General features: G+C 36.6%; 1 long non-coding RNA gene and 1 other non-coding gene across 3 annotated transcripts; both read left to right on the top strand.

The window, feature by feature from the left end:
- The first annotated feature begins 38,069 nt into the window (after positions 1-38,069).
- On the top strand, positions 38,070-109,964 carry LOC106559279. Of its 2 annotated transcripts, XR_005364518.1 has the most exons (6): positions 38,070-38,951; positions 40,102-40,186; positions 54,916-54,980; positions 102,867-102,935; positions 104,095-104,162; positions 108,441-108,845. It is a non-coding gene; the product is annotated as an uncharacterized LOC106559279 (long non-coding RNA). The 2 variants fall into 2 exon arrangements; XR_005364517.1 differs by lacking the exons at positions 104,095-104,162; positions 108,441-108,845 and adding an exon at positions 109,904-109,964 and having other exon boundaries at positions 38,071-38,951.
- Positions 71,416-71,521, top strand: LOC119873451. Its single transcript, XR_005365049.1, has one exon. It is a non-coding gene; the product is annotated as a U6 spliceosomal RNA (small nuclear RNA).
- Positions 109,965-144,179: the final 34,215 nt, after the last annotated feature.

Below are 144,179 nucleotides of genomic sequence, written 5' to 3'. Positions count from 1 at the left end.
ATAGAGCACATGAGGAAACAAAGTATTTTAAAAGTCTACTCATAAATAAAAATAGCACAAAAATTGAAACTAGCTGAATAATCTGAAAGTGACTATTAATAGCCAAACTGTGGAAGGAGCCTCGGTGTCCATGGAAAGATGAATGGATAAAGAAGATGTGGTTTATGTATACAATGGAATATTACTCAGCCATTAGAAACTACCTATACCCACTATTTGCTTCAACGTGGATGGAACTGGAGGGTATTATGCTGAGTGAAATAAGTCAATCGGAGAAGGACAAACATTGTATGGTCTCATTCATTTGGGGAATATAAATAATAGTGAAAGGGAATAGAGGGGAAAGGAGAAGAAATGGGTAGGAAATATCAGAAAGGGAGACAGAACATGGAAGACTCCTAACTCTGGGAAACGAACTAGGGGTGGTGGAAGGGGAGGAGGGGGGGGGTGTGGGTGACTGGGTGGCGGGCACTCAGGGGGGCACTTGACAGGATGAGCACTGGGTGTTATTCTGTTTGTTGGCAAATTGAACACCAATAAAAAATAAATTTATTATTAAAAAAAAGAAAATGATTATTACATAGTATGCTTAAAATGTAGATAGGCATGGGGTGCCTGGGTGACTCAACTGGTTAAGCATTGGACTCTTGACGATCTCAGGGTTGAGATCAAGCCCTGCCAGGCTCTGAACTGGGCTTAGAGCCTGCTTGGGATTCTCTCTCTCCCTCTCCCTTTGCCCCTCCCCCCCAAAAATGTTGACAAGTATATTCCAGGGAACTAGAAACCATGTCAAAAGGGCAGGATTCTATAAAATAAGTGTGGACAGTTTTTACATAGAGAAACACTGAATTTCTAGTCATAAAATATAAACATCAAACTAAAACTCACGGGCAGATTAAACAGAGCCAATGATTTAATAATATAGTAAAAGATAACATTAGAAAATTATAAAAAGGATTACAAAGTTACAATTATAAAAAGAGAGAGAGAGAGAGAAAAAGGGGGCACCTGGGTGGCTCAGTCAGTTGAGCATCTGACTCTTGATTTCAGCTCAGGTAGTGTATGATCTCTAGGTTGTGAGATCAAACCCGGTCAGGCTCTGCACTGGGTGTGGAGCCTGCTTGGGATTCTCTCCCTTCCTCTCCCTCTACCCATCCCCTGCCTCTCTTTCTCTCTCTCCTTCTTAAAAAAGAAGAGGAAGAAGAAAGAAGAAGAAGAAGAAGAAGAAGAAGAAGAAGAAGAAGAAGAAGAAGAAGAAAGAAGAAGAAGAAAGAAGAAGAAGAAGAAGAAGAAGAAGAAGAAGAAGAAGAAGACGACAAAGAGAGAAAATTAGGTGAATACAGTAAAAGAGATAGAAATGAAAAACGTGAGAGGTTAAGAAAACTTGGAAGGTAGTAGATGATCCAACACAATTTGAATTGAGCTACATAAGGAAAAATGGAGAAAATATTTCTGACAGAGAAAGCTATTATCTGAAGAGACACTGTCTGTGAATTCTCATTATCTAAAAAGGTAAGAGTTCTTAGGACAAAGATATCAATTTCTAATTAGGCAATATAAATAATTATAAAACTCATACCAGGAAACTTTGTGTAGTACCTATATAATTCACCAAAGAAAACTTAGTTATTAGGAAAGAAGGAAGCAAAACTATTTTTAAAATATATTAAAAATAACAAAAAAGAAATTTGTAAACTAGGTCCAACTATATGATGAAAACAAATGATTAAGAATGGAAATATCAGAAAGGGAGACAGAACATGGAAGACTCCTAACTCTGAGAAACGAACTAGGGGTGGTGGAAGGGGAGGAGGGCAGGGGTGGGGGTGACTGAGCGGTGGGCACTGAGGGGGCACTTGACGGGATGAGCACTGGGCGTTATTCTGTATGTTGGCAAATTGAACACCAATAAAAATAAATTTATTATTACAAGAAAAAAAGAATGTCTGCTTTGAATTTTAGGAGGAAATGAAATTATGTATTCCAATGACTCTTACTTCATTAAAAGGATATCTTCTCTACAGTAATAAATCTGAGTCTTTGATCGAGCTGTTTTCAAAATGTGGAGGTCTTAACCATCCTACAGTGTTGCCTCAAGCCAGCAAGATATGCAAAGGCCAATTAACAGGACTCCTTCTCTCTCATGCCCACTTTGACTTAAGCAGGTATGTAGTTACCAGTCCTATATATTGAGTTTCTCTATAATTTTTTCTAGGAAGAAAGATTTATGTAGTTTTTTACAAAGTCTGAATATCAATGTTGTATGCCAGTCAATGTTGTGTGCCAATCAATGTCTAGAGCCTAAAGCAGATTGACTCAAAAAATGAAAAAATAAAATAAAATAATAATAGTAATAATAATGGAGATTTTTTGCAAAGATTATATAGTAAAACCCTTACATTTTAAAGAATATTAATAATAATCATATAATGATTGCTAGCATTATGCCAAGCACTCTTCTGGGTACTTTATATACTTCATCATATTTAATATTATAGTATTTTCATGTGTTATAAATTACTATACCTATTTTCTGTGTCTAGTTATTTTGTCTAGTTCCTGACTTTCCCTTTATCTACATAGTGCTCACTCTCTCCCAATGTATGATTCTTAACTCTGGATTCTAAAAGTGGCTACCTCTACTAGGGTACTCATTGCATTGCAATATATTCAGCTGGGCACTGTACCTTGCCCGTCTTTCCCCTTATCTGTGTGCTCGCTGAAAGACACCTTCACGTTTTGGTTGCTGATATTGTTGAGCAGAAGGGGACAAGAGTAAAGATGGGAATAGTCCATGTAACTTCTATTTGTTACATTTCTACAATGTTATTCTAGGCACATCATGCTCCTCCCTTTAATTTTGAGAAATAAGTAAAAGTAACCACATTCTACAAATGAGGATGATGAGGCTTCAAGAAGTGAAAGGACTTGTCTCAAGTCATGTAAAGATGCTACATTTGAACACCAGTCTGCCTAGGTCCTATATCCTTCCTCCTTTCATGTTTCATGGAGCTTATTAAATAACATTTTTTTAACAAATTAAATTTTTATTCACAAAGTTGTTGTGACCCCCAAGTCTAGCATTTCCTTTATTCTCAATATTCTCTTTATAGATGTGTATTGATTATTTATAGTACAAGAATAGGATATAGTAAGCAGCATCTGCTGCTGAAAGAAACCCTCTAAAATACCGGTTATTGTTCCAGAGACCTTATTTGATAGCTGCGGCAGATTTAGTAACAATCCCAATTTATTTCATATATTCCCCCAGATTCCCTAGCTCAATCTCACCAGTTCTGGCCAATGGCTGTAAGTGCAAGTAATGTATGCCACTTGATGTCAAAGAATATGAAAATAGTGTGAGAATCCTATGCATGATCCTTCTTGCCTCAGCAGGCAGAAGAACATCCATCTTGGTGGAATATGCATCAGCCTGGGTACCTGAGAGACTGTGTACAGCAAGCACTCTGCTGATGTGAATTGGACAATTAGTATGAATGAGAAATAAACCTAATGAGTAAAGTCTTTGATGTCCAGGAGTTAGTTTGTTAGCACAACACAACCTAGATGATCCTGGCTAAGACAGTAGTGATTGGCAAGTGATAACCTGACACCTTTCAAAAGAAATATATCTCCCACTGTATTACGATGTACATAAGTGTACATAAATATTATGTGTGTCTTTCCAAAGAGTAAGAGATTTTAGGCACCCACCTTTGTGTCTATTTTAGGCAATGAGTCTTGATCCCAATAGATATCTGATTTTACTTTCTGATATTCTTAAATAAAAGACTGGGTCAACTCATAGTGTTATTTGTAAAACAGATTAGAGAGAATTTAAACTATTATATTTTCAAACCAAAGCAAGTTTGTCCCAGGGGGACCTGATACAACGATTATTCTGCCAAAGAATTGCTGTTGATTTTGGAAATCAGAATCCAAATTATGACTATTGTTGTCTTTTAAGTCATAGGTATATGGATCTCTGCATTATTTAGGTAATAAATAGAGATTTCAATAATCTTTGTAATGTTGAACAGTATTTCCATGTCCTATGATTTTTTTCATGTCCTATGATTTTTTATGTTTCTATTCAGTTCAATTCAATAAATAACATTAACTAAATACTAACTCTGTAGGTATTAGGAACATTACTATAGATAAGATATGATAAATTAATGATTCCTTTCTTATTTTCTAAGAGTTTATAGTTTAGAAAACAGGGAGACCCATTAGAAAATAATTCCAAAACAAAGTGATGACATTACACAGGGAACATAAATAAAGGAAAACATTACTCAACCTACGTGAGGAGGATAAGACAAAGCTTCTTTGGGAAGGTGGCACCTATGTTGTGAAAGACCAGTAGGAATTAGGAAGTCAGTCAAGGGGAAAAGAAATTTTAAATAAAGAGAACAGCATGAACAATAGCAGGAAGATTCAACATAATAGTCTGTTCTGACTGTAAGTAATTCAAGTCTATTGATTATGACATGTAAAACATAGACTATCAAGAGACAGGATTATAGAGGTTTCGTATCATTTTGTTACCATATGGAGCCACTAAAAGTTTCTTTGAAGAGAAATAATATAATCAAATCTATATATCAGGTAGATCACTCTGGTGACAGTATGAAGGGAAATTTGGAAGGCATATTTTTTTAAGAAAATAGTTTGGGGAGAGAAAAAAACTTCATGAAACACTAAAAACAATCAAAGATTTATTTACAGCACACTGAAGTTTGTTTCATGATTTACTGAAACTACATATTATTTTCAGAATACATTTAGACTAGGGAGCTATTATAATAGCAATCATCCCCCCCGCCCCAAGCTATATCTTGATTACTTTAAATTCCAACAAAGTTTTTTTTTCTATACATGTGTAAACATTTGATGAGCTAAAATTGGTGACGGAGTTAGACAAAGTCAACAAAGGAAAGTGAAATAGCAAATCCTGTGAATCTGATCATTGTCAAAATCAAGGAGAATAATTTGGTCTTCTACCATGGTGTTTTCCTAGTCCTTTTTTTTTTAGGCTTGGATTACTAATCCTCTTCTGCTTTTCTAGGTAGACACCACCACATGGATACAAATATCTACATATAAATATATTTTCTGAACAACTCATAGAAAATAATACATTTCATAATACAATCTTTATTATTTAGCAAGTAATTAGTAACTGATTTTCTGAGGCCAAGAAAATATAAGGTGATATAAAACACAGGAAACAGAATACAATCCAGAGTAATGTAAATATATGTTGAGTTTTAAGTGGAAATTATGATGTAAGAATATAGGATGGATGGGGTGGATGATTTAACACAATTAAGAGTCCTGCCTACTGATTTTCTTTCTTTTTTTTTTTTTTTGTATATTTTTTTATTGGAGTTCAATTTGCCAACATATAGCATAACACCCAGTGCTCATCCCATCAAGTGTGCCCCTCAGTGCCTGTCACTCAGTCACCCCATCCCCATGCCCACCTTCCAATACCCCTTGTTTGTTTCCCAGAGTTAGGAGTCTCTCCTGTTCTGTCACCCTCACTGATATTTCCCACTCATTTTCTCTCCTTTCCCCTTTCACTATTTTTTTATATTCCCCGAATGAATGAGACCATATAATGTTTGTCCTTCTCCAATTGGCTTACTTCACTCAGCATAACACCCTCCAGTTCCATCCACATTGAAGCAAATGCCTACTGCTTTTCTATTGTGGCAGAGATTGGCTCATTCCCCTTTCTTCCTTTGTACAAACCAGATAATACTTGCCAACTTCTCATGCAGTTTTGGCCAATTTAACTACAGTGGAATTGATATATGTCATTTCTGTTCTTGACCCATTAAAAAAATAAATTAAAATCAAAACCTTCACATGCAATCATTTACACCCCCATACCCTTTATCTTCCAAATGAATCCAGTGGTGGATCCAATGGAAGTCCCTGGAGCCCTTGGTGATATTAGAACATACCCTATTGAATTTTTGTTTTCTTTTTGGTAGGTAGCAGGTTTAATAAGCAAGGGAACTTATATACAAGATTCGTCTTGGGCAGCCAGAAGATGAATACATCTCAGACTGGCCTGTGGCATCTTAAAAGTTTATACAGAAGCTCACCCCATTGGATTTACATAACCATGAAATGAACTTCAGTTGGATTAAATCACTAAGATTTGGGGATCTGTTTGTTGAAATAGCTAGTATTATATGCTCTAAATAATACAGGTAATACAACAAGAGTACATGAGTGGTGAGAGAATCCATTTTACTCTCAATAGTGTATGTGTACATATGTGTGTTTATAACTGTGTGTGTATTCGTGTGTATATGTATATATATTCATATATAATTATATATATCAACAGGATACATAAATCAAAAATCAATGAATAATGCATTGTGAAATCCCACTATAAATTATTCATTGATATGAAGACAAAATATTCTTGTATGATTAGTTCATTTTTATCCCTGAAAATAGACATATGTGGGAAGATAAATTGTATTCAGATGTTTCTTTGGAGAGTATGGAATAAGAATGAGAATGAAAGAACTGAAGTAGAGCACTAAGAAGACAGAAACCAGTGGTTTCAGGCTGTTAGGAAAGCATAATTACTGAGAGCTTGCCAGAAAGATTCAAGGAAAGAGACTTTTTGTTTTGTAATAAATTGCAATTAGTCATATTTTGGGAGTAAAAAATAAAGACAGCCAAAATACTGAACTATCAAAGGATAGTAAGAAACACATAAAGTTAAGTTTGCAAAACTGTATAAGCATTTAATCAAGTGCAAACAAGATAGCCAGGGCAAGGCAAGAGTAGCTCGATGCTTTGATTAAAATGCCAGTACCATGCATGTTACACCAAGACAGTCTGCATTTTTCTTTACTTAGTTTTGTCATCCTTATGAATCCATTGTGACTTTTAAATATCATAACATTAATATATCTCAACTTAAGTTTATTTATGTAGCTAATTTTCTATACTTTATCACCATTTTTTTCAGTTTATAAGAATAATAAAATACTACTTTTTTCCACTAGGATGTGGTTAGGGCACATCCCCCACAAGGATGTCCCCCTGCACTATCATAAATGACTGATGTCTGGGAGTTATTTATGTCTGAAAGCAGATTATTTTCAGCAGAGAGGTAGAGAAGTAAATGGATTAGAGAACCAGTTAAAACAGTTATAGATAAAACAAAGAAGACTTGGTGATTAACTGAATGTAATCTGAACAACGAGAGAAATTAGAGATAATGTTCAGATCGTTGGGGTGACTTGATGTATGGTGGTATAATTTATTGAGTTGGATATCATAAGAAGAAGAGCAATTATGAGTGAGTAAGATACATGACTTCACTTTTGGACAAAATGAAATTCCACTGTTTGTAAGATATCCAAGTGAAGGTATCAGAAAATTAGAAATGAGTATAAAACTTAGAGCAGGAAAGTCTGAGCTGAAAGTATGTATTGATAGTCATAAAAACTTACATGGTAAGTATAGCAATGGGAAAGGATTTTATCATCTGTGAATGATGTCAGAGTGACTTTAAAAAGTAATGAGTAAAAATACCAGCATTTAAGACATGGGAAGAGCAATGATGGATTAAAGAGGATTAAGTGAAGATTAAAAGAGAACACCAAATGTTGGTCAGGATGTAGAACAAAAAGACAACAGGAACACTGACAATAATACTGATAAAAGAGAAAACTGGTACATTAATTTAAAAATTCACTTTGGAATTCGTTTGTAAAATTGAAAGTATTTATATTACATAATATAACAATTGCTATTATAAGTATATGCCTAAAAAATAAGTGTATACCTGATTATGTATGTGTATCAGATGACATGTAGAAGAACATTTATATCAGTATTGTTTGTAAAGGAAAAAATATTTTAAAAATCCAAGTTCATCTATGAGAAAATTAATAAAGTGTGGAATTTTAATAACATATAATAGTGAAATTAATTAGCAAGATTAATGAATCTCAAATTATACTGAGTAGGGAAAAAAAGGAAGAATATATACAGTATGCTGCCATCAATATGATGGGAGAGAGAAAAGATACAGAGAACACATTATTTTATATTTTATATGGATGAAGTATCAGAAAGTAAGAGCAGATTTAAAACAATGAGATAGGAAGATTAGTTAGAATTCACAAAGAAAACTGAAAGAGCTATCAGAGAAGTAAGACATAGATTTGGAGAACACTACTGGGGAAGCAATATCCAGAGAGCAGCAATATTTTGAGATAAAAGAGTAGCTCATTGTTAAAAACTGACAGCTGGGAAACCTGGATGGTTCAGTCAGTTAAGTGTTCGACTCTTGGCTTCAGCTCAGGTCATGATCTCAGGGTAGTGAGGCTGAGCCTATGTTGGGCTCTGTGCTGGGCATGGAGTCAGCTTGAGAGGCTTCTCTCTCTCCCCCTCTCCTCCAACCCCTCCCCATCTTGCGGCATGCACTCGTGCTCGCTTTCTTTAAAAAAAAAAAAAAAATCCAATTACTAATCAAGAAAAATAAATCAGAACACTAGTAAGTTATTTAGCATCAAATAGGTAACGGGTAATACTAACTAGAGACAATTCAATAGAGTCTGGGGATTGGAAGCCAGATGGATTTTTTTGAGGAATAAATGGAAGTGGAGGAAATGGGGAGAGTCAAAGGGTATTGCTGATACTGGAGCATTTGAAAAAAAAGCAGATGTTTAAAACTGGAGAGGTTTTGACTTGCCAAAGAATTTATGAGAAGGAGCATATAGAATGGGGAAGACTCAAAAGCAAGGAAAGTAAAAGGATTATTTTTTAAGTCAGTGAAGTGCTTGAGATCGGGGGAGATGATGTGATCTAGATTATAGGTAAGAAGCTTCAGCTTCTGGTCTTGACAAGTCTCTACCACACTGACTCTTCAACTCAGAATGGTTTTGAAAGCTGAAAACAAACAATAATATTTGAAGACTTAAAAGAGCCAGGATTTGAGAGGGCCAAGATGGGCATTTGCTGATTCTCAGTACAAGAAATAGATGCCAAGCAAGATTCAGCAGCTTAGGGTTTGCAGTAGCCCAACTGGACTCCAGATATGGAAGTTAGAGCTCAGATGTGATAAGCTAAGATCCTAGAGTAGAGAAAAATGCCCAACCTGTTTCCTTTGAAGTATTTAACCAAGCAGACAGAACTAGGTAGGTAGCAAATTGCTAAGTAGAAATTTTAGGAATCTTGCAGTGTTTGGGGGACAAAGGTGTAGATTCAAAACCAAGAGTGGTGGAAGAAACTTGATAATAGCCCTCGGCTACTGGTGGAAACTCAAAAGTTAAATATTAGGAATAAGGCTTATTTTAGAAGAGGAAACCATCTGCAACACTCTATCCCCACAATATCTGCTTTCCAGGATTTTTTCTTCTTAATCCCTTTCTGGAGAAAAAAAAAAAAGAAGATTATCATCCTGACCCTCTACAATTATCCATATTCAGTGGTTGGCATTCAATACAAATTGCCAGACATGCCGAGATAGGACAAAAGGACAATCTCCCCTCTCCCCAAGTAAAATAAAGAACCAATAAGTGATCCTGATATTAGAGTTATTGGACAGGAATATTTCTTTAAACTATAAAATATTTAAGAAAACATGAATAATTTTATTAGATAACATGAAAAAGACTTAAAAGGAAAAACATGAAATATTTGCAATAACTTATTCGAAAATTAGATTAGCCTCAACAAGAAGTAGATTATTGAATTAAAAGATAGGGCAGGAGAGAAAGCATAGATTGGAGCATAAGAAAGAAAATAGAGGAAAGAGACATAAAGACAGGGTAGAAAGATATACATGAGGACGCCCAGGTGGCTCAGAGATTGAGCATTTGCCTTCGGCCCAGGGCAAGATCCCCACGTCCCAGAATCAAGTCCCACATCAGGCTCCTCACAGAGAGCCTGCTACTCCCTCTGCCTATGTCTCTGCCTCTCTCTGTATTTCTCATGAATAAATAAATAAATGTTAAAAAAATAAAAAGAAAGAAAGATATACATGGAACTAGGGCCTCACATGAAAAGGAGAAAGAAAATGGAACAGGTAAAATAATATGAAAAAATACCAGCAGATAATTTTCCAAATATGATCACAGACATCAACCCAGAGATTTAAAAGGTCAGCAAACACTAACCAGGCTAAATGCAAGAAACACAAGCAAACAAAATGAAACAAAAATAAAAACAAAATAAATACACCTAGATACATCATATATTTGCTCATGAGCAAAAAAGAAAGCCCAAGAGTAGGAGAAATTAATATCGTAGTGATGAAATCAAACTAGTGGTTTTCTCTACAGGATGTTATTAACTCTAAGGGAGCTTCTGATATACTGGTAACAGTCTATTTTTTTTTATTTGGGGTAGTTATTAAATGGGTATATTTACCGGGTAAAAATTAATCTAACTGAACAGTTTATATTTTTTTAATATGTCCTACTTCTATGAAAAGTTAATTTAAAATAAAAGCCCATGAACTTTTAGTTTTAAAATCTGACAAGATGATTTTAAAATGTATAGAAACCCGGGCAGCCCGGGTGGCTCAGCGGTTTAGCGCAGCCTTCAACACAGGGCCTGATCCTGGAGACCCAGAATCGAGTTCCACTTCAGGTTCCCTGCATGGAGACTGCTTCTCCCTCTGCCTGTGTCTTTGCCTCTCTCTCTCTCTGTCTCTCATGAATAAATAAATAAAATCTTTAAAAAAACATGACATTGAGACATGAATAATTAATAATAATAATAATAATAATAATAATAATAATAAAATGTATAGAAACCCAATGGTTAAGGGTGGCCTAAATATGTTTGAATAAAAAGAACAAGGGGGAAAGATTTGCTGTATCAGATAACAAGGCTTATTATAAAATTCAAGAGCTAAGCGAGTGAGATATTTTTCAAGAATAAACAAACTGATCAAAAGAATAGAATTAAAGTCCAATGTACATATGGCCATGTGATATATGATAAAAATATAATGGCAAAATAGTTGGGAAAATCAGCACTCCCCTCCAAAGAAACTGTACCAAGACAATACTATATGGAATAACTATAATTTTTAAAAGGAAATTAACCTCTATCTCACACTCTATATAAAATTTCAATTTGAATTATAGCAATTTAAATTGAAATAGAAGAAAAATTAAGTATCTATAAGTTAATATAGAATATTTTAAAGTCTTAAAGTGGGGAAAGACCTAGTAAACAGAACAAGAACAACAAAAACAACTCATTGAAAAATGAAATATTGGTCAATTTAATCATATTAAATTTTTAAGTTCTCTTTATTAAAAAAAAAATTAGCCTTAAGAAATATAGCCAGTGATTCACAGAGTGATGGATGATATGTGTGCTATACATACATAAAAGAACTACTTCCAGAATATAGAAAGATCTTCTGTATAACAACAACAAAATCATCTCACAATAAGACTGAATATTGAATATCTTTCATAAAAGGGACTATACAAATGGCCAATAAATATAAGTGCTCAGTCTCCCTAAAAAAAAAAAAAGTGAGAATGGGAAGTTAAAAGCATATTGAGATACCACTACACATCCATCAGAATGAACAAATGAGAAAGTAATAGCAGGTGCCAGAGAGGTTGAGGACCATGACAACCCTTAACAATTCTGGGAGAGCCATAAATGTAGAGTCCCTTTAGAAAATAATTTTGTATTATCTACCAATATTGAATTAAAGCCATGCGCATAGACCCTTAGTTCCATCACTCATTATCTACCTAACAAGAAAGCATACATATGTGCATGAAATAAATGGGCAAAATTTTCATAGGAGCATTATTCATAATATCCCCATACTGGAAATAACTGTATCTTTCCATATAGTGTATAGTGTATACAAAATGTGCTATATTCATATAACTCAATACTATGTAACAATGCAAATGCACAAAGCATTTCACAAAATTTCACAAAAATCTGTTGCATGATTTCATTCATATAAAATTTAGAAAACAAGCAAACTCACAGTGTTTAGCACATTAGGTAAAACCAAACTAATGGGGCAGCCCTGGTAGCCAGCGGTTTAGCGCTGCCTGCAGCCCGGAGTGTGATCCTGTAGACCTGGGATCGAGTCACACGTCGGGCTCCCTGCATGGAGCCTCCTTCTCTCTCTGCCTGTGTCTCTGCCTCTCTTTCCCTCTCTCTGAATAAATAAATAAATAGATCTTAAAAAAAAAAACAAAACAAAAAACTAATGGATTACCGTACAGATAAGCATGGGGCTGTCTTTGGAAAAAAGTAAAAGCATAGGGGAGACTCCTGAATCCTGGAAATATTCTAGTTCTTGAACCATATGACGGCAGACTTTGTGATAAATCACTGAACTGCACACGTTAATATGTGTGAATGTGCGTGTGTACAATCTCCCTATACTTGTGTTATTTGTACAAAATATTTAAATAAATAAAATTGTAAAATAATATTAGTTAATATGTTATAATTACTTTATGAGTAATAAATACAGTTATAGCTTTTCTCTTTTCAATAATATTATTAGTTTCAAGAAATTTATTATTACCTACTAAACACTTTCATAATAATTTTTACTGGATAATCAAATGTAAAGAACAATTTAAGAATGTGTGAACACAATGTTTTTCTTGGACCTTATAACAGGTATAACTGAGGAGTATAAATTCTGACCAAGGAGTTATAAATTCTTGTTTCTAAAAGATTTTATTTATTCATTCATGAGATACACAGAGAGAGAGAGAGGAGAGGCAGAGACACAGGCAGAGGGAGAAGCAGTCTCCACACAGGGAGCCTGGCAGAGAACTCGATCCCGGGTCTCCAGGATCATGCCCTGGGCTGAAGGCATGCACTAAACCGCTGAGCCACCCAGGGATCCTAGGAGTTATAAATTCTTAACTCCAGTTCTGCCACACATTTGCTGTTCTGACCATTGCAAAGCAGAATGAAGCAACACATCCTACTTTTTCTCCATCTGTCAAGTCAGCTTATAACATATATCTAACTCACTCGGGAGATTAATCTAAGAGTATACAATTTTCAAAACAAATTCTAAACCATGTTGGAGCCATGGAGATAACAGCTACAAAAGTCACTGATGATTATTAGAATGCTTTACAAAGGCATTACTGAAATTTACTCTGGGAGTCAACATTTGAAAGGGCAAAACTGTAGCTATTAAATCACCACGTACTTAGTTACACTTCTTTTCCAACAGTAATTTGAAGAGAATTCGTTTAAATATTTCTGGGGATGGCAGCAAAAATTTTGCATTCAGTTCCTGAATCCCTTAGAAACCACTCTATTCTTTGATCTACGCTGACGCTTATTGTACCATATAACATATGCCTCACAACATTCCTCCAAAAGAGATACATTAGAAAATTTATAATAAAATATATACACAATATAGCAACAAAGGTATATTTGTTAATTTTTCTATATTATAGACTTGCAAATTTATAATAAAATGTATACACAACATAGCAACAAAGGGAGCAACTATCTATCTAGAGGAAGGAATGCAAAAAGTTTAAGAAGGGCTGAGATAATTACTGTAATTAAATATTAAATCTGCCATCGCCATGGTGAATGTAACACATTGTAGGAACATTTGTTTCCAAAGGTGTTCATGTGACTGCAAAACGTACCATAACAACCTTCTAAAACCAGCTTTGTGAAGAGGTTACTTTCTTTGGTTTCAATTTTCTTTTTTGTCACTTGAGAAATTTATTCTTCCTATCCTAATAATCTATGATTTGGTTATTTTGCATCAAAGATCAGCAATCATTTTTGCCAAGTTCCAGGGAAGCAATATTTATACAGTTTCTGTGGAAACTATTCAATGTTGTAAAGTGATAGGTAGGTAACACAACTAAGGGATGGCTGTGCCCTAATATTAATTTATTTACAATGATAGCCTACAGGCTGGATTTGGCCTTTGGGCAGTAGTTGGCTAATTCCTGACATATACTGACATACTATTAGTCTTCTATCAAGTGTTAGGTCAAAATTAGGTATAACCGTAAACTTGAATAGAGCAGCTAATGAAAATGAACTCACAGACAATGCTAACTTAGGGACCTGCAAAGAACCTGAGTTTGTTTACTTGCTCACTTATGCCAAAACCTTTGCCAGTTTCTTTGCTAACAGGATTTTTGAGACTTTATTTCAACTTGCTGGATTTCTAGCCTGTCATCATACAGAAAAAAGATGGCATAGAAATTAACAGTACGTTCTCTGTCTAATGCTATGCCTTCAGTTACACATAATGCCAATCTTAAAGCATCTATAGTTAAGTGGAAGTTGAATAATCATCTATAAAAATAAAATCAAAGCAAGCACCCGTGTGACTACGTCAGGTTTCCTAAGTAAGTTTTCTTCAAAAGCAAATTACATTACAACCATTTAAAATGAATTATGGAAGGGATGGCAGTACTTCAATTTAAAGACAGTATGTCATTTTGGTTTTTAGTTTCTTGTCTTTTCCATCCATGGCTATTTCTTTCAGAGGCCTTTAGTACTATGCACTAAGAAACTGCTATGACTAAATGGTTTTGGAGTACTCCAAATGGAGTGGGATTTTCCACATTAGGAAAGCAAGTAGATATGTCTAACGTTTCTATTTAGAATTTATAATTTGTCAGATCTCCAAAGTAAATATAGAGAAAATATAAAGTCATATTACATAGGTATAACTGGACAGTATAGAATTGCTTTCTTTGAAATCCTTCATTATTAGATCATAATTTTACCTATGTGTTGTTTTGATTATTCAAAAAAAAACATTAAAAATAATGGTTCTAAGAAATGATTAGTAATCTATGTACAGTAAACTAGATTAAGCATTAAAAGACAAATGAATCAATTGTAGTATAATTTCAATAGTAAAACTCAGTAAAGGTACTTTGAATAGTGAGATATAAACTCTCATTAAAACTCTTATACAGTTTATCCAAACTGCTTTACACTGTACAAGCCAAATTCTGATTAAAGAGTATATTATAGGTTATATACTTAAAGACATTTTGATTATAGCTACTAAGTGATTTTCATGCATATCACCCATTGTTTTTTTAAAAATCATTCCCAAACTGTGATATGTTGATTTTGTAAGGATTATTTCTCTTGGGTAATGTAGCCCTACTTGAACAAATTCAGGATGTTTAGCCTTTATGACATTTTGTAAGCAGAGCCCATTAGCCTTTGGGTTTCCCTGAAATACTCACTTATTCTTTTATACATAATTTATACTGTTGTTAAGTATTTATTGATTGATATCCTTTCTTGCTATTGAAGATTTATAGCACCAACACTCAGGAGTTCAGCATTCTCAGAGTAATAGTAAAGAACAAAGTCAATGCACTAGAAAATTTTACAAGAAATATACATCACTTCTGCACAATCAGTGTTCATGGTATTCTTCTTTTATAAAGTCCTATCTCATAAAATTCCTTTTGAAGACTGTTTCGCACAAAGGCTCATTTCCAGAAGTTCCTTTTTGATATAAGCTGAGGTATCTGATTCACTAGATTTGTAGTTCTTTGACTACTTTAATCCAGACTATGTAATCATTCACTTCTCTGTGGTGGCCGACAGGGCCTACAGTTAGCTTTGCCCAATGGATTGGTGGAGTTCTTTCACAAAGGAACTTGGAAACAAGTACAAAAAGAAGTGTGCTTCAAAAGGAAACATTTTTTCAAAGCTGATCATGACAGTGGTCACCATAGGCCGAAACTACAATGTATGATTTGGACAGACAATGAGAAGTTTAACAAATTATCTTAAGGTGGAGTAAGTAGCATATTTTGCCCAACAACTGGCACTGTTTCAAATCAATATATGAAATTGTAATATGCAGATCAAATTAAGTAATATGTTCAGCCAATGATGAAATGTAAAGACCAGTGACACTGGCTGTCCAACCAAAGAAAAATACTAATTTTTATTATTGTAGTAACTTGAATAACGACAGTAGTAAAGTAATAACTCTTGCCATTCGTTTTGGTTATTATGTGCCAATCACTATGTTCATCTTTTTATAGATCTAATTTTATTGTATTCTTGTTATAACCATGTGAGACAACACAATATTATTACTTTTTCTCATACATGGAAGAAATAGAGACTCAAAGAAGATTTAAAAAATTTGCCCAAGATCAGTGTTTATAAACTGCTCAGGACGTTCAGATTGCTAATTCTATGTTCTTTTTTTTCCAGCTTTACTGAGTATACTTGAAAAATAAAGTCACATATATTTAAAGTATATGACATGATGATTTCATATAAACATACATTGTGAAATTGTTGCCACAATCAAGTTAATGCATCCATCACTTCACACAAGTTAGCATTTTGTGTGTAGTAAGAATGTTGAAGATCTCTTAGCAGATTTCAGTTACATAATACAGTATTATTAACTATAGTTTACTAGGCTATATATCAGATTCCTAGAACTTACTAATCTTATAACTGAATGTTTGTACCTTTTGACCATTATCTCCGGACTACCAGTCCTTGGCAACTACCATTCTATCTCTGTTTCTATGAATTTTACTTTTTTTTTTTTAAAGATCCCACATATGAATAAGATCATACAATATTTGCGAACATTATGTTAAATGAAATAAGCCAAGTGGAGGAACATAAATTCTATATTCTTAATTGCTAATATTATAAACTAAAAATGAAAAAATGGAAAATTACAAAACTTCAGAATTTATGAGCTAGAAATAGTATGATCAGATGCCTTGGTTGTATATTACAGTACTGGATTTTAGCCTCTTTTCTTGGTGTAATTTCTAATGGCATCCACTTTTACTCTTAAAAATATCCCAGTCTGGGTAATATTTTATATGGCCAGTAGAGCTAAATGCATCCTTTGGGAACATTTTGTGTAACACATGAATTTTACAAATAAAATTCAGCCTCAAAGAGATGGTGATTTGTCTGTGATCTCATAAGTAGTTATTGGCAGCATGCTCTGAAAACTCTGTGCACTCAACCTTCCAAAAATACTACTGGAATTCATTTCAGCAATTCAATGGACATTTGATAACAGCCTACTTCATGCAAAGCTCTGTACCAGTCACTGTGAATACAAAGAAGTAGACAAGTTTTCCATTGCCTTTAGCCAAGTGAGGATACTACTGGAGAAACAAGATATATGTCACATGCACCACATGGAGACTCACCTGCCAGACAGATAACTGGAGTACTGAAGATGAAACAAGATGGTAAGCTAGAGAAAATGTCATCAATCATACAGTGAAGATAGCATTACCTTGGAACTAAATCCAGAAAACGAAAGTTAAAATGCTTTTTAACTTTAACGTTTTAAAAACAAAACTTAAGAAGCATTTTTACTACACATTCATTTACAAAATGGCAACTATGTGAAGTGATGGATATGCTAACTTATAAACTTCACAGTGTATATGTGTATCAAGTCATCATGCCATATACTTTAAACATATATAATTATATTTATTATGCAAATAATTACACAAAGACTAGTATAATCTTTACAACCTTTGCATTGTCAGTAAATTAATCAATCCATTTTTCTCTACCTCTGACAAATATTCAACAATATGCCAATTGAGAAGGCACTATTGGGGGCGCCTGGCTGGATCAGTCAGTAGAGCATATGACTCTTGATCTCGAGGTCATGAGCTCAAGCCCCATATTGGGCATGGAGCCTACTTTTAAAAAAATTGGCACTATCAGCAGATGACTTTTAAAATAACTCTATGGATGTTCTCTCTCTGCTAATTAGTGAAATCTTTGCAGCCAATGAACATAGTCAATTTTTTGGACCTATTATGTTATCCACAAAAAAATATAAATTATAAAGTAGGAAGCTAGATTAATGAGGTGACACATTTTCTGGGATACTTTCTAATGCTAAGATACCAGTTGAGTACCATAGTCCGGGACAATACTGACATCCAAATAAACACCTAAATCTGGGTTATACTGGTTGACTCTGTCTTATGTAATATTTCTGGGATAATTTCAATAGGATTATACTTGAACTATATCCAGCAATACACAGCAGAATAGAATATAAAATGAGAAAAATAAATAAAACAGTTTGTCTAGAGGCATGATAGCAAAGGATTAAAATAATAAGCAACTAAGTCAACCTGATCTGGGTTTGAATATCAAACTCACCCTACCTCTTACTACTACCTCACTCTGACATTAAGCAAATATGACAAGTCTATAAGCTTTAGTGTTCAGAGTTTTAAAATGTAGATCTTAATGTGAATCCTACAGGGCTATTGCTAAGACTAAATGAGAACACATACACAAAAAAATCCATTGAAATCTCCAGTATGTAAAAATTAAGTAAATGGTGGCATCATTTCTTAAAGGTCAGTCATACCAGGATTAAAGCTTCTAAAAATGCAACTGAGTATGTTCTCACAGTAAAATAAAATTAAAACATGGCTGGGTATCTGATAATTTGTTCTACAGCATCCCAAAGATGGTAGTAATAAGCAAGAAGAAAAAAAGAGATGTTTAATATTCATCCTGAAATTTAGTGTCAGAAAAAGAAAAAGTGTATGATAAAGAAAGTTTTGAGAAAAACAAAAATACATGGACCAGCTTTGAGTTGCAGTGATCAGAGACAACACTCATTTTGGGAAAAGTATGAAAAACTCTATAATACATAGAGTATATACAACCTCAACATATCCCCAATAGCTGCAAAGAAAAGGGTTGCACTATTATGTGAAATTGAAATCCTGGGCAAGCCTCTTTTGTGAGTGTCCCTTTCTGCATGATGGGGAAAAGGAGAGCTGTTCAATTTACTTACTCATTTTCATAGGGGCGAAAAGCCCAGTAGCCTTTTGATACAATGTGGGAAATCAGAGAACAGAAAGCTGAATATCAGCTTAAATAGCAAGGATAATGTGCATGTGTCTTCAATCTGCAGAGCTAATTGTGGAGGGAGAGGTTCTTAGAAAAAGAAACAAAGGAAGTACAAATAAATGAGAAAAGGTGAGATGTCCTGCAGAAATTCCAGATTTGGCATGCTGACTTCTATTGTGGAATTTCATAAATTCCTAGTGCTAGTCTGAATGGGCAAGCCATATCCATTTGTATAAACTAGAATAGACTATTTTTAAACTGCCAACATAGAGATTGTCTCATTTGTAAATGAGAAAAAATATTAATGGCCTTACCTAACCTGGTAACCATCGAAGATAACAGATTTGAAAGTGATTTCAATTGAAGAGAAATTTCCAGTGTTCTTCAAAGTGGAATGAGGGCGATGACATAAATCTTTCTAACATACACATATATATTTCATCCTTTACCGTTTTATATTATTTTATAATATTCCTAACATAGTAATAGCGCATATATTAAATTCATAAATATATGCATATATATATGTGTGTGTGTATATATATATATATATACTATAGATACCTGCTCAAAACAATTTAATATGTCTTCACTTAATTATAGTATTTTTGTCTTCAAACGTACTTTTGTCTTCAAAAGGCTTGGAGCCCATTGCTGTGGATATTGAATTTCACCACCAAACTTGCCACCACAGTCCCAAATACATTGACTATTCTGGAGTTTTGTATGTTATTTTACAAAGACTTAGAGATATTTTACTGGCTCAGCAGTTTTACTGACTCAGCCTGATGGAGGTCAGCACAAAATCTATATGCACTCCAGTGGTATTTTTCAGACTCCCATCCCAATACATTTGCCAAACAGTTTAGTGGTACCCATGATAACTTCTCATCACAAGGCACCATGTTACTCTGGCAGGTCTCAGCAAACTCAGCCTATCCCTTATTTCCTTCTGCTTCCTCCCACACTCCCTCAAATCAGCTTTTTCTCCATCACAAAGTTAGGGACACAGCTGCAAGACTTGTCACATAATACTTTTATCTCCTGCCTTTATTCACATACTGTACTACACAATGCAACCACTCCTTCTCTGCTTCTTTCCTTCCTTACACTGAGCTCCCTCTTATTCTAATTATTATCAATGCACTTAAAGTATCATTTATGTGTCCCCATAGCTCAGAAGACACAGTTAACATCCAACATTTTCCAGTATTTCCCACAGAGCCATACCACCTCCCAGCAGAGAAAACAATGACCCATGTGTAGGACAGTTACAAAAATTGCTGAGAAAAAGAGTCAGCCAGAGAAACACAATAATAAGAATTGTAGTAATCCCCCACTATAAAGCCAGTGGTAAAAAGCAGTCAGGAATGGATTTCTTAGCTTATATGTAATGAGTGTTTCAGACCAAAGAAGAGGATTTTTTTAATCTCTCATTTCTATTTGGCAATTGTTCCATTAACAGGTATAGTGCGAAGATCTACAGATGGTGTAGATATAAAGCAATATCTAAAATTCCAAGTGTACAGGAATGCAAGCTGGGTGTGTGGCTCTGCCCATGACTGACAGGTCCTTTCTGTGACAGCACTGTTGCCACCACCTTTTCAAACAAAGAATGTCCCCTGGGATGTCTTGTCAACCCCTGGCATTCTGACACTGCAGCCTGCCAGAGCGCTGACTTGCCTAGTCAGCCTACCCTCTGCTGACTTAGGGGCATTGTGTACAGGTTTCTGAAGGAAGGGTTAAAATGGGGTTCTGCTTGGTATCATGTTGGGCAAGAAGTTTCCAGCTGCTCTTTTTCTCATATAGAAAAACACAACCCAATTGATACAAGCCATCGTTTTCTGCCTTGGTTCTAACCAGACTGGATACAAACAAGGTATGTCGCTTTTTGCCATGGGGGTTCTTCATTTACCACCATTATTCATGAACAAATTCTGATTTAAAAAAATTGATTAAAGAACTATATTTAAACTTTGGTTACAAAATAAGTGAGTGATTTCCTACAGAAACCCCATTAAACATGTACTAAGTACAATGTGACCAAAAGTTTTCCAAACAGTAGAATCAAAAATAACACAAAGCAAATTAACTGCATAAACACATACACACATGAAGCAGACATAGAATCATTTAAGTTGTTAAAAACAGACACAAATGTAGAATTTACATTACTCATAGTATATCATCAAGTCCATACATTAAAGATATTGAAAGTGTTTGAATGGAGGAAAACAGAAGTTGGAAATTGGGGAAACCATAGCTGTGGGCTTGAGAAAGCAGTCATAGTCCCTGTGGTTCGTTTTCCCGTCGAAAGGACAGTGAATGGTGCCTACCTCAAAGTGCTATTGTGAGGAGTCCATTCAAGAAAATCTTTTGCATTTTTCTTATGTTAATTAATGTGAAAGGTATCATATAACTATCTTGATGGAAAAGCATAGTTTTCCTGTCATTTCAGAATTTCCACTGAAGCTCCCAAGCTGAAAACAATGAAAGATAAATACAGCTTTCCCATTTCTAAATACATGTTCTAGACACATCCAGGTGAGATTTACTGGAAGAGATTACAGCAGCCCTTCAAACACTCATATGATTTATCCAGACTGTAAAATAATAAAATAAGATATTTGAAGAGGAATTCATTGAAGCTGGAGAATGTATAGGAGGTGAGAGTCCGTGTCATTTTCCTTTCACCTACTGATAGAAAGGGAGGTACTACCCACTACCACTCCTAGGCAAGAGACTAAGCTCCCAAAGAAACATTCATTGAGATGAAACTGGCTGCAAAGAACAGAGACCATCATCTTACTCCACAACTGGACTTTTGTGAGCTTTCCTGACACTGAGGGGGTAAAGCAGAGCTTAGGGAGTGAGATTCTGGGACAAAGTAACCTACATCTCCCAGATTTGGAGAAATTCAGGGAAGACAGAGAAGTACATGAGATGGCTCACAGCTTTCTCACCCAGAGAAGACTAAACCCTGGAGGCTGGCTAGAGGAGACACATAGTAGAGTAAGATACTGAGAGAGGAAGGCCAAAGGAGTAAGCAGCCAAGATCTTCTGACAAGGCAGGGATATACAATGTTTTCTATAGGCCCAGGAGATACTAAAGAAATAACTGTGTGAGACCTCTTAAAAATTATTCCTACAAGAGGATTGCCTGATAGGGGGAGAAAATTGTAGCAGAGAGAAGCTAGAGACAATCCCCTGTGTGTAAGAGCAGAGGGTCTTGGGTCATGGAAGAGATCCAGTGCCTCTCCTATCAGAAAAGGATGAAGTATGAATGGGAATGAGGCTACCAAATAATCCTCCAGGATCCTCTGAAAGAGTCAATGGTGAGATTAACAGAGGGCATAAGAGCAAAGTAGTGTATAACAAGTAGAAAGTACTTTTAATCCTTGTTTTCATTGTCATCTTCATCTTTCCAACTCTAATGGAACCTGAAGCAGGACGTGGAAAGATGAGGGGTAAGAGGGAAGAACAAATCTCCACTTACTTTCTCTCTACAGACATCCAGGCCAACATCAGGCCTGTGCTAAGAGAATGTGAAGATCACTGAATTGGATGAAAAATGGAAGTGGTGATTCAATGTAATTTAGACTAGATTTTAAAACCTAAAAAGTGAGACTATATTATTATTTAAAAAGAACTACCAAGTTATGAGACCCATCCAAAATATTGAGAGACTGGAAAAGAGATTCAACAGTGCATGCTTTGTTTTGTTTTAAAGATTCTATTTATTTATTTACTTACTTACTTACCTACTTGTGAAAGAGACAGAGAGAACACAAGTGGGGGGAAGAGCAGAGGGAGAGGGACAAGCAGATTCAATGCTAAGTGCAGAGCCTGACACTGGGCTCAATCTCCGGACCCTGAGATCATGACTTGAGCCAAAATCAAGAGTCATATGCTTAACAGACTGAGCCACCCAGGTGCCCCAACAGTGCATGTCTGAAGGTACTGGTAGGAAAAAAATAATTAAGTTGTATCATAATTATACTTTAACAAGTTGAGTCCTATCAATGTATATACAAATATCTGCATCATCTATCTACCTACTCATCTATCTAAAAAGATACATACATATCTTCTTTTATACCCACACACACAGTGTGCACATATAATTTATTATCTTACTACTGTGTACTTTTAATATTTAAATATGTCCCTTCACACACATTACTGCTTCTTCATAACAGTACCCTAATTTAAATGGAAAAGCAACTTCTTATTGACTCTGTTTTTATAGTTTGCATGGGTTGGACATCTTCCAATTCCAGGGTTGGAGAGTGTCGCAGATTTGTCCATTTGGTATATTTCCTGTAATCTTGTCCTTAGTGATTGTTTAGCAAAAGGCATGTGACCCAAGCAAGACCAACCATAGCCAATAAGACCAAATGCTAAAAATTTAGAAAAATAGGCTTTTGTTCTCTGGACTTGAAGCAAATAGAATGTCAACATGGACTGTGAAGAGGTAGTTTGTGAACGAGAAGGTAGCCTGCCTATGGATATAGCAAAAACTTAGAAACATACAGCAAGGGCAGCCCAGGTGGCTCAGTGGTTTAGCGCCACCTTCAGCCCAAGGCCTGATCCTGGAGACCCGGGATGGAGTCCCACATCAGGCTCCCTGCATGGAGTCTGCTTCTCCCTCTGCCTGTGTCTCTGCCCCCACACCACCCCACCCCACCCCACCCCCCTCTCTCTCATGAATAAATTTTTTAAAAGTCCTAAAAAATTTTTTTAAAAGAAATGTACAGCAAAAATTAGCAAAAAAAAAAAAAAAACACCAACAATTACTTGGTACTGACGGATTGTGTGAGATCCTGCATTCAGTTGTGCCTAAAATCAAAACTAATTCTGTAGTTTTAAACTACGTAAACTGATAGATGCCTTTTTTAAAGTCTACTTGAGTTGCTTTTTTTTTCTATTTGCAATTAAAATGGTTCTTAGAAATATTCTCTTTAAAAGTTGTGGACTTTTATGTGAACATGGTTGATGGGTGTTAGGAAAGAATATTAAATAATGGTAACAGTAGAACCGTTAAGTGGAAGGGACTGATAAATCAGTAAAAATTCATTCCAGTTAAATAAGCACTGTATTCTAAGGCTTTTGAAAGAGTTTCCTTTATCTACCATATATAAGTTGGCCATATATCATTATATTTAAATTTCATAATCTTCTAGCTTATCCAATAAAAATACGCATTTTTTTTTTTTGATTTGTGGGCAAAAGACATTTTGGATGATGGTGCATTTACTGAATAAGAAAAGTTGCTCTTAGAGCTATTAAATATTTCACAAATTATGGTGTCAAAAACACTGAACCCAAGCAATTTGAATTTGATTTTCTGGTTTTTTTCAATATTGTTTTGATGTTTATAAACCAGGACAATCGGGATCCCTGGGTGGCGCAGCGGTTTGGCGCCTGCCTTTGGCCCGGGGCGCGATCCTGGAGACCCGGGATCGAATCCCATATCAGGCTCCCGATGCATGGAGCCTGCTTCTCCCTCTGCCTGTGTCTCTGCCTCTCTCTCTCTCTCTCTCTCTCTGTGACTATCATAAGTAAATAAATAAAAAAATTTAAAAAAAAATAAAAAATAAATAAACCAGGACAATCAATAATTGACATAAGCTAATCTATGAAAGTTTGATTATGTTTGCCTGACTGTGCTGATGGAGAAAGTAAGAATACCACACAGGTAGAGAAGGAAGCATGCAGCAGTTCTGTCAAGTTGAGCATAAAATTTGTAAATCCTCTTGCTATTGGAGCTAAATTTGGAAACCAGAATTCTCTAGCTTTTTCCTCACACCCACTGATTTGAATATAGAAAACAGAATGCAGGAATTTTTGATAAGCGAGTTTCTGCTAGTTATCTGCTGTGATTTCATTATAAAAATATTACTAATTAAAAATACAGAAAATGCAATACAGAAATACACATCATCTGTCACCCAAACTATAGCTAGTATTTGCATAGCATTTATTTCAGTTTAGGTACTGTTCTAAATAGTTCATTTAATACAACAACTTAGTAAAACAGTTACTCTTATGATATAACACTGATTTTATCCCTCATTTCAAAAAGTTGAGGAAATTAAGGAAAAGACCATACCAAGTTCCTTACCTAAGTTACATATAACACAATGAGACACAGATAACACATGCTGACTAGTTTAGATTCCAGTCCCTATTCTATAACTACTGTTTTGTTTTCTACCATTCCATCCTCCTTTAAAATGAATACCATTAATATGTGGACTTGCTGGGTCCTTCTTATCTGCATTTACTTATTAAGAATTATAATTGACTGTGCATAATCCTTCTTAACTTACTTAACATTATTTTACAAGCATTTTCAAAGTTATTATATGGTCCTTGTAAACATTTCAATGATTATATTGTAATCAAATGACTGGATAAGCCAATTAATTTAACTATTGCTGTATCTTGGGGCAAAGAGTTGTCTTCGAATTTTCACAATTAAAAAACAATGTCGCTACAATAAACATATTTTTTTGGCATAAAGATTTTTCTTCATTTCAGTTTATTTCCTCAGGAAAGATTCCCAGACTGAGAATTGCCAGATCAAAGTATTAATACTTGTTTGAATCACGTATTGCCAAAATGTTTATTTCAAAGGAATTGTACTAATTTACACTTTCACAATCTGTTGACGTTTCCTTTTGTTATTATTATTTTTTCAAGGGAAATATAATCTAAACTCTTCTACAGAATTTCTCTAATATTTTTCGAGGTAACATTAATGATTTTTATTCAAAGAGTGGAAGTAGCTTTCTCTGAAGGTCTTTTGGAAATATTACCACACCTGACTGATCCATCAATGCTAAATAACAGTACCTTTATAATTCAAATGTCTTTATCCTGAATTCTTCACATATTCTTATGCTAAACTCTCCTACATGCTTCCCCTTAATGCAGAGTTGCTTTAAAAAAATAAATAAATAAAACCAAAAGCACTATATATACTACTATTTAATAATCCCGACAGTGTTGACCAATTATTTCTTCTAAAAACAAGCCTGAGTAATTTTTTTATAGAGCTGTGTTACTATTTTGTATATGGTGCTAGTTGGTTCTTTTTTGAGCATTTTATACCATGTACTATTAATCCATTAATACTTTTTCTAGTGCTTCCTTTTAAAACCGAAGTTAATTCTTTGACAAGAATAAAACTGATGAAACCCCAAAGCCAGACTGATCAGGCAAAACAAAAGAAAGAGAAAGCACAAGTTACCAATAATAGGAATAAGAGAAGTGACATCACTACAGAGTTTACAGATAATGAAAGGATAATTAGGGAATGTTGTGGACAACTTTATACTTACTAATATGGATACTAGCATATTGCAATATTTTTCCACTTCCTTGGATATGTGTATTCATGTGTGTATGTATATCAAGTTAAGGAGACTTTTTAAGATTTCAAGTAAGAGAGAAAATCATGTATTAGTGCATAAAAAGGCAAATAAAATGGAAAAGACAAAACCTAGAGAAAATATTTGCAATATAATAACAACCTGAGGATTATTAGTCCTAACATATAAATTAGTCCTAATATCTAAATAGCTCCTGGAATCAATATAAAAAGATAAACATTCCCATTAGGAAAAAATTTTAAATGTCCAATAAAAAATGTGTACATCTACAAATATATGTAATAATCAAGCTCAATGTCAAGTAAATATAAAATATTAAGACACCAGATATCACCTTCTCAAACTATTTTTAATGCAAATATCTAATACTAGAATGGCTGTGGGTTAACACACTTATACACATGCAGCACATTGGTTTAATATGTCTAGAAAGGCTTTACGTATCTGACTACATGTCTCACAACTCCTTAAAAAGTACATAGTCCTTTTAGACGGAGAATTCCCTTTCTAACATTTATATAGAAAATTGTTTATCAAACTGTTAATTTCATGAAATAGGAGTCATCAAAATGAATAATAATAAGGAATTAGTTACATTATACATATGACACAGTAATAGGCAAATGTTAGAATTCTTTATAAGAACACATAATAAAAGAAAAAATTCTCAATTTATATTAGTAATTAAAAACCAAACTACAAAACAGTACACAGGGTCTAATCTCAGGTTTAAAAAAAATTATTTGAAGACATTAGAAAAATGTAAAAGAATGCTTATTTTTAGCTAGTGTTTTGGGTGAGTTTTATACAGTTTTGTCGGGGTTTTTTTATTATACAAATTTCTACAATAAATATATATTAATTTAATGAACATTATAGAACTGATAAAGCTATTTTCTTAATAAAAAAGATTCGCTTAGCATTCTTGCTTGCTTCTCCTTTGTTTACTGGATGGATTATGGTAGATGGTGTGTCTTTAATCTAATGTAATAAAATGTACATGCCTTGGGGTTTTCCATTTTATGATTTTCACCCATGGGGCCATTATTTCCTTGTTAAGTGTCTTTACTTAGAAAGAGCAGTCAGCAAATACAGGGAGAAATGCCTTCCCTAAGTAAACAGAATAAGAGCACTGAACATAGCTACTGGGCAGAAAGACTTATTTTGGGAATTCTGCTGTTAGGTCTCTAGGTTCCCATCCAAAGATGCAGTGCAACACTTTTACAATTGGAATCCAAATAGTATGAATAATCACCCTATATTTCCCCAAAGGAAACAACATAGTTTCTTCCCACTGTTAAGGTTTGTATGGCAGAGGAAAGAGGAAATTTTTAAATAAAAATCCATGATTGCTGCATCTTACTGCTAGACTACTGGCTGTGCTCTTGAGCCACTATGCCACAGCAGGCAAGCTAAAGGAACTCTGAACTTAGTTTTCTCATCTGAAAACATGTGAAGCAAAACAAAACAACAACAAAAACACATGTGAACATACTGATTCTTAATTTGCATAACTGTGAAGATTAACATTAAATGTTGAAAGCACCATTATATTTTATTATGGTAGGACTTATGATATGTGTTGTTTTTAGCAATGACACAGGAAGTTCTAGTCATCCAGCTATGTACTAAATATATGTATGTAAATTTATGAGATTATTTTTCTCGTGTGCCCTATGGAGAGTGAATCTCATGATTTTAAAGCCATTTGTATAAGGTTTGTAAAATGAGACTGATTTTACTTTACAGTTCAATATATCTCCTGAGACTCTTCTCAATTAGCCATTACATTAGTAGTTTAGATTAGACATTCCTAAATATGTTTGCTAAACAAATTTTCAAATGGCATACAATGGTATTACCCCAGGCAAAAATCTTTGATTGATATTTCCATTGCACTGATTTTCTCTTATTTAACTCAATAACTTTTTGTTTATATGGTGTTAGTTTTGTGATGGGAAATTAAAATTTGAAAATATGATGATGAACCTGTCAGGCAAAATAAATAAATATGCATATTTAATTCTCTTTGGTTCTCATGACTGGGACCCACTGAACATTTGCAGGAATAGACTGGCTTAAAACTTCAAAACACACATTAGCTGCCACACATTCCATGTACTGGACAGTCTGGGCTGAGTGGTCAGCATAATCTGCAGAAGGAGAAAACCACTGGTAGACCGAAAACATGAAAGACATTTCTCTTTGTGATGTTCATGAGTGTGAACTTGTTTGATAGGGCCTTATTGACATGCTCATGCTGCTCTGCTTGCAGTTAGAATGTGCATCAAACTGACAGCCAACTAGCCCATGAAAACTGATATGGAGAGTTGCACAGCAGTGCTCTCCTCTGGAAGTGGGGAAAGGAAATGTGTTTATACGCTTATGGGTGCAGAGTAATGAAGGCAGACACCTGGATCCAACCATTCTCTAAAGATCACTTTCATTCAGTATTCATTCGTTGACAATAATTAGCACCTACTAAGTGCCAGACACTGTATAAGGCTTTCTTAGTGATGCAATATAAGGAATTATCTACCTTTCCAAAGTGACAACTGTGTCTTTGTTTACTTAAGTTTATGCCTAATGGCCCCAAAGTTTTTGTGATACCGATTTTTGCCTACCTCCATCACAGTTTTACCTGCTTGGATGGGCAGAAAAGAAAGACAGGAAATGCAAGCTAAAAAAGGAATATAAGAAGCAACTTCCTATAAGACCTCCACTAAGGGATATATAAAACAGAATTATTTTATATATACCTCAAATACATATATATTAAGAAGTTTATATGTGTATATAAGAACTTTATATATGTGTGTACATATATAAAGTATAGGAAAACTTTACTAATAGAAATATTTAGAAAAAATAAATACGTGATATATGAATAACCTAAATATTCTTATTAATAAAGTAGTTTTGTACTTTCCACCAGCCGGTCTGGACTGATCCTATATACATATGAATAAAGATGCCTTGAGGAACAATCTTCCTGATCTGGGCTATAGTTACTGCTGCTAAGGAATTCTTTCAAATTCTGTGCTCCCTCTGGTTTGAACAACTTCTGATTGATTCAAACCTAGCGCACAAACCGTAACACTGTGGGGTTTGCAGAATTGCCAAGATTGTAAACAATCTGGTTCATGAATATGTGAACAAGGATATCTCTTTTTTTTGAAAGAGAGGTGGCTCTTTACTCTGCTTTAGAGGCATATGCTGGGTCATACGTTTTGTGATACAAAGGCCCAAAGTGAGACTTTCAAAGACAAACCCTCTGTCATATCTTATAAACCTAGACCTGTTTCATTTTCATTTTTCTCTTTTAAATCCTTCCTCTCTTTTTCTCAAAATTTTTAGAGTAAAAACAGGAGAGTATGCTGGATTTGAATGCTGAAGAATGGAAGATAACACAAGGAAAGAATAGGTAATTATCAGGGCAGCCAGCTGACATCCATTCCACCTGCAAGTAAATCTACCCCAGTTCCTTATGTGTTTTAAAGCATTGCATTCTTTTGCAATGCATCATATTGCAACAGTATCTCTAACTTTTAGTTTCCATTGTGTTTTTGAGGTAGGCAAAAGCAATTACTAAATCACATGCTTTTCTTTTTATCCTTCCTCACAATTTTAATAGCTAATATGAAATGCCAAAGCACCACTAATTGAAAATTGATTTTAGAATCAATTAAACAGCCAGCTCAATTGAGAAGAACACATGGAGAAGTTTCATCAACTGCCTCTGTCCCCTGTGAAAGTCTCCGTTAGACTCCTCTAGCTGGGACCTAAGTAGTAATTCTCAGTGGTCTTGCAATCCAAAGTCCAATTTGCAAATTTAGCTATTGATCATGGATGAACAACTTACTAGGGGGATTTTAATTCCAGGGGTACCACAAGATAAAATTAACTATATTTGTGGAAGGATAAGGGAAGTTCAATTTATTAAGTTATGATCTAAGAAAAATACTTACGCATGTCTTATCCTTTTCATTCCTAACCCTATGAATTTTATGATCTTGAGTGTCAGACTAAATGTTTCACCTAACAGCCCTTAGGTGTGGGGTTTATCACTCTAATTTAACAGATGTGAAAAATGAGGGAAATAATGTGACTAGGGTTCAAATCAAGAAAGCTTCATCTCCTTTTGATATAGCAGGCTGGGACTTCTAATTATAATACTTGCCCTTTGTTGAGGATTTACTGTTCCCATACTATATACTAAGTGTTTTATGTGCATTATCTCATTTAATGCTCACATAAACTCTGTAGAGTGGCTACAATTACTTCCCATTAGTTTCTAGATTATAAACCCGAGGCCAGGGGAAGGAAATTAATAACCCCAAGGTCACAGAGCTAGTGAAGAGGAGAGCAAGATCTTAACCATCTTTTGACTCTGTATCCTTCAATCTCATCCACTAGGCTGTGCCACTGCCACTATTTTATTAGTGCTTAAAAAGGGAGATTATACTTTGTTATTAATAACAGAATGGGTGTGTGGGCATTAAGAAACAGTAAGGGAGGTAAAGTGGATGATAGTGCATGAGTACTGCAATTTGACCTTGAGAAAGACACAGGAAAGTACATCAAATTTCCCAGAGCATTGGAGCTCCTTTTTATCTGTTAGGAAGGAAGGATGTGGGATGCCTGGGTGGCTCAGCAGTTGAGTGGCTACCTTTGGCTCAGAGTGTGATCCCGGGATCTGGGATTGAGTCCCATATCGGGCTCCTTATAGGAAGCCTGCTTCTCCCTTTCCCTGAGTCTCTGCCTCTCTCTGTGTGTCTCTCATGAATAAATAAATAAAATCTTAAAAAAAAAGAAAAGGAAGGAAGGATGTGTAGTTGAAGGGGTTGGCCAGACAAGGTCCTGAGTTTTCCAATGAGTTCTATTTTGCTTTTTTTTTCCTTTTTCCTTGCTCTTTTTTGTTGTTGTTGTTGTTTGTTTTTATTTAAGTTTGATTTGCCAACATTTAGTATAACACCCAGTGCTCATTCCATCAAATGCCCTCCTCAGTGCCCATCACCCAGTTACCCCAAACCCCGCCCACCTCCCCTTCTGCAACCCTTTGTTTTCCAGAGTTAGGAGTCTCTCATGGTTTGTCTCCCTCTCTAATTTTTCCCACTCAGTTCCCCTCTTTTCCCTTATAATCCATGATGTCCTTTGACAGATGAATAGATAAAGAAGATGTAGTATATATATTTCGCTTTTTATGTTTGTCTCCTTGGGGAATGTCAAAGACATAGAGGTCTGTGTATAATAGAGAGGAGGTAGAGCAGACCTTGCCCGTACAGATACTTTCAGAACAAAAAAGAAGAAATTTTCCCTTTTGGTCCAGCCTTGCTAAGTATGTCAACAATAAAATATAAGCAGAGCTTTTTCTATAAAATCAACCTAGGTACTTATATTGGGGAGATGGAAAATGTAATCCAGACAAACCAATCTGCTCACTAAACCAACCAGCCAGTAAAGTATTTGAGAGTTCAGGTAGCCACATGTGCTTTAAAGGCTGATAGATGCCAAAAGTACTAGAAATTATTTGCAAATGTTGAATTAACTGATAATATTTAGACAATATCCTATGTTATTATCCAATATCCTTTAAAAATGGACAATTCCCCTTCCTTCACTGGTTGCAACAGCACCTATCACAAAGCAGAAAAATCAAGCACAATTCCCCCTAAAGCAGACATTTCTCCTGATGTATACAGGACTGTATACAGACCATCTCCTGATGGTCTGTGATGAAATAAATTAAGTAATGAGGGAAACCACTTGTCTCTTTGTGGCTGGATATATAAAGAACTTCGGTTACAGCCTACAATTTTTGCCCACGTACTGAAAAGAACCAAGAGTCTCTTTGAAAGAAAAGTCAGGGAAGCCTGACTCAGCGTCTGCCTTTGGCTCAGGGTGTGCTCCTGGAGTCCTGGGATCGAGTCTCACATCGGGCTCCCTGCATGGAGCCTGCTTCTCCCTCTGCCTATATCTCTGCCTCTCTCTCTGTGCGTCTCTCATGAATAAATAAATAAAATCTTTTAAAAAAAAGTCAATGGTAGCAAGTTTTTTACTTCATGCATTGACTACATGTAGTTTTGCTAATGCTAACTTCTGAAAGATTTCATCTTCACACCATAACCCCAGCCAAGTTGGTCTAACCCAACAATATGAAACAATTAAAAAACAATAAAAAACAATTATGAAACAATAAAAAACACAGTAAACTGGAGATCTCAAAATAATAAACACTGACTTCAAGGAACTATAAAATTAAAACAATAGCAAATATTTATTAAGTGCTAAACATGTACTGAGCATTCTGCCAATGTTCTCAGGGCAGACACTTGATCTCACAATGTTTCTGAGTGACAGGAACTTTCACTGGCTTCATTGTGCCACTAAGGAAACTGAGGCTCACAAAGGTGACGTGTTAACTCATGCAAAATCCAGAGTAAGCAGCAGAACCAAAATTGAGTCAAGGTATTCCAGCTCAGGAGCTCACAATTTTAAACATTAAGCTGATTTGAGTCTTTCTGAGGAAAATAATCAAAAAGAAAAGTGTTCTATTGGCTCTAAGATGCCATACCCCCAATTCAATTAAAGGATGCTTGAAAATAATCTATAATCGAAAGGTTTTGCTGAAACTAAATCTGTGTTACAGAGACAAAAGTTAGTAATGAATGATTATATCCTGCTCAGATTTCAAGGGGTTTTATTTGTAAAGTGCCAATAAGGTATGTTAACATGAAGACTGCCCTGTGAGAGTGACTAGAAGCCAGTGTATTTTCAAACTCTTGAATGCCCTTCTCAGAGGCAAATTAAAGTCATGTGTATAGAGCGAAAGACTAGGACATCTATTTACTAGGCATATAATGTTGGAAAAATTGCTTAACCTTTCTAAATCTATTTCCTTGTTGGCACACACACAGACATACACAAATATCCTATTCCAATGTCAAATGGTGTTATGAGGGTGGCATAAATATCTGTGAAAGGGAGTTCTGCTGCTGGTAATGGTAAAATAAGTAGCTTGTGCCCACCTGCGCACTGAAAACGAAAAGAAAATTTGAATTTAAACACTCTGCTCAAAAGCATCAGAGTGGTAATAAGGAAAGAGGTAATAAGGTAATACAAGGTAATAAGGTAAGAGGAATGACTGGAAAAGATACTAGAGACAAGGGGAAAAAAGCCCAGTATTTGGAGCTACTTTTCTTCTAGGACATCTGGAAGAGGCAGCTAAACAGCTGAGAAGTTGAGTAGAGTTGTAGACAGACCTTTGGGGTATGAAAACAAGCTCAGGGATGCCCGGATGGCTCAGTGGTTGAACGTCTGCCTTCAACTCAGGTGTGATCCTAGGATCTGGGGATTGAGTCCCACATCCACAGGGAGGCTGCTTCTCCCTCTTGCCTATGTCTCTGCCTCTCTCTCTCTCTCTCTCTCTCTCTCTGTCCCTCATGAATAAATTTTTAAAAATCTTAAAAAAAAAAAAAAAAAAAGAAAAAGAAAAGACGCTCAGACCCATTACCCCAGGACCCTAGTGGGTTAAGAACCAAAAGTTTACACACCAGGAGTAAAGACGTACTGAAACTAGACTGGCTTTCACAGGAACTGAAACTCATATGGGATACAGGAAATCAGGGTTGCCTAGTGTACCAAGGCAGGGATTCTGACTGAAAGAGGACACAGTGGGAGATCTGGGATGCTGTAAACACTTGGCCTGACTACTGTCTGTAAGATTTATTGACTTTGTGACAGCTTCTTGGCCTCTACATTTAAGATTTGCATGACTTTCTCTACTGGTTTATATTTCAATAAATGCATTTTTAAGACCTTTATTTTTAAGGAAAGAAAAACTTTAAAATATTCTCTGGTGTGGTAGAAGTTTACTATTCTTTGTCTGGTATTTTCAAGAGTTTTCTCAGGAGGACTGATAAATATCTATAATCTCTCTCAGTTTCTCTCTCTCTCACTCAGCCTCTCCCCCATCATATACATATGTCTCTCTATATATATATACATGTCTACAGATATATAGTCTATATATATATGCATATATATATATATTCTGCAATACCAAACTTTTAGATAAAAATAAGCTAATTATCAGAATATATCGTGAAAATCTAGGATTATGTAATACTGGACTGAGGTTTCTGCTTCTTCTCCAAAGTTCTGTTAATGTGAAGCCACAACATTCACTGATGACAAGTAGAAAGCAGAGAATTCATGACTGTATATACTGTTGCCACGTGGGAAGGAAGAAAGGAAAGAAGGCAGACCTGAAAAACAGGTCCCTGGGGTGTTGAAGCCATTCTATTTCCAGGAAAATGCACAGTTGGCCTGTATGTCCATTTCCTCAGACTCCTCAATGACCTGTTTCTCCTAGAGTATAACATCATGTGGACATACCCAACTGTTTGGAAATCTCGTTGAGTACAATCCATTAATGTAAAATCTTTTGCCAAAGTATCTGGAATACAATACCATGAACTTATTTTTCTTTTAAAAAACATTCATCTCTCTGATGCTTAATCACATACAGTAGAAACAGGGATGGATTAATTTCCTAGAAGAATTTAATGTGAGGTGGAATAGAAATGCCAGCTATCTCTACCACTCACAAGAGCTACAGGATAAGGCTACCTTCTCTCATCCTCACTCTCAAGATTCTGTCAATCCTGTCAATTCCTATCCAACTGAAACTGTTCATTTCTCAGTCTGCAACTCTATGCTTTTAAAAGGTAGAATCATTAAATGCTTTATGGTGTTTGGAAACCAGACAAAATTAAACCCAAATATCAACTCTGACAACTATTCTACTTTGAGACATCAGGCAAACCCCACGAGAACCTCACTGTCCCAATCTGTTAAACACACACAATTACCAACACACCAGGGTTAGTGTTAACGCATACACAGCACATAGTGCAGGGCCTGGAACGTGAAAAATCTCAACAAATGCTATTCTCTTCTCCTTCTTTCTAATTGTATTTGTTTTTTTGCAAGATACTGTTTGTCAGTGGCTTGCTGCTATATTCCAAAACAAGCAGTTGTTTTGGTCAATGAAGATTATGACTTACAGTCAAAACCATGCCTCATGTTGCATTTTGCATCAGATAGAACACTTAATGTTTTGGCATCAAAGCTGGACAGACTGTATGGTAACCAGGACAGTCTTGACATCTCCCTCAGTTTGACTGACTTCTTCCGAACTATAAGCTCCTGACCTTCCTTTTCCTAGAGCATTTATTTTACAAACTTGTGATTACAAATCATTTCTCTATCCCTTTGAAATATAAACATTTTTAGAAACTTTCTTGCCAGTTTTACAACCCCAGAATGTCTTGTTCAAGAACTTGGGAACCATTTCTTTGAAATATCAAAGAATATAGTGCTCCTGTTTCTCAGTTTCTGTGGAGAGGTCATATAAGTTGCCCCAAGTTGTCACCACCTCTGATCATGAAGATATGTGAAAAATGAGGAAATTTACTTTTCCTTTCGGTAAAGCCAATTAGCAAACATAGATGATCTATAATCTCCCACAGAGTTAGGGATTCCTGGGTGTTGAGATTTGGTCTGCGCTCTCTCCCCTTCTGCTGGCGATAGCTTTGTAATAAAATCAAGTCCTGTCTACAAATTTTGTGTGGTATTTTTGTTTGTTTAACCATGAGCATATAATTTTCTTGCATATTGGTATTAGTCATGAATAAATATACCCCTGTAATGATTTATTCATATCTGTATACCTGTAAAGTTATCAGAGCTGCTTACGCAGAACAACTAGAAACATAATACTCAAGGAAAAGTACAAGGTATAAATCAATAAACGTGTCATTGATTTAATGTATCAGTGAGTAGATGAATGAATCAAGAAATATTTAATAAATTCAGAGAATTTTGAGGTAGTGTCTTTCCTGTTGTCATCAATTTGTCTTTCAATCTCTCAACTTTTATTCCCTTTCCATGCACTTATTTCTAAATTCATATGCAAAGAGTACTTTAAAATAAATAAATATGTACAGTACAATAACAATTCAAGTGAGACACATATTTTGAAATAGATACTAGTAACATACCACTTAATATGTGGCTCACTAGTGCTCAGCACCATAAGCATGATCTGCTCTGTTTTTGACAGTGATGTCAAGTTTCTTTTTCTTTCCTTTTACACATTTCCTACGTAAGTGCTGATCTTCATCCCAAAGAAGAGTTCAGCTTTGCTTACTAAGTGTAGGTATCATCAGCCACCTTTGATATGTCTGTTTGCCTCACTGCTTCCACTGTAATACTGTCATAAATACCTTCCAACATATTTTCCTCCCTAGGAAGCTGTGTATTAATAATTAGTGAGTTAAACCTATTCCATCTGTCACACCAGATTCATTATTTTCGTAACAGGAATCTACCAACGGAGTGTGCAGGAATTAGTTTTGTAGGCTTTTTTTTTTTCTTTTCTTTCTTTCTTTCTTTCTTTCTTTCTTTCTTTCTTTCTTTCTTTCTTCTTTCTTTCTTTCTTCTTTCTCTTTTTCTTTCTTTCTTTCTTTCTTTCTTTCTTTCTTTCTTTCTTTCTTTTTCTTTTCTTCTTTCTTTTTTTTTAAAATGACTCTCATTTAAACCCTCCACTAAGCAGGCAAGGTTGTATCTAATATCTGTGGGATGTTGTTGCTTTAAAAAAAAAAGAAGATAGAAATCAATGCCTGTTTGTTCAATAACGGGGCAAAAGAGAAGAGAACACGTTTGCAAACAGCAGGTGAGGCTTTCAATTTGAAAAGCAATCAGAGTATCAGTTGCCTGGCTTCAAGGGCAGAGCTCATAGCTATATACCAATAGAAAGGAGGAGATCTGAATGCAGGTCCTCTTAGTTTTAAGATTTACACATTTACAAGCCATTCCTGACACTCTTACTTACATTCTGATTCTGCAAGCTTATGCAAGGAGGCTCAGTTTGATTGCTTAGACTTGTTGCTCGCTGCTTGATCTATCTTATCAAATTTCAAATTTATTTAAAATAAATAGGACTTTTAAAATATGGGCATATACGGGCCATCATAAAAAACAAAAACAAAAACAAACAAACAAAAAAAAACACTTAACCCTGAAATTCAGTAAACATTTACAGAGTCCCTACTCTTTACCAAGAACTGCAGCAGGCATTAAGGATGTAGAGATGTTTTGCCTGTGCGGAATGTCAATCGTGTGTGTTTAGAAGTTAAACTTGAATGTGGATTAAATCCAGAAAAATACAATGCTATATATAAAGCCAGGAATTCTGTATTTTGGGGGATCCCTGGGTGACTCAGCGGCTCAGCAGTTTAGCCCAGGGCGTCACCCTGGAGTCCTGGGATCCAGTCCCACATCGGGCTCCCTGCATGGAGCCTGCTTCTCCCTCTGCCTGTGTCTCTGCCTCTCTCACTGTGTGTCTCATAAATAAATAAATAAATTAGATCTTAAAAAAAAAAGAAAGAAATTCTGTATTTCCCCTGTATACTAAAACCTATGAGCTGATCTGTCGTTTAAAACAAAACAACAGGCCCAAAGCAGGGCTGCTTTGGTTAAGCCCTAACATCAGCAAACCAAGACTTAAAGGCAGTTATGGCTCCCCAGAAATGAAATCTTAGGCCAGTCAATCAGAAATTGCCTGCTGAGCCCTAGTTAGGTCATCTGCTGGAGAAGACCCCTGACCACCCTGAGAGGAGCGTAACCTTGCAATACCCAACGCAGCCGCCAGGGGCAGGGGTCACCAGGGCACCGACCTGGGCCGCACCGACCTGGGGCGCCCCCTGAGCCCGCAGCTTTCCTGCTGCCTCCGGGGTGGGAGTCGCGCTGGGATCCTGGCTCCGCAGCTCCGTGGGAGGCGCTTTCAGACTCTGGCCATTTGCCTTTTCTGAACCGGGTGTGACTTAGACACCCACTGGGTCTCGGGTCAGACCGGGCCCGACTCAGAAACCCGGGGAGTCAAGGTCACACGGCCTCTGACGTGGAAACCGGAAGTCTTGGTCCGACTGAGAAACCAGACCGGGTCTGCAGTTGGACTGGGTCCAATTTAGAGACCCGCTGGGTCTGCGGTCTGACTGGGTCGCGTTCAAACTCAGGAAGTCGAGGTCGCCCAGCCTCAGACGGAGAAACCGGAAGTCTTGGTCTGACTGAGAAACCAGACCGGATGTGGGGCTGGACCGGGTCCGACGTAGAAACCGTATGGAGTCCGTCGTTCTGGGTCCACTCGGAAACCAGGAAGGGGTGGGTCCCGGCTGGGTTGGGTCTGCCTTACGCTGGACCGGCACCGGCGTGAGGCATCCGGTGAATACAATTTTATTGCAAGCCTGAACAAGCAGGCTAGCCTTACCAAAGGTAATCTTGAATTGCCGTGGCCACCGTGGAGAACTTTTCACCTGCACAAACTTCTTCATTTATGAGATGCCCTGGAGTAAACGAGGTCTCCGCCAAGCGCTCTCGCCATAAAGAATAAAGGAAGAATTAATTTTCCTCTTCTGTGGTTCCCGGTGGCCGGGATAAGGCCTACCGGGGCTCCCTACTCACTCCAGTGCCTGCAGGCGGGATCCTGAGAAGACACAGAAGCCTCGGGGAGGAAAGAATTCTTCCCGAAGTCAGCTCTCCCTCCCACCTTGATCTCTCTGCCTGTAGTCTCCGGGCAAGAAAGGAAAGGTAAAATTTCACATGTCCTCCTTCTTTGCAAACTCAGACTGTCAGACAAAAACATTGGCAAGACTTGGATCTTTGAATTATGACGCCCTTTGCTTTGGGGTACCCACTGGTTGCCCATCCTTGCCCTCCCGGAGACAACCGTTGCTTTGTTGTTTGGCTCATTTTGTGTCCTTAGAACGTGTCTTTTTTTTTTTTTTTTTTTTTTTTTTTTTTTATGATAGTCACAGAGAGCGAGAGAGAGGCAGAGACACAGGCAGAGGGAGAAGCAGGCTCCATGCACCGGGAGCCCGACGTGGGACTCGATCCCGGGTCTCCAGGATCACGCCCTGGGCCAAAGGCAGGCGCTAAACCGCTGAGCCACCCAGGGTTCCCCTTAGAACGTGTCTTGGTCACAGATGGAGAGGCCCCCAAAAGATGACCATCCAGAGAGGTGGGAGGCGCCCCATCTGGGGCGAGCTCCCGGCGGGCAGGAATGTGGATTATGCTCCTTCTGGCTGGGGTCCTGTGCGTGTTGCCAGCTCTCAAAGGACTTGCCAAAGTCCATCTTGTGGTTTTATCTTTGAAAGTGGGAGGGCGGTGTCTTTTGCCTCCATGCATTTGCGGTGGGGGGGGGGGAGGGGGGGGTTGTGCAGTGCCGCCAGGAATATTTGCTGTTTGTCCTGGCTGAAACCCGAGAAGATACTTGAAAAGATTTCTTTTTAAAGTGTTCCATGGTCAGAAGTTGGCCACATGGGAAGCTGATAGAGCTTGATGGGAACTTTTTCTGTCCCTAATCTAGAAATGGACTATGTGCCTAGAGATAAAGGAAAACATTCGAAACCTTGGTGAGGATTTGCTAAAACATTCCAAGGACACAAAGCTCTAAGTCTAAAACATAGGAATCTTTTGATTTCCGTCTTTATTTAAGATCTTCTTCCTAATATAAAGAAGCAGACTGAAGACAATATAGTGGATCAGTGGAGAAGTCATTTGATACCATGCAGGTTGCAACCCAATTCTTTTCGAGGAATTAGAAACAACTGTATTTGTCTTACAAATCTAGTTTTTCCAAGAATAGAAATGGGATCCTAGAAATAATTCAAAGCCCACCTATTTTTTTTTTTTTTTTTTTTTTACCAATCCCCAAACCTTCTCTATTCATTTCAAAAAGCTTGCAGATATTGTAAAACATCTGGATTTAGGGAACAGAAGTCCTTCTTGGTGGAACTTGCCTTCTCCCGCTGTGCTTTTGAGATGTAAGTATTCTATCTACATGGTGTTCTCCAGGAATCAGGGTGGTTCTTATCAGAGGGAAAAGAGAAAGAGAGAGACTATTTTGAAACTAGGCCTTTTAAAAATCTTACAGGTCTCTTTCACAAACATTAGTTTAAAAAAAAAAAATTCCATCTGATCAGGCAAATTTAACTTATTCCATCTTCCAGAAACACAATTTACATCCCACTATTCTTTCATAAAGTAGTGAGTTTGGCATTATTATACCTGTCTTTTGGCTAAAATATTCAAATAAAAACTATAAAGTTTCTGTATCTGTATATTCATGTATATTTAGATATGCATGTTATAATATGCAGTTTTTTCTACCTCTGGGTTGAATTGCCAAAATTCATACGTAAATAGCTCTATATAATGGCTTAAAGAAAACTAAACATGTATACTCCCAGAAATATAGAACACCTAAAGCATGAGCTACAAAAGTGAAGATAAACAAGTGGTACCACATCAAACTAAAAAGCTTCTGCAGCAAAAAGAGCCATCAACAAGATGAGGAAACAAGCTATGGAATGGGGGAGGAGGTGGAGATTGCCAACCATATATCTAATAAGAATAAATGTCCAAAATACATAAAGAACTCCTAAAACCCTAGCAAAAAAACCAAATAACCCAATTTTAAGAATCGGCAACGGATCTGACATTTCTCCAAAGAAGATATATGAAAGGCCAATAGATATGTGAAAAGATGCTTAACATCACTAATCATTAGGAAAATGCAAATTAAAACCACAATGAGGGGCACCTGGGTGGCTCAGTTGGTTGAGCGGCTGACTTGGTTTCAGCCCAGGTCATGATCTCAGGGTTATGAGATCGAGCCCCACATCAGGCTCCACACTTAGCAGGGAGTCTACTTGATATTCTCTCTCTCTCTCTCCCTCTCCTTCTGCCCTCCCCCCACTTGCTCTCTCTTTCTAATAAATAAATCTTTTAAAAAATATATCTGCAGTCTCCAGTTCATAGCAGCATTATTTTCAATAGACAAAATATGGAAACAGCCTACATGTCCATTGATGGATGAATGGATAAAGGAGTTGTGGAGTGTGTGTATACATAAAATAGATATTATTAATATAATATTAATTATATAATTATATATTATAATATTATAATAATATAATAATATTATTCATTCTTAAAAAATACAAGGAGGTCTTACAATTTGCAACAATGTGGATGGATGCTGAAGATATGCTAAGTGAAATAAGTCAGACAGGGAAAGACTCATACTCTAGGATCTCCTGTCAGACTCTATTTAGAATTTGATTTTTAGAACATCAAAAGGTTTGAATATTTGAATAAATAGGATTACTGATCATTATGAAATAATAATTAACTACTTAATGAAAATGGTTATAGAAGATGTTAAAGGCAAATACAGAAGGTTACATAGGTGTGAACAAAACCTCGCTCTTTTAATACTGAGAATACTGGGTTTTCTTTTTTTTTCTTAAGATTTTATTTGTTTATTCATGAGAGGCACAGAGAGAGAGAGAGAGAGAGAGAGAGAAAGAGAGGCAGAGACACAGGCAGAGGGAGAAGCAGGCTCCATGCAGGGAGCACTACGCAGCACTCCAGGATGACACCCTGGGCCGAAGGCAGGAACTAAACTGCTGAGCCACCCAGGGATCCCCCAGAATATTGGGTTTTCTTAAGTAAGCAAAGAGCTATAAAAGTTCATGGCCCTCATACTGCTTGTTTGAGTTGTTTGTCTCCAACAAAAAAAATCAATATTGTGCTAAATATAGTTTAGCCTATTTTTATTTTCATATGTATTAGATTAACAGATAAACTGAGGCACATTAAAAGTCTTTAAGAGTTTGAGCAAAAATTGATTCAAATCAAATAGCAGCTAATCCAGCCATATCAATGTCAAGAGTACTTGGGTGCTTTTTATGAAAATTACTTTTGTAAAAGCATCAGAGTAAAACACTGCCTGTAAATAATGAAAGACTTTAAAAGGCCCATTCTTAAAGATCTCATGAGAATTCATTATAATGGAATTGACAAGTAAATATGGTATTTTTCTGACACATAACATTTTAAGATAATAACTGGAATTATAACTGATAACATTATACCAACACTGTTGTTGCCAAATTACAAAGTGTCAAAACTTGGATGGATTTTTCACAACTGAAGAAGGCTCCACTTGACATCTGGTCCTGTGCCAATGCCGGAGACCTCAAAATCAAATTGGCTAGGAAGAGAACTAGCTCCCATTGAGGCAGATTGCTTTTCCCAAGATGTCAGATCAAAACATTTTTTTCCATTCCTCCTTCCCTTTCTGACTATCCTTTTGCTAATTCTTACACCATGCAGGTATTTATGATTCTCTTGTCTATCTTTTGCTTTTCTCCGTCCCGGGACATAGCAGGCCATCGCAAGGGGAGAGTGTGTGTGTGTGTGTGTGTGTGTGTGTGTGTAATCCTACGTCCAAATGACTTTGAGATATAGCTCTGCCCATCACAAACATCTCCAGAATTTCCAATGCCTCAGTTTCTTTGGAACAAACTCAGCCTTCTCTCTATCATGTTGGAACTACTTAACCCTGGGGTCCATTTCTTTGGCTAACAACCCCAAACTTGGAGAACTTTGCATCTGGGCTCTCTACAAAGAAGGGGATACAAGGCAGGGAAAATAAGAATAAAACTGTGTAGTCTACAGACCCTTACATTATATTGGCCTCCATGGCTATCACCTTTTTATTCCCAAGCCACAGACTCAAACGGCAATCACCAGGAGATATTTGTGACTCAAAATGTGCTTCTTTTTGGCAGATGCCTAGGAGTAAGTGCAAATGAAGCTATGATTAGGAACCTGCCCTTAACTCTTAAAGATATTTCAGAATCTGCTGCTAAAGCAATAGCCCAAGGAAGATCTCTAAACCTATCCAAGTGGTTCTTGATGATAGCCCTTGATTATTATTTTTGCTGAGCAAAAAGACGTCTGTGCTATGGTCAGCACGACTTGTTGCACTTCGATTAACACTTAGTAAAGCTGAGACTCGGCTACATAAGATCACTGAACAAGTCAGCTTAAAAGAGTGACTCCTTCGGAATGTCTGTGTGGCTCAGTGGTTGAGCATCTGTCTTTAGCTCAGGTCCTGATCCCAGGGTCCTGGGATCCACTCCCACATCAGGTTCCCCACAGGGAGCCTATTCCTCCCTCTGCCTGTATCTCTGCCTTTCTCTCTGTGTGTCTCATGAATAAATAAATAAAATCTTTAGAAAAAAAAACAAGAGCGACTCCTTCAAATGGGTCTTTTTTTGACTAATTTATTCTGATTGGTTTGGGTCATAGAGACCATGGCTCTGAAGTACAGTCACTGGAAATTTTCCCTCTTTCAATTATCATACTGGTCTCTTGGCATATTGTTTTCACTCAGAAGTCTTAAATGCATGTTTGAAAGGGGAAAAAAAGTGCACGTTTCTACCACTAACCACCAAGCAAATGATTTCCCTAAGAATAGAACATCAGAAAAGGAACAAAAACAATGATCACATTAAAGAATGTGAACCTGATCTCATGACCTGTTAATACCATGCAGAGATTCAGCAAAAACTATGAAAACTCCAGAGTGATAGCAGGGAGTAGTGATAACTTAAACTTTTTATTACAAGTCTCAGGCTGAGAGTCTGATCAAAACGGGGAGAGGTATTGTTAAAAATAAGACAACAACAACAACAAACAACAGGCCTAAAATGGAATGGCTTCTGCTGAGCCCTATGTCACCAAACAGACTGAACTTAATTACAGTTATGTCTCTCTCAGAAATGAAATCTTAAACCAGTCAGCAATGGGGTGCCTGGGTGGGTCAGTTGGTTAAGCATCTGCCTTCAGCTCAGGTCATGGTTCTGGGGTCCTGGGATTCAAGGTTCCTCCCTGGGTTTAAGGATTGAGACCTGAGCAGTTTCCTTGCTCAGGAAGGACCTTGCTTGTCCCTCTACCTCTCCCCTCTGCCCCTCCCACCACTCATTTCCCCTCTCTCTCTCAAATAAATAAAATATTTAAAAACAAAACAAAAGTCTCCCTCTGCCTGTTCTCTCTCTCTCCAGATAAATAAATGGATAGATAAATAAATAGATGATAGGTAGATAGATAGATAGATAGATAGATAGATAGATAGATAGATGATAAATAATCCCTGATCAGCACTAGTTAGGTAATCTGCCTAATAGGTCCTTACCATCCCTTAAAGGGAAGAAATCTTGCAACAACCAACCCACTTTTTTGCTTAGTATAACTTCCTTGTTCCTGTTCCTTTCTGCCTATAAACATATTACATTTTGTTCAGCAACTTGAACTTCTTTTCTGTCTACTAGATTGGATGTTGCCTGATCTGAATTAATTTTTGCTTAAAATTTTAAATATGCCCCAGTTTATCTTTTAACACTATTAACGTATATGAAAACAAAAACAGGCTAAACTGTATTTAGCACAGTATTGGTTTTTCATTGGAGACACATGAATCATAAGCAGTATGGGAGCCATGAACTGACGTAGTAAAGTAATGGTGGCAGAGTTACTGTGGTTTTACAAGCCCTTCAGAACTATAAGAAAATATCTGGTTGGGCTCTGAATAAAATGTGTGAATTGGACATTGATTTCCTTCCTGCCGTAATGCAAGAACATTATTTTCTTTTTTTTTTTTAAGATTTTATTTATTTATTTATGACAGACACACAGAGAGAGGCAGAGACACAGGCAGAGGGAGAAGCAGGCTTCATGCAGGGAGCCTGATGTGGGACTCGATCCTAGGACTCCAGGATCACGCCCCGAGCAAAAGGCAGATGCTCAAACACTCAGTTACCCAGGCATCCCAAGAACATTATTTCCAACAGTATTTGCCAAAGGCAGCCTCTGGTTTCTTCTGCCAACAACAACAAAAAATTAATAAAAAATAAAATAAAATAAAATGGAAAGAAAAAAAGGAAATCTTAGAATTTGAACCCAAGAATTCTGACAGTGACTCCTATTGTTCCTGCATATTGAATAGCATCCTTGTACAGCACATCTACATGTTCATGTCTAATAAATATTTGCCAATGGGATTTATTCTGAAAACCACTCCCTTATTTCTTATTTGTATTTACAGAATTATATAGAAGACAAGTACTCTCAAATATAAATGGGACATAAATATTCTGTTTGCCATGTAAACATAACACAAATGCACAAACCTTTCTTCCTAGACAGATTATGTTAGAAATGCAAAGAGAACAGACAGGAAAGATGAAATTTCAGGTCTTTCATAACTCACATATTGCATCTGTGGGGGGATCCTGGCAAGAAACAGAAGGCGTGGTAGAATGAAGGTAATTGAGAAGAATTTAATAAAAGACATTATTTACAGGATTCTTGGGTGGCTCAGCAGTTGAGCGTCTGCCTTTGGCTCAGGGTGTGATCCTGGGGTCCTGGGATCGAGTTCCACATCAGGCTCTCCTCAGAAAGCTTGTTTCTCCCTCTGCCTGTGTCTCTGCCTGTCTCTCTCTCTCTCATAAATAAATAAAATCTTTTAAAAAAGACATTATTTACAAAAATATGAGCAAAGTTAGGGAAAGCCCACAAGGATAGGGGCTAGCCATGGAGAGGAGAAGAAAAGGGGAAGATATTGCCCCTCATGACCTAAAGGGGTAAGAAGAGGGAAGGAGTATCGCAAAGGATGGCTGCCTGATAGGAGTGTGGCTTTCAGAAGAGGGACACAACCTTTCTATCAGAAAGTTAGAAGTATAGGTCCTAACCTTGCATGTCTACTCCCCTTGAGATTCTGCTGCTGTTTTCTGTTGGCTGAACCAACATGGAAGCAGAGTGAAGGAAGCTCATTGATACTGTCCAGACAAATGAGCCTTCCAGGACCAAAAAAGAGTGGAGAAGACAGGGTCTGGAAAGACCGACAGAAAATGTCCATCTCAGTCCATCTGTTTGACTTTAGCATCTACTCTTGTCTTTTGTCCGGAGAAGAGTAGCCAAAGTCTCATCATTTATTATCACAGAATGGTGTCAATTCTTTCATAGTTCCAATAGAAACTAAAAGTCTTTTCTCATTATTAGTGCCTTTTAAATAATTGAGCAAAGAGAGAAGCAAAAATATTAACCTAAAATATATCTATTACAGTCCTGACTTCTGTATCTCGTCTATTATCTGTTGCCAGGGCTTAATTTGATCATCAGCTTTCCTTCTCCAATCACCCATTTCATGGCTTCCCTACTACTTCCCATGCTACTCTGATAGCATCCCTGCTAGACAGATTCTTGACCAGATTTTCAATACTGTTGCCTTAGTCTGTTTATGCTGTTTTAACAAAATAGCACAAGCTGGGTGGCTTAATAACATCAGAAATGTATTTCTCACAATTCTGGAGTCTGGGACATCCAAGATCAGGGTGCCAGCAGATTCTGTATCTACTGAGGGCCTGCCTCCTGGTTCATAGAGGGATGTTCTCACTGTGTCCTCATGTGGTAGAAGGGACATGGAATCTCCCTGGGGTATATTTTATAATGGCATCAATTCCACCCATGAAGCTCTGCCCTCATGACCTAATTACTTCATAGAGACCCCACTTCCAAACACCATTCATATTGGGAATTAGGTTTCAACATATAATGGGGGGGGGGGCACAAATATTCAGACCATATAACTGGGGAATCTAGGTCCTAGGTCTTTGGAATCTAGATTGTTGTAATTTTCCACTGTCCAGAACTAGTGGGCAGGAGAGTAACAGATAATCCAGTGTTTCCTTGGGATTCCAGCCATAGTCTCTTATTGTGTGATGGCATCCAAATTCTCCAAAGTACTCGAATAAATCACCCAACTCCTACATCTCTGTTGTTTGAATAGTCTAAAATGGCCAGGAAAGAGTCCAAAAGGCCAGGTGTTAGCTCCTAATTTAATAGAACTGTGCTTCTATCATGAGACTAGGGTTTCTAGCCCACCCAGAACAACTTTGTTGGTATAGAAAGCAAAAAAGTACTTAAATGGATTATAGGTATAGTGGTGATGATGTCAGTATCACCTGTATGTCTTGCTTCCTAGAATAAGAATTCAGGTTTAGAAGTTACCTTCTAGCCCTGTTGATAAAAATATATATCCCATCTTGTGGGATGGCATCCTAACCTCATGGAGTCTTGCCTCCAAGATGGCACCCTGGTCAATCCTTTAGCATACCATTTTACTATTCTATCAAGCTGTCCCTTTCTGGATAATGAGGCATATGGGAATAGCAGTGATTTTTATGAGAATGAAGCTTTTGCTCCTATTTCTTTACCATAAAGTGAGTGATCTAATGATCAGCAATATCGGATGTCAACAAATCAGGCATGCTTCAAACCCACAAATGATAATGCCTGCAGATTTGCTGCAAGCGGGGGAGGTAAAGCTGTAACTAGAGAGTAAGCATCTATTGCTATGATGACAAATTATTGACCTCTCCAAAATGGAAAGAAATGATGTCTGTCTAGGGCTTAGCACTGGCTTTTGCTTTGCTCTTTCTTTATTTCATTCGTTAGTTCATTCATTCTTTCTTATGATGAATTTATCTAATCAATCACTAAGTATAATGGCTTTTTCTCTATATCTTATTTATTTATTTTTATTTTAATTACAGTGTATTTAACATACACACAGTGTTATATTAATTTCATTTATTTATCTATGTATGTCCTTCCTATTATCATTTCTTTTTTCTTTTCTTTTCTTTTCTTTTCTTTTCTCTTCTTTTCTTTTTTTTTCTTTTTCTTTTCTTTCCCTCTCACTTCTGTATTTGCTGGGATTCTTTTCAAATGAGCATTTATCATTTTTCTAAAACAAAGTCAATAAAGTGACCATTCTTTTAAGATGTGCTTGTAAAACAGCAACAACAACTAGGCAACAATTGTTTCAACTAACTCATTAAAATAAATCAAAAGGGAAGAGATTGTAATGAATAGCTTGTACTCTTTTCCTTTATTTTTCCCAGAAAGTCTCATATTATCATGAATTTTATAATAGTATGATCAAAAGGATCATGGAATTGTGTTTTCCAATTTATGTTCAAAATTTTCTTCAAAGACAGCCAAATCCTTGGTAGTTTCCAAAAAGAATATAGCTAACACACCTTAGGGGTGATATCAGACACTCTTTCAAACCTGGCAGATGCCATTTAGTACACTGAATTATTAAATTATTTCTAGTAACCTAATGGCTTAAAAGACTTGCTGGATCTTCCCATAGCATCAAATTATTCTTCAATAGGAACTTAAGATAGTAGAAATTGATTCACCATGTACATAAACAATGTGCTTGATACAGCTAATTGCTTCTTGAGGCAAGTTGAAGGTAACTATTCTATGCTACTCAAACCCTGATATCTCTATTTCTAGTCATATATTTTCAAAAGATACTATTATCAAATATTTAAATAATTCTAAATTATCTTATTAAAATTATATTTCTATTATGGAACATTGATTTAAAAAAAGGAATCACAATACAGTCATTCAAAACTAACAAATACAAATGAAATACAAATAGGATTTTAACAGTGCACAGGAGGCATCTGAACAGATAGTATAAAGAAAATTATTTTAATTAGTGCACTAATGTTTGGGGTTGAATTGTGTTCTCCCCAAATTCGTGTGTTGAAGTCAGGAATAGGGTTGTTGCAAAGATATTAGTTAGGATCAGAATGGAATAGGGTGGGCCCTTAATCTAAGATGACTGTTGTCCTTACAAAATGAGGAAATGTGGACACATAAGAAGAACATTCTGTGATTGGACTTAAACATCACAGTCACGGAGATACCTGGAGCACATTCTTCCCTAGTGCCTTCAGAGGCAACATGGACTTCTAGACTCCAGAACTGTGAGACAATAAGTTCCTATTGTTTAAGACACTCAATTTATGATACTTTATTACCACAGCCCTAGAAAACTAATCCAAGTATTAAAAGAGGTTGGCAATGATACACCAATATTTTATGATAGATATTCAGTTGCATAACTATTACTCATGAGAAACTCATTTAAGAGAGAAAAGGAGGAAAATGAGCAGAAAAAATACTCAAGCAAACTAACAATATCTCCAAGAAGGTTGTTCTCATGCTCTTATCAAGGTTTCCAGTCCAAGGTGAGGCCAAAGGACTGATTTCCTTAGGAAACAGTGTCATGAAGGAGTCAGCAGGCAGAGAAAATTAATGACCAAAATGCCACATTGAACTGCAGATCTGTAGATATACTGAATCAGCTCTAAGACATTGCTCTAATAAATAATATACACATCTCATCTGAATGAGACTTAAATATTCAAGTAGTTGAAATTTAAGAATATTTGCCTCTTTTCAGTCTTATTAGACTTCCTAAGAAACTAATCATTTCTATCTGTTGGCCATAGGAGTCTCAAATCCTGCACATTTATCGTCAAAATGTTCATCAATTTCCAGATAACGTAAACCCACAAATATTTCCAGTGACCCTCTGTGAAGTAGAACAACAAAAACCAACATGAAAAGATAACCTCAGTGTTGTGCCAACATGAAAATATACAAATAGCTTCTGTTTCGACATGTATGTGACAAAACACAAAAATTAAAAAAAAAAAAACAAATATATGGTTGAGAGAAAACAGTGTTTTGGATAGGGTTTTCTTGTTCTGTGGTTTCTGAACCTCTGATGCATTGCTTGTACATCTTAGAATATTAGTATTTTATTCTGAAAAACAGGAGTTGATCCATTTTTTTAGAGATAGTGTAAATTTTATTCGTGGATTATTGAAAACAACCAGAGATTCATGCACAACATTGTGGAATTGTTTTTGATAAATTATCCTTGGCATTCTGGTTCAATTCCTACATTGAAGGACATTACAAGAAGGAACTGTATAGACTAGCTATTATTCCTGGCAGGAAAAAAAAAAAAAAGGTAATTCCAAAGATTTTATGGAAGAGATCCTGGGAAGGAACTTTATAGTGGGCAAGGATTAAAAGAACCAACAAAGGATAGCAATACATGACTGGATATGGAGGAGTAAGGGAGAAAATGTTGTTACCAGAACCATGGAAGAGCTATAGGTATGGGAGAAGGCTACCACAGGAGCTCTTGCCTGAAGTTAAGGAATATAGTTGCTGCTGGAACCATAGGCCCTGCATGGTGGGAGGAGAGTAAATCAGGACTCTGAACTATTTCTACTCTGCCTTTGCTTTTTTGTTGGTTTCTGTCAAAGTGCAAGAAAGTCCAGGAGAGGGAACTCAAGGAGGCCAGCCTTCAAAGACTTTATGAAGCAAGAAAAAAAAAAGTGGAGAAAACAGAGAGGGGGTTCACTTGGTTACTCCATTTAGTTAAAAGAATGTTAAAATACTCCCTACGACAGTGCTACGGTATCCTTTATGACCACCCATTGGGAGGAATTTCCTATAAGATTCAATTCCAAGAATGATTCCACTTACCTTGTATCTTCCCTTATCTAATAGAGCTTTTTAATATTTTCTCTTTGTTTTGGTTTATAGGAAACTTAAATGTGTGTCCTAGTTCTGATATCATATACAGGTCTTATAGCATCAGGTAGCTACAAGCCTTGTCCTTGGTTTGTTTTTAATTATTTTGTTTTCAATTTTCCCATAATTTGTAATTTGATATGCTGTATATATTGTGTAAAAAAATAATAATTCATCAGAATGAAAAACTTCTCTTCTTCAAAGTTTATTTAGAAAATAAAAAGGCAAGCCACAGACTGGAAGAAAAAAAATGCAATACATATATCTGCAAAGAATATATGGGGGGAATATGTGAAGACACCTACAAATCAATACTATGGACAAATATCAAGGAAAAAATTGAGTGGGTACTTTACAAAAGAAGATATGGGAAGAACCAGTATAATATAAATGACATACACTGCTATTAGTCATTAGTGAAATACAAACCCACAAAAATGGTTTTCAAAAACTGGCAATATTAAATTTTAGAGAGACTGTGAAATAACCAGAACTCTCATCTGTTGTTGATGGTAGCGTAAAGTATTACAACCCTTTGAAAAACTATTTGGCAGTTATATTTTTTTCTTTAAAATGAAACATGTAACTACACTATGACTCAGCAATTCCATTCCCATGCCCCTACCCAAGAGAAAATGATAATGTATGTCCCCTTAAAGATTGATACTAGAAACGTCAGAAGAGATTTATAAATCATGTGAAAACCTGGAAACAACTGGAATGTTCATAAACACTGGAAATTAATAAACACATTGTAGTTCAATGTGATATAATGCAATGTAATGCTACTTAGCAGTGAAAGGAACAACTATTGAAACATATGGCAGCACTAATAAATTTCAAAATTATAATGCTGAGTTAGAAAGTCTTACTCAAAAGAGTACATGTTGTAGAATTGCATTTATGTGAAGTTTACAATAGGTAAAATAAATTCATGAAGACAGAAATTGGATCAATGAATGCTTCTGGTCAGGGGAGCAGATTGACTAAATAAAGAGGCACAAAGTTTCTAGGATCATGGAAACATTGTAAACCATAGTTGAGGTGATATATATGTTAAGCTTTTACTTAATGAACTCTGCACTTAAAATATGTGCATTTTGTGATATGTAAATTCAATTAAAAAGTATTAGAAAAAAATTTTTTGACTAGGAAGACATGATAAGAAACCTGAATGAATCTATGTAGGGCTACATTTGTCAACTATCTGCCCAGATCCTCAAACCTCTGCACAAAAGTACACTTTAAGGAATATATAATAGTAATTTTTGTGAACTATTAGCCATTACTGGAGGTCAATTTCTTTCAATTCATTTAAACAAACATTTCCTAAGTTCCTACTCTGAAAAAGACATTGAAGGATATTGGTGAAAGACAGGAAGATTCCCTATCATCAAGTAACTTGTCTAATAATAGGGTTTGAAAGACTGCAGTGAGAACTACTTCAAAGGCAAATTAAAAAATATTAAAATGTTAGCTAGTACAGGTTACAAAGTCATAGTTATTATAGTGGTCCTTGTACCTAGCATAGTGTGAGATATGGGGCAGGAGGAATTTCTAAAACCAAGTATTATTAAAGAATAATAAAGATATACCACTTTAAGGCAAAATTAGAAAGAAAAAAGGAGGGGGTAAAAACTGAGCCTTTTACTCCTCCTTTGAATCCTTTAGTACAGCAGCTTATCCAAAACCTGGTGACTGTGATATGTTAAAAGAGCTATGAGGTGGAGCAAAGCAGTAGCAAATTAATGTCCTTGAGGATTTTTTTTTTTTTTTTTGGTCTTGACTAGTTAAGTAGATCCTGGGGAAGATGGATTGAACTTTCCACAGGTAAACTCTGTAGGTCAATGAAAATTTGAGTGTTTTCTTCTGGTGGATTTTGATCTATTACTTGCTTTTTAGATTGTAAAGCAAAAATACACAATGGCAATAATAATACTACAATACCTAGAGAAAAGTGTAGTGGTTAAGAGGCTTGGAATCCTGACTCTGTCACGTACCATCTCTGAGCAAGTCATTTAGTTTCTCCTTTGCCTTAGTGTCTCATTTGAAAATGGGAATAAAATGCAGTAGCTACATCATAGAGTGTTTTTGAGAATGATATATGATATTCATATGAACAACACAGCAATTCCCTAGGATGTAAACACTCAATAAATGTCTATTTTATTACTTTAAAAGTCACAAAGCCCTTCTGTATACTGCCTGGCTTTGGTGACAACTTAACATACATTAATTGTAATAATATTCAATATTTTTAATTTCGCTTTAATTCTTTTAACCTCAGCACTGTCTATGAGGCCTGGTACAACAAATATGTGTCCAATAAATAAACAAAATCTCACATCAAAAAAAGAAATTGAAATTGTCAAGTGGCCTGATTTTTTTTTTTTTAAACCAAACCAACACCTTTCAAAATAAACTCAGGGGATATAATTAAAAGCTCCACAAATGACATATAGAGGAAAGTGAAATAAGAACAAAGACATTTTGTATGGTAAGAAAAAGGAAAACATTCTCATGCAAAATGGTCCGAATTGATCAGGAGGGATAATGGAACAGGGAGGTCTTTTTAAAAGCAAAATCAATACTCTGATGGAAAAAAGACTATTGCTCATTTTAAAGTGAGAAAATGGAAAGAAGAAAAACCAAACCAGAACATACGTGACAGTGCTGGAAAGCAAATCGGGATTTGTCAAAGGAAGAAAATATCAGCAATTGAACTTGTAATACAATAGCTTCCCATTTTCCAACATACATCTTAATTTAGACACAATGACATAAGGAAATTAACAGAATGCCACAACAGCATTAGAAGGTAAAAGTAGCAATAGTAGGGATGTAAAAGAGAGACATGGCAGATGGGGTGTGTTTGATGCCAGATAATCCAGTTTCAATTATTGATCCTCACTGTCTGCCAATCAATATCCTTTCTCTGTTTGCCAACTGATTTCTGCATCCTTGTGTGCATGTGCACATACACACACACACACACACACACACACACACATCCTTGAAAAGGACATGCAGCCCAAGTCTGTTGAAGGGAAAAACCGTAACAGAGATCTGGAAACCACTCTGTATGACAAGACTGGGAGGAGAGCACCAAGTTGCCTCCATTGTAGAAAAGCAGCTGTCTTGGAGGCTGTCAGAAGACTTTTTATTCTATTAAAATTGAGAACTGAAGACTCAGAGACCTTGTCAAAGTGTTTCCACAAGCAGGAAACTTTATGCAAAATTATGAAGTAGTGAATGTTAGTGAGTGGAAGCACACCATTCCCTCAGAAGTGTGGGATTTGAGGACAGAAAGGTCTACAGAGAAATGCTGATCATGTCACTTAACAGCTGAATCGCTGGCTTAAAAGTGCCCAATGCATTTAACCTCACAGACATTTTTCCCTCTTCTGAAAAACAAGGCTATTCATTTTACTTTAAAGAGTTGTTGAGAGTTTTAAATATAAAAATATCTGGCTTACTATTCCATCAGTGAGTGTTCCATATATGTGTATATATGTTATGGAGAATAATTTATATTTTATTTTATTTATTTAATTTTATTTTAGAATTTCTTTGTATTATTTTTTCCCAGAGAATCCTACTACAGTTTTTTGGGGGGGTTGGTGGGGGACGATTTGGGGGGGGGGGAGTTGTTATTTTGTTTTTGTATGGTTTTGTTCTGTTTTTAGAATTTCTGCCTTTTAAAAAAAAATGTTGGGGATCCCTGGGTGGCTCAGCAGTTGAGCACCTGCCTTTGGCCCAGGGCGTGATCCTGGAGTGCTGAGATTGAGTCCTGAGATGGGCTCCCTGCGTGGAGCCTGCTTCTCCCTCTGCATGTGTCTCTGCCGGTCTCTCTCTCTCTTTTACGAATAAAATAAATAAATAAAATCTAAAAAAAAAAATAATAAAGTGTTGCATAGTGCCCCCAGGGGAGAGGACACCAGCGAAAACACAGAAGGAGAGAGAAAAGCAAGTAAAAGTGGAGAAATGAGAAAAGAGTGATTCCTAGCTATCTGAAACACAAACAGCTGCCTGGTCTCTAGGTACAGCAAGGAAATTCTGCAGCTGTGGATCTTTGAACCCTTTGGAATGGTTACTATGTACTTTCCAGTAATTAATGAAAAGAGAGCTGTTAATAACACATATTTTTTGTGGTTGAATGTTGTTTATATATTAGTCATTTTTCTGATTCTTTCTTCCTTCTTTGTTTCCATTCCTCTTTGAGAAGATGATCTGTTCTGTGCTCCTTATCCTGAAAAAGGAATGTAACAGCATGAATCTTGAAAGAGCCTGGTAAGCTTTTACTTTTAATTTCAAAATGTTTAAATATTTAAAGACCAGGGACAACACAACTGTTTGGGGGAACATGTGGGTGGAAAACAGGCCTTCCCACAAACTTTTACCAAACCTCTCCCCCACTATTCTGATTAAAGAAAGTATTTCTTCAGTCTTGGAAAGGAGTAGAAAAGTGGAGAAGAGATCATGAAAGGTTTATGGGTCTAGGAGGAAGCATAAGCCTGTAGAGGTTTCAAGGACTTTTATCCATTGAATTCAGAGTATTTTCAATAGGGACCTGAGAGGTATAAATGTGAATGATCAGTGTTGGGCCCTCTGCCAGGAATAGGTCCTATCCTATGCTTCTTGCTATCCCTGGGGCCACTCTTCCCTTACACTGTGTACTCTGAAACAAAGTTCTTATTTAATCCACCAGTTACACAACATTTTTATTACATTTATGCTATGGTCTAAGTGTTTATGTCCTCTTGAAATTCATATATTGAAATCCTAACTCGTATGATGATGGTATTAGGAGGTGGGGCTTTCAATGAACTGATTCAGATTATGAAGGTGAAGCACTCATGCATGTGATTCTTACATTATTATAATTTTATGTCATTCTGATAAAAGAGACTCAAGAAACTCTCTTGCTCTTTGCAGCATGTAAGAGCATTGTAAAAAGACAGCCATCCAGGAAGTGGTCTTCACCAGACACCATATCTGCCAGTGCTTGATCTTGGATTTTCTGTCCTCCACAACTATGAGAAATAATATTCGATTATTTATAATACACTCAGTCCATGGTATTATAGCAGCCCTAATGAGCTGAAATTTCTAATGATTATCTTGGATGATTTTATAGGAAGAGAACTCATTTTTATGATAAAATTTAAAAGGAATTTTGATATCTATAAAATGAAATAATGTTGATAGATTTTAAATGAGTTTGGGGATAACCCACAACTCTACACTATTGAGACTTTCCTTGTAGGAATATGGTTCCTCTCTTCATGTCTTAAAATTTTCCTTTGTGTCCTTCTGTTGAGTTTTGGGATGTAAGGTGAGCTCTGTATTTCTTAAGTTTATTACTAGGTAATTTTGATGTTGTTGATACTGTGATTTTGGTAATGATTCTATGTAACATTCACTCCATATTGATGATGTATCAGGCACTCTGCTGAGCAACTTATTAGATTAATTTAATTCTCGCAATAATCCTGTGAGTTAAGAACTATATGAAACCCATTTTGAAACTATAAAGTTGATTCTCAGATGAATTAAAGAATTTACCCAAAGTCATGCAGCAAGCATATGGAAGAGTCAAGATTTAAAACTAGATTTGTCTCTACATCATACTATTTTTCTTTATCATTAGACTATTCTGTTCCACCTCTTTGATTTAAGGAAACACACACACATACACACACAATATTTTTTAATTAACAGGCTACAAAAATCTTCCATGAGATAATCCTAATTTTCTGGGACATGTTAACTGATACAAACAGTTTGTAAATATTGTTTAGAAAGAAATTAGTATGATAGAGTTAGCCTTATAAACCTCAGTTGATTAGCTATAAACCTTTTTTCACTTCATACCTTGGGTGACTGGGGGAAATTAATGTCAGCATGCTTTCACTAACAATATTTATCTAAGTTCTAGCTCTTACCTGGAATTTCCTATATATGTATGTTAAGGAATGTTACTATCCAAGATGATTAAGTATTCTACTTAATAATTCTTTAATCATTAATGAGGCCCTGCTGCCGTAAAATTTTGGAGGAAAGTCTTTAATAGGTTTATGCCACTATGTTTGCCACTTGAACAGAAAGAAGGGGAGAACCAAGCTCATTTTATATTTATTATACTTACTTCAGTAATAAACTGTGAAACTATCAAATATTCAGCTAACTTCTCTGTTTTTAAGTTTCCACACTTTGCAAATTGAAATAATAATACCACAGTCCTTAGTGGCCATAAATGATATAACATTTATGTTTTATTATTCATCAGGTATCTGAGTAGCATTCTTATTGGCTAAAAAGATAGCAACAATCTAGTGATAGAATGATGTATCTCTTAGTGCTTTGTTGAGAACCTTGATGTGAACTCGTGCGAAACTGCAAAAATGGAGAATTATTTTTCTCTTTGGTATACTTCCTACTAGTATAAATAAAAAATTAACTCCAAAGAGCATAAGTGAATTATTTGATTCTCTGGCTCAAGCTACGTAAGAGCTATTGGAATTATTATTGAGATAACTTGGTTCACTGTGAACAAGTTTCAGAAGTAATAAATTACTAGAGGCTGCCAATATATGATCAGCTTTTTCCTGCAAATATAGAACAACAATAATTGGGAAAATAGCCTACTACAACCATCAGTGATACAATCGTCAATTCTCTACTGTATATTTTGTTATTAGACTTTATCATTTCACTCAGTTATTAGGTAGGAATAAGTCCTCAAAAAAAAAAACAAAATGTTCTGCATACCAACTGTGGTAAAATTCTGCATGAGATATTGAGGACAAATATTATATATATATATATATATATGCAACAAGGTGTCAAATCCCTTACAGGAAACATATAAAGTGTTATGGTAGTAATTAATAATGGGTTAAGAGAAAGAATCAAGCACCCAAGAGATATAATGAGATCTCCCTTTGTCTCTTTCTCTTTTTCTAGCAAGAGCACCCTATTTATCATGCCACAAATCACAGGAATAATGCTTGAAACATTATCTTAGAAAGTACAGACAGAAACTTACTCAGGTTGATAATTAATATCTATACAAAATCAACAGCTAACATTATATTTAATGGCAAGAAACTCAGAACTTTTTGCCTAAGATCAGGAACAAAAAAAGAATGTTCCCTATCACTGTTGGGCTGGCAAGACTGGGGACCTCAAAACAGCAACCCCAGGCCAGCAGCCTTCCAATAAGGCCGCCTTGCTGCCCTACCCTAACTTAGCAGACAAAGACCTGTAACCCTTGCCCTAACTGGAATGCCACCCTACCACCATCTTCCCCAACCCCCCCCCCGCCCCCCCCCCCGCCCCCCCCCCCCCCCCCCCCCCCCCCCCCCCCCCGCCAACACCACCTTATCTCCCTACCCTAACTTAGCTTACAAAGACCTGTAACACTTGCCCTAATCGGAATGCACCCTGCCCCCATCTTCCCACCGAAAACTCTTTATAGCACCCCCTGCGGTTTGCCTGGGAAGGACTTCCCTGACTCAAGCTCCTCTGAGTCACAGAACCTAGCCCAGGAGCACTCCCCATTAAGCACTATCAAACCTACTGCCTGGCTCTGCCATTTTTTTTTTTTAATTTCTCCACCGTTCATTTGGGAAAAACCTAAGAATCACCACTCCTTTCCAACACTGTACTGGAATTCACTGTTGTAACAAGACAAGAAAATAATAGTATACATGTTGGGAAGGAAGAAATAAAACTCTTTGTTCACATATGACATTGTGTTCACATATGACATTGACTATCTGTGTAGAAAATCTGTTAGAATTGACAAAAAAAAAAAAAAATCCTAGAACTAATAGCATATTATACCAAGGTTGCAGGATACAGGGTTAATATACAAAGGGCAATTTTTTTTAATATACTAGGAAATAACTGAAATTAGAAATTAAAAATACAGTATCATTTACATTAGCACACCCAAAGATAAAATATGTATAGGATCTCTATGAGGGAAACAGCACAACCCTCATGAATAAAATGAAAGAACTAAAGAAATGGAGATTCGTGATATCAGAGATATTGTGTTTAACATGGTTAAACAAGACTCATTCATGTCCCCCTTCCAGTGACAAAAATTTGGCATCTATTCACATATAATTGTACCTCTTTGGGTGCTATGAGATTCGAGAGCACATGCCAAGGGACCCATGAGGACTCTCACCCACTCGGGCGTTTAGTAATAGCCATAAAGACCTTGGTCTTGGCTGTGGACCGTAGAGTGGCCTGTGAACTGGCTTCAGCCCCATTCAGCTATGGCTCAGGAGTCCCTGGAGAACCCTGTCTTAGACAATCACCTATGGACCAGAGAGTCTTTGATGAAGTCCAGGTTTCCAATGGAAAAGCTCCAGCACAGTGTTGGAACAAAAATGTATGAGTTTGGATGCACTGGAGAAGGTAAAAGGGAAAGTTTGACTTTACCCACATCAATCCTCCTCCAAGGTGGTACAGCTCAGGGCCAAGAGAGATCTTGTTGGCCTATCATTTTTCTGACTTCAATACCTCACCTTCAACAATGGTTAACTCACCCAGACAGTAAATCAATAAGGAAATGTTTGACTTGAACTATACTTTAAACTAAATTGACCTAACAGATACAAACAGAACATTTCCATCCAGCAGAGACAGAATACACATTTTTCTCAAACACACATGGGACGTTCTCCAGGATAGATTATATGATAGGTCACAAAACAAGGCTTAGCAAATTTAAGAAGTTTGAAATAATACTAAGGATATTTTCCAGCCACAATTGTATAAAACTAGATATCAATAACAGGAGGAAAACTGGAAAAGTCCAAATATGTTAAGAGAAATGAAAATGGAAGGTCAACACCACAAGACCTGTAGATGCAGCAAAAGCTAATGTAAAAGGGTATTTTATCACAATAAATGTCTATATCAGGAAACAAAGATCTCAAATAAACAACCTAACTTCTCACAAGTTTTTTAAACTAAAAAAGACAAGAAGAAACTAAGCCCAATTTAGCATACAAAATAACAAAGATCAGGCTCAAAAAAACAAAGACCAGAGAATTTAAAAACTTAATGAAACTAAAAGTTGATTTTATTGAAGATACAGAAATTAACAAACCTTACCTATAATAACTAAGAAAAAAGAGAAAACTCAAAATCAAAAATGAAAGAAGGGGAATTATAATACCACAGAAATACAATAATCGTAAGAGACTTCTATAAACAATTATAAGACAACAAATTGGATAAACCAAAGGAAATATATAAATTCCTAGAATCATACACCCAACCAAGATTGAATCATAAAGTAGCAAATCTGAACAGGCCAATAATAACTAAGGAAATTGAATCATAATAAGAAACCTCCTAATAAAGAAAAGTCCAGGGCCAGATGACTTCACTGATGAATTCTACTGAAAATTTAATGAATTATTATTATTATTATTGATTTTATTTTTTCGTGAGAGACACGCAGAGAGAGGCAGAGACATAGGCAGAGAGAGAAGCAGGCTCCCTATGGGGAGCCTGATGTGGGACTCAATCCCAGGACCCCGGAATCATCACCTGAGCTAAAGGCAGACACTCAATTACTGAGCCACACAGATGCCCCTGAAAATTTAATGAATTAACACCAGTTCTCAAACTTATCTAAAAAACTGAAAAGGCATGAACACTCCCAAACTCACTTAAGAGGGCAGCATTATCTTGATAATCAAAGTCAGGCAAAGACAGAACAAGAAAAGAAAACTACCAGTCAATAAACTTGATGAACATAATTACTAAAATTCTCAACAAAATATTAGCCAACCAAAATCAACAAAATAAAAGGATCATATGCTATGACCAAGTGATATTTATTGCTGGGATGCAAGGATGGCTCAACACACACACATCAATAAATGTGATATTTATTCACATAAAATTCAATTTCCTTTCATGAAACAATGCTCAACAAACTGCAGAGGAATGTATTTCAACATAATAAAGGCCATGTATAACAAGTTCACTGCTAACATCATACTTAATAGTGAGAGGTTAAACATTTTTTTTCTTTAAGATCAGAAAAAAGAGAAGGATCCTCACTCACACCTCTCCCGTTCAACATTGTACTGGAAGACCTAGCCAGAGCAATTAGCAAGAAAAAGAAATAAAATTGTAAAGGAAGAAGTAAAATTCTCTTTGTTTGAGATATAATCTTATGCATAGAAATCCACCATATAACTGTTATAACTAATAAATTAAGTAAAACTGCAGAATTCAAAAGCAACATACAAAAATTAGTTGTATTCCTAAACACTAACAATTAAATATCTGGAAAAGAAAAAAGAAAGCAATTCTACTTATAATAGCATCAAAAAAATGCTTAGGAATAAATTTACCCAAGGAGATAAAAGATCTGTACACTGAAAACTGTAATATTTTGATGAAAAAAATAAAGAACACAAAAATAAATGGAAATATACCCTGTGTTCACAGATTGGAAGATAATGTAAAAATATCTGTACTACACAAAGCTGTCTGTAAATTCTTATCAAAAGTTCCAATGGCATTTGTCACAAAAAAAAAAAAAAAAAAAAAAAAGCCAAAATATGTCTGGGAGTACACAAAACTCTGAATAGACAAAGCAATCATGAATGTAAGAAAAAGTTGGAGATGGGGCCCTTGGGTGACATCTGCCTTCTGCTTAGGTCATGATCTCAGGGTCCTAGGATCAAGCCCTGAGTAGGGCTCTTTGCTCAGCTGGGAGTCTGCTTCTCCCTCTCCCTCTGTGCTCCAGCTCTCTCTCTCTCTCTCCCTCTCTCTCTCAAACAGATAAATTTAAAAAAATTTTTGAAGAAAAAGTGGGAGGCATCACACTTCCTCATTTCAAACAATATTACAAAACTATACTCTTTGAAACACTATTGTACTAGCATAAAAACAGACATATAGATCACCAATGGAACAGAATGGAGAGCTTAGAAATAAATGTATGACAAGAGTGCTAAGTGCAAAGAATGATCTTTTCCATAAATGGCAAAGGAAAAACTGGAAAATCACTTGCAAAAAAATGAAATTGAATTCCTACATTATACAACTCAAAAAAAATTTTTTTAAGATTTCATTTATTTATTTATGAGAGATACAGAGAGACAGAGAGGTGGAGACACAGGCCGAGGGCGAAGTAGGCTGTATGCAGGGATCCTGATGTGGAACTCAATCTTGGATCTGCAGAATCATGCCCTGGGGCCAAAGTCATGTGCTAGACTTCTGAGCCACCCAGGGATTTCCATGTGACTCAAAATTAATTTGAAATGGATTAAAGACCTGAAACTGCAAAACGTAGAGAATTAAAAAAGGAAAAAGGTTTTTGATGTTAGTATTGGAATGACTTTTTGGATATGACATGAAAAGCCAAGGAAAGTAAAGCTAAAATAAATAAATGAGATTACATCAAACTAAAAAGCAAAAGAAGCAACAAAATGGAAAAAAATGCTCGGTGAATGGGAGAAAATATTTAAAAATCATATACCTGGTAAGGGTTTAATCTCCAAAACATATAATACAACTCAAAAAGGAAATAAAAATAATCTGATTTTAAAAATGCCAGAGGAGGGGCTTCTGGGTGGCTCAGTCCATTAAGTATCTGCCTTTGGCTGAGATCATGATCCCTGGGGTCCTTGGATCAAGCCCTGCATCAGACTACCTGCTGAGCAGACTACTTGTCCCTCTCCTCTGCCCCTCCACCCTTCCCCACCCCCTACTTATGTTCTTTGTCTCTCAAATTAATAAAATCTTTTTTCTTTCTTTCTTTTTCTTTTTTCTTTCATTCTTTCTTTTTTTATTTCTTTCTCTCTCTCTTTCTTTCTTTCTTTTTTGTATTTTTTTTTATTGGAGTTCAATTTGCCAACATATAGCATAACACCCAGTGCTCATCCCCTCAGGTGCCCCCCTCAGTGCCCATCACCCGGTCGCCCCATCCCCCTGCCCACCTCCCTTTCCACTACTCCTTGTTCGTTTCTGAGAGTTAGGTGTCTCTCATGTTCTGTCACCCTCACTGATATTTCCCACTCATTTTCTCTCCTTTCCCCTTTATTTCCTTTCACTATTTTTTATATTCCCCAAATGAATGAGACCATATAATGTTTGTCCTTCTCCGATTGACTTACTTCACTCAGCATAATACCCTCCCGCTCCATCCACCTTGAATAAAATGGTGGGTATTCGTCATTTCTAATGGCTAATATGCCATTGTATACATAAACCACATCTTCTTTATCCATTCATCTTTATATGGACACTGAGGCTCCTTCCATAGTTTGGCTATTGTGGACATTGCTGCTATAAACATCAGGGTGCAGGTATCCTGCTCTTTCACTGCATCTGTATCTTTGGGGTAAATCCCCAGCAGTGCAACTGCTGGGTTGTAGGGTAGTTCTATTTTTAGCTCTGAGGAACCTCCACACATTTTTCCAGAGTGGCTGCACCAGTTCACATTGCCACCAACAGTGCAGGAGGGTTCCCCTTTCTCCACATCTTCTCCAACATTTGTTGTTTCCTGTCTTGTTAATTTTCACCATTCTCATTGGTGTGAGGTGTTATCTTACTGTGGTTTTGATTTGTATTTCCCTGATGGCAAGTGATGCGGGGCATTTTCTCATGTGCTTTTTGGCCATGTCTATGTCTTCTTTGGTGAAATTTCTGTTCATGTCTTTTGCCCATTTCATGATTGGATTGTTTGTTCCTTTGCTGTTGAGTTAGTAAGTTCTCTATAGGGCAGCCCGTATGGCTCAGCGAATTAGCGCCACCTTCAGTCCAGGGCATGATCCTGGAGACCCGAGGTTGAGTCCCATGTTGGACTCCTTGCATGGAGCCTGCTTCTCCCTCTGCCTGTGTCTCTGCCTCTCTCTATCTCTGTGTCTCTATGAATAAATAAAATCTTTAAAACAAAATAAGTTCTTTATAGATCTTCCATACTAGCCCTTTATCTGATATGTCATTTGCAAATATCTTCTCCCATTCTGTAGGTTGTCTTTTAGTTTTGCTGATTGTTTCTTTTCCTGTGCAGAAGATTTTTATCTTAAGTCCCAATAGTTCATTTTTGCTTTGTTTCCCTTGCCTTCATAGATGTATCTTGCATGAAGTTGCTGTGGCCAAGTTCAAAAAGGGTGTCACCTGTGCTCTCCTCTAGGATTTTGATGGATTCTTGTCTCACATTTAGATCTTTCATCCATTTTGAGTTTATCTTTGTGTATAGTGGAAGAGAATGGTCTAGTTTCATTCTTCTGCATGTGGCTGTCCAATTTTCCCAGCACTATTTACTGAAGAGACTGTATTTTTCCAGTGGATAGTCTTTCCTCCTTTATCAAATATTAGTTGACCATAGAGTTGAGGGCCCATTTCTGGGTTCTCTATTCTGTTCCATTGATCTATGTGTCTGTTTTTGTGCCAGTACCACACTGTCTTGATGACCACAGCTTTGTAGTACAACCTGAAATCTGGCATTGTGATGCCCCCAGCTCTGGTTTTCTTTTTTAATATTCCCCTGGCTATTCAGGGTTTTTTCTGATTCCACACAAATCTTAAGATGATTTGTTCCAAATCTCTGAAGAAAGTCCATGGTATTTTGATAGGGATTGCATTAACCGTGTAAATTCCCTGGGTAACATTGACATTTTCACAATATTAATTCTTCCAATCCATGAACATGGATATTTTTCCATCTCTTTGTGTCTTCCTCAATTTCTTTCAGAAGTGTTCTATACTTTTTAGGGTATAGATCCTTTACCTCTTTGGTTAGGTTTATTCCTAGGTATCTTATGCTTTTGGGTGCAACTGTAAATGGGATTGACTCCTTAATTTCTATTTCTTAAGTCTCATTGTTAGTGTAGAGAAATGCCACTGATTTCTGGGTGTTGATTTTGTGTCCTGCAACACTGCCGAATTGCTGTATGAGTTCTAGCAATCTTGGGGTGGAGTCTTTTGGGTTTTCTATGTAGAGTATCATATCATCTGCAAAGAGGGAGAGTTTGACTTCTTCTTTGTCAATTTGAATGCCTTTTATTTCTTTTTGTTGCCTGATTGCTGAGGCTAGGACTTCCAGTACTATGTTGAATAGCAGTGGTGAGAGTGGACATCCCTGTCATGTTCCTGATCTTAGGGGAAAGGCTCCCAGTGTTTACCCATTGAGAATATTTGCTGTGGGCTTTTCGTAGATGGCTTTTAAGATGCTGAGGAATGTTCCCCCTATCCCTAACTCTGAAGAGTTTTGATCAGGAATGGATGCTGTATTTTGTCAAATGCTTTCTCTGTATCTATTGAGAGGATCATATGGTTCTTGTTTTTTCTCTTGTTGATATGATCTATCATGTTGATTGTTATACCAGTGTTGAACCAGCCTTGCATCCCGGGGATAAATCCCACTTGGTCATGGTGAATAATCTTCTTAATGTACTGTTGGATCCTATTGGCTAGTCTCTTGTTGAGAATTTTTGCATCTGTGTTCATCAGGGATATTTGTCTATAATTCTCTTTTTTGGTGGGGTCTTTGGTTTTGGAATTAAGGTGATGCTGATCTCATAGAATGAGTTTGGAAGTATTCCATCCCTTTCTATCTTTCAGAACAGCTTTAGTAGAATAGGTATTGTTTCTTCTTTAAATGTTTGATAGAACTCCCCTGAGAAGCTATTTGGCCCTGGACTTTTGTGTCTTGGGAGGTTTTGGATGACTGCTTCAATTTCCTCCCTGGTTATTGGCCTGTTCAGGTTTTCTATTTCTTCCTGTTCCAGTTTTGGTAGTTTGTGGTTTTCCAGAAATGCATCCATTTCTTCTAGATTGCCTAATTTATTCACATATAGATGCCCATAATATGTTTTTAAAATCGTTTGTATTTCCTTGGTATTGGTTGTGATCTCTCCTTTTTCATCTGTGATTCTAATTTGAATATTTTCTCTGTTGTTTTTAATAAGACTGGCTAATGGTTTATCTATCTTATTAATTCTTTCAAAGAACCAACTCTTGGTTTTGTTGATCTGTTCTACAATTCTTCTGGTGTCTATTTCATTGAGTTCTGCTCAAATCTTTATTAACTCTCTTCTTCTACTTGGAGTAGGTTGTAATTGCTGTTCTTTCTCCAGTTCCTTTACTTGCAAGGTTAGCTTGTGTATTTTAGTTTTTTTCCAATTTTTTGAAGGATGCTTGTATTGCAATGTATTTCCCTCTCAGGACTGCTTTTGCTGCATCCCAAATATTTTGAACGGTTGTATCTTCATTTCCTGCTGAGTGCCTTTCAGTCCAGTGCAGATTTTTAAAGTTCCTGCTTCCCCAGGGCTGGGCTTTCCTGCTCTGGGAGGTTCTCACTGCTGCCTGGCCTTAGCCTGGCTCCTCGTGGGGCCTCTCCCCTACTGGATTATTTTTTATCTTTTATTTATCCTACCTTGTTAGAAGTGAAAACTCTTCTCTCTGTAGCATTCCAGCTGTCCTCTCTTTAAATCTCAGGTTGAATTTGTAGGTTTTCAGGATGACTTGAAAGTTATCTAGGTAAGTTGGTGGGGACAGGGACCCCACTCCTCTGCCACCTTGCCCCACCATCTCTAAAATCTTTAAAAATAAAAATAAAAATGCCAGAGGAACTGAATAGTCTTTTCTCCAAAGAGCCCATATAAATTTCCCCCAGATTTGAAAAGATGCTCAATATCAGTAGTCATCAGAGAAACTCATAAAACTCAAAAACATAAAGAAATATCACCTCTTATCTGTTAGAATGGTTAGTATCAAAAAGGCACAAGATACGTTTTGGCAAGGATATGGTGAAAGGGGGAATCCTTGTGCACCAAGTGGTAGAAATGTAAATTTTTACAACTATTATGGAAAAAAAGTATGGAGATTCCTTAAAAAAAAAAAAAAAAATAGAGGGGTGCCTGAGTGGCTCAGTTGCTTAACTATCTGTTTTTAGCTTAGGTCATGATTTCAGGGTCCTGGGATGAAGCCCCCATTGGACTCCCTGCTCAGGAGGGAGTCTGCTTCTCCCCTCTCCCTCTACCCCTGCCCCTCGCCCATGTTCTCTTTCTCTCTCATAAATACAATTAACAATAGGACTATTATTTTTTCACCTGAGAGTTCTGTACCCTAAGCCTGCCAGGAGATAGCATCAGAGTCCACTAGTTAAGGGCTCAGTCTTAAAAGACTGCTTTTCTACCTCAGGTACCAATTGCAAGCCTAGGTTGTTACCTGTGCTTCAAACCGACAGGCTATACAGATTGAAGGTTTCCACAACCCTCAGCGTGGGTTTAATGAATTAGCTAATGAAGCCCACAGATCTCAGGAAATCCACTAGATTACCAGTTTATTACAAAGGACATTAAAGAATACAAATCAGTAGCCAGTTGAAGAAGTATATTGTTCAAATTCCTGAACAAAATAGTTTCTGTCCTTGCAGAGTTTGGGGCCTGGTATGGTGCCATGGGTAATTTTCTTGTTTCCCAACCCAGAAGCTCTCTGAACACCCTCCTTTTGTTTTGTTTTGTTTTGTTTTTTTAAGATTTTATTTATTTATTCATGAGAGACAGAGAGAGAGGCAGAGACACAGGCAGAGGGAGAAGCAGGCTCCATGCAGGGGGCCTGATATGGGACTTGATCCCAGGTCTCCAGGATCAAACCCTGGGCCAAAGGCAGGCGTTAAACTCCTGAGCCACCCAGGGATCCCTCTTTTTGGTTTTTCTAAGGAGGCTTCATTATATGCACATTATTGATTAAATCACTGGCCATTGATGATTGATTCAACCTCCAGCCCTTCTACCCTTTCAGAAATCAGGGGATAGGCCTGAAAGTTCTAACCCTCTTCAAGGTTGGTTCACCTGGCAACAGCTCCCATCTTAAAGGCATTTCCAAAAATCATCTCATTAATATAAGCTCACTTGTGGTTGAAACATGCTTGTTATGAATTAGAAGACATCTATTTCGCCATTATGGCTTTGAAGCATTTTCAGGAACTAATGATAAAAGACTAAATATTATAACAAAAGATGCTCTCATTGCTCATATCAGCTCAGGAAATTTCAAGGGTATTGGGATTTGTGAGCTGGGGACAGAGGATGAAGATCATAGATAGATAGATAGATAGATAGATAGATAGATAGATAGAGATGTAGATAAAGGTATAGATATAAGCATAGATATAGATATGAGTCATATAGTATGGTCATCTAAATGGCCTGCACATTGATGTTTATAGTAGCTTTATTCATAATTGGCAAACTTAAAAGCAACCAAAATATCCTTCATTAGGTGAATGTATAAAACCCTGTGATACATCCAGACAATGGGATACTATTCAGCACTAAAAATAAACAAACAATAACAAAAACAACTATCAGGAGCTGTAATGTTATGGAGGAAACTTAAATGCATATTACTAAAAGTGAAAGAAGCCCATCTGAAAAGGCTACAGACCATATTATTTCAACTACATGATATCCTACATGAAAAGGCAAACTATGTAGAAAAGTTAAGGAATTGCCAGGAGTTATGGGGACAAAAGGGGTGAATAGTGAGGCATAGAGGATTTCTAGGGTCATGAAACTACTCTGTATGATGCTATAATAGTAGATACATGTCACTATATAATTTGTCCAAATCCTCAGAATGTACAGCACCAAGAGTGAATCCTAATATAAACTATGAGTGATTATGATGCTGCAATGCAGATCAATGTAGATTTGTCAATTGTAACAAATGTACATTCTGTTGGGGGATATTGATAATGGGGCGGTGGCTGTGCATGTGTGTGGGGGGTAGTGGTTTTATGGGAAATCTCTGTACTGTGTGCTCTATTTACTATGAAACTAAATTTTCTAAATAAATTCTATTAAAATTTTTAAAGATTAACTAAGGTGGAGAAATTTATTGTGATGTGTGTATTATACTGTACAAGTGGGTGGGAAGTCCCCCTCCACTTGATATCAAAGTGTTAGAGGCAGAGATTAATGAGTCAAGGCTAATTAAAGAAGTAATTGCTTCTGGGGATGTACTTTAGGTAGGGAGGTAACTGTGTTAGAGGCTAAAAATATCATAGCTTAATAAAATAAAATTGCACAACTGAAAGGTAAGTAGAACAATAAAATGCCAAACATATTAAAATGTACTCTGTTTATTAGAAAAATAAATTGTATTCTGGAGTTCAATAAAAACCTAATTAAGGATTTTGGCTGGGCTTTACTGTTGTTGCAACTATTGTTACTTATTAATTGTTCTCTGGGGTCCAAAGATCTCTTTACAGCTGAGGGTATCTGAGACCCTAAATTTCCTAGAGCAAGAGTAATTGGATATGGGGCTTTAAGAAATTTTGAAAATGTCCAAAACACTAATGAAAATTGTACCTTTATTCAAGATCCAGCTGTACCGACTAATTAAAATGTTGGGTTCCTTTGCTTTGGGGTAGAATTGTACCTATTCACTATAGGAAAACTGGTTATCTCAGATATTTGTTACTTGTTTTCTATTAATAAAAAGGAGAAACAAATTAAATATTCCCTGAACAATGTAGTTTGGCAAGCAAGATTTTTCTAAACGTGGGATCCATTCACAAGTGGGCATGACCAAGGGAATATTAGGTAGTGGGAATATCTCTAAAATTCTCTGAAAGCTTCTTGTTCAAATTTTAGGTCACCCAGATCCTTTCAGCCATTTGCAGTCCTGTTGGTTTCTTGTATGCTATGCTGTTTTGTATTTACATGAGTGAAATTTCAGTAAAGGATGATTAAATAGTAATTTAGATTAAGCAAATATTATCAAGACAATTATTTGGTTGTTGTATAAATGAACTTTTAGTTCAAAATTGTTTGGACTGCTTTGCTTAATTTATTTAAGTCATTCAGCATTTTACCATATATTGGTTATCTCTTCCAGTTCTGTGAAGAAGTTTATATAAGTTTACCACACACAGTAATATTTGGTCACTTCCTAACAAATTATTCGGAAGTTCCCATTGATTTTATTTTAGATATAACCCGAATAAAGTAGTTTTGTAGTTATGCTTCCCACTTCCTCCAGAGACTGGGCACACTCACCAAATAACAACAGCAACACAAAATAAAACAAAAACAAAACACCCTGTCCAAAGATCTTAAATTAGCAATGTCTATCAAGGTCTTATGTCTTTACCAAAAGAAGGACTGAAACAAAGGAAAACAAAACAAAACAACAATTATATTATACCATGGCCAACTAATTCTTATAAAAATCATTTTATAGAGTACAAAGCCTTTTCACAATGCTTTATGTCCCTGTTTGTATCTCTACAGGTAGTAGAGACACTTTTATTCTAATGCTGATATTCCCACTACTCTGAACTTGACATATCTGTCTGCCATTACTTCATCTGGCTGGTGATTCTCAATCAAAAGGTTCATTAACTGATAATTAAGTTGATAAATATTGATTCATCATCTGTTACTTCATTAAGCTCACCTGCCAGTCTACTGAGATTTATTTTCTACTATCTTGATATTCACCTGTAAAATCTGTGATCTCCAACTTCCAAAAGCACTTTGTAAGTTTTACACACATTTCATTGTCCCATTTTTTTTTTCCACTCATCCAAAAGACCTGATGGGATGTTTGGTTTTTTTTTTCTTTCTTTCTTTTTACTTTTTACAACAGAATACCAGCAACCTCACACTGAGATCTTCCTTTTTAATTTACAGTACTTCCTGCAAATTAAAGGAGAAGTGTTTTTCCCCACATCATTTCTTTTCCAGGGGAGGACAAATTTCATTTGGCTTAACTGCAATCCTTTGGTGTAAGTTTTCTCAGTCGTTCCATGTCAAAGAAGAAAAATAATTCAGAGCATGTATCTCTTCAAAACTTACAGCTCAGTTTTGGGCCCAAAATATGATCTTTTACAGCAAATGCTAAATTGGAAAAATTTAATTTTCCAATTGACAAACCAAAGTATTCTAAATACTCCCCAATGAGTGGGCCAGCAAATATGAAGTGAAAAAATTGCCACCTGTTTTTTCCCTCCTTGCAAAAATATTTGTTGTAGAACTCTATCATTGAAGGGAAGAGCTTATGTAGATTCTCTGTGTGATTCATTTTCTTACCTCTTAATTATGAAAATGTTCTTGTTTTTGTATAATATTTATGAAAAATGAGTGAGTTGCCATGGCTATCAGAGAAAATAAATATAAACAAATTCCTAATCTTGTTTAGAAGTCTCACCAACAAGGAAATGGGAGATTGCAATCCAATTAGCTATTTGTTTATTTGTTTGTTTTTAAAAGTCTGACTTAAGGTGCACCTGGGTTGTTCAGTGGTTGAGCATCTGCCTTTGGCTCAGGTCATGATCCTAGGACTCAGATCAAGTCCCAGATCAGGTTCCCTGGGGGGAGCCTGCTTCTCCCTCTGCCTATGTCTCTGCCTCTCTCTGTGTGTCTGTCATGAATAAATAAATAAAATCTTAAAAAGAAAAAAAAGAGAAAGCTTTCGTTCAAAAGTTTGACTTAAAGCGACTTTTTCGGCTTTGAGATATAATTGATACAAAACACTAGTAAGTTTAAGGTGTAGGCTGTGATGATTTGATACATGTATATGTTGATAAATTTTTACTACAGTAAGGTTAGTTAACATATTCTTTAACTCATGTTATTACCACTTTGTTGTTATTTTTAAGGTGAGAAGATTAAAGCTGTATTCTCATAGCCACTTGCCTGTAGCTTTTCAAACAAAAGGTTAAGTTCTCATTTGGCAGAACATATACTTAAATTGTAATGTTATAGAGAGGATTAGCATGGCCTCTGAGCAAAGATAACACACAAATTCCTGAAGCATTCCATATTTTTGAGCACTGGGTGATGGAATTGTTGAATCACTATGTTGTATATCTGAAACTAATACATCACTGTATGCTAAGTATACTGGAATTTAAGATTAAACTAAATTTAAAAAAATAAACAAGAGGGTAAAATACAAGGGCAAGGTAATTTCCAGGATCTAGGATAAGATGAAAACCTCTCTGCAAGTAGAACAATGGAGGATATCAAAGCAGCACAGAGACATGCATTCTAATAGGTGTGCAAGAAAAATGAATAAAAAGGGATGAGGAGTGATACAAACAACTGGAGACACAGGAGAAAGAATGAGGAATTAAATTTAATAAATTTATTAAGTTCCAAATAGGGAACCTTACTAGCCTCTTTCTGTTCATTCTCCACAAAACAACTCTAAATCAGAGCCTAGGATATTATCTTTGGAATGAAGGAGACTTAGACTGTCCCAAGTTTTACTAAAAAGAATTCAGTTTCAGTTGATTTTATATACTTTAGAAAAAATAGATGTGGTGGAGCTCTGCAAGTTTTAGCAATTGCCTAATAAGCTCCCTAGCCTATTTCAAATTCAATATACAGTATTTCTGGAAAGTATTAAGTATGATAATTACACTGCCCATATATTTCCCTTTAATGTTTGCAATAACCAAAAGAAAATTAATGCAAGAGAAGAAATATAGATAATAATACTTTTCTTCGTAAGACGTATCTCTCTCTAAGAGAGATATTCTGGGCACCAGCTATAAATTACTGTACCCATTTAAAGTGTTATAAAAATCAAAACTAGCAAGTAGTGAATGGAGATTTGTGCCACACAGACTGTACTGCAGAAATAACTAGCTTCTCACAATGGGGACATTCCCATTTACACAAAATAATTTCAAGTTATTTTTTTTTCTTTATTTGACACAGCAATGTTGCCATGACCTTCATCCACACTGTGAGTTTTGGTAATGTTTTCATTTATATCTTCTCTCCATGGGGATAAATGGTTCTAACCTTGAAATCTCAGTTCCTATGTGAAAAATAACTTTATAAATACTTCAAACACTTACATTTTCAGCAACAAATGTTCCAGTATGAATACAAAACAGCATTTCTGTCAAACACAGCAATACATAACTTGAACTCAGAAGACAGGAGTCCCAATACACTCACAGTTCACTGTCGATTCTCAGAAATAGTTTACATATTCTTCAATGGCATTATGATGATATATATATTTCTTATTGGTTTTTACTGTGTTAGAATGCCTAGAGCTGTTTACTGGCAACTCTAAGCATTTTTTGGTTCAGTTGTGACCTTTGATATACTTATAATCATCAATATTAATTAAATATTTTAAAAGCTATCAATTTTATCCATTTATATATTAATTTCACAAACATTCTTTGAAGAGCTGTTATTTGCCAGGCACTTTCCTAGGTCCAGGAGATAGAAAGATGAATTATACCTGATATGCTTTGTCCTTACAGGACTCAGATTTAAGTAAGAAAAACAAACATGAAAAATACATTTTATTTCAAAACAACTCTGCATGTTATTAGGACTATCATGCCTGTGTGTGTGTATGCATGTGTGTGTGTATGTGTTGACACAATGTAAGTGCATTGTCTTAATTTGGATTATCTTCAAAGCAGATCCTAAGCAGGGATTTGGGTTCAAGTGATTTTTTTCCTAAAGATTTCATTTATTTTTTTGAGAGAAAGAGCATGAGCAGGGGGGAGGGGAAGAGAGAGGAGCAGATTCCCTGCTTTGTAGGGAGCCCAATGTGGGGCTGAAACCAGGAGATTTGGACACTTAACTGACTCAGCCACTGAGGCACTGGTCAAGTAATTTTTAAGGAGGTAATTACAAGAAGGCCTTGAAGGATTGACTTGTACAGAAACTATCTTCATTGACTGTTTCTTTTGCTGTGCAGACGCTTTTTATCTTAAGTCCCAATAGTTCATTTTTGCTTTTGTTTCCCTTTTGTTACCCTTGCCTTCATAGATATAAGAAGTTGCTGTGGCCAAGTTCAAAAAGGGTGTTGCCTGTGTTCTCCTCTAGGATTTTGATGGATTCTTGTCTCACATTTAGATCTTTCATCCATTTTGAGTTTATCTTTGTGTATGGTGTAAGAGAATGGTCTAGTTTCATTCTTCTGTACATGGCTGTCCAATTTTCCCAGTTATACTATATGTTGGCAAAAAAAAACTTCGATTAAAAAATATATAAAAAAGAGAAACTATCTTCAGTGCCCTCTAAGAAAGCAGTAGTTCTAGAACTTTAGGATTTCCTACCATTACCTGAAGGGTTTAGTGTAACACAGGTGGCCGGGCTCTACACCCAGAGCTTCTCATTCAGTTGGTTTGTGATAGAATACCAGGACTTGAATTTTCAAGTTCCTACTTGACACTGTGACTGAGGTTGTCCAGACTGCATTTTAAGGACATTGATGTGGCAAGCATGAGTAGGGCATGATAGTCATGTGTACATACATTCATATATTTTTAATTCCTTGTTCTTACCCAAACATCACAATTTCCTCATGCTTTCAGCCATTTATTGCATCAACAATTGAACCGGCATGAGTTTTAGTCATATGAACCTGCAAGGCTTTGACCCCTCATTAACTAGTTGCTTAACCAGATGGTTAAGCAGAAAATATTTGACTGGTACCATGCACTCATTTTAATCTTATTTTATTTATGGGATACCTGTAGCTATAAACTAAATGTCCATCTTGAGTTTGAAAGGAATAGAGTGCAAAGGTTGCATTTATTGTACAAAAAATGTCCTCTTGGATAATTCATGTGAAATAGTTTTCAGCTGCTTATCTCCATCAGGACATGGGAGTACTGAAAGTGTGTGTGTGCACGTGTGTATGTGTATTAATGATATGCACGTGTAGAGCAGGAATAACCATTTTGTGTTCATAAATATTTGATAAAATTCTTCCAAGCATGAAATCGGAATTTTCTCTGCACCAAGCAAAGTATTTCTGTGAAGTTCATGGAGCTGGGATAAAAACAGAAGTCTCGTAAAACAGTTTGGCAAAATAGCCACATATATACCTTATTGCCTTTGAATAAAAAACATTTTGTGTGGAAAGCCTTTCACTCTGGTTCTTCCCTGTGACTACACTGCAGGTAAAAAAAAAAAAAAAGCCATTTATGGAGGGACATTTTTAAAACAAAATGAATGTTTGTACTTATGTGGGGAGCATAGTAACAAAGAAGTGTATTTAACTGCAGAATGCTATTTGTTTCCACAGAATACACATGCAATTTTCTATTCTGAGTGCACATTTAAATCCACATAAAAAGGGTACATTTATTTTCCAAGGACACTGAGTGGAATAATGTAAACTGGCTAAAAAGAGATGAACTCTACCTCCTGCATGTACTCTGGGTCTTTAAAGGCGTCAGGATTAGGAGAGCTAACTAGATGATCTCAGCAGTATGATCTGTTCATTCTGATATATAATTTTAGATGGTAAGTGGTCTATAATAACTATACTCTCTTCTCACTGAATATTTAATTATCTCAATAAAATGTACATAGGAACAACATATAATAAAGCGTTTGAACAACATATTTAGAGTCTCTTGACCCAAAACATCAATGTGCTCTATATCCTTTAAAGTCCATGGGCTAAGAAGCTAAAGAATAAAATAAAATTTCTCTTATTAGCTGCCTTTGAATAGTGCACCTTAAATATCTGGCCTGAAAAATATATTCTGCTTTGAGTCAACATATACATACTAAGTAAAAATTCCTTCTCCAAAATCTTATTTTTTTTTAATCTATTGCTTGCTGTATGACTGAATCTCTTTCTTTTTGTAAGAACTCTAGTTATTCCAGTACTCTAGTTTTCAACCATTTGTTGTATTCTGATTCAATCACCAGCTTCAAACCCTGTGTTCTTTAAAAGAAGCCTCTGTGATCTGCCATTCCTTTTTTGGTTTTACTGGGATTCGGCGTTGGCCAGGTTTTTAAAAGCCGGGTATATAGAAAACTTCACTGGCCCTTTGTTTACTACTGAGAGCTTAACCTCCAGAAAAGGGAGGCAGTAGGGAGGAGGCAACACAAGTCATGTAACACAGGTTCATTCAACAATTACCAAGCTCCTGCTCTGAGTTGCCATAAAGTGTCTTCTGTGCATGTTAGCTTCTTCAATCCAGACAGCAGCACTTTGAGGTTGTTTTCTCCTTCCAGTAGGGCCATTAACATGTTCAAACTGCTGCTTCTCTCCAAACACACTCTTTCCATGTGCTCCATAGCTGGCCCTTTTACCCTAACAAAAGGCAGCTCCAACTTCAAGACCAAGTGTTGCCAGTGTCCTTTTCTATTCTACTTCCCAATATGAATCATTCTCTACCGTGTTCAGTGAACATTGTTTATAGATTTAAATCTGCATTACAGCACTCACCACTTTGATTATAGTTCATAGCATTTGTATCTCCTACTCCACAAAGTCTATAAAGTATTGTGGAGGGGGAAATGCTAGAAAATGATGTCTCTTTCTTATTAGCTAACAAGGTATGAAGTGCTTCCATGGACTGCCATCTTCTTTATAATTCAGTTCTACTTGGCTCAACCAATATTTATTGAATACCTACTGTTGTCCTAGGAATTAAGATAATCCTCAAGAATTCAAAGATGGAGTAATATTGAGCATTCAGGAGTGACGGGTATGTATGAAGATTATTTCATACACCAGAAATATGGTGGAGTTTTCCAAAGCAAGAAGTGTTATATATCCTGACATAAGAAAGTAGGTTAGGCTCCAGACTGGAAGAAGGCGGGTCTTGACCAAGTCTAGGTATCAGGAGGCATAGGGAGGAAATGAAGTCACTCCTGGTCAAGAGTGAGAGTAAGCCTGCACCCAGGAAGCATGTGTGTATACTAAAAGAGCTGTGTACTAAGATTTCCTGAAGATCTTATAGCTAAAGATAAACATTATCCAATGATAAACTACTGCCTGGTCAGTAAAATCATAGTAGTCCTAGGCCACTGAAATGCTTTTAACCAGCAGAGAGAAAGCATAGTAGGTAGCCAGTTTGCCAGCTTTCAGAAACAAAGGCCATCTGAGGCCAACTCAGTCCAGCCTGCATTGATGGTCAGACCACCTCTGTATCTGAGCGTAGAGTTAAATGTATTTCAAGACAAACCTATTCCATGCTCCATTTTCAATGTTGTTTTCTCGTCATAGGCATGATTAAGTCTAGCCATTTGGATTAGAGAAGTACCCTGTAGCTTGGGTAGTACAAAGCCTTATGATAGCAAAAGTCCAAGTAAAAATCATTTAATTTGAATTGGGAAACATTAAGGCTAACTGGCATTGAACTGGGAAGCAGTAACTGCATAATGTTATTAGTGGCTAAACCAGACTCACAATATTTAAATGCTACCCAACATTTACCCAATGCTATTCCAAAATCTTTATTCAAATTAAAGCATTTCTAAGAGTCTTCAAAACTGCACATTTTATTATGGAACAAGAAAATTCATATGAATGCCCCCAGTCTTTCTTTTTCTTTGGCCTCCAAACTAGGCTCAACTTGACCTCTTTTGTTTCCTAGCCTCCCATTCTCCCATTCCCATATCAGAAGCTTTCTATCATTGCCATAATAGTCTTTAATTTTTTTTTTAAGCAAGGGGAGGGGGCAAAAAACATTGAAAAGTGGGAAAAGGGAAATAAAATTATCATAGAGTAGCAGGAAAAAAAGAGAAAGCAAGAGAGAGATAAGGCTAGGGCTAGTTACAGATATTTGGAGCAGGGATGGGAGGGGAAGTCATGAAGAACAAGGCACCAGGAAGCTGCAGAAATGAAGGAAGTAAGCAGAAAAGAATGTGATTTTTAAACGAGGGTTGCATGTATTTAAGAAACATTTTTAAACTTTTAAAAAAATTAATTTTTTTTCAAATTTAGATTTTCATCCCTGGACTATTTTTTTCTTTCAACTTAACCAGCTCCTTGAACGTGAGCTAAGTGGGTCATGGTTTCAATAGAATCGTAGGTTTATTTTCTTTCCCCAGATTGAAAGCATGGCCTACTCAGCCACCACGCTACTGTGAGTGAGAACTTCAAAGTAACACTGAAGGACTTCCAAAATAGGTCTCTAAAAAGACCAAGGCAACTGGTAATATTCTGTTTGTTGAAAAAATGAACTAATGGTTGACACAAAGTAGTAGAATTTATTCTGCCAGAAATTAATCTATATTAATAAGGTCCTTGGTAATCCAACATTTAAAACTAATTAAAAGTACAGTATTACTGACGGCATGTTCCGTTCAGTGGTTAACATATTTATGATTGATTTAACGAAATTTATAGATAGTACATATTATGTATTCTTAGAAGAGGGAAATGGAAAGATAGCTAATAGAAGGTATATCCTGTTCTACCTATTTTTAAGGTCACCATGTGCATCCAAAACTTATTTAAGTTAGCTAAATATGCAAAAAAATGTTAGTATATATTATGCTTATATTCTTTGATAGGGTCTCTGCTCTATTGATTTTTTAAAACAATGCTTTAATTCATGCTCATTTTGACCTCTAAAGAAATTTACAAGTTATGCATGCTAAATTTCTAATTTCATAGTCAGGAGATGTTTTATCTTTATATCCCCAGTGTATATCACTATGTCTGGCACTACAAATATTTGGGAAGATATTTGGCTTTTACATGAATGAATAAGTGAACAAACACTACTTCATTTTATTTTGCAAAGGAAGTGCATGGTAACACCTGAGTAGATTCATAAGTGGCCCTTCTGCAGATTACAAGTGCTCATTCATGAACACTCTGAAGAGTAGTATGTGGCAGTGAAGGAAATATTTGCTGTTTCATGGTGTTGAAAGATTTTGGAAGTTAGATTGTGCAACAATATTAGTTCAGATGTTATGTCTGATGCTTGAAATTATGTCTGTGTTACAACAAACAGGGTTCTCTAAATTGCCTTTGGTGACTCCCATGGGGATCTTGGACAATGAGGTATCAGGGACCTGAAGGCCCCTGTCCATCTGGCTGGGGGTGGGTGCATATCTGAACTAAACACCTCCCAGGAAAAAATAACTTTCTCTGGCTGAAGGAGCTTCAATATTCTTCAGGCCCAAAGGTCTCCTGAATTTGTCTGGCTTTACTATACAGTTCTTGTAAAAAGCTAGCATCTAAACCCAGACTGCTGAAACCTACATGGTGTTTTTTTCTTAACTGACAAATGTGTCTTCACTTTTTTTCCATGAGAAAAGAAAGCAACTTCTCCTCTTCCCAAAATGATTTATTCTTGACATAACCAATAGAATACTTTGGTTCTAGAATTTCTCTCCCCAGCTATTCAGGCATATAAGGAATCATTTCCCTCTTTTTGTTAATGCTGGTTTTATAAAGTTCTTCGATAAAATCTGTTCTCTACACCATATCTTGTGACATTGTGAACTATGTTCCAAGTCCTGTTGCAAGATAGATGGTGACTTTAAACAGATCTTCCTTGCACAACAAAGTTATTCATTAGATACAAGCATTGCTATTGTATTTTCCACTGAATAGGACAGGTGCAAGGAGGGCTCAGGTAGAGTGTTGCCTTTTAATATAAAACTCTTTCTGGGAGAAGTTGCTATACTATTTTAAGGGAGTCTTTCAAATCATTATTTTCCTTCATGAGAGAGCAATTCAGTCCACATGAGACATTCAGAAAGTGATGTCTAATCACTGTTACCTAATTGTGTTTTTATAACAACACTACACAACGGGTCATCCCAACTCAGTTACATAATTTGGTCAATGCCATGAAGTTAGAATTTGAACTTCAATCCATCTGACTCTGACTTTGATCTTTCCACTTCTTGTTAACAGATAGCATCTGGAGTTTTCTGTATTCAGTTGTTACACAAATAATCATACTTGGTTCCTGAAGTGTCAGGGAGATTTTCCCCATGAAAGCAATATCTTCATTTCTCTTTATTGGAAAAGGTTATGGCACCTACAGTAGGTACACATTAATATATGTAAAATCATTAAATGTAAATGTAAAAGTACACATGAAATATCAAATATATACTTCCTAAACTCTAGTGGAGATTTCAATGATTTAAAGATAGCTTTTGTTTTGTGTTTTTTTGTTTTTGTTTTTGTTTTTTTTTTTAGATATTGGTCATGGAGGCAATTTGGCACAATAGACAGAATGTAATTTCTGAAGTCAGAAAGATGGCTTCAAGTTCCTATCTCAAACCAGTTAGGTGAACTTGAGCAAGTTTTGGACCTTCCTGATGCTCATTTTCCTAATAATGTTACTGTCTTCTAGGGGCTCATGTTATTTATGCCAGGTGGGAACAGTGTGTACCAAACTTCATTGTGTACAGACATCACCAAGGGTCTAATTAAAATGGTTCAGAAATCTTGATAGAGCTTGAGATTCTCCATTTTTAACACACTGTCAGTTGACAATGATGCTGCCAGATTTTGGACCACATTCTGTAGCAAGGTGTAGAGTTTCAACATCACCAATACTGATGTTTTTATCTAGATAATCCTCTCTCTCTTTTTTTAAGAGAGAGAGGCAGAGACGTGAGCAGAAAGAGAAACAGGTTCCATGCAGGCAGCCCGATGTGGGACTTGATTCTGGGACTCCAGGATCACGCCCTGGGCTGAAGGCAGATGCTCAACCACTGAGCTACCCAGGCATCCCTAGATAATTCTCTATTGTACAGGGTTGTCCTGTGGATTGTAAGATGCTTAGTAACATCCCTGGCACAGCTCCTGACACATAATAGAAATCAGGTGAACATTTGTTCCTTTTTTTTTCACATCTTCTGCTTAGACTTGGCAGTTGTCAAGAAGTTTAGACAGACGATCACCTCTAGGATAATATTCTCTAAAACAAGAGTCAGCAAACTACCATTGATAGGCCAAATCTAACCTATCACCTAATTTTGCAAATTAAAGTGTTGCAACACATCTGCAACCATTAGTTTATCCATTTTCTTTGGCTACTTTTATGCTAAAACAGCAGTGTTGAGTGATTCCAGCAAAAACTGTGCAGCCTACAAAAATCTAAAATATTCAGAACATGAAAGACTCCTAACTCTGGGAAATGAACTAGGGGTGGTGGAAGGGGAGGTCGGCGGGGGGTGGGGGTGACTGGATGACGGGCACTGAGGTGGGCACTTGACGGGATGAGCACTGGGTATTATTCTATATGTTGACAAATTGAACACCAATAAAAAATAAATTTATAAAAAAAATCTAAAATATTTACTACATGGTCCTTATCAGAAAAAGTTTGCCAAAACCTGTTCTTGATATCTGAAAATCCCAGAGATTTAGTTTTTTGAAGCTGTAGAAGCAGAATTTCATAGCAGTCTTCTGGGTATAATTCAATAGATGCTACGTCAAGAACATTTCCTTTGGGTTGGTCCCAAAGAGAGTGGCTCAATTCTTTCCATTTTCAATGAACCATTGGTTTCTATAGCACAGGCATTAGGCAGCTTCTTTAGAAACAGTGGAAATAAGAATAAATCTCAGATGCCAGACAGCAATTGATAGGTTTCCCTTAAAAAAATCTTTTTTCCAAACACAGACAATTTACCTTCCTAATTGTAATTGACAACAGTCAGTCACAGGAGAAAAATGTATCTCCCATGGCTGCCAACTTTACTTAACCTAGAATGTTTGTGCTGGTGACTGGTAATTTGCATTTGTGCAAGGTCTCTTAAGAGCCAGACTGCTTTGAAAAACAAACTCAGAGGATTTTGATGGAAAGCACATAGGCAGGAGTTTTCTGAGTAAAGATGAATAATGTTTGTTTATGAAGGAAGGTTTGGGAAGGTTATATGGGTAAGCTGTACTTGGTTGCTACTTGTAGGGGGGAAATGGTATGTGTGGCTTAAAGTATAGTCACCTTATAATGTGAGTGATCATCACAGCTTTATTATAGCTACTTCACACATTCTCATGCTTACTTTGAGGCAATAATGTGTGTTAGAATATGCTTGATCAGGTTTCTCGATCATAAAGCACTATTTGGACCTGATGCTTTTTTATTGTGGGGCCTATACTGTTCAATATAGGATGTCTGGTGGCACATCCCTAGCCTTTGCCCAGTATATGCCAATATTAATCCTTTCCCCAGTTGTTGGCAATCAAAACTATCTCTAGACATTGTCAAATATTCTTTGGGTGTCAAAATCACTCCTGGTTGAGAAGTACTAGTCTGTTATGCCATAAGGAGAAATAATTCCACAATCTCAGTGGCTTAGTATTCCCTTTCCAGGGCAATTATACACTATATGGTGGCTCCATATTCTAAGTTACTTTGATCTTATGTTATTTTTTACCAAGTACATGCTTTCTAGATCATCGCAGAAAGTAAAGGGAGGGTGCAGAATTGAATACAAGCTTTAAATATTTATGCTCAGAAGTGACATTTCCCATTTCTGTTCACATTTTATTGATCAAAGCAATTCTTATGGTCATGCCTACCTTTAAGAGGGTGAGAAGTAAGATCTCCCTCCAGGAAGATTCACAAACATTCTGCTGTCAAGCACAATTCTTATCTGTTAATCTCTACCTTCTTCAATGAACTTCTGCTAATACTGAAAACTACCATATTATCAAGGGTGGAGAGGCAGGGCAGTAATGTAGTTGAGAGTATGGATGCTGGAACCATTGTACTTGAGGCTAAATCAAGTTTTACAGATTGACATCTGTGATCTTAAGAGTTAGGTAACCTCACTGTGCTTGAGTTTCTCATCTATAAAACATGGGAAAATAGAAGTACTTAATACAGGGGGAGGTTATAAGGATGAAATGTGTTAGTGTTTGTAACACCTTAGAAAAGTTCCTAGAACATGAAAGGACTTTGTAAATATGTTTAAACTAAAATAAATGAAATTGTATTTATTATACAATGAAAAGTATTGAGAGTCTGAAAAAAGTATGCAATGTCATGTGTCATGTGTATTCAGAGGACTTTATCAATTCTCAAACAAGGCACCTCCACATTAGAAATATATTAGAAATATATTGCAAAAAAATAGAAATGCCCAGAAAGGCATGCTTTCCAGCTCCAGCTTGGAGCTGCTTACCAAGTTCAGGGAAATAAATAAATAAATGTCACAAAATGGTTGAAAGCATATTTTTAAAGTTTAATGTAGGCAAAATAAGATAGAAATACTCTTGCTCTCTGTTCATCCAAGCCATGTTGCAGCTGTTAAATGTTGCCTATAGATGAAACTCTTCTCTGGCTTATCAGAATTTCACTAGAATCTTTCCTTTCAAAAAAACTATTCAATACTATTTTATATATCCACTTATTTCAAATATCATAAAAATAATAAGTGCCTAACTGTTCTGTCTATAGTAGCATTTGTTCAGCATTTCCTTTCATGCAAACTCATTAATGTTCTATCACCATTCAGAGAGCACCACCCCTTATTACCACCATTTACCACCAGGGCCAAAACCACTGACAAAATAACAGAGTTCCAACACACTTCTCTTGTGTCTGCTGTATTTTCTTTGAAGACATACTAACTGCATAAACACAGATGCTCTTCATGTGTATCTTATTTGTGATGTGATTTCCCAAATTTCCCAGTTTCATGTATTTTCTAACTCTAGACCATTCAACATACTCAGACCTTGGCTTCCCTCTTCTCTATCATTTTCACTTTAAGTCACCGCTTCAGCAGAATTCTGGTCTGGTCTTTTTGATCTTGACTTCTTTTGTCCCTTGCCTCTTTGATTGTTTTAATCACATAAAACTTGAGGTGAACAAATCTCCTATTATCAACCAACTTCGAAGTATCTTATTAACATTGGTCTTCTGGAGCTCAGAAGAGAGTAAGTAATTTATCTCATTAGATCATGTTTTTCAAGGTGTGTATCAAGAAATACTTGTATCAGAACCATGTGAAGAGTTTGTTAAAAATATATGCTCCTAAGATTCAGCCCAGACCTGACGAATCAGACTCTCTGGGGATGAAGCTGGAAATCTGTATTATTAATAAACACTCCAGCTTATTTTTCTACCCACACCACATAACTATAGCTAAAGTCCTTAAAGAAGCTATCTTGTAAATAGAATTATATCACAAATCTAAGATTCATTCATATAATACATAAAATGAGCAGAACAAATTGCTTGAAGTATTTTTCATCATGGATATGAAATCATTATAATAGTCCTTTTAAAAAATTACGTACATATGTCTTTAAAATGGTTAGTCAAAGATAGGCCATGATTTGGCCTGTTAAATTCTTTTACTAAGTATAGAAATATTGTCAGTAGAAAAATATCACATGAATGTACTTAGAGAAAAGAATATCAGTAATGTGTCTTTGAATGTATGCATGAAGTTTTTAGTATATTTCCCCCTTCCTTGTGGCTTTATCTTCACAAAAATTTCAGAAACATTTTAAATAATAGATTATAGGCTTTTGAGGAGCAAAGGCAGTGCTTCCTTCCATCTCTAAAATATCCTGGTATGATGAAATGTCCTGAATTCTCTTTAAACATTCATGGTGATAAGCAAACTTTGCTAGACAGTCCTAGTCCAGACCATTTTTATGACAATTTCCTCTTAAAATGATCATCTATAACCTATTTATATATTAGTATAATTGACAAGGAAAGAGACAACTCTAACATCAAACTTTGTATTTTTGTTGGGATTGAGACTTACTTCTCTCTTGATCGTTAAGGCCTCTGGTTTTAGAATAGTGATCGACATAAATACTTTAGAAATAATCAGTAGTTTCAAGGTCAGCTTGACAAAATAAATTTGGACTAAGTTATAAGCTTATGGCCTTTCTCTATCTTATATTTTCCAGACCCAGCCTTCTTTTATGTCAGTATAACAATCCCAGCCCCATAAGAGGCAGTGACATTATTAGAAGTAAGAAAATGAGACTCTAAATAAAACCTTCCCTCACAATTTGGAGACATTTGTCCTTGGGCAGAACACTTGGATTTTATCTTCTTAACAGTTCTTTCTCCTTGTGGTATACAGTATCAATACATTTATCTCTCTGAAAACCACCTAAGAGATTTATTTGGCACTAACATCTTGACACCAAGGGTTTTACTTAGATCATCATGGTTCTTTCACCAATACCCAGTATCAATAGATGACATGTAGCTTAAAACACATTAATCATAAATATCAAATAAGAAAAGGTGAAGGAGAAGACTGTTTTACAAAAGAAAACATGCAAATGCTCCAAGACAAAAAAAAAAAATGTAGTTACAACAGACTTTTCTCCTTTCTATACATGTAGGGAGTCAGAGATTTCTTTTTTGGACAGAAAATGATGATCTGTATTTCCTTAATATTTAAGGGATGAATTATTTGTACACCTTCCAAATCTATCACTTCTTACTTAGTAGCAGCTACCAAAAAATGCAGGCATGATTTATAATAGTGACTGGTACACAATAAAAAACTAATAAATGTTAGTTTCCTAGCATATTGTTAGTGTTATCAGACTCTACCTTTCAACAATAAAAAGAGCCATGGCAGTTTTGAAATGGAATTAATATCAGATGTATACTTTTAACCTAAAAAGTAGGTTAAAATTTACCTGATGTCTCTCATTGCCTGCCATTTATACACACACACACACACACACACACACACAAATTTGGGTCAGCTATCAGAAAAGTAAAATGAATAATTATCAGTGGAGTGTGCTTGATACAATAATATAATACTTTTGTGTCTAAATATAGCATTATAGCTAGGTGTAAGCTTTAAATTTTCAGTTATTATTATTAACCCTCTTTAAAATCCAAGTATACTATGTAGAATGCACTGTGCTTTCCCACAGGTGGCCTACTGGGGAAGCTGAAAAGTTAGGCAATTTAATTTTCTATAGCGTCTACTTCAGTGCCTATGTATGTATGTATGTATGTATCTATATCACTACCTCGGTTGGGTTCTTTATCTCTTCTTACCAAGATTTCTGTAATGATCTCCAGTCTTTCATTTGTCTTTTGTCTATATTGCTACTATATGATCTCTAATGCTTAAAAGCTTTTGTAGTTTATTGAAGTCTTTAGTAACAGCTCCCAGCTTCTTAATTTCGTGTAGAAGATGTTGGGTAATCTGATCCATACCCAATTCTGTAGCCACATTACTAAATCCCACATAGCCCACATGCACAGAAACATACATTTCCATATCTTGCCTTTTGCTAAATGCACTGTGCTTTTTTTGTGCCTGTATACTATTTCTTATGAATTGGTCTATATCTGGAAACTTTTAGTTTCTCTCATCTGTTTGCTGCATGTAACTCATCATTTGCTACTGAACAAGCAGCACTTAGAAATTTGTCCTGATGTAACCAGGATGGATTAGATGTCCTTCACCAATAATCCTCTGCCTATACTTACCCCTACACAGCATTTATCACATTACACTGAAAGCTTTGGCAGCCTTGTCTCTCTTCTACTAGATTGTGGGGTTTACAAAGGTGGGGAATTAATGCTATTCTGTTGGTGTCTCCAGTAGTTAGAATATGCCATTTAACTAATAGAAACTCAGTGAGTGGGGCACCTGGGTGGCTCAGTGGTTGAGCATCTGCCTTTGGCTCCTGTCATGATCCTGGGGTCCTGGGATCGAGTCCTGTGTCGAGCTCTCCAAAGGGAGCCTGCTTCTCCCTCTGCCTATGTCTCTGCCTCTCTCTGTGTGTCTCCCAATAATAAATAAATAAAATCTAAAAACAAAACAAAACAAAAAACCTCAATGAATGCTTACAGAATGTGTGAATATTAAGTGTTTGATTCTTACAGGAAGGGAAATGAGACTGGGAAAGGGAGGCTATGATGATATTGCTGAATTTGCAAAGGCAGTATCCTTTCTCCCCAGAGCAATGTAGGTAGCATGATAAATATCTTAGTGCTTGTGGGAGTAACCAGCCTCACATTTATAGGGACCATCTGATCAGGGCTCTTGAGTCACATGTAAATTTGCAATCTACTTCTCTTTCAAACCTTTCTTTTCTGTTTAAGTGGTATCATAGATCCTACAACACTTAGTTGCCATATGTCCCTTTGCCTAATGATAACTATGAATATATCATAGTAATGGATATCATATGATTAGTTTGTCAACCTTGCATTTCTGAAATTGTTTCTGTGGAAAACTGGCTGTGATGTTTATAATTATTACAGTTAAAAAGGAAATAATGAAGGATTCTATGATCTAATATACTTGACTGATTTAAACAGAATTAAACGTGACATTAATGCAGGATTTTGCAGTTATGCTATGCTGCTGTGCATTGTGAATCTATAAAAATAAGAAAGATTATGGGATCCCTGGGTGGCGCAGCGGTTTAGCGCCTGCCTTTGGCCCAGGGCGCGATCCTGGAGACCCGGGATCGAATCCCACATCGGGCTCCCGGTGCATGGAGCCTGCTTCTCCCTCTGCCTGTGTCTCTGCCTCTTTCTCTCTCTCTCTCTCTCTCTCTGGGTGACTATCATAAATAAATAAAAATTTAAAAAAATAAGAAAGATTATAAATAAATAGTGATCCTCAAATTTATCTGTCCATAAACCTTGTTTTTCCCCAGAGTAAATCTAGCAACATAGTTTCTGTAGAACATTCTGGAGAAATGCTCTCAGGTATGGATCAATGAAAAGGATAGAAATGAAAGAACCCAGTTCAACTAAAAATGCTCCTAACAAAATATAGCTTGATTTAAAGCAATTCTATAAATACTAATTATAATATATAAGGCTTATATATGTGTAAAAGAGAATATGCCATTTAGTAAGAAAAAGGATATATTTTGCCATGGAAGCCTCAAATTGGTGCTTTATCTTTAATTTTTACTTTTTAATTCATCCAGTTTCATTATTTACTTTTTATGCTTAGGTATTGAATATTCTTGTTTTTCATCTCTGCAAAGAAAACCTATTTTGAACTAGTAGCTTATCATGTCTGAACTTGTCCCTCATGCCTTGCTGTCTTGGTAAAGAAAGGAAACATTTAGAATAGAAATCAGAGGACCTAGGTGAATCTCAGTTATACTTCTTTCTAATTTTGTGATATAGGCAGCATGTAAACCCTTTCTGAGCTTATGGGTTTTTTGTTGCTTTGTTTTTAATGAATCAGGGTATCACTGATTTACAAGGTTTTGGTGAGGATCACCCGAGGCATGAAATGATGATGTGGCAATGTACCTCGTCAGTGCCTTGAATATTTGGGGCACTTCAAAGTCATTTAGTCCATCAGTCATTTAATTATCCATTCATTCAGTAACCTGTAAGTACAGCCCTCCCCACTAGCTTGTTCTTTCCAAACTTCTCTTCAACCAGGATCCAAAGAGATCCTGTCATGTCCACAAATCTTTCTCCAATGATGATCAAAAGCTATCTTAGATATGCTTCAACAAGCATTGACTTCTCACTATCACCTTTCACACTCTCACTTATAATAAATGCTTCTTTTCCATCAAATAGGTTCCATAGGCAAACTCAATTCTATAATCTGGCTTTCTATGAAGTTTTACTATTTCTACACTTTGTTTTTTTTTTTATTTTTTTTTTATTTCTACACTTTGTGTATTTGAGTATTGTCAAATTAGCCAGAATTTAGCCTTTACTGCAACTGACAGATTTGACCAGAAGGTATAATTGAAATGTTTTTGAAACAGTCTTCCACTCAAATTGAAATACATAATCAAGAAGGCAAAGAATCAGGAAAATTGAGAGAAAAATGAGGGATGGAAGGAAAGAAAATAAGAGAACTATATTGAGAAGCACAAAAGGACAAGTGAATTATAATACCCGAGAGAACAACCCATTTAACTAGTTGGCTTTACTGAAAACACATCATTTCAACCCCCTGTCTGTGCTTTTTCATACTTGATATGTATAGTGCTCAATTCCTTGATCATTCTGCAAGCCATACTAAATCATGTACAGACTTCAAATTTATGAATCTTCTGTATAGTTAATCACATTTTTAATACTTTGGCTTTAGTATAATTATTTTAATGGGTATATGAAAATATAGACCTATCAAAGATGATAGCTTTATAGGCTGGTTAATATCTTAAATTGAATATTATGTCATATGGAATTTGGAAAATTTCTGAACTTGGAAAAAAATATCACTCAACTTTCTATGTTTAAGTGAATATACTGGCTACCTGAATTTGGAAATATTTCAACCTATTGGAATTTATTGTCTTGGGGGTTATCTCAGGCACAGTAGAAAATGAAACAAGCAGTCCCTTATAAAATAAACCACAGCAACTTTCTTGCTAGAAGTGGTTAGAATACCAGCTGGAAGAAATTTAGAATGATATGGAATACATGTGAGCTTTATTATTATAACACGTTGTAAACTGCATTTCCATGGAAACAAGGTGAAAAAAATAATGGAATTTGATGGGGCTGAGAACAAGAGTATATAGAAGGAAGCTTTCTTTCATGCATGTCTTGCATAAAGCCTGTAGCAAGAGCCAGATGGGGTAAAAAATCCAGACCTACCTGCAGTAAATCACTAAAACCTTATATCTAATACTGTCTCTGCTATAAGATCCCATCAGTATTATATCCACCACGTCTTATGTCCCTGTGAATTATGCCAAAAATACACATCTCTTTTGTTATCTATTATATCCTAAATTCCCCAATTCCCATTCCCAAACTATTCTTTATATTCCCTTTATTAACTAAAACTTCCCTCCCAAATTCTTCTGCTGGCATCATTACAGCCAACAATCATATAATCCTTTGTATCTCATCTTCCTTCAAAGTTTCCTTCCATCATGATATGACTTAAACCTAGAGTTTTCAGAAGATACCACTTTCCTTCCATGAAGTTAAGTTGGGATTTTATATATATATATATATATATATATATATATATATATATATAGACCTAGAAGTAAAGTCAGAGTTCCCCAAACTCCCAATTGCTGTTTCCAGTTAAATACTCTCACCTGAGCAAAAACCTTGTTCATTTGAGACTCATCTAGTTTTAACCCACTTGTCTCTTAATAGTAATCATCTGCAGACCTGTTTACCACCATGCCTGCACCTCATTTATTGAACATGTTAGCATTTCATTCACAGTTTTATATCTTCTGCAACTTCTGTCATCATTCTAGGTTTGTTTGATGAGAATGTGACACCTGGCATCGAGCTCCCAGATGCCGTCTTCAACTGCATTTTCCTACATCCTAACATACTTTAAAGGTCCTTTCCTAGCACATGTAAACTACCTGAAGTCATGAAGTCACTTAGTCCTTAACCACAACCCTCTGTCTTCTGAGTTGCCCAAGCAGCCCAAAGCAATAATTATTACATTCATAAGGGCATCAAGCTTATTTGATATTTTCTCTCTATTCCTTGATCTTCTCTTGTATATCCTTCCCTTTTGCTCAGCTTAGAATCTATGACTCAAAATTATAGTCACCCTACTGTAAATAGTTTCATTTACTCTGTCACTTGCTTATTTTCTTGAACCTGATTTTCAAAAACCTTACCCTCAAATGAAGCCCAGTCATCAACATTCTCATGTGCATCTATGAACTAAGGCAAGACAGTAGAAAATTACAAAGCCAGATTGATAAACATTAATAATTTAACATTTTCTGCCTCAGATTCTTAAAAAAAAATCATGTAAAATTGTTTCAAAAATTATAATTTCATGTTCCTACCCACTACTGTGTTCTCCTTCCCACTTCAGTTTGACTAAATGAAATCTCATCTTCCCAGATCCACAAACCTATCTTTTTCAAGACCCCATACCTTCTTCCCCTATTTCTCTGAGAGGAGTTTCCCTCCACCCGTGAGAGTACAGTCCTATATATCCCTTTAAGGAAAAGCAATCACACTGATCCCATTGGCATCCTGCAGTAAAGAGACAGATCCAGCCTGGATTTTGAGACTTCAGCATGTCAATAGCAATTGAAAACCATGGAATGCCATATGCCTGGGTGGCTCAGCGGTTGAGCGCCGTCTTTGGCTCTGGGCGTGGTCCCCCGGGTCACAGGATCCAGTCCTGCATCCGGCTCCCTGAATGAAGCCTGCTTCTTCCTCTGCCTGTGTCTCTGACTCTCTGTGTCTCAAATAAATAAATAAAATCTTAAAACAACAAAAAACATGGAATGCCTTACAAAATAGACAGTGAAGCAATGGCAGTGGCTGATTCCAAAAGAAGATTAATCAGAATGGGGGAAAAAAGGCAGGAGGAAAATCAGAAAAGTTAAAGCCAAGTTTTTTGAGAAGGAATTGGGTAAGTGCCAATACTCCGGTGACTGTGAGAACTGAAATGTGCCCACTGGATTTTCTACTAAGTAATTCTTTGGTAACGTCAGCAAAGAGTGGGTGTGTCACGCTTTACTTACTGCTTTACATACTAACCTGCTTTTAGTAGTGGGATAAGTAGATTAAAATATTGGTAATAAATATAAAGAATTTGTTCAGAAAATGTAGTTGCAAAAAGAAGGAGGTGGTGGGAAGATAACTTTAAAGGAGTATAAGCATGAATTTTTTTTTTATAAGTTACTTGAGGATATGTGCATGACAATGGGAAGAAGCCAGTAAAGGAAAGTTTGGGAATTATTGGAAAAGATTGAAGAAACATCCCTGAAGGGGCAAAAAGGGATAATTCTAGTGAAGAATTACCTTAGAGCAGTGGTCTCTAGAGAAGCAGCTTCAGCGTCAGCTGGGGCTTCTTAAAGTCTCAGGACCCAAGACCCCAAGACCTACTAATTCAGAATTGTTGGGTGTAGGACCAATAAATCACTGTTTTATTGAGCGTCAGGTCTTTTCTGATGCACATTAGGTTTGAGAACCACTGGATTAGGAAAATGAAGCTACCTCTTCACTGACATAGAAAAGAGAAAAAGTAAAATGCAGGTAAGTTAAAGATGTTGAAACCCAGGCATAATACGGGGTGGGGGACTTGCAGGGTACAGATTTCCAGTTATGGAATAAATGGACCTTTAGGATGTGGTGCCCAGAATGGTGGTGCCCAGCATATACCGCATAATTAATTAATTAATTAAAATATTTAATATTTAATTAATATTAACTGGATTTACTGTAGTGATCATTTCACAATGTATGAAGATGTTGAATTGCTATATTGTACACTTGAAACTGGTGTAATGGTGAATGTTTATTATACATTACATATATGAGTAAAATGGGTCACAAAGTTATATGCTCAAAGTGGAGAGGATAGCATTGGAGTTTTAAAGATACTGGAAAAGGTTTATAAAAACTGCTATTTTGGGAAAAGGGCTAATTGTGACTCTGTGGTTGAATTCTGAGTTGTGTGAGGACCTGAGGTTGAAGAACATGATTTTCCCAGGTATTCAAGGAGTGTGAGGGTAGCAAAAAAGAAAGCAAGTGAATTCCAAGCTGAAAATTGATACTGACCTGAAAACTTTGTAAGGTGTATCTGAATGAAGCACAATAGGTTTAAAATCTGGGAATATTGGCAAGAGAGTAAAGTGATGGACTTCTAATTTTAGCCTGGTTGGAGAAAAAGGGAATATAAAAGGATCCTAACAGACTGAGAGAAAATAGAAGATCCTCTGCCTGTTTTTCAATCAAATTGTTTTTGCTATTGAGTTATATGTGTGTTTTTAAAAATATTTTTTGGATATTAATCCCTTGTTAAACATACGACTTGAAAATATTTTCTCCTATTCAGTAGGCTGCCTTTTCACTTTGTTGATGGTTTTCTTTGCTGTTCGGAAGCTTTTTAGTTTGATATAGTTCACTTGTTTATTTTTGGTTTTATTACTTGGGTTTGGTATTAGATTTAAAAAAATCATCACCAAGACTGATGTCAAGGAGCTCAGTGCCTAATGTTTTCTTTTAGGAGTTTTATGGTTTCTGGCCTTACATTCAAGTCTTTCGTTGATTTTGAGTTGGTTTTTGTGTATGGTGTAAGAGAGTGGCCTATTTTCGTTATTTTCGTATGGCTGACCAGTTTATCTAGCACCATCTTGTGAAGAGACCATCTTTTCGCCATCTTATATTCTTGATTCCTTGGTCATAAGTTAATTGACAATATATGTGTGGGTTTACTTCTGGGCTCTCTATTCTGTTCCATTAATATCTCTGTGTTTGTTTTTATGCCAATACCATAGTATTTTGATTAGTATAGCTTTATAATGTAGTTTGAAATCAGGAAGCACGATTGCCTCCAGCTGTGTTCTTTCTCCAACTTGCTTTGGCTAATCAGGGTCTTTTGTGGTTCTATGCATATTTTAGGATTGTTGTATTTCTGTGAAAAATGCCTTTGAAATTTTGATAATTAAATCTGTAGATTGCTTTGGATAGAATGGACATTTTAACAGTATTCTCCCATTCCACTAGCATAGGATATCTTTCCATTTATGTGTGTCTTCAATTTCTTTCATAAATATCTTATGGTTTTCAGTATATAGTTCTTTCACCTACTTGGTGATATAATGTCATACATCAATTATATCTCATTAAAAAGGGGGAGGCTGGTGTACAAAGTAGAATAAAAATAACAATGTGCTGGAAGGATTGGAAGTAGTAGCAGATGAAATGTATTACAATGAAAATTATGTCTTCAGGTAAAAGGCATGTTTTAATAATATGCACTTGTTAGTCAAAAGTTGAGAATGCATGGGATTGTGTTTATCATGGAATGGGGGTCCCAAAAGGGGCAATATTTGGAAATATTTGAAAGGGAAGGCAGTAATATAAATTTACATGAGAAGAAAGAAGCACAGAGCAATATGTGTAGGAGACAGATGTCTCCAGGAGACAGATATGTAAAGAAATTTACAGTGTGAGACATGAACAAGAAAATGAACCAGATGAAACCATGGAAAACATTTAGTCAGTATGACCAACTGGTCACAATAATGAAATAGTCAAAAATGACTATTTGAAGCCTTTCATTCCAGGAATGGATTGAAATATTTTTGTCTTTTTTAGTAGTTTTATTGCGTTTAATTATTTTTGAGTTTTGCTTTAAATTTATGACTTATTTTATTCCATATAATGACTGCCCTTCTTTGACACAGTCTTCTTGAATTTTTAAATTATGTCTCCTGGGATCCCTGGGTGGCTCAGTGGTTTAATGCCTGCCCTCAGCCCAGGGCGTGATCCTGGAGACCTGGGATCGAGTCCCATATTGGGTTCCCTGCATGGAGCCTGCTTCTCCCTCTGCCTGTGTGTCTGCCTCTCTCTCAGTCTCTCTCTCTCTCTCTCTCTCTCTGTGTCTCTCCATGAATTAATAAATAAAATATTTTAAAAATAAATTAAATAAATTATGTCTTCTATATTAATGGAGTTGCTCTGCAATCAAAGTGGTCAAAAATAAGCATTTCCCACTATCTGTATATACTGTAAAAGCTTTTGTAAGCCACAAGGAGAGCTTAACAACTGTTTTCTGGTTTTAAAAATCTGTTTAGTTTTTTTTAAATAATAAATTTATTTTTTATTGGTGTTCAATTTGCCAACATGCAGAATAACACCCAGTGCTCATCCCGTCAAGTGCCCACCTCAGTGCCCACCAATAAATTATTTGCCCTTATATCTTAAATTCATTTTAGTTAGCAATGACTGCTTTTTAGCTGGGTTGTTAATTTATTCAATTGTATATTTATATCTTCAAATGTTTTGATAAAATTACTTCACATAACAGTGAGCACTGTATAATGTATAAAACTGTTAAACACTGTTGTACATCAAAAACTAGTTATACTTAAAAAACTACTTTATATAGAAACTGTAAATAAATCAAAAGAAGTATCTTGTTTATGGATAGAAATACTCAATTATCCTAAAGATGTTTTTTGACCTCCAATTACTATGATTATAAAGTAATTGAGATAACAATCCCAATAAAGTTATGTTTAAATAAAACTTGACAAGTGGATCCTAAAATGCATATAGAATTGTAAAGAGAAAAAAAATCAAAGACTCTTTTGAAGAATAAGGAGAAACTTAGATTTTTAGGCATTAATAGCTTGAAAAGTTTAAAATACTAAGAAAATGGTCAGTACAAACAGATAAGAAGTCTAATAAGAAGTAAAGGAGTAAGGCATGAGAATGGGTACTTGATAATTGATAGGATTTTGACATATTACAAAAATTCAAAAACATAAATGAAAGCTTTTATAAGGGACATTTAAAATTAATATATCTTATATGTTAAAGAACACCATAAATAAAGTGGAGAGAGACATTACTAGTGAAACATACAACAGATGACTTGTAAACAGAATATATGTAACAGAGAGGAAAAATAAATGATCCAGTCAGTAGAAACTAACTGGTCACATAGGTAAATGTATAACTTACCTAGAAACAATGTTGAATTACTAAGAAAGAAATGGAAAGATACCCAATGTTTTTCTTAATCAGGAAATTGCATACTAAAATCATAGCATTTCATATACACGGTACTGTTAAAATTAACATTTGATTAAAAGTGTTCACAATAACAAGTAGATATTGAGATTGTTCTACATTGCTGATGGGGGTATAAGTTGGTACTACCACTTTGGACAAAAACTGAGAAAATCTCTACAAAAGGAATACATGCATATTTTATGATCAATTCTATTTCTTTCTGCCTTCCCTAGAGACCTTTTTGAGCATGTGTCCAGGGATATTTACTGCAGTAATGTTTAAAGGCAAGGTGTTGTTGGTGATAGAACTTTTTCAGTAAGGGAATAAATAAGTACACTATGATTTATTTATAATAGAACACTTTTCTGTGATTAAAAAGTCTCAGCTCTATGTAAAAATAGGAAAGTTTAGAACTAGAATTCTGGTGATAAAGCAAATTGCAAAATGACAGTAATGTTATGACATAATTTATATCAAGTTTTAAAATACATGCCTATGCAATAAAAGTATAAAAGTATATGTGGGATGATATATACAAGCAAGAATAGTTATCTGTGGAGGCAAAAGGCTGGAAAATCGATTGGAGGGATGGGGCTTTGGCTTTATCTATAAAACACTGTTCCTTTAATTAAAAGTGAGATTATAGGTGAATAATGTGAAATAATTATTGGTAGTGGGTAAGTATATTATTTAATGTGTGCTTGAGCTGTTTGATAATAGAAAAAATTGATACAATTAGAACCCTAAAATTATAGTAAATATGCATCCCTCACCTAACCTTATGCAAACTAACATATCTAAAGAATAAATAGCATCCCACTCCAGTGGGTTCCCAGTAGTATCATTAGTATGCTTCTGCATACACAGGGCGGAGGAGTTCAGGGGAAAGAGCAAAAGTGCATTGGTTAAGATTCTGTATAGGCAACACTGGAGATGTGCTTCATTCACCTCAAACCATGAACTCCTAGAGTTTGTATGATGATTAATCAAATCAATAAGAACTTAAAATGGTGCCTGGTTTGGTAAATGCTCAAAAAATGTTGGTTATTATAACTATTAGTATATGAGAGAGATTTAGAAGTAACCAGCTCTAAAAATCACTAAGAACAAGTCAACAATAACAATGTAGCTAAGAACTGAGGTTAGGAAATCACCAAGAGGGGATCCCTTGGTGGCGCAGCGGTTTGGCGCCTGCCTTTGGCCCAGGGCGCGATCCTGGAGACCCGGGATCGAATCCCACGTCAGGCTCCCGGTGCATGGAGCCTGCTTCTCCCTCTGCCTGTGTCTCTGCCTCTCTCTTTCTCTCTGTGTGACTATCATAAATAAATTTAAAAAAAGAAATATTAAATTAAAAAAAAGGAAATCACCAAGATACAAGCATTTCATATTTACGTATCATTCAGTCTGCATATCTCAGACAAAGAATTCTGATGAACAGACCTGTGCCTTTATTATCTTGTAAATATTTGAAAGGAATAAGAATAAAGGCTTTGGCATCAGCAATGATTCAGAACCACAGAGTGGTAGATGTCACTTTCACAATTATGATGTGTATCATTCCTCCCCAATGTGGGCAAAGTGCAAGTATTGATAGCCTTGAAAAATGAAAAAAAAAAAAAAAGTGTGAAGTTTGAAGCTTGATTTCAGGGTTCAAACCAGGGCACACATTTTTTTTTTAACTAGGCAAATAATATTGAAAAATAACACTTAAATAATCTGTGCTTCAGAAATTAATCCCATAAAAATAATACCATGACCATCTTTCCAGGGTTGTTATGAGGTTTATGGAAGTATAAACATAAAGCCACAAGCCCAGAGTCTGGCACTGCTGTAGGTAGTATTAGTTCTCTGTGTTAAAATATTGGCTGTCACAATATTAAATGTCTCATTGTTTAATATCATCCATTATTACAATTCAACCATTTCTGTAAGAATCACTTATCAATCACAATCAACTTAAAATATATCCTTGTAAATCAGTGTAGCTATCCATTTCTATGACACTATCTAGGAACTCCACATATATTACTAAGCATTTACTAGGACCATATTCTCCAATTCAAATCATTCAATACACACATACACAGATGCACAGCAATTAGATTAACCAGAAGTTTTAAGGAAATATAAATTCACTGATAAATCTACCACCCATGTAAACCTCTCAATACTTGTGAGAGAACATGGAATTCACCTGAAATTATTTTTCCTTACCATGAATGGCAACAAGGAAAACCAATGGTATGGCTCTTGCTTACTTGCTCCTAACATCCCTTTCTATGCTTCTGTGCTTCTTCACTAGACCCAGTAAAGGGTAGATAAGAGGATCTATGTCAGTGATTGACATCAATTTGCACTTCAAGTTTCATTGCTTCTGTATTATGTCAATAGACCATTAATTGAGAAACTAAGTATACAGCCTCCTGGGTGTTAGGTGGCTCAATGGGTTAAGTGTCTGCCTTCGGCTCAGGGCATGATCCCAGAGTCCTGGGATAGAGCCCCACAGACTGCCCTCAGCAGGGAGTCTGCTGCTCCCTCTGCCTTTCCTTCACCTGGCATGTTCTCTCTCTCTCTCTCTCTCTCTCTCTCTCTAAAATAAGAATTTAAAAAAATAATAATAAAGTAGATAGCTTCCTAATGCAGTTCTCATTTAAAAAGTAATAAGAATGTTTCAGACCAAGACATTTGTAAAGGTGGCAAAGTAGGAGGCCCTCCATCCCCTTGGGATGTTCAACAATTAGCTACACACAGGCATGCATTCATTGCTGTGTGGGAGCTTAAGAGTCACTTAAACTTCAGCAACATGAAACTGTAAAACCTAAACCCATTCATTTCAACATAGGGAAAAAGCTCCTTGATACTGAACTTGGCAATGGGATTTGTTTTGTTTTGTTTTGTTTTTGTGTTTTGTTTTGTTGTGTTTTGTTTTGGTTATGACCCTAAACTTGAGCAACAAAAGCAAAAACAAATGATATTACATCAAATTAAAAAGCTTCTGTACAACAAAAGAAAAAACCGGGGGATGGGAGAAAACATTTGCAAACCACATATCAAATCAGGGATTAAAATAAAAAATATATAAAGAACTCCTAGAATTCAATAGTGAAATAGCAATTTGATTGAAAAATGGGTAAAGAAGGTGAATAGACTTTTTTCAAAAGAAGGCCTGCAAATGGCCAACAAGCTTATGAAAAGATGCTCAACATCTCCAATCATTAGGGAAATGCAAATCAGAACAACAATTAGATATCACTTCACACCTGGTATGATGTTGTTTATCAAAAAAGCTAGAGATAGCAAATGTTGCCAGAGATATGGAGAAAAGGGAACCCTTGTGCACTGTTGGTGGAAATGTAAATTGATACAGTAACTATGGAAAACAGTGTGAAGTCTCCTAAAAGAATTAAAAATAGAACTACCATATGATCCAGAAATCCCACTTCTGGGTATGGTACCCAAAGGAAATGAAGTCACTATTTTTTTTAAGATTTTATTTATTTGTTAGTGAGAGACACACAGAGAGGGGCAGAGACACAGGCAGAGAGAAAAGCAGGCTCCCTCCGGGGAGCCTGATGTGGGACTCGATCCTAGGACCCCAGGATCACGACCTCAGCCAAAGGCAGACACTCAACCACTGAGCCACCCAAGTGCCCCTGAAATCACTATTTCGAAGAGATATCTACACTCCCATGTTCATTGCTGTATTATTCACAATAGCCAAGAAACAGAAACAACCCAAGTATTGGTCTATGGATGAATGGATGAAGAAGATGATATGGGAGATATCTAGATAGATATTTATAGATATAGTTATATAATATTTCAACAATAAAAAAGAAGAAAATCCTGCCATTTGTGACAATATGAATGGACCTTGAGGGCATCATGCTAAGTGTAGTAAGTCAGAGAAAGACAAATACCATATGATATCACATATATGTGGAATCTAAAAAAGGTCATTAACCAGGGGCTTGGGGATGGGGGAAATGGGGTTCAAAGGGTATGAACTTTCAGCTGTGAGATGGATAAATTCCAGGAATCTAAGGCATAGCAGGGTGATTACAGTTGACAATATTGCATACTTGCAAGTTGCTATGGGAGTAGATCTTTACCGTTCTCATTATAACAGCAACAGTTAATTGAAATAAAGGATGTATTAACTACTTATTGTGATAAACATTTCACTTCATACACATGTATCAAGTCATCACATTTTATAATTTAAACATACAGTATTATGTCAATTCTATCTCAAAGCTGGAATAAAAAAGGGATGATCATATATTAACAGCTTAACAAAGTAATATCAGTTACCTTCCCCTTACCCTCTTTACCTCTTCTCAGCTACCTCATGTCAATGTGGAGGTGTAAATTAGCAGAATGTGGCTTTAAAACTTTAATAGGAATTTCAAACCTATAAGGAGTTCTGCTTTAGAGCTTTAAAATAAGTTCTTTTAAATGTGAGTTTTATTAAAAATAAAAATCATGAAAAGAAAAAAAATCATGAGGAATTGGTGAAGAACTAGGAATAAGTGTAGCAACCTAATCACATTTATTTTGCTTTCATTTGAAGCTTTGAACTGTTAAACTTTTATTAAAAATAAATGCATACTGTAGTAAATGTGTACACAGCACAATGCTCTCAGGTGAACCTGTGTTCTGACAAATAATGATTAATTAGTTAATGACTATGGCTAATTTTAAGTTTAAAGTACATTTTTGTGAAACACAGGTTCATGGTAAACAGAAAACCATAAAATCTTAAATGTAGAAGGAATTTTAAAATACCCCTAATCTTAAATCCTTGGCAATATGAAATGCATCCCTCAGTAAGATGACAGTGCTTGTCATGGCTCCTGGCACCTACCTGTTTTTGTTTTTGTTTTTTAAGATTTTATTTATTCATGACAGACACAGGGAGAGAGAGAGAGAGGCAGACACACAGGCAGAGGGAGAAGCAGGCTCCATGCAGGGAGCCTGACGTGGGACTCGATCCCAGTTCTCCAGGATCACGCCCTGGGCCAAAGGCAGGCACTAAACTGCTGAGCCACCTGGGCTGCCTACCTACTTGGTTTTTAGTGAGTATTATTTCCCTAATAGCTTTTTGCTATGCCAGTGACATTGAACTATTTTTACTTCGATTTAGTAAAACTTTCAAAAAGGACCTACAGAGAATTGGATCTGTTTTTGGTAAACTTATGTTAGTTGGTAGAAACTTCTGTGTCTCTTTCTAAGAATGTATCACCTGGATGTCTTATAATTCTTTCCAAAATGTATCCAGCCCTGATCATCAAAACAAACCAGGAAGTCTTTGGTTTTCCAGTCCAGTCAATCTCTCCTCTTTTACATAACAATTAAAGTTTAAGTTAGAAAAAAAATTATACCTCCCTTGGCACCCTGCCTTCCACAAGCCATTATTCTCTTTCTTCCTATTCACACTTAAACCTCCTCAACAAGTTGTTCATTCTCCACCTTCAGTTTTTCACCATGTCCCATGCCTTGTACCCACAAATAGCATCCCCAACAGAGTCTGTTATGGAAGTGATCACTCTGAAATAAGCACATTTTACCTTTTTTTCTCTCCTTTGTAACACTCCTTTTCAAAAACCCAATAGTTTTGTTTCTTGCTTTAATAATTCCCCCTCCCAAAGGAGAAAATATAAGTGAGAAATATCAGAAAGGGAGACAGAACATGAAAGACTCCTAACTCTGGGAAACGAACTAGGGGTGGTGGAAGGGGAGGTGGGTGGGGGGTGGGGGTGACTGGGTGGTGGGCACTGAGGTGGGCACTAGACGGGATGAGCACTGGGTGTTATTCTGTATGTTGGCAAATTGAACACCAATAAAAAATAAATTTATTAAAAATAAATAATCCCCCCTCCCTGTAAACTACCTTCCTTCCATTATAAAGCATTTTTTAACATGAATGTCTCTATTTTTTCAGCTGTGTCTCTCACTTACATTTAGTGCTGTCTTGCATATCACATAGTCTCTTTCAGAGCTCTCAAACATCCACACAGAGGTACTACCTGTCTCCTGGACATGGACCTGTGTAGCCCAGTTAATTGGTTTCTAGTTTTTAGTTATAAGTAATTATGAGAAGTTTTCTTCAGCAAAGATTTCCTGGGGCTGATAATAATAGTCTTATTGCCCTAATTTAATCCTTTTCTGACAAATCTAATAAATCTATTCTTGTTGAGGTGAAAGGTGTTTGGGATTATTATCCTTGCTTTTAGAATCTTCAAAATAGGAGAAAAGATTAACCAACCACAGTTGTCACATATATGAAGTGTGATCTCATTTCTTAGCAACTAAGCAAGATTCAAAGTTCTCTCTCTCTCTCTCTCTCTCTCTCTCTCTCATACACACACACACACACTTTTGCTCTTAATATCTAATTTAAGATGGCAAATAATACATTTATTAATTAACAATACTCCATTGAAATAACAGAAGAAATATACAAAATGAATCCATAACTGTGCTGCAAAGTCAGAACAGGTCCCAATGACAAATGAAATGGTAGAGAATTTCTTGAAGATAGAAAGAAAAGGAGACAAAGCACACACCTGACTACCTTGAAATCCTATTCAAGTTAAAGAAGAGTCCATCAAAAAGAAATTGATTGTTTTTCAGAAGAGCTCCAGAATAATTTAAAGATGAAAGGAAAGAGGGCAAAGAAGAACTCAACCATGGTGTAGTCAGCAGAGAAATTAGAGAGATGGGAACTGTTGTATAAATCCTTTATTCTCAGAATGCACCCCCATTTCCTGTTTGCCCCCAGAATAAATCACAAATATAGCAAACCAGTTGAAAAATAAACTGAAATAGTTGCCTGAGACCCCCAAGGTTGTCAGGAGGTATACAGACCTACACATAGAAAAGACAAATCTACTCACAGTTGTTGTATTAACCCAACTGACTAAGTGCATATTTATCTCACCTTGTGGTTTGACAGTCTAGCTCTTTCGTGGATGCTGTGAGCTATCCTTTTTCGCGTGTGTTTCAGAGTTGTTTTCTGTTGATTGGATTTCTGAGAACAGATGCTCAGGGATATGTGGGTATATGAAATTGGTTATTGGATTGACATAAGGCAGAAGTGGTGAGACAACATCTACTGCCAACCTAGATTCCCAGATGGGAAATTAGCAGCAGAGGCAATAGGAAAATGATTTAACTGATCATATAATTAGTTGGATCCATGTACACACTGAGGATGATATGTGGGGAATATATAGAAATGAATTCTATGAAATTCCAAACTTCTGTTTTATTTTATATCACAACTAAGTCTGCTATGTTGCCTATATTCATTGATCATATGAATATTTTAAGGCATTTATCACAAAATAGTGAGGTCCCAACAATTGGAAGAAGGCTATCTGGAAGAATCCATAGAACTTACCAAGTCAAGGAATGACCCAGCCACATTGAAACATCACCCATATTTAGTGGAAGAAAGTTAATAATTCTTCCCATATTGCTATCACTCATTGTTTCTCACAAGGAAATTATAATTAGAACACAACATGGCCTGAATGACTGGATGAAGACATGAGTGAAGTAGAAAAGATAGTGTTTAGAATAAATTAGAGGGGGCAGCCCAGGTGGCTTAGCAGTTTAGCACTGTCTTCAACCAGGGATGTGATCCTGGAGACCCGGGATCGAGTCCCATGTCAGGTTCTCTGCATGGAGCCTGCTTCTCCCTCTTCCTGTGTCTCTGCCTCTGTGTGTGTGTGTGTGTATGTGTGTGTGTGTGTGTGTGTGTCTCATGAATAAATAAATAAAATCTTAAGAAAAAAGAATAAAGGATTTTTTCAATATATTCTGTCAACAATTTGGATTAAATATATGGACATGGATTTTCCAGGTAGAAATCAAAGAGAGGACAAAAAAATTTGGGATCGGACTGAATTGATACATGTGCTCTCACCAGAGGTTCTGCATTTCGTGTGCCTTTGCACATTTGTCAGTCATTAAAACACTTTCTGGATTTGCAGCACAAGTGGAACCAAACAATGACCAGAAAGCCTTTGAGAGACAGAAGATAAGGGATCCAAGGCTTACAGGTAATAGATATGCTGGATTAGATCTCAGAATATTCAGCATCCCACCGTGTCTCATGACCAGTTCCAAACCTCCTTTCCTTTCGATCAAGTGAAACAATTAACCACAATCTTTGAAATCCTGATATCTGTAGGACAGAAATGTCTATGAAAGATTTAGGATTTCTGATCTCCAGTTGAGTGGAATGAGGCTGGGATTTTGTCCCCAAGTGCTAATAGTGAAATGCCATTAACAAAGTAGGTAGTCATTGTAAAAGCAGTATGAATGTGATAATCTGGGTCTAGGGAATGGTCTGGCATCAAGAGATCTCTCTTGTTAACCTATCAAGGATTCACCAGAAATAAAGTCAATAATTCACAAATCCTGAGAACAAAGGGCCAATTTGAGTTACAGAGCTGTGGAGCCAACTTCTAGTCATGATTTAATGTGTATCTCAGAGCCTTTTAAATTTCTTCATGGCCATTGGCTTGGTTAACTCTTCACTGAAAGGAAACTGTTGAATCCACGAAATGGCAGAACACTAATTGAGACTCAAAATACCATAGCAGTGTATCAGTCAGAATGGGGGTATAGAAGGACTTGGTGATAAAGCTCTTGCTTGTGCTCACCTTAATGATAGGGTGAGAGGACTCTGGCCACTTCACCAGATCTTGTGTATATGGTAATACGAAAAAGTCTTGGTAACTGACAGAAATCTAGCTGCATGAACTTAGGATAAGGGTAATATAGCAATTATGGCAAATGGAAGTCACTGGATTTTCCTCCTTATATAAACAATAAATCAGAAGAAATATTTCAACTTTGATGCAATTGCAAAAGTATCTTAGAGTTGAATGATACAGAAATGATGATTCTAAATTCTCATTTATTTTCTGTTTTTCAAGTGCATATGATTGACAGTTCTTCAAAATAATAGGATTATAGAGAACTTAATCAGGTGATGGCTTCAATTGAAATGAGTGTTCCATATATGATTGCCCTAATGGAGCAAATGAATAACACTCTTAGAACTTAATATGAAATTATTGATCTGGCACGTGAACTTTTTCCTAATTTTAGAGTTAATTTTCACCCAGGCAGAACCTATTTCAGTAGAACAATACTATTGAAATCATGACTCCAGGAATTTATCAGTTGTCTTCTTTTTCTATCACAATCTAGACAACAGGGACTGTGACACTATCATCAACCCCAGGAAGGCATTCTCTCCACTATATTAAAACTATCAGGTAATGAACTAAAGACCAGAAGGTATCATACCTTAGATGTCTTAGTCAGATACATATGCCTACAATTAAAATATATGTCTTTGGAAAACATACCACCTCATGGAATTTCCAGCAAATCTACTGTTTTTAAACATGTTACAATATGTCCTCAAACATGAAGGATATATTCCTCAAAAGCTATTGTACCTTGTCCACTCTTTAAGAAGAAGGTGGAGTACCTACACAGAACTCTAGATTTTGGAGGTGGCAAAGACCAGTGACCTTCAACATACATGTTTTCTCTTTTTTGCTCACTTACCCTGATAAATTTGAGTAGTTTCATCATGAGTTTTAAAATTTGCAAATGATACACTTCCTAGTAAGTTATAAATATTGACATTTCAAAAGTAAAAGAATTATATGCTTCTTTTAAAATGTAGCTTATGGAATCAAAATACTATGGTAACTTGATCCCCACCATCAGCAATTTATAAAAAATACATTAAAAAAGGTTTCCTTTAGTACCCATAAATTTTACATCTCTCCTTACCCATCTTGAACTTGCGTTTGCATTCTTCTTCTTACACAGAGTTGCATCCTGATATATCATCTTTTATGCCTGAATGATTTTATTGATCACACTCTCACTCTTTTCTGCTACAAAAATCTTAGTAAATTTTTTTAATTCTCTGTTATCATAAGACTCTAAGCATTAAATAATTCCTTCTATGTTGAGTCCTCCTAACAATTGTAATTAACAAACAATTGAACAAAATGACACAAATATATTAGGGACTTTGACAAGTTACTAAAAATGTATTGCATAATTTTTTTTTTTTAGAAAGTAATCTCCTAATGAAATAAATAGGCCATTTCTTTCTGATGAGTTTAAATATCCTTGGAAGAAAACCACCTACTGCAAAAATGAGACAAGATTCAAAATCTTATGTCTTTGGTAATTTTTAGACGTTTGTGCAGAAAAACATTCATATGGACAAGTATATTGGAATGGGAGAAAGAATTTCTTTATTGTAATGTCAATCAATTTTTCAAAAATTCTTTTGAAATATAAACCCCTCAAAATAAAAAAGACCAAATGGTGATATCTTATCAGAAATTATTCTTAATTATATGTCAACAGGCAACACAATTATGTCCTCCTTCAATTTTATTAACAGCAAATAATTAGAAACCCCATTGCTTACAATAAGGATAGTTTAAAAAAAAAAAACTAGGTCATTAAAATAACTCATTTCCTGAATTTTGGAAATACAAAGAATTTAGAATGGTAAAATGACTACTGATTATACCTTTGACTCTTTCACCTAGAGGCACCTTATTTCAAACCAATATAGTCAGAAAATTTTAAGAAAACTGTGAAGTTATTAATTTCAAAAGACATCCCAATAAAATATTTTTGATAAACAGTTCTTATATTACCAAATGCTTTAACTTATATTTTCATCAAAACTTTGGAAATACAATCTTAGTTTGTTCAATATATGGAAAAAGTTCATACAAAACAGATATTTAATTGCTTCTCACATCTTACCTAATGATTGGTATCATCCTAATTAGTTGAGTAATCATTCTGACTTGGTGTCTACATGGTCCTAAATATTTAACCTCTTTTAACCTAGTTCAGAGCTAATAGACCCTATCAGGCATTCTCAAACCAATATGTTGCCAGGTAATACCACGTCACTTCAGAATTCTGAATCTGAGGAAAAAGAGGAAGAAGGAAGGAGAGACAGAAGAGAGAAAGGAAAGAAGTGAAACATTCTGGGAAAGGTCCATAAGCTTCAAAAAATTGCCAGGAGTCCACAGCAGAAAAGTTCAAAATTACCTTAATCTGGCATGTTCTAGGCAGAGGCTGCTCCACTCTCCAGGTCCTGGGCAGAAGACCACAAGCTGCAGAGTCGTGGATGTCTCTGAGGGACACTGGGTGGGGCCAAGCAGTCTCCAATTGTCATTGAGATGGACATTGTCCTCACAGCCTAATCTACACTCCCTTTTCATCCACCATATGGATTCTCAGATGACAGTCCAAATCTTTCATGCCATGAACAGCTTTGAAGTAAATAGAACAATCCCCTGGAAAAAGATTCATTTTTTTAACCTTACTCTGGAGAAAGCAAGACTTGAGATTGCTTAGTAAAAACTCACTGCTCTTATTCCCCACTCTATATGTGAATTCATATAATCCCAAACCCAGAGAGATCCCATTTATGATGCTGCCTTTGTATTTTAGCAGAAATACGTACAGGGAAAACTTCTACAGGTTTCTAGTGCCTAGATTAAAAAAAAAAAAAAAAAAGTCCCAGATACCGATATTTGAAATTGCCCCTTTGTTTAGTGCTCCTCAAATAAAGAACTATGGTGAGCTTTAGGATGACTGAGAGGTATGTCTTTTTTTTTTTGTATATTTTTTTTATTGGAGCTCGATCTGCCAACATATAGTATAACACCCAGTGCTCATCCCGTCAAGTGCCCCACTCAGTGCCCATCACCCAGTCAGCCCATCCCCCACCCACCTCCCCTTCCACTACCCCTCGTTTGTTTCGCAGTTAGGAGTCTCTCATGTTCTGTCACCAAGAGGTATATCTTTGCTTTGTAATGTGGAAGAAGGATTCTCATGAATATGAAGATGGGAAAGAACCTGCTTGATGACTCAACAGATGTATTTTTAGGTAGATTCATTTTTTTGAGCGTCCCTTGGACTTGATGGTATAGAAATTCCTTGACTTTTTTCTCTGTCTACATATCCCTTATTAAGACATGGGCCTAGCACTGGAGACATATGTGCCCAGTTAACCTCTGTCAGTTTTAAGGGTTCAAAACAAGGGACCCCTTTCTAGATGATTGAAGTCACAATCTGGGGCCTTTACCCTCTGCACATATATCCCATTAGACCCAGTGATGTTTAAAATCTTTCCAGAAGCTATGATAAAATGTGGAGCCATAGCAAGTCCAATCAAGAACATGGAACAGATGCCACCTAGACTTTTGCATCAAGGTCATGCCCTTACTCAAGTAATTTTTCACCTCTAATGTGCCTCTAGCATTTTGTCCATCTTTACTGTTTCCCAGCAGAAACCACTATCCCCTTCTATCTGGACTTAGCAACCTCCTGACTGATACTGATTCTGATAACTTATTCTTATCTCAATGATCTATTCTCAGACCCATGAGATTTTGGTATGGTTTTGTTTTGTTGTTGTTGTTTTCAAAGCTTGATCAGATCTCATCAACTCCTTCATTATAAATTCCCAATGGTTCTTCATTAAGCTACAAATAAAACTCTTATTTAGGCTTCCAAGTCCTGACCTGATTTGGCTTCTGCCTACATCTCTAATATCAGAGTGCTCTCACTCTAATACTCTATCTACATGAGCTTCTTTCTGTCCCTCAAGTACTTCAGGATCATGCCAGCTTTGGAGTACTTGATGGGTCATACGCCTCAATAGCACAATCTAAGTGTTCCCTTCTCCCTCTCTCTACTTTTCATTCTCTATTCCCCAGCTTTGTTTTTATTTATCAGAGTAATATTATATATGTGTGTGTGCATTTGGTTTATTTTCCTTATTTATTATCTTTAGACTTAGATAGTATATTTTGTCTGTTTTTGCTCACTGCTGTGCCCCCAATACTTAGAACCTGGCACGTAAGAACACTTAGGTGTCCAATAAATATTTTAGCAATGAACTTAAAAAAAATAATGAATATGTTTACCTCTGTATAGTTATAGTCTATCTTCCACTGGATTAGTATGGAAGAGATTTGGTCTAGTCTTTATCTCAGTCCTTAGTGTCAGAGCATCATCTGTAACTATCAAAAGAACAAATCAATGAGGATAATACAAACACCTAAAAATTATTAAAGGCAGTACAGTATTCTAAATGAGTTATCTTATTTAATCCTCATAACCTTTAAAATAGGTCAGATCAATTTCCCCATGGATAGATGAAGAAATAAAACATAGCATTATTAGTGTCAGAACAGTAATTTGAACTCAGGACTATCTTATTCCATAGTCAAGCCTTTAGACACTTTCTAGCATGATAAATATTAGGTTTTAGGATTTGAGGCAGGTGTATACCCATGTATTACCCTCCAATGACAGTAGACCAAGATTCAAGAAGCATATAAAGGTATAGGGTCAGCATCATTTATGATATTGCTAGATTCTCAATAATGTCCAAAGTCCAGGGCATCTCAATCTTGCTAAAGTTGGATTAGAGAATGCAGATTTTTTTGGTGATACAAAATTTATACCTCTTGATATCTCTCTTCATCTAGATCTTAAAACCCACCCATGAGAAAAGTTGGGTCTGCAAAGTAGACTTCCCACATTGTTACCAGTTGGCAATCTGGCAAACCATTGCTTAACTATGACCAATTAGGACAGAAGATGCAAGAGGAAAAGCCTATAGATATTGCCATTTTTGGCATAGTATCCACACCTCACCAATAAGATGAAATGAGTCCTTAATCTTTTGGAAAAGGATATGAAAGAAGTTCAGAGAAGGAGTAAAGTGATAAATCCAATACTTGCTGCATCGGGTAAGATGGTAAGAAGGATACAAAGAAAAGGGCCTCCTTATAAAACCAACTCTTATTCCACCAGGGACAAAAGCAGCAAATCTTTAGTTTCACTTGGGTGTTTATGATAGTGACACTTATAGTGTCAATATAGATAGTTCAATTTATAGAGGAAATGCACAATATACAAGCAAAATATATTATCAAAGATTATGTCCAAATTATTAGAAATAATTTTGGAAATTAACAGAAAATTACCTTTCTGGGAATGGAATTGCCTTACAACATATAAACCAGTTGTTCAGTTTTGACATATTTAATTTCTGTAGATGTTTTCAGAAATACAATTATCAAATTAGAAGTTTTACTGGAAGAGATCATGGTCTTCGCCTTCAAGGGCCTTTTCGACTTTCACAGGAAGATAGATTCATAAAAGAATGTGAATGATAGAAAAGAACTAACCAAAAGTGAGCCATAATACTAGCTACAAAACCAGGGTGGAGTGTGGGAGAGGGGATGATTATACCAAGTTTTGAGGAACAGGTAGTATTTGATTAGGCAGGGCATTATAGATGACACATGAGAGGAAAGTACAAGTCACATCACAAGAGCAACAATTAACCAGTGTCCTTGGAGTACAAGAAAAGCTTTAGGAGGCTGATATTTGGCTAAGATGCAATGGGGATTAAATCTGTGTGCTCTTGACTGTCAGATTGAAGATGGTCAATATTATGAAATATTAAGAAATGAATGACTTAATAAAGCAGAATGCAAGTGCTTTTGTCCAGGCCAAAACACACACACACACACAAAAAACAAAACAAAGGATGAAGGTCTGCACTTGGAGAGTGGGAACAGAACTAATCAACCATTTATCTTTTTGTGGGGGGTACAATCCTTTATAAGTAAAATGATGGCACTTTACATGTAAAATTTAAATCATTTTTCCCTCTCCAGTTCCATTTGCTTTCTCTGTTTATTAGGGGCAACTGTATCATTAATTCACTGTATAGCCAGCAAACAATTTTATATAATTTCTAGGTAGATTTGTATCCATTTATGCTATAAATTGTTTTTGAATTGTTTTGAAATTTTTGTAAGTATTGTTTTCTATGGCTGATTCTCCTTACTCAGGTTTTCATGAGCCTAACTCTGGAGAGTGAAGTATTTCTGTCAACAAATCAATACTTACCTTGTTTTATGTGTGTTTCTGTTTAAAGGTACTTTGTTGGGAAGCCCGGGTGGCTCAGCTGTTTAGCGCTGCCTTCAGCCCAGGGCCTGATTCTGGAGACCCAGGATGGAGTCCCACATCGGGCTTCCTGCATGGAGTCTGCTTCTCCCTCGGCCTGTGTCTCTGCCTCTCTCTCTCTCTCTCATATAAATAAATAAAATCTTTAAAAAATAAATAAAGGTACTTTAATATATATGGTTAATTTGGAGGCGGGGCAAGATGGCGGAAGAGTAGGGTCCCCAAGTCACCTGTCCTCACCAAAATTCCTGAAAACCTATGAATTTGGCCTGAGATTTAAAGAGAACAGCTGGAATGCTACAGTAAGAAGAGTTCACGCTTCTATCAAGGTAGGAAGACGGGGGAAAAAGAAATAAACAAAAGGCATCCAAGGGGGAGGGGCCCCGCGAGGAGCCAGGCTGAGGCCGGGGCGAGTGTCCCCAGGACAGGAGAGCCCCGTCCTGGAGAAGCAGGAGCTGCACCAACCTTCCCGGGCAGAAAGGGGCTCCCGGGGAGTTGGAGCAGGACCCCAGGAGGGTGGGGATGCCCTCGGGCTCCCTGGGACAGTAACAGACACCTGCCCCCCGGGGAGAGCGCCCCGAGCTCCCTGAAGGGCTGCAGTGGCACAGCTGGACCGGGAGCAGCTCGGAGGGGCTCGGGGCGGCTCCGCGGAGGGGGCTGCGCCGCCGGGAGCACTAATCCAACAACAGCACAGGCTCCGGGGCACAGGGCGCCGGGACACAGCCCAGGATCGCCCCCCCCCCCGCCCCCCGCCCGTCCCACAGGCAGAGGCCGGGAGGGCCCAGGACAGCGAGGACGTTCCTGCCCCGAGCTTGAGCAGATCAGCGGTCCCGCCCTGGAGCCTCCAGGCCCTGCAGACGTAGAGCTCTGTAGTTACTGCAGGGGCTGACTCCAGGGCTCCAGAGCTGGCCGCTGCCACTGGGGTTGTTCCTCCTGGGGCCTCACGGGGTAAACAACCCCCACTGAGCCCTGCACCAGGCTGGGGGCAGAGCAGCTCCCCCAAAGGCTCACACCTGAAAATCAGCACAGCAGGCCCCTCCCCCAGAAGACCAGCTAGACCGACAGGGGAAAAATCAATTATTGACCAAGCAGCACTGGAAAGTTCCAGGGGTAGTCAGGGGATTTACAGTATACAGAATCAGAGGATACTCCCCCTTGTTTTTTGTTTTTTGATTTCTGTTTGCTTCCCCAACACACACACTTTTTTCTTTTCTTCTCCTTTTTTCCCTCCTTTTTCTTTTCTTTTCCTTTTTTTTTTCCTTTTCTTCTTTCTCTTCTCTCTTTTTCTCCTTTTCCCAATACAGCTTGTTTTTGGCCATTCTGCACTGAGAAAAATGACTAGAAGGAAAACCTCACCTCAAAAGAAAGAATCAGAAACAGTCCTCTCTCCCACAGAGTTACAAAATCTGGATTACAATCCAAAGTTAGAAAGCCAATTCAGAAGCACTATTATGCAGCTACTGGTGGCTCTAGAAAAAAAGCATAAAGGACTCAAGAGACTTCATGGCTGCAGAATTTAGATCTAATCAGGCAGAAATTAAAAATCAATTAAATGAGATGCAATCCAAACTAGAGGTCCTAACAACGAGGGTTAACGAGGTGGAAGAACGAGTGAGAGACAAGTTGATGGCAAAGAGGGAAACTGAGGAAAAAAGAGACAAAAGATCATGAGGATAGATTAAGGGATATAAGTGACAGCCTGAGAAAGAAAAATCTATGTTTAATTGGGGTTCCTGAGGGCGCCAAAAGGGACAGAGGGCCAGAATATGTATTTGAACAAATCCTAGCTGAAAACTTTCCTAATCTGGGAAGGGAAACAGGCATTCAGATCCCGGAAATAGAGAGATCCCCCCCTCCCCAAAAATCAATAAAAACCGCTCAACACCTAGACATTTAATAGTGAAGCTTGCAAATTCCAAAGATAAAGAGAAGATCCTTAAAGCAGCAAGAGACAAGAAATCTCCATAAAGGGAGAAATATTAGATTAACAGCAGACCTCTCCACAGAGACCTGGAAGGCAGGCCAGAAAGGGCTGGAAGGATATATTCAGGGTCCTAAATGAGAAGAACATGCAGCCAAGAATACCTTATCCAGCAAGGCTTTCATTCAGAATAGAAGGAGAGAAAAAGAGCTTCCAAGACAGGCAGGAACTGAAAGAATATGTGACCACCAAAGCAGCTTTGCAAGAAATTTTAAGGGGAACTCTTAAAATTCCTCTTTAAGAAGAAGTCCAATGTAACAATCCACAAAAACAGGGACTGAATAGGTATCATGATGACACTAAACTCATATCTTTCAATGGTAACTCTGAACGTGAATGGGCTTAATGACCCCATCAAAAGTCACAGGGTGTCAGACTGGATAAAAAAGCAGGACCCATCTATTTGCTGTCTACAAGAGACTCATCTTAGACAGAAGGACACCTACAGCCTGAAAATAAAAGGTTGGAGAACCATTTACCATTCAAATGAGCCTCAAAAGAAAGCAGGGGTAGCCATCCTCATATCAGATAAACTAAAATTTACCCCGAAGACTGTAGTGAGAGATGAAGAGGGACACTATATCATACTTAAAGGATCTATCCAGGAAGAGGACTTAACAATCATCAATGTATATGCCCTGAATGTGGGAGCTGTCAAATATATCAATTAATAACCAAAGTTAAGACATACTTAGATAATAATACACTTATACTTGGTGACTTCAATCTGGCGCTTTCTACACTCGATAGGTATTCTAAGCACAACATCTCCAAGGAAATGAGAGCTTTAAATGATACACTGGACCAGATGGATTTCACAGATAGCTACAGAACTTTACATCCAAACTCAACTGAATACACATTCTTCTCAAGTGCACATGGAACTTTCTCCAGAATAGACCACATAGTAGGTCACAAATCAGGTCTGAACCGATACCAAAAGATTGGAATTGTCCCCTGTGTATTCTCAGACCATAATGCCTTGAAATTAGAACTAAATCACAATAAGAAGTTTGGAAGGACTTCAAACACGTGGAGGTTAAGGACCATCCTGCTAAAAGATGAAAGGGTCAACCAGGAAATTAAGGAAGAATTAAAAAGATTCATGGAAACTAATGAGAATGAAGATACAACCATTCAAAATCTTTGGGATGCAGCAAAAGCAGTCCTGAGGGGGAAATATATCGCAATACAAGCATCCATCCAAAAACCGGAAAGAACTCAAATACAAAAGCTAACCGTACACATAAAGGAGCTAGAGAAAAAACAGCAAATAGATCCTACACCCAGCAGAAGAAGAGAATTAAGAAAGATTCCAGCAGAACTCAACGAAATCGAGACCAGAAGAACTGTGGAACAGATCAACAAAACCAGGAGTTGGTTCTTTGAAAGAATTAATAAGATAGATAAACCATTAGCCAGCCTTATTAAAAAGAAGAGAGATAAGACTCAAATTAATAAAATCATGAATGAGAAAGGAGAGATCACTACCAACACCAAGGAAATACAAACGATTTTAAAAACATATTATGAACAGCTATATGCCAATAAATTAGGCAATCTAGAGGAAATTGATGCATTTCTGGAAAGCCACAAACTACCAAAACTGAAACTAGAAGAAATAGAAAACCTGAACAGGCCAATAACCAGGGAGGAAATTGAAGCAGTCATCAAAAACCTCCCAAGACACAAAAGTCCAGAGCCAGATGGCTTCCCTGGGGAATTCTATCAAACGTTTAAAGAAGAAACCATACCTATTCTACTAAAGCTGTTTGGAAAGATAAAAAGAGATGGAGTACTTCCAAATTCGTTCTATGAGGCCAGCATCACCTTAATTCCAAAACCAAAGACCCCACCAAAACGGAGAATTATAGACCAATATCCCCGATGAACATGGATGCAAAAATTCTCAACAAGATACTAGCCAATAGGATACAACAATACATTAAGAAGATTATTCATCATGACCAAGTAAGATTTATCCCCGGGATGCAAGGCTGGTTCAACATTCGTAAACCAATCAATGTGATTCATCATATCAGCAAGAGAAAAAAGAAGAACTATATGATCCTCTCATTAGATGCAGAGAAAGCATTTGACAAGATACAGCATCCATTCCTGATCAAAACTCTTCAGAGTGTAGGGATAGAGGGAACATTCCTCAACATGTTAAAAGCCATCTACGAAAAGCCCACAGCAAATATCATTCTCAATGGGGAAGCACTGGGACCATTTCCCCTAAGATCAGGAACAAGACAGGGATGTCCACTCTCACTATTGCTATTCAACATAGTACTAGAAGTCCTAGCCTCAGCCATCAGGCAACAAAAAGACATTAAAGGCATTCAAATTGGCAAAGGAGAAGTCAAACTCTCCCTCTTCACTGATGACATGATACTCTACATAGAAAACCCAAAACCCTCCACCCCAAGATTTCTAGAACTCATACAGCAATTTGGCAGTGTGGCAGGATACAAAATCAATGTCCAGAAGTCAGTGGCATTTCTCTACCCTAACAATGAAACTGAAGAAAGAGAAATTAAGGAGTCAATCCCATTTACAATTGCACCCAAAAGCATAAGATAACTAGGAATAAACCTAACCGAAGATGTAAAGGATCTATACCCTAAAAACTACAGAACACTTCTGAAAGAAATTGAGGAAGACACAAAGATATGGAAAAATATTCCATGCTCATGGATTGGCAGAATTAATATTGTGAAAATGTCAATGTTACCCAGGGCAATTTACACGTTTAATGCAATCCCTATCAAAATACCATGGACTTTTTTCAGAGATTTGGCACAAATTATTTTAAGATTTGTGTGGAATCAGAAAAGACCCCGAATAGCCAGGGGAATATTAAAAAAGAAAACCAGAGCTGGGGCCATCACAATGCCAGATTTCAGGTTGTACTACAAAGCTGTGGTCATCAAGACAGTGTGGTACTGGCACAAAAACAGACACATAGATCAATGGAACAGAATAGAGAATCCAGAAGTGGACCCTCAACTTTATGGCCAACTAATAGTCGACAAAGGAGGGAAGAGTATCCACTGGAAAAAAGACAGTCTCTTCAATAAATGGTGCTGGGAAAACTGGACATCCACATGCAGAAGAATGAAACTAGACCACTCTCTTTCACCATACATAAAGATAAACTCAAAATGGTTGGAAGATCTTAATGTGAGGCAATATTCCATCAAAATCCTAGAGGAGAACACAGGCAACACCCTTTTTGAACTTGGCCACAGTAACTTCTTGCAAGATTCATCAATGAAGGCAAGAGAAAAGCAAAAATGAACTATTGGGACTTCATCAAGATAAGCTTTTGCACAGCAAAGGATACCGTCAACAAAACTCAAAGACAACCTATAGAATGGGAGAAGATATTTGCAAATGACCTATCAGATAAAGGGCTAGTTTCCAAGATCTATAAAGAACTTATTAAACTCAACAGCAAAGAAACAAACAATCCAATCATGAAATGGGCAAAAGACATGAACAGAAATCTCACAGAGGAAGACATAGACATGGCCAACAAGCACATGAGAAAATGCTCCGCATCACTGGCCATCAGGGAAACACAAATCAAAACCACAATGAGATACCACCTCACACCAGTGAGAATGGGGAAAATTAACAAAGAAGGAAACCACAAATGTTGGAGAGGATGTGGAGAAAAGGGAACCCCCCTCACTGTTGGTGGGAATGTGAACTGGTGCAACCACTCTGGAAAACTGTGTGGAGGTTCCTCAAAGAGTTAAAAATAGATCTGCCCTAGGACCCAGCAATTGCACTTTTGGGGATTTACCCCAAAGATACAGATGCAATGAAATGCCGGCACACCTGCACACTGATGTTTCTAGCAGCAGTGTCCACAATAGCCAAACTGTGGAAGGAGCCTCAGTGTCCATCGAAAGATGATTGGATAAAGAAGATGTGGTTTATGTATACAATGGAATATTACTCAGCCATTAGAAATGACAAATACCCACCATTTGCTTCGACATGGATGGAACTGGAGGGTATTATGCTGAGTGAAATAAGTCAATTGGAGATGGACAAATATTATATGGTCTCATTCATTTGGGGTATATAAAAAATAGTGAAAGGGAATAAAGGGGAAAGGAGAAAAATGAGTGGGAAATATCAGAAAGGGAGACAGAATATGAAAGACTCCTAACTCTGGGAAACAAAGTAGGGTTGGTGGAAGGGCAGGTGAGTGGGGGGTGGGTGTCACTGGGTGATGGGCACTGAGGGGTCACTTGACGGGATGAGCACTGGGTGTTATTCTGTAAGTTGGCAAATTGAACACCAATAAAAATAAATTTATAAAATAAAATAAAATAAATATATATATATATGGTTAATTCACTAATATTGACCTCATAGCCCACAGTGCCATTACTCATGCCTGAACAGAATTTATCTAACATGTGTTTTCTCCATGAAGCATATCATAGCCTTCTTATTTTTAGGAACACTAGACAGCACGTTAGTACCACACTTGGGGACCATTAAAACTATAAAAACACCAGGAAAAAAAAAAAGCATAAAGATGTAAAAAACATGGCACCATATATACTCTAAGAAGGATGCTTACGTCCAGGATGGGAGCTGAAACAACAGGACAGAGTCTTGTTTGACCTCAGCTGAAAACATGTCAGTTGGGAACTCAAATGATGTGTTGCATGTGTTTGTAAATAACCATTAAAGCACCGTGAGTATTGATTTTTAGCTAGTAGGTGAATTAACCAATACAAAATCTAGAAAAGTGAGGATTGAGGACTGACTTCCTCTCTCCCCCTCCTTCTCTCTCTCTCTCTATATATGTATATATACACACATTCATATATACAATAGATGCACATACAAACATGTATAGATGTATAGACATAGATATATATGCATATCATATGTGTTTTACATCATAGTTCCACTTTTTTTTTCAACATTTGTTTCTCAGACCTGTCCAGGGCGATGTCTATATATCTAGTCTCTTCATTTTAATGAAGGTATAGTCTCATTCTTCACTAGTGTAACCTTCTCCATAGTGATGGAATAAGCATTTTTACCATGTATAAAACTTCCTCACGAACATGTGTCATCTCTCTGTAGCATCATTTCACTAGAAACAAAAAATAGAATGAGTATTTTTGTTATTTAGAAAACTTTGAGTTAGTATTAAGCTGCCAATCTAGACCTAACTAAAGAGGTAAAACCTAAATCTGTATAAAATATTTTAAACTCCTCACCCTTAGCTAAATTCAACTAAGTACACTAATAAATTAAAGCATTTAAGGTTTCATGGGGCATGTGCAACTTTGGTTTATACCAGACATCGAAGATAAATAAAATAGAATGCCATTTTAATGGAATTTCTAGTCCACCATACAGAAATGAACCAACATGTATGTAAGCCAATGAGTTTGAATATGTAGTAAAAGTTCTATGATTTGGGGAGTATAATCTGACAAAAATGTAGAGTCACTTAAATATAAGATTGAAAATCAGAGGCCTCATTGGGAGCTATGCTTTAAACATATGTAAGTGCCTTCTAGGCATAATAGGCTTATATCAGACTGAGAGGATTTCATGAACTAAAGCATGAAAGTAAAAAACATGGATCATACAAGAGAACCTCAAATAATTCAGTATGGTCAGAGCATAGTTAATGAGGTGTAGGATGGTGGGTGAGGAGGCCAGAAAGGTAATGGAGGGCCAGGTAACAGAATGCATTTTCTATGATGATAATCCATCTGGATTTTATTCTGTGGATGGAAGTGAGTCTATGAAGTGTTTTCAAGCATGGAAATGGCTTAAGATTTGAGTATTAAGAAGATTATGTTGATGGCAGAAAAAATAGATTGGAGAGGGTGGTAAGATGAGGAGTCAGAAATACCAGTTAGGAAGCGATTACAATAGCCTAGGCAAGGGAAAATGAAACTCTGAAATGAGGCAATATCCTCTCCTGATGGAAATACATTCAGCCTAATAGCATCCTCAAAGACGGAAGAGTGTCACCTTTATGTTATCAGTAGATCACTCATTTGTTGCTTTCGTAAGTGGTCTGGACCACTATTCTTTCAAAATTATATTTCTCTATTAAGCAGACATTTATCCATCTCCACAGGTGGGAACTTGACATCTCTATGGGCCATGGCAAACACATCATTTCTAAGTTATCTTTCTTTTATTGCATCATTTAAAGATTTATTTGGTCTTCATGCTCAACTGCCTTTGCCCTCTTCCTCTCATGAAGAGTAAGTGCTATATTTTTTTTTGAGTAGGCACTATTTTTTAATGCCCAGTCAACATCATTCAATTTAGAATTAATTCTTTTCACCATCAAATATAAAAAAATGAAACTAAACATCAAAAAAAAGAAACCTATTTCCTTCTGAAATAAACCACTAACCAAACTCAGATGCTACTGCCAGTGATTCTCTTTCTTTTTCCTTTTTTGACATGTCTGAAACTATTATGACTATTTGTAAGGAGAAATATATTATCATTTAAGGTGCTTTTACTTGGCAATACTGAATAGAATTTTCAAGCTAATGTGAGACTAGGTTTAAGTATTAGAGAATTGGAAACTAGAATTTGCTTGGGTTTTCTCCAGATCCTTATCTACAAGGGTTAAGACCCTTACTGGATGCCTGCAACCACAGATAGTACCAAACCCTGTATATACTATGACATTTTCTATACATACATACCTGTGATAAGGTTTAATTGACAAAATAGGCACAGTAAGAAGCTAGCAATAATAATGAAATAGAACAATTATAACAATATACTGTAATGAAAGTGATGTGAATGTGATCTCCCGCTCTCAAAATACCTATTGTACTATACTCATCCTTGTGCTGAGGTGAGATGATAAAATGCTTACTGATGAGATGAAGTAAGGTGAATGATATAGATGTGTGATGTAGTGTTTAGGCTTCTATTGACCTTCTGATAACCCATCAGGAAGATTATCTGCTTCCAGACCATAGATGACCACAGGTAACAGAAACTGTGGAAAGTGAAATAGGTAAGGGGGAGCTGCTACAAAAGAGAAAGATTTGTGTCATATCATTGACCTGGTCAAGTTCTACCCCTGAGAATTCTGTATATTAAGTAATACTTCAATAAAGTTGAAAAATAATAATACAACCTCTGGATTAAAATCCAAAGCATATATCATGGGTCTACATTTTTATATTTATCTATGGAGTCCAACAACTGCAGTCTGGTATTACCCACTTTTACCATTGAAGTCTATCACATAGGTCTTTCTAATTGCTTCTTATGCCATTTTTACTGCAGCTTTAATTATGATCCCTTGCAAACAAGAAATTCAGTTTATTTATAATCAGATCACATGCTAATCTAATAGTTCAGCATCCAAACTATGATCAGAGTCTAAACCCTATAATAGCTCAATGTAAAATTCTTTAATTGAATCACAAAGGGGAAAAGCTGTAATCCTATAAATCAGCCTCAGGAATTTGACATGCTGAGAATGCTTTTCTGGAACTTTTAATTGCATGACACAGCAGGCATCATAAGTCTATAAAAAGGAATGCATTTCCTATAAGCAATCATGTTATATAATTTAAAATGCCAAGCTAGTAATACTAGTTTTTGAGCACATTACCCTTAGTAGTCAATATAAATCCTTCAGGCTTATACAAATGACTGTGTGAGCAAAACGACAAATGGTTATACTCAAGATGGTAAAGTATGCTGATAATAAGTTCAATAGTCTAAATTCAATGGACAAAGAAGGTGGTCTTTGAGGCAAGACCTGGGTCTGAATCTCAGCTCTGGTACTTCCTAACATGTTTTGCATTTCAAGCATTTTCTACCCTGTCCAGGCAGGACCAACCATAGAATTTTCATATAAGTAGTATATAAGAGTGATAATCTAGTAGAAAAGAGAAATGAGGGGAATAGTCTTAAGGCTGTTTTTGCAAGACCAATTAGTTGTTTTTATTTATCTTGCAGGTTTATTTTAGATACCTTGATGGAAAATATAATGCATTATATAGTCAAACCATTCAGATTATTTATTCTTCTTCTCTTCTAGCCTTCAGTTCAGATCCCAGGTGAAATAATCCTATTAGTTCTGTTTTCTGCCCAAGAACATAGTTCTTTGCCAACCATCCATGTTGGAACTTACAATGCCAGTCATCAAGGCAAGAGGATGACTGAATGGATGGATTTTTTACTCTCTTGGTATAACTACTCAAGATTACCAGGACTGAATAGCAGTCTCTTATATAAAGAATAGCACATTGGTTTCAAGGAGAAGAGAGGCATATTAAGTTTTTTCTTGTTTTCTTAGCAATTTGGAAAATTAATTAATTAAAATATTTTATTTATTTATTTGAGAGAGTGAGAGCATGAGCTGGGGAGAGGGGCAGAGGGAGAAGCAGGCTCACTTTCGAGCAAGGAGCCTGATGCAGGGCTTGATCCTAGGACCCTAGGATGACCTGAGCAGAAGGTAGATGCTTAACCACTGAGCCACCCAGGTGCCCTAGCAACTTAGAAAATTTAAACACAGGCAGAAATCACAAAGATATAGTCCAACTTATTTATTTTTTCATTTGCTTGTATCCAGTAAGCTAATAACTTTATCCAAGGATTAGATCATATTGAAAATGATTTTTGAAGATTCTCAACAATATGAATAAAAGTAGTTACTGAATACACCCCTTTTTGAAAATCTTTTTCATAACTGCTTCATGATTAAACAAGCCTGGGCATGGAGCTCTTTAGTCTTTTTAAAATTTTAATTCCAATATAGTTAACATACAGTGTTACATTAAACAGTAATCTTTACTACATAGCTGATCTGGGAATTCTGACCCCCAGCAATGTGTTCCACTTAATGGGATTGGTAAAAACTGGTTGATAATCACTTCCATGATGGTTTTCACAGTTATGATGTCATTTAAAAACTACACATAATTCAAGATTTGCTTTGGCTCAGTAACATGATGCATGTATGGATAGACCATATATATATATTTTTTATTTATGATAGTCACAGAGAGAGAGAGAGAGGCAGAGACACAGGCAGAGGGAGAAGCAGGCTCCATGCACCGGGAGCCCGACGTGGGACTCGATCCCGGGTCTCCAGGATCGCGCCCTGGGCCAAAGGCAGGCGCCAAACCGCTGCGCCACCCAGGGATCCCGGATAGACCATATAAATGCAAATTCTAAGTACAAAATATTCAACAATATGTTTAATGAAAGTCCCTGGTCCATTACAGTGTGGACTTAATGCCTTCGTGATTCTCTCCTAAAACGTACTTTCTCCCTTATTCTCCTAAAGATATTGTTGTCCTACTTCATGCCCAGTTACAAATCACTTCCCCTTCAATACCTAATCTGTTAATACTATCTTTTTTCCATGCTAGAAAGAATATGTCTCCTTTCTCTACGCTCTCACAGAAATTTGTAATTACCATTGTGGTACTTCCTGCATCATTTATAATTCCTTACAGATCCTTATTTCCTTCAAGTTACATTCTCTTTAAAAAGGTCATGGGGATCCCTGGGTGGCTCAGTGGTTCAGCACCTGACTTTGGCCCAGGGCGTGATCCTGGGGTCCCAGGATTGTGTCCTGCATTGGGCTCCCGGCATGGAGCCTGCTTCTTCCTCTGCCTGTGTCTCTGTCTCTGTCTCTGTCTCTCTCTCTCTCTCTCTCTATGTCTATCATGAATAAATAAATAAAATCTTAAAAAAATAAAAAAATAAAAGGGTCATCCATTTGCTATGTATTCAATTAGTATATTCTAAGGATGAGGACCTCTGGTAGGCATTGGTTCCTGACTTCAAGGAACTCAGAGCCTCACGAGAAAGAAAAATGTTAATAAAATTATCGTGCAACTCATTATAAAAGTACAATTCTAATTAGTGCCACTACTATAGAAAAATAGATTTTTCTATGGATGCAAAAAGAAAGATAAATTTGATCTAGTTATAGGGAAAGGCTTTTCTGAATAAGAGACAATTAGAATGAGGTGTAAAGGATGAGTGGGCATTAAATAGGCTATGAGGGAAGGGAGGCATAGACCACTCCTATCTCATTAAGCTGTGTTTATCATAAAAATACATACATATGTGCACATGTATACACATGCACTCTCACAGGGCTATGTGTGATCATATTGCCTCAAATATTTTGAGATACAGTGTTTGTAGCAGACATATATGCCCTTGGCCCTGTGTTCATCTGCATTAATCACCATGACCATTTTCTACCTTAAGCACACATATGTCTTATAGTCCCTAGTCCCTTCTCTAGCTCCCCAGGAGTTGACTATACCAAGGTAGAGCAACCTTGAAAATGCTGAATTGAATACTGCCTCCAGAGGAAACCATCATCAAATGAGTGACAGTCCTTGGTAGATAAATACCCAGATTCCTGCTTCCTCAGCTCTTTGTAGGACAATTCTGAAATGTGTCCTACCCAGTTCCTAACTGGTTTCCCAGTGGGATGGAGCCCTGTCATGGTCAGCTGCTCATTGCAAAACCCTTTACTGTGTTCTCTCCCTCTATGATCCTACTGACCCTACATCCTCACTTGTGCACAAGTCTTTGTTAGGGTGTGATATGAGGTGGACTCTAAGATTGGAAGATGACCATCATTCAAGACACTAATGCAAATAAAAATATCTGTAAAATACACTGTGAAAGTCTTGTTTAGTACCCTGGGCTTTGGTATAACTATAATCACAGCTGTTATTAATCAATGATTAACCTTTGCATGAAGATTTATTTTTTCCTCTAACTTTTAAATTTAAAGTCCAGTTAGTTAACATGCAATGTAATATTAGTTTCTAGCATAGAATTCAGTGATTCATCACTTATATACAACATTTGGTGCTTATCACAAGTAGAGGACTTATTTTCATTGGCATGTTAATCTGTAAGATTGTCTTTCCTCTCACATGCTAGTCAGTGTTGTGTCTCTGTCCTGTGGTCAACTCTGAGCCATCAGTATCCAGTGGCTTGCTTGACATGTGTTGCGTAGGATTTTCTTACGTGGTTCAAGCAAAGCTTGGATAGGAAGGGTGGGGCTTGAGAAGAATAGAGTGTCACAATGTCTCACTAGTGAGATTTACTGCAAGTGGCTCTGGTCCCTTAGACTAATTTTGTCAGGGAAGAATTGGTACTGCTTTAGCATATAGCAGGGCTTTTTTGAGGAGATAAGGGACAAGAAGGCACAGAAGTCCTGATCTAATGTCTCCCTGATATGATGATGATACGTTCAAACTGCTTATAGGATATTGATAGCTCTTCCTGCAAGTCCTTGTTTGTTTGTTGCATAAACAGGGCACTTGCCTATTTGCATTTTAGGAAGGTTATGTCTCACAAGGTAAAAATAGTAAATCCTGGTTTTTCATATAACTCAACATTTGTTGACTCTTTGCCCTATGCACAGACCCTTTCCCAAGCGATCTCATTTAATTTATACACCATTATATTATAGAGATATCATTATCCTATATTACAAATGAAGAAGTCAACTTAGAAAAGTTAAATTGTCATAAGCCAGTGATAGCAACAGGAGTTGAACATAAACTCGGGGCTCAAGCACTCATGATTCAATAGATTTGAAGATGTGTGATCTGATAAAAAAAAAAAAAAAAAAAAAAAAAAAAACAATAGCCAACATAGTTGTTATATTTCTCTCAGTACAGGCTCTTAAGGAATTTATTTTTTTTTAAAGATTTTATTTATTTATTCATAGAGATGCAGAGAGAGAGAGAGAGAGAGAGAGAGAGAGAGAGAGGCAGAGACACAGGCAGAGGGAGAAGCAGGCTCCATGCAGAAAGCCTGACGTGGGACTCGATCCAGGGTCTCCAGATCACGCCCCGGACTGCAGGCGGCACTAAACCGCTGCGCTACCGGGGCTGCCCCAGTACAGGCTCTTGAAAAATTATTTTCTTCTTAATTATCTCCTTTATCTTCTGATGGAGATAATAGCTCTTAAAATGGCACCTTGCACAAGGATTTTGTAGTAAAACAAATGATATAATTTATTTTCCCAGATTCTTAATGTAGACCCTAGAAGCATTGTATTTATTAATGTAAAACTTACAATTTTGGACAGTATGGGCATAATGAAACCCAATCACAAAACCTAGCTGATGGTTAGTCACAGAACATGAGTGCCATTCAACCATAAGATGTGAATATCAGTTTCCAACATGCCATACAGATCTCCACATAAAGCATTACAAACTTATTCTGCCCCCTTCTCTACACTCATATAGACTCAGAAGGTTGAAAAGAGAGTAATCTTGTCTAAGTATTTTAAAATATTTAGATTCATAATTACATACTAAATGATAGCCACATCAAAAATAAACATCTTCCTTATAAAGGAGAGTATAATATACTCTGTAGAATTTCATGACAACAGAATGCTAAGATAACAGTATGTTATCTAGAATGGCATTGTGTTCATATTTGCTCAGATACTCACATGGGATTTTCTAGAACTCAGAGTTGATGTTTACTTTCCCATATTACTTAGTTTGAAATATGCAGGATCTCTGAGTGTGTGAAATCCAATCTTAAATCTTTTTCTTCACAGAAACAGGTAACAGATTGCTGCAAGGAGGCCAAAATTAGAGGAGTTTTGCTTGCTATTAAAAGAGCAAAAGAAGCTTACTAACTTGTTTGGTTAACCCTTTCCCTCCATTAAAAATAAATAGGCTGGGGATAAATAAGAGAACTGGTTAATGAGTATATATAATCCATCGACAAATTAAGGCTAGCAATTGACAATTATCCGGCATAATTCTATTTGGGAAATTGCATCTCTTTATTTTAGGATACCACATTTGGCAAGTGAAAGAGCTATTCCATATTAGGTCTCTTTGTGGAAAGGAATATTCTACCAAAAAGAATTGGTTCCAGATGGCTAAGCATTTTTGATATGTCCTTGAAGGCTCATACCCATCACTGTATTAGAAGAACATGTTGGTTATTAGCATCTAAATTTTAAATGGATGTGTAAAGTAGCTTTGTGAGTGAGAAAGCCTAGTGATACAACAAGACATAGTTTTAAATGTCAAGGAAATTTCTTTTTTTTTTTTTAAAAAAAAAGGTTTTATTTATTCATTCATGAGAGACATGGAGAGAGAGAGAGAAGCAGAGACATAGGCAGAGGGAGTAGCAGGCTCCATGCAGGGAGCCTGATGTGGGACTTGATCCCAGGACCCTAGGATCATACCCTGAGCTGAAGGCAGATGCTTAACCACTGAGCCACCCAGGTGTCCCATCAAGGAAATTTCAAATGCCAATAGAATGTTTAGTCAATTGGAAATTTGGTGGATAACCCTAGACCTTTTAGGTTCACAAACTTGATCTTAAGGTCAGATTTTCAAAGTATCTCAGTTTAGTTGAAATTTCCAGGATGCTCTCAGGACTTGTACATTCATAAATGACATAATAACACAGTACACTAGAAATGATCTTTGGTTCTATAGTTAGAAAGATCTGGACCCTGGTCCCATCTCTTTATTTACTGGTGTTGGGACCTACATCAAGTTATTTACTCAGTGTTTTAGTTTTCATATCTGCAGAATAGTGATAATTACAGTACCTATTTCCTAGGGTTGTTCTGAGAATAAAATAGAATAATGGACATAAGATGATTAATCAACACAGTGAGCTCTCCATCATTCATCTTGTTTTGATTTGCTCTCATTATATTTTCCTGGGATAAAGGGAGGCAAGGAGTTTGAGAACTGATTCTTCCCTTTTTAAAAAAAAATCTTTTTAAAATTTTATTTATTTATTTTAGAGAGAGAGAGAGAGCACAAGTGGGAGGGGCAGAGGGGGAGAGAGAATCTCAAACAGACTCTGGGTTGAGCATGGAGCCCACGGAGGAGCTCTATCTCACCACCCTGAGATCATGATGTGAGTTGAAAGAAGAGTTGGAGACTTAACTGACTGTACCACCCAGATGCCCCTGATTCTTTCCTTGAGACTGTCAAAAGCACACATATGTACAAATAAAAGATATCACCTAATTTAGGGGAATGCTTTAATACCCTCATGATAAAATATAAACACTAAAAGCCATTATTTTTGGCTAACTCAAACATATAGTGTTTGGATGATGTAACTAAGGTATCCAAATATTTACATAGGGTGTAAGATTTACCAACCTACTGACATATCTATACTTCAACATATTCCATGTGTTGAACATGTGATAGATGTTAATTTTCAACTGCTACTTTTCATTCTCACATTCATTTTCAGTGTCAATGCCATTGACATCACAAGTGTTACTGTTTAAGTCACTGAACGGGTCTCCAGAGCACACATTCTTCAACTTTATGAGGCTTGAGATATGGCAGCGATTTATATTTTTTTATAAATTTATTTTTTATTGGTGTTCAATTTGCCAACATATAGAATAACACCCAGTGCTCATCCCCTCAAGTGCCCACCTCAGTGCCCATCACCCAGTCACCCCCACCCCCCGCCTACCTCCCCTTCCACCACCCCTAGTTCGTTTTGTGGCAGCGATTTAATTCAATGTGTAGGTCTACCACTGGAAAAGTTACCCAAAGCCATAAGAATACATTTAAATTTTATTAAGAGTTGTTTTTTTTTGTTGTTGTTGTTTTCATTTATCTGGTAGGTCTGTGTTTATAACCGTAACAATATAAGCATTTCTGAATTTCTTTTAAAGCAATCTTTTTAAAGTCTGTTTGAAAGCACTGAGTGAAGTATGTTAGGATAACTAACTTAGTCCCGGGAGATAAAAGGAGGCTTCCCTGAGGAGGAGGTATACAAATTGAGCACCTAATAGGTGTTTAGTAGAGGATGATGGCAACAATATCTTTCATATATAGGGACAGGTGCAAAGAGAATGTAGTACATCTGAGATTAAAGCTTTCCATGCATTGAATGACGTGGGTATAGCTTTTTTATTCTTGAGGAGTTATACTTGAGTGTTTGTGTTACACATATAGAAAACAACTGCATAGTAGTGGAAAGAGCATTGGATTTGAAATTAAGAACAGAGTTCACATCTTAGATTCACTGCTTATTAGCTATGTTTCTGTTGGCAAGTTATTTAATCTCTCAGCTGGTTTATTTTTCATAAATGCTCAAAAACATCCTCTCCTACTGAGTGTGAAAATTAGGTCAGCTAATCTACACTGCCTGCCACATAGAAGCATTAATGTATTTAGTTAATGTATTTTTAACCATAATCTAGAAAGAGAAAAGTATTTGAGAAACATCTAGCTTTTCCCCTAAAAGTACCCAGTCAACTATAGCACCCATGTTTAGCCAATGCAGACAAGAGAGGAAAAAGGAAGCAGCAAGGGCAGGAGAAGTATCTAGTCTCGACAGAGAATCCTGTGAGTCTTGTCAGAAATCACCATTACGGTATCTGAGATGAGAATTCACTCCTGATGATATTTCTACAACTGTTCTTTGCCTGGTTAAAGATACTTTTCCTTCTCCCAGTAAATGGACATATGATTCATGTTTGCGCAATCCTAGACTTGCCCCAAGATTTTTTTTAAATGGAGAGGAAAAGGCTCATTTTTTTTTTTTTTTGAAGTGCTGAGCTGGAAAGTGTAAGCCCCTAGGGAAACAAAATGTTTTCTTACATGTAGAGATGCTTTACATCAGGATATATATAACACATTAGCAGTCTTGGAGATTTGAAGAGGAAAGCAGAAACAAGTTTGGCAGTATCTTGATCATAGCAGTTGACATGGAAGAAAGGCCACTACCCAAGGTAGCTATAAAGTACTTTGGGTCAAGTCTAAAACAAAGAGAGGATAAGAAGTGGCTTAAAGAACCCGATACTCACAGTCCAGGATAATGTCTGTTCTCAACCCAAGGCTGCTAAGCAGGCTTGTTTGGCCACCAGCTGGTGCACAGGCACCAGGAATTGGGTCCTCTGAGGCTAGCTTGAAAATTACTATTCCATGAATAACCTTATGAGGCAGGGATACTCAGTGAAAGATTTGCAGTGCCTAAGCCTCTGCTCCAGCAGCATTACTTGGAGAGGAGGTGAGAAAAGTCAGTAGAAGTGCCTGGTGGCCTGAGACCTGAACAGATGGGCTATGGACAGCAACTCCCTTGGAGGCCAGTTGCAGTGGTGGAAAATAAAAGTAGAAAAGCTGATCCCTTTAGCCTCAAAGCTGCCTGGATTCAACAATGGCAGTAAAGTAGTGGGAATATCCTGTGGTACCTGCTAAAATGTAATTTCCTGGACCCCATTCTGGCCTTGAAATCTACATTTTAACAAGTTCTATGAGTAAATCTTGGGCACCTGAAGTCTTGAAGCTCTTGTGATACAGTATCCAGTAAAGGGAATAAGCTGAGAGATTACTGGATGGATATGTACCGAATCTCTTCTAGTTTTTTCGAAGAGTGGCAATAGGCATTGTCATGAGAATCTTAGTCAGAAACTGGTTCCAAAAAATATTGACCTGAGCATTGAGTTCTCTGTAGAGCCATAGACCATCTGAGAGGTCTGACTTCTTGCCTTCCACTGTGAAATCATAGGAAAAAAACTTTTTTTTCTCATTCTGATGCAACAGGAAAAGGCAATTTATTTTTCTTACCACTTTAGCTGCATGGAAGCTGAGTATCCTACCTCACTTGGGTTAGCCTGGCCTCTCTTCATTTATTCATGCCCAGGAGGCATTAGTATACACTGTTCAACAGCTGGCCTTGGATTTTATCCACGTTTACTCCCTGCAATCAAAATTCTGCTTGTTCAGCATCTTTATAATTTTTTCTGTTCCCATTCAGACAGGCATGAGACTATTTTCTTTACCTGCCATTTAGTAATAGTAGCGAGGCTGAGTGACAAACACTCCAGCCCCTAACCCTTCCTATTCTGACAAGCTTTCACAATAGTTCCCTTTTGCTTCACACCTTTGCTAAAAGGTGAATATATGTTGACACATCACATTTTTTTTGGACATCTCTCTAGCAGCTGTCAGATGAATGTGTATTTTCTGCCTGTTTTACACATTGTGTTATAAAGCCCAGGAGAGTCTTGCTTTCCAGATATAATGCAATCCCCACACTTGGAGTTTTCCTATTTCTTTCAAATACTTGTAATCTGGTTACTAAAAGTGCTTCCACATTCATTCTATTTCAAGATTAGATATTTAGTGACTCCTTTACTCTTCAGAAAGATGTGCAATAAAGTCAGAATCAACTGATCGAAGATTTCACGCCGTTCCTGATCTTTATATTTATGCTAAGCAATACTTCATTATTACATTGTGTTATCTGAGCAGTACATGCTTATAAGACAGTGGGCAACGAGCCTCCTGTTGGTGAGGATTGCCTATGAAGATTGTAGCTAAAGATTTGGGATCATTTATGGGACAGGTGAATACATATTTTGCTTCATGTCAGGAGATGCCTGGAATGATACTCTACAGCTAATGGGGATTTATGAGCCTCTAAATATTAATCTGGAATTAGCTTTAGCCAACACATACTGAGATGAATACCAGATTGTTTAAAAATAAAATGTGAGTCCATTACTCTGTTTAAAAATTATTTGTATGGAAAGGAGAAATGGTGAGAAGAGCCTAGGAGAAGAACAAGGGTGAAACAGGAGGAAGAAGGAAAGAAAGGTCAGAGTATATTTGAAAGGATACTCAGTCTGGGGAGACATGGATCTACCTACCACTTATACAACTCTGAGTGGGTACATCAGTGGCAATGGTGAACATGTCTCCCTAAAGGGTTCTTGGTTTCCTTATTCTTAAAATATAGGTGATAATTCCTATTGGACCAAAGTTGTTGGTGGCAGAAAGAAAAAATAAAAACTACTTTAGCTAAGTTAAACAGGAGGTTAATTTATTGGTAAGATACTAGAGGAGTCCCAGAAGCCTTAGAAAGATGGGGGAAAAATAAGCAGAGACCAAAGAACCAAGTGCAACCACAATCCTACCACAGCAAGTCTTTGTTCAGTGGTAGATGAGATGTTATTGCAAATGCTCTGCCACAGCTACTGTAAATAGTCGCTGTAACCTTGAGTAACTCCCTCAAGAATCAAATTTATAGGTAGGTGGACAAATCTAGGTACATAGCTGCCTACTGGCTGTGCCTTAACTTCCAAAGAGCAAACAAAGGAAAGGCCTAATTGACCCCCCAAACTCTAGATTTTGATAGAGTGAATAATGCCTCTCTCCTGTTTTACAGTCCCCCAAGCTAAGGAGAGTGTCCGAATTCTTGGGAGGGCTGATACTATAAGTTTTAATCACATCACATCACAGATTATTAAGAAAAAAGTAGTAGGGGGGCCTCGGTGGCTCAGTCAGTTAAGAATCTGACTCTTGATTTCGGCTTAGGCCATGACCTCAGGGTCATGGGTAGAGCTGAGCATGGAGGCTGCCTAAGATTCTCTCTCTTCCTCTCCTTCTGCCCCTCCCCTGCTGCTGGCATGCACATGTTCCAACCTCTCTCTCTCTCTCTCTCTCTAAAAAAAAAAAAAAAAAAAAGTATGGAAAGAAGTACTTTGGTAAAAGTACTTGATACCTAGCACATGTTCAGTAAATACCATCTGCTGCTTGGTTCTTTTTCCTCGTTAGCCATTCACATTTTCACATGTAAGATAAGGATTGCTATTTGCATGTTAACTGTAAGAACACTGAGATTTTTGACCTAAGCCACATGGTAATTGGTGATAGCTAGACAAAAGCCCCAGCTTCTGAGCAGGGCATAAACTGCCTTATGCCAAAGAAAGGGAAAAAGAAAAAAAAAATTCTTTAATTCAGGGACATCAGGGAAGAAATTAACTTCCTTTCTATTTGACTCAGACTTGTACTGAATTCTTTAATTTCAATCCCCAGTGTTTACTCAGGTTTCTTGTAATGAATAATATAGCAGGACAGTGGGAAGAGAGGGTCAATATTTGGACATAATGTGTCACTGACCACTGAGTGAGCCACAGTTTTGGTTCACAAGTGTACTTGTAAATCCCCAAATTCCATCTGTTTCCTTAATTCCCTCAGGTGTTTGGAGTTAGTTAAGAAAGCTCACCTCAGCCTACCATTGTTGAAGAATATTAATCACTGGTATTTATATGTCCAGGTAGCTCAAAGACAAAATATGGAAGCAAGAAGAAGGGGAATTGTTCATTGAACAGTTATTCATCCCCTATCAGTGCTTTATTGTACAACCATACACATAAATAAGAACATTGTACTCTTTGCAATTTAGTGTAATGTTACCCCAAATTAATATGTTAAATTATTGTTCATTTCAACCTCACCAGGAACTATATATTTGAATATTAATGCATGTATTAAGCCATATTCCTTCTCTGGTGAAAACTAAAATATATCATCCTATTTTTTTTTTTGTACTACTAAGCACTGAGAGGTGCTCAGCAGTTTTTTGTATGACATCACAACTTCCACTCTTCACAAGGTTACCCCTCTCTCTGCTAGATACCTGTCTTTTACTTTGTATTCCCTGAGAAGCTCTGGTGCTACTTTATCAGGTCTTTCCAGGGGCTGTTGCCAATGCCCCATGGTGACCCAACTGTTCCAAGGGACACTGTATTCCCTCATTGGATACCATTGTTTCCAATGGTCTCTCATACAAATATCCATCCAACTGCCCCTGTGCCAACAGCACACTGGGAAGGAATCTCTGCTTCCATCAGTTTTATTTTGTTCTAAGGTCCCAGAGGTATGTTCCCTGTGCCTCGGGGTTTTATAAATTCTAACTTCCACTTGTTATGAATAACAGTCTCTCTCCTCAGGAGCTGGCATCTGGAGACCTCAACTCAATGTATTCAAGTGTCATTTGCCATGGGCTATCCCACATCATCCCTCATGCAAATAAACATGTGGAGGGCCATTGGAATGCCAGTGATAAACAAAGCTTACATTCAAACCCAAACTCCATTAAATACCATATCCCATAGTTCAGTGAATGAGTGTTTCATGAACTTGCTTCAGTGTAAGGTTGCTTAGAGTTTTGTTTTGTTTGGTTTGGTGGTTTATTCTGGTGGCTCTCTATTATAACTCTGTGAAGAAACTGTTGCTTCATTATTTGGAAGGGACTCTGGAAGCAGTATTGTACAACAGAACATTGTACAATGATCATGGAAATGTTCTTTATCTTGACAATTCAAAATAGCTACTAGTCACACTGCACTGAGCACTTGATATATGGCCAGTATTACTGAGGAAGTGATATTCTAATTCTGCTTAATTTTAATAATAGTAAATTATTTAAATAATGACATGTGAGTAGTGGCTACTATATCAGAAAACACAGCTGTAGGAAAGATCAGGAGCAGAAAATTCTTGAGTCCATTAGATGCAAGTTGTAAATTTTTAAAATATGTATTTATTGAAGCAACTGTAAAGAATAAACAAACTTTAGGTAAGACCCTGGCACCACTAAATTACGAATGAAAGAAAGAAAAGAAATTGTGAATTATAAGATTGCCAAAAAGACTGTCAACAACCCATAACTCAAACTATACATTGTCAATAAAGCCCCCAAAAAGTGCCTATTTGAGCTTAATGTCCCTGTGTAAAACATGAAACAATTAAGAGAAACTGTTTCAAGAAGTAAAATAATTTGGTCTTGAAGTGTAATGGCTGGAAGTAATTGCCTTGGCTGGCAGGCATCTATCTAATTTCCTGATTTTAATGTCTTAAATACAAGGCATGCAAGCACTAAAGCCAATTTTAAATAAACCCAGATTTTTTTTCCTTTGGGTATCAAGCACGTTTAGAATGGAAGGAAGGGAAAGTTCTAAGCAAAGGTGACACGGACCACCCAGTGGCATGAACAGAAAGCCAGAGTACAATTAAGAAGTACATAAACTCATAAGGGGAACCACTGTCATCCTCATGCACAGAATTTTCATTTATTCTTCAATAAGCCTGACTTGTTGGAATTATGCTAAATTCAAAGCTTCAGGTCATACCACTTTGAAATCTTGAGGTAGAAAGCTACAAGCAATTTAAAAATTTAAAGTAGCTCTGATGTGTGCCTGGGACATGAGCTTTGCTTCTGATGACTAGCAAAGAGCTATGCTAATTTTCCTTTTTATACATTCTGTCATTGCCCCTGTAAAGGCTCTGGGATGCTGTGAGGATTAGATGCTTTTGTGCCTAAAATTCATTATGTCCTGACTAATTTTTATGTGGCAGGGAATTATAGATGCAGTGTGTAGTAAAGCATTGTATGGAGAGGGAGTTGGCAGTGAGAAGGAAGAAAGAGACAGATCAATCAAAATAGGTGGCTTTGTGTACCCTGTCATTGTTCTCCTTGACTTTGTTGCATTGCTTTTGAATCCCCAGGGAAAGGGAGCATGTAAGTGTGGGAGGAGTCCCATTCACAGCCCATATGCAAGTCTTCAGGGGCTAATTGCTGAGAGTCCCCTCAATTCTTGAAATCAAAATGGGAAAGAAGCAAAATACTTCAACCCTTGAAGAATAACAATAAGCAGTCCTTCATTTTGGGATAGACACACTGCTTAAAATATCCTTCTAGCTCTGTATATTATATTTCCATTTTAGTGAATGAAAATTTAAGACAGCAGGCTTATAACAAACAAAATACTAGGCAGCATAGTAGAGTTAAAATAGTTGCTTCACAGGTAAGCAGACATGGATTTTAATGCTAGATCAATAATTATTTGTTGCAACTCCTTCAGAGCTTTAGTTAAACTCTTTGAGCCTCAGTTGGCTCTACTGTAAAGCAAGACCAAAACACTCTCTTAAAGGCTATTAAAAGGTAAAGAAGCAAAAGCCTATCATTGACCAAAGAAAAGCACTGAGCTAAGGTCAAGTTTTTCCCCCCATTCTATGCCCAAGCATAATGAGATCAAGTTGTTTGAGTAAAGTGTATAATTTGTTTTCCTAGTTGGAGCTGTGGCCCTGCAGTCCTGCATCCTTGCCTACCCTGGTGAATCAAGCTACAACAATTTGAAAGAAGCTAAAGCTCTCATCTATCAGTTTCTTTTTAAGCTGGGATGAGCCCTAAGCAGCCAGCCTCCATCCCAGCTTCTCAGCCCTCATCCTCAGCTTTAGGTCAGTAGAGCCGCAAAGTGAGGAACAAAGCAAAAGGCAGTGCAAGCCCCAGAGTTACTCAAGCCTCCTTGAACAAAGGTATTCAAAGGGCATCTTTCCAAACTTCTATAAAAAACCCTCAGTGCTCCCCACAAATGGCCCTGTTCCATTCTTGGAATGATGACTGCCTGTCTTTCCAAAGAAAAGAGAATGGTAGGTGCCCCCCTCTCTGCTCAAGATTCTGTGTCATAGCACCCCCTGGGTTCCTAATATCTTCCTTCCACCAACCGTGCTGTTTGCAGGTCCATGGGCAGGTCCATCATAATTGCAGTGACAGTGATGACTATCCTAGGACAGACATTACTAAACATGATTTTAGGGCACTGGGATGGCTGATTTACATACATCTAACAACTGCCTAATATGTGGGATATTAGTTTCATGTTTATTTTACAGGGGAGTAAAGCTGAGCCTTTCATAGAGCTGTTAAAAGGCAGAGCTGCAGCTCAAATCTCAATCAAACACCCATTATCTGTGTTCTTATTACAGTCACTGTAAGCCTTTTCCACTAGTGTGTTGGCTTCTGAAAACCAAACTTCACACTTGATGAGGTTGAAGTGACTGATGAAGAAGAAAGGCATGGGTTCCTCAGAGAAAAATAAGGAAATATTATGGATCCATGGAAAAGAGAAAGAACAAACAAACAAAAAAAAAGGTTTTCACTGTCAATGTGATCTTAAAATGTCTTTTTTTTTTTTTTTTTCCTGGGGCAGGGGGGAGAGCCATCCTATTCTCATCTATAATGTAGTTAATATCTGTCCTACCTATCACAGAAGTTTGTTGGAAGGATCTAATAAAATGTTTTATGTGGACACTCTGGAAACCATACAGCCTTATACAATATTTATTTTGTTCTTAAAATTAGACATTATTATATTTTAATATCCTGCAGTGGGGGAGAGACTCTTTACCATCATTCCCCGATTATATTGAAGACAATTGTCCTCTTCTTTTTCCTTATCCATTTTCATTCATAAGAACTCTCTACTCTGGCCAAGAAGTTAGAGGTAATTATGAAAAGATTATGTGCTTTGGATTTGGATGTCAGTTCCAACTCTTACTTGTTTTGTACTTCACTATTCTTTTATATAGCCTATGTCTCATTTCCCTTGACTCTATAATAAGGCTAATGCTACTCCCTCTTTTATAAAATTGTTCTGAGTATTAATGAGATAATCCAACAAAACACCTAGCCTTGCACTCTATATACTATAGTCAATGGCTGTAGAGTCTTTTTACAGCCTTACTTACATGACCTGGGAAGACTGTATGAATGAGGGAAGATGGTACTATGACACTACAAAAGTACTTTCCGTGCTTTAAATTCTTGATTTTCACACGGTGATCCATGCAATGATGGTTGCAGCAGGTACACATGGGAAATTCATTAAAAACACACGGATCTGAAACTCTAAGTCTGGGAAAGGCCAAAGAATACAAGCTTTTAACAGGCTTCCAAGGCAATTCTTACAGGAAACCAGGTTAAAGAACCATAGTCTTCAATTCTGAGATTAATAATTTTTTACACCATTATGTTTGTAGTTCTTAGTGTATCTCATGCTGATCACACTTTAGGGAATAATTTAATATGTCATGGCATGGTTTATAAATTACTGGAGGAATATTTTGAACCTATCATGCAAATGCTAGGCCTTGAGAATCAGTGTAAGTCAGCATAAAATTGAATGTTACCTCCTCTTGCTCCTTGAGGTCTTAGGGCTCAATTGAGTGAATAATCCACCTTCCACCTATCTGGCCTTGTTGAGAAATCAAAATTCCTTGAGACATAGCAAGATCTTGTTACTCATCACCAGCTCCTCACTTTTACAAGCATGATGACTTATTGGGACAGTGAAGGTTACTATGGAGACAATCACTGTTTTTTAGTTGATTGACAGTTTCCACTTATGTAGCTCCTTTGCTGTTATGAGTTAAAACAATGAAAAATAGTATAAAATAGTACTAAGGTTTTCCAAGTCTTGAAATGTGTCTCCAGTGACACACTTAGTTATTGAAAGGAAGGCAAGATTCACTTCAATTCTTCCTTCTTCTTACTTGCACACCTTGTCTTCACTTCTTTGCAGAATAACAGAGTTGAATCAAAGACATGGTTTGCATCTCTTTTACTGGAGCATTTTCCATCGTAGTCTCCTGACGACTCCCAGAGCCTAGAGGATCTAAAAGATTGATATGGAAGGAAAATTTTCTCAATATGATCTGTGTTAAGCATAGTCTTTTAGTCAGTCAACAGAGAAACTTTCTCCTTTCCCAGATTGTCACAGAGTTGGTAGGATGACAAGGTAGGTATGACTTTCCCAGGGTTACTCTAACAAAAATCCTGCAAATGGGTTGCTTAACACAACAGAAATGTATTCTTTCACAGTGTTGGAAGTTCAATCTACCAATTTTTATATCAATCTGAAAAATTTACTGGATGTTTTCATTACCTTTGTTAATTTGTATACTTTCTACATTGAAGTTTTCATGTTGAGAATAATGCTCTTCTGCACATAGATGGCATTTTTGCCTTGTTCAAGCATAATTTTTATTTCTTTGACTTGTTTTATTTCATTGGCTGGGGCTTACAATAAAAAGCTTTAAATATCAGCGGTCATAGAAAGCATCCTTGGATTCTTCTTGACTTTAATCAGAATTCTTATAAAGTTTCACAGTTAGGTAGATGTTTGTTATAGGGTTTTTGCAGAAATGTTTCAAATTATATATGTGATTTAAGATGATGCTTGTTATTATAACAGAAACTCTAAAACATCAATGACTGCAAAATACATTTACTTCTTGCTCAAAGAAAGTATTATTGGCAACAGGGATGAGGCTTTCTCTGCCTCATTCAGTTATTTGGAGACCTGTGTCAGTGGAAGACTTGCCACTTTAAATCTTTAGTTTCTAGGGTCACTTTGGGTAATGATACTAGCTACCAGGTGAAGGAAGAGAGTCACAAGTGATAGGATTTTTTAAGCTGAACCTTAAAAACCTTTCACTTCATTGGAAGTGGTGTGCATTTGACAGAACTTGATCAGATGGTGACTTTTTTTTTTTTCAACAGAGGCTGGGAAGTACCACCCAACTGGGTTCCCAGGAAGAACATACTAAGCACAGTTTCATATAAATATGTCCAATCCCCATAGAGAATAAACAGATACAAAACCTATCTAGCTGCTTGTTTTAGATCATAGAGGTGTTTTCTGAGAAAAAAATGAGAGAATATAAGTGTAGGGGAGTTGCAGAGGGAGATGCAGACTCCCCCACTGATCAGGGAGCCTGACCTAAGGCTTGATCCTAGGACCCTGAGATCATGACCTGAGCCAAAGGCAGATGCTTAACCCACTGAGCTACCCAGGTATCCCAGAGAGGATTTTTTTAAAGCATGAATACAACATCATCTAGACTAGAATGGCCACAGATCATTTTTTAAATTAAATATAATTTCAACACAATGTCTTGAATAGCTGGAAGCAAAACTTCTTTGTTTTAACTAAAGGCAAGAGACACTGAACACCGGCCCAAACAGGCCTGTGGTTCCTCCTAAAGCACACTTGAAGAGCCCCAAGGCACCACACAAAATAATGTTGAAAACCACTCACTGAGTTAGAGACTCATTCATCAATTACTGCTCTGATTTAAATAAATTGTTTTTAGTATTTCCTGTTTAACAGCTCCTAAAATAAATAACCCAATTAAGGTTTCATTAAGTTCCAACATTTTTATTATACAATTATTGTCATCTCCCTTTTTTTTTTAACTCATTCAAGCTTACTTAGAAATGTTCTGTATCAGTCCTTTCCATTTTAGGATGACTATAACTGTACATTCCCCTTCTAGTGGTAGTTGTATGCCAAATATTTCCTCTCTTAGGGTGGTTTCAAAGGATCTTCCTCTCATAATAGGATAGTAAAGCATTGAGGAATGACTAATGGATACAGATAGTAAAACAGAGGATGGAGACAGAGCCTTGTAGTTTTTGAAATCACTCACCCTGATCTATCTGTTCCTATGCCCAATCCATACAACACAAGTGCTTTGTCTTTCCCATAATTTGGAAGAAGGGAAAGAAACCTTTTGGAATAATGTAAAAACTACAGCAAGGCCCTATACAGAGATTTGTTTTCCTTGGATCTTTAATGTTCTGTTCTATTGATTTCAGGATTTCCTCAAGCTTTTGGTAGATTTCATTTCATTGGTATGCTTTTAATATTTTACATATAGTAATTGCCTCCTGTAGTAGAAATTAGCATGTATAATCCTATGGTTTAAATTTTTTTAATATTTAAATAAATATTTAATATTTATAAATTAAAAATATCGATTTTTTTAAATCAAATACAAGGGTAGCAAATTATTAATCATGATGCCAGAAAAGTTTAGAACTTTAAATAGTTCTGCAGCTATGTGGGGGCTTATATTAGAATTTCTTTTAAATGAAATATTGAAAAGCACTACTGTAAATCTGCATTTTGTTGAATGTAAGGCTTCTAAATCCAGGAGGGAAATAAAAAGAAAAGAAAAGATATGTCTGTTGCTCATTGTTATTTATTTATTTATTTATTTATTAAAGATTTTATTTATTTATTCACGTGAGACACAGAGAGGGAGAGAGAGAGAGGCAGAGACACAGGCAGAGGGAAAAGCAGGCTCCATGCAGGGAACCCAAGGTGGGACTCAATCCCAGGTCTCCAGGATCATGCCCTGGGCTGAAGGTGGCACTGAACCACTGAGCCACCCAAGCTGCCTTATTCTTAGCTTAAAAAAACTGTTTATCATATATATTCACCCAAGTTGGAAGAGCAAAATAGCTATTTCTTAAAACATCCTGAAATTCTTGGCTTCTATGTCATCCTCTAATTAAAGACAAGGTGTATCCAATGATTCCCTGTATCCATTTCATGCTTGGCTGTACTACGAGATAAGTAGTGGTTATCTCAATAAAATGGTGGGGGAACAGTATAGATGGACATTATTATGTCTCCTGATTACATTCCAAAGGATCCATTTAGAAGCCAGTCATTGGGGAGATGCCTTTCATGGAATTCATTTGAAAACAAAACTAGTATATCCCAGGCAACCTTTCTTTGCTATAGTAATTTCTGACAGCAGAGTAAAAGAAAATTCTCTAAACAGACAAGTCAAAAGCCAGGCAGGCACCTCAGAAAAGAATGGTAAGAAGATCTACTCAAAACTTTATTATTGGTAAGTTTTCAACTCTGGCAGAACTATGTTTTTTTTTTTAAATATGGTAATAATTACATTAACAATTGATATAAATATTTGCTGAATGGTTTCTCTCAACTCCCAGCTTCCTATTTCTTAAATATATACTGACCCTGATTTCCGCCTGAGGTAGGTCTACCTTGGAAGACTAAGGATGTGAGGAGAAAAAAGATGTGCAAAGAAGCCGTTTCTTCTCTCTTAAAATGTCCCAATACTAAAAACTACCAGCTGAGGCAAGTTCCTCTGGTCTACAGTTCCCATGTAAATTAAAATAATTTATGTGGTCTTTCATTTGAGGAACAAAAACACATCCACCAGTATTTTCTTTTGTGTAAGATAAATAAGATCAAAATGGAAAGATGAATTAAGACAGCAGTATTTTTTTTTTTATTGCTGACATTTTGAAAAGGATCGCCCTTAAAAACATGATAACTTTCAGGACTAGGAGATTACTGGCAATAAAAAAGGAAAAAGTAATTTGTTGATTTAGCAGCCATGTACCAAGAATATGTGCAGGAAAGAAAAAAAAAAAATACATGCAGAATAGGACAGTCCTCCAGCCTCAGCATCGGCATTTTCTCATACATTACTTCCCTGAAGCACTGATAGGTTAATGTCTAATGCAAAATTCAAAATTCAAAATATTAGATTGGAGCAAAACATCTTAATAACATAAGATGGTTCTGCTTCATATCCCAGCTTTCAAGTGGTTTGCGTTTAATTCCAGCCCCAGCCCCAGTGGCTGCTCTAATGTGGTGGTTAACGGAGAACTTGTTGGCACAGTGGTCTGTAACACCAAGTTCTTCTTTTCAACTCCCTCTGTACACTCTGTCTCCCTTTCTCTCTCACAATACTGTGATTTATAGGTACTGCTGACAGGAATTTTTTAAACAGGGAAAAGTGTATGAAACTTACTTTTTCTAGCAGATGTGCAAAAATAGCCATCATTCCCCTGTGCCAAGTGTGTCAGCAATTACCCCAAAACCAAACAAACCCTGCTCTGAATTAGAATGATATCTTTATACTATGTTGTGTTGTGTAGCATTAGCTCAATTGCCTGCTATCATCAATCTTTGGGAGATGAGTCGTGTGGGTGTCTGTCTTTAAAGATTCTGGAGCTTTTTGGCTGCTGGGTGATTACTGCAAAGCAGGGAAAGACTAAGTACAGATGGAAAGTCATCCCAGTGGTGTCTCAGACAGATGGTCTTTGGAATTTCATTCAGGGAGCTGTAAGACATGCATGAGAGCTTGTTGCCCATATAGCAGTTGCTTTTAAGGATATAGAACTGCTCATCAGTACATCAGTCCTGTTACAATGCATCTGATCGGCTTCTCTCTTCTCCTTCAGTTCCTTAGGCTTAGAGTATATCTAATGTTACTTGGAAGATCAGTAGGTAGAAGATAGTTTTATTCCTCTCTCTACAGTGACCATTCTCTCTAGAATCAGAAATTCTTAGAAAAGAATTCTTGCTGCTGGAACTGTGGTCTAGGGACCAAGTGCATTAGCATCACTTAGAAACTTGCAAGGAATACAGAGCCTCAGGCCCTACCCCTGACCTACTAAATAAGAATCTCATTTTAATGAAATCCCAAGGTGACCTCTGTTCATGTAAAATTTGAGAAGCAGTGCCTCAGAAATCACCTAGTTGTCATCTTCTTTTTTATAGAACAGGCAGAGAAGTTATTTCACATGACCAAACCCATGTAGGTAAAATGATTGTCAGCAGAATGGGGACTAGAAGTCTCAGGCAGTAGAGTAAGCACTGAATTTACAGACAGTTCAGATCAGAATTCTGCCACAGATTAGCCTCAGGCTTCTAGGTATGACTTGTACTGTGACCTCCTCAAGGTCAGTTTCTTCTTCTCTGGAGAGGGAAAGAATTTTAGGTAGCATACTGAAAACAAACAATCTGATCAGCCCCAAAATAAAATCAAAGACATGAGGAAACCACAGGTGAATAAGTGGGGTTATGCACTCCCATTGTGCAAAGTGGGTTTTAGAGATTATAAGAGATACATGCAAAAGCTTACAGCATGATCCTGATGCTTTCCTGACTCCAACCTCAAAGTACCTCCTTGGGCTTAGAACTTCCTATCAACAGCCAACTTCAGTTGTAACCAGTGGTTCTTCAGAGTCATCATTGGCCATGGACACCCAGGAGTTGAGGGCATGAGAAGGGGATGGAAAGCTCCAGCAGTAGTCTGACTTCCTGAAGAGGAAGAAGGGGCTCCAGAAGTTAGGTTGTGTTTTACAGCAACTTTTTCATTCGGGGAACAAATGTTTCCAGGTATAGAGCTTTGTAACAACTCCTGATATCCAAATGAGAGAGGAACTAGAAAGATCCCCCAGGAATGAGAGGGAACACCCCTGCAGTGAAGGACGCGGCTGAGCACTAGGGCATGCAGCCTCCACTCAGACTTTCCATCCATCCCACACAGTTACCCAACACCTGCGGATGCCATTCTCTGTGCTACATACTGTGCCTATGGTCATGACCGGAGCTCAGCCTTGGCCTTCAAAAGCTCATCATAGAAGAAAGAGTAAACAACAAAATAAGATTCAATGTCCTTGTGCAAGAATTAAAGATTGTATGAAGTGCTCCTGAAACAGAGGAAGCCTTGGGATAAAGAAAGTTTTACAAAAGAAGAATTTTGATGAAAAGCTGCTCTGAATAGCTGGCAGTGGCTAGTTTTTCCTTTTCCTCCTTCCACTCTCCACCACCTCCTCCCTTGTCCTTCCTCCTTTCCTCTTCTCACAAATACACTCAGAAATTTAATTCTAAAGAATTTTATGAAACAGTTTAGTCTATTGTATTATTTAGTTGTGTCTGATTGGGGTGGGGGTGAAGTCAGAAATTCTGAGAACTTGAAAAATTAAAGGCAGCTTATTTCTATCTCTGGGAATAAAAAATAAAGAAATGACATAGTTACCTGGTTTCTGCCATCTCTGATTTTAATTGAATCCATATTGGGTTGTCCAAGTGACAGCAATGGTGCAGCATTTGTCTTTTCCTCCTCTCCAGCATATAGATATTCACCCCATCCCCTTCCTCAAAGTAGGCTTCAAAAATGCTAATTATGCACCAAACCCAAGAACCATTTTAAAATGCTAGGCTGGAGATGTTAATTCAGAGCAAAAGAGATCATTTACACAGCTGCAAGTGTCAATTAATAAACTAAAATCTCTTTTCCGGATCAAAAATGAGACATCCTTCTGTCATTATATAAGCAAAAAAAAAAAAAAAACTATCCAATTTCCACCACGTTTCTCATATGGTCCACCTTAGTTCACATTGGCTTACATTTATTTTAATGTGTGCAGTGATGCCTTCTGCTTTATAATCAGTTTACAGAAATTAACATTACTCATATCCTTTTAAACTTTTACTTATAATATTTGAATACCTGCATCATTTATTACTTATCTTAGTTGATACACATTGATAAAGTAGTTGATATACTAAAATGCTCTATATAATTCAGTCTTCATTACTAATTATCTGGAATCTAAAGAAAATATATGTGTATTTTTAAATTTTACCAGTGGGTAGGTGCCTGGCTGGTTCAATCATAAAGTCCTGTGACACCTGATCTCAGGATTATGAGTTCAAAACTGATGTTGGGTATAGAGATTACCTAAATAAAAAATAAATTTTACCAATGGGAAATTTTTTTCTGGCTTTACTTAGGTAGAAATTCTTACTGTATTAATATACACACTTTATTTCTTATATCTCATAATTTAATTTATAAATGCACATAAAATGTAGATAAGCATTGCTTAAGTAAGTAAAAGTATTTGGGCCATGAGCCAATACTAATTGACTTTGCAATGTTACTTCTTGTGCTGTTTTTCAGATTCTTTCAGCTTAGGCATTCTTAAAAAGAATTCTATAAGTAATTTAAAATAAACATAAAGTTCTAGCTTAGATGTCTCCTTTCATTACTTAACCTGATGAATAGCTCTTTATTTCAAATATACTATGCTAATATATTATTTTGTCTGTTGAGGATATCTATGTATTTTTCAATTTCAGATAAATATGCTAAAGAGTAGTTGACAGTTTAAAAAGGCATATTTAAATTACAGAAATTATTAACAAATATAATGTAAAGGGAAAATTCTGGTGAGTTTCCCAACTCCTAAAATTTTAATTAAAGAGAATGAACAGTAAAATCATTAATAATTTTATAATATCTTTAAAAGCATTTGCTTTCAGTGAAGAGTGGTTGTATCTACATATCAATTTTGGGAAAATCAAAGCAAAAGAAATAGATTGAAGACAGTCCATCATGGGAACTAATTAGAAAAACAACTGACTGAATCTGCTACTGTAAAATGCTCTGTTAAATAAGCATATAATTAATAACTGCTACTTCAGTTCTTTTGACCTATCATAACAAACCACAGATTGTTTTCAAACCGAACCTCACTATGTTATGTACAACTGCACATGCCATATAATTAGCATAAGATTTTAGCTCATCAAGACTTAACCAGAAACATCTGAAGTGGTGACTGTGATATTATTTCTAGTGAACGACTGCTTTCTCACCTAGAACAACTATTACATTGTAAGAACAGTACCTGGAGAGATAGCTAATGCCCTTGCCCAAAACAAAAGCAAAAACAAAACAAAACACATATACACACAAAGTGAAGAGCAACTGATACTCTCTAAGAAAATTATTGTTTGGATGGGATCATGGAACTTGATATCTACAAATCATTAGTCAGTAGTAATTACCTTGACCTTCCCGTATATCTCTGGACATTTCCTGTCATATCATCTTCCATTTTACTATCCACTCCCTGAGTTAACTGTAAGAAGTGGACAACTGGTAGTTCTCAGAAAATAACAAATTCATTTATATACATTTCCCTTTACATATGGTTTCCCTTTGCCTAAAATACCCCTTTATTC

Source organism: Canis lupus, chromosome 9, assembly GCF_011100685.1.
Source record: "Canis lupus familiaris isolate Mischka breed German Shepherd chromosome 9, alternate assembly UU_Cfam_GSD_1.0, whole genome shotgun sequence".
Classification (NCBI taxonomy): domain Eukaryota; kingdom Metazoa; phylum Chordata; class Mammalia; order Carnivora; family Canidae; genus Canis; species Canis lupus.
The sequence above is the reverse complement of the archived record's forward strand: the minus strand, read 5'-3'. Positions and strand labels throughout refer to the sequence as shown.